Consider the following 144,179-nt stretch of genomic DNA (forward strand, 5'->3'; position numbering starts at 1 on the left):
ATGGGAAGAGCACAGCTCTCCCCTCTCACTGTGTACATCGGCAGCAGGGACAGGAGACAGACTCGGTGGCCGGGGGGAGGACGGAGTCCCGAAGACAGAGCCAGCAGAGAGAGGTATGTGGGGTGGGGGGTAGAGGGGAGGACGGACGGGAGCACATATTTTACAAGTGATTTCGGCGACCTTGCCGCAATCACTTGTTAACGAGCGAGTGGATTCCCCCATAACTTACCGCCCTTAACTGTATCTTCTGGGCGTCGGGGGACTCCATGCCACTGCCGCCCCTTGGAGCCCTGCCGCCCCAAGGCCTGGCCTCAGTGGCCTTGTGGGAAATCCGGGCCTGGCTATTGTGAACTTTGGGGGTCTTTAAGCTCCGCCAGACAAGTGCGTAAAACCGTGTCAGTAAAGCAAAGGGTCTTTATTGGTGACCAAACAAAACAAAATAAAGCTTTTCTTCAGCATCCAAAACGTCACAACAAAAGTCCTGCTTGTTTCCAGCATAAATGAAAAAAAGTCTTTCTTCAGAAAAACAACCAAAAGAAAGGCACATACGTTTTTAGTAAGAAGTTCTCCAGACCTTCCCTGCAGACACAGCTTCACTTCCAAACTACTCAAAAGTCCTCTCTGAGCAGCTAGCAGACTTCCATCTTGTCCTCACAGGTGCACTCTCCCAACTCACTCACTCCCTCCAGCATCACTTCCTGCTTTAATGGGTGGTTGTCTGAGAGATTTTAACCCCTTGTGCGCTGGCTTCCAGGGTTTAGGAGTGGAGGCTCCATCCCACCCAAATAACACTTTGGAGCCTCCAAAATTCCAGGCCCCAAACTACTTTATTAAGATAGAGAAGACTGCAAGCCAGTCCTCTCTGAATTAGCGCCTGCCTGGAACTTTTCACCCACTTTTGGGTGACCCCCTGAACCTTCTACCTCTATTTAAATGGACCATAGTCCAAACAGTGGTGCCGTATAGCACCCGTCCAGGACCCACCCCCGGTGTCCTGTACATATCCCCCCCCCCCTCTGTCTCAACGCGGAGGTGTTGGAGGCAACAGTAGACACCATACAATGGACTCGGGAGAGGGCATCGGCATTCTGATGTTGTCTCCCGGGTCTGTGCTCTACCATGAAATTGAACTCCTGCAGAGACAGAAACCACCTTGTTACCCTGGCATTGGTGTGTTTGTTCTGTCTCATCCACGTAAGAGGAGTGTGACGGTATCGGTATGATATCCCCGTAAACGTTCCCTTCTTCCCATAACGAAAATCACCCCAATATTCCACGAGGAGGGATATCCCTGGAATCGCCCAGAAAGCCACACATGAGACCAGCTTACTGCTTGAACAAGACACTTTATTGACACAAAAACTCAGCTTATATGTGGTTACAGCCTGTTAGGAACGCCCCCCTCACACAGTGGGGTTTCCCATACAGATTATAGGAGACAAGTCGGAGCCGACCATGCAGACACGTTTCTTTAGATAAAGACATCACTGGAGTTAAATACTAGTTGCAACAGCCTGACCACAATGAAGCAATCAGAATAATTAACATGAGCCACTTATCTAATCATTGTAAACAGTAAGGCCGGTCTCCTTCCCACACACAATAAATCAATTACCATTTGAACTAGGGAGCTGGCTGAGGAAGGGTCATTAACATGTCAATAGCTTGTAACACATGAATCCATTTACCTCTAACCCACAATTTAACCAAGCAGGGAGATTCACACTGACATATCCTTCACAATGGCCCCCCTTTTTCTCCCTGCTCCGGCAAACCCGGTTGGACCTTCCCTGGTCCAGTAGGGTTGACGGGTTCAGAGCTTTTAGTCCGAGGTTAACTCCGTTTGGCGTGACTGACCTCCATTGGTAACTGCTTCCGACTCAGGTATGCCACCGGGTCGTCAGATCACACGCCGGTCAGTCCCCAAGTCTTTGTGCGATCTGCAAAGTCACCAGAAGTCAGTGTGAAGACAGCGAATGGGTCTGTGCGCCGCCGTCTAGGTGTCCCGCTATGGGAGGGGGCAGGTTATGGCTCTGAAGTGACAATCACAGGAGATTCATAAAAAGAAAAAGTTATATTTGTTGGAATGCTGTAGCACTGGTGCTCAGAGTCCGGGGGGGGGGAAGGGGACTCAGAGCCCCATAAGGTCAGCCACCCCCTGCTCCCTCCGCAGCCGCCGGTTCTCCTCTTGGAGCTTCTCCAGCTCCATCTCCAGTTCATGGAGCCTGGGGGGGACAGCCTGCTGTGACCTCAGGTGGTTGTTCTCCTCCTCCATGCGGCTTATGCACTCCTCCAGCTCTATGTACTCACGGATCAGCTCCTGCTTGCTCATGTCCTGCAGGCTCTCCACGTGGTCCTTCATCATCAGGAACTGGGTGGTGGTGTGAGGGGCCACCGGTGGGCCCTTGGCGAACATCTCGGCCCGCATCTGGGACGCCCGCTGCGACTCCCTCTCCTCCAGTCGCTTCTTCTCCTCCCAGGTCCGCTGGTTATATGACTTCCAGGACCTCTTCTTCTTGGAGGGTAGCTGGCGGTGCCTCTTTCTGCCCAGCTCCCTCCAAGGCCCCTCCGGCTCATGGCTGTCGCCCATGACCAGCTGACAATGGTGTTCCCTGTTGTCCGTAATAACAGATTGTACCATGAGGGCTTCGTAAGGGGTGCCCAATGGTTCTTCCTGACCCAGCTCCTGGGGATCCCAAGCTGAGTCTACACAATGGGCTGCTGCTGGTGGGCGGTACCCAGGTTGAGACCAATTTGACCTGATGTTGTCATTCATGGGGCAATTCTGCTTGAAGTGACCCAACTGTTTGCACCGGAAGCAGCGTTGTTCGTTGTCCTCCTGGCGTGGGTAGCGAGGGCTATATGTCATCGGTCTGTTAGGCGGTTGGTATCTAGCGGCTGGTGGGTGTGAGGGCGCCGTTGGTTGTGGGGGTTGTACCCGTGGTGTGACCTGGTTTGTCTTGCGAGTATCCGCATATTCATCTGCCAACTTCGCGGCCTCTGGTAGAGTCATGGGCCTGCGATCTCTCACCCAATCCTTGACGTCCGTCTGGATGTGATTGTAAAATTGCTCCAGGAGCATTAGTTGCAAAATGTCCTCTGCGGTGGTGGCCTGGCTGCTGTTAACCCAGTTAGAGGCCGACAGGGACAGCTGGCATGCCCATTCTGCGTAAGGGTCTTTCGTGGTTTTGCGTGAGTCCCTGAACTTCTGTCGGTGGGACTCTGGGGTTACTGCATAACGAGCCAGGAGCACTTCTTTAACCCGGGCGTAGCTATGGATATCCTGATCTGGCACGGTCCGGAAAGCATCAGAAGCTTTGCCTGACAGTTTGCCTGACAATATTGCAACCCACTCTCTTCTAGCTATTCGGTGCAGGTTACATTGTCGCTCAAAGTCCGCCAGGTAGTTATCAATCTCACAGTCCTTTTCATCAAAAGCTTTAAAAGCGCTAAACGGAATCTTCCTTGCGTCTGCTGTGCTGTACTCACTGTTCGGAGAAGGTGCGGCTGCTTGTTGGACTGCTGCCAGTTTTAACTGTAGCTCTGCGTTTACTAACATGTCCATCACTTTCAGCACCACATCCGGCGTTGGGTTCGGGCCGAACCACGCTAGCTTCTCTCTCATTAGCTTGTTGGTTGGTGACTCCTCCTGAATCACTGGTGTCTCCATCTCTTGTACTGCTGGCGTTGCTGCAATCCCGTTCTCCTGGTCTAGCTCCATTAATTCTGCTATGATGACCCGCTTGGTTTTGTTGCTAGCAATCCTTCCACGAACTTCCAGTAGTTCTTTCAGTGTATTTCTTTTTAAGCAGGGTGTAGCAGCCTTCCATTCACTGTTCCCAGTGTCTGCTTGGAATCCGGGTGTAAAGGAGAGTAGAAGGGAAGATCCCGCTGCTGCCAACCAATTTGTGACGGTATCGGTATGATATCCCCGTCAACGTTCCCTTCTTCCCATAACGAAAATCACCCCAATATTCCACGAGGAGGGATATCCCTGGAATCGCCCAGAAAGCCACACATGAGACCAGCTTACTGCTTGAACAAGACACTTTATTGACACAAAAACTCAGCTTATATGTGGTTACAGCCTGTTAGGAACGCCCCCCTCACACAGTGGGGTTTCCCATACAGATTATAGGAGACAAGTCGGAGCCGACCATGCAGACACGTTTCTTTAGATAAAGACATCACTGGAGTTAAATACTAGTTGTAACAGCCTGACCACAATGAAGCAATCAGAATAATTAACATGAGCCACTTATCTAATCATTGTAAACAGTAAGGCCGGTCTCCTTCCCACACACAATAAATCAATTACCATTTGAACTAGGGAGCTGGCTGAGGAAGGGTCATTAACATGTCAATAGCTTGTAACACATGAATCCATTTACCTCTAACCCACAATTTAACCAAGCAGGGAGATTCACACTGACATATCCTTCACAAGGAGCATGGTCTGATATAAGGCGAAACTTCCTACCTAGGAGAAAATAACGTAGGGAGTCCAAAGCCCACTTGATGGCAAGACATTCGCGCTCCACCACCGCATAGTTTTTCTCAGCTGGCGTCAGTTTCCTACTAAGAAAAACTATTGGATGCTCCTCTCCGTTGATTTCTTGAGACAGAACTGCTCCTAGCCCTTCACTTGAGGCATCTGTCTGCACTATAAAATCCTTAGAAAAATCTGGCGCCACAAGCACCGGATCCTGGCAGAGTGCGGTCTTAAGCATTTGAAAAGATTTTTCAGCCTCGGCATTCCATTTAATCATGACCGACTTTCGGCCTTTGGTGAGGTCAGTTAGCGGTGCCGCAATGGTGGCGAAGTTGGGGACAAACCTCCTATAGTACCCAACTAGGCCTAAAAACGCTCTGACCTGTTTCTTTGTTAGGGGGTGGGGCCAGCCCTGTATGGCCTCTACCTTGCTCATTTGGGGCTTCACTAACCCTCTACCTACAATGTATCCTAGGTACTTGGCTTCCTCCACCCCAACCGCACACTTCTCCGGATTGATGGTGAACCCCGCTCTTCTCAAGGAGTCTACCACTGCCTGTACCCGGGGAAGATGGGAATCCCAGTCCGTGCTGAAAATGACTATGTCATCCAGGTAAACGGAGGCATACCGTAGGTGTGGACGTAAAGTTTTGTCCATGGCCCTTTGGAATGTGGCGGGGGTGGAGTGAAGACCAAACGGCATTCTTTTATACTGGAAGTGACCTTCCGGGGTAGAGAAAGCTGTTTTCTCTCTGGCCTCCTTGGTCAGGGGAATCTGCCAGTAACCTTTTGTGAGGTCCAGCGTGGTGATGTACCTGGCAGGACCCAATCTCTCAATCAGCTCATCTACCCGTGGCATGGGGTATGCATCGAACTTGGAGACCTCGTTGAGTTTTCTAAAATCGTTGCAGAAGCGGAGAGTACCATTGGGTTTGGGCACCAACACGATCGGACTGGACCACTCGCTCTGCGACTCTTCGATGACCCCAAGTTCGAGCATCCTTTTAACCTCTCCAGACACTGACACTCTATGAGCTTCTGGGATACGGTAGGGTTTAAGCCGGATTTTCACCTTGGGCTCAGTCACAATGTCATGCTCAATGACGTTGGTGAGCCCTGGCAACCCTGAAAACATGTCCCTATTCCTTTGCAGAAATTCTTTTACTTGCTGGGTTTGGGGCCTAGTTAGGGTAGCCGCAACCTGCACCAGGTCGATCCCTACATGGTCCCCTGACTGTACCGCCACCACCGCGGACACCGGTTCTCTGTCTCTCCAGAGCTTCAACAAATTTATGTGATATATCTGGTAGGGTTTTCTTTTTCCTGGTTGGTGTACCTTATAGTTTACCTCACCCACTTTCTCTACTACTTCAAATGGACCTTGCCACTTGGCCAAGAACTTGCTCTCCACTGTGGGTATTAGGACAGCTACCCTGTCTCCTACTTGTAACTGTCTCACTTTAGCCAACCGATTATATACCCTTCTTTGGGCATCCTGAGCCTTCTGCATGTGCTCTCTCACCATCGGCATCACTTTAGCCACCCTTTCTCGCATTTGAGAAATATGCTCTACCACGGTTTTGTGCGGGGAGGACTCACTTTCCCACGTTTCCTTTACCAGATCAAGCAACCCCCGGGGCCTTCGTCCGTACACTAGCTCAAATGGCGAGAAACCCGTGGATGCCTGTGGTACCTCCCGGATAGCGAACAACAGGGCAGGGAGTAACATGTCCCAATCTTTCCCGTCTTTCTGGACCACTCTTTTTAACATGGACTTTAGAGTTTTGTTAAACCTCTCAACTAGGCCATCGGTCTGCGGGTGATAGACGGACGTCCGCAACTGCTTAATCTGAAACAGCCTGCACAAGTCCGCCATCACCTTTGACATAAAAGGGGTGCCCTGATCCGTTAGTATTTCCTTGTGGAACCCAGTACGTGAGAACATTTGAAATAACTCCCGGGCAATGGCCTTAGAGGACGTTTTTCTCAATGGGACTGCTTCTGGGTATCTAGTGGCGTAGTCTAGGATGACCAATATGTATTGGTACCCCCTTGCCGACTTTACCAGGGGTCCCACAAGATCCATAGCGATCCGCTCAAATGGGACCTCAATAATTGGCAAGGGTACTAGGGGGTTTCTATAGCGGGGCACTGGGGCAGTTATCTGGCAAACAGGACAAGACTCACAATATCTTTTAACCTCAGCCTTCACCCCTGGCCAGTAAAACCGATCGGTTATCCTGGCCTCCGTTTTCTCCGCCCCCAGGTGTCCTCCCAGTGCGTCGTTGTGGGCTAGATCAAGGAGCATCCGCCTATACGGTTGAGGGACCAGCAACTGCTCTATGGGTTCCCCTCGGCTCTCAGCCACAGGATAGACTAGGTCCCCCTTCAATGCAAAATGAGGAAACCTCTGATCTGCACCTGGTATTTGTGAAACCCCATCAATGACAGAAACCTGCTCTCGAGCGTTCACTAAGGTAGGATCCTGTAACTGGGCGGTGCCAAACGCACCCCTGGGTACATCTAGGTCTGGATGCACTGGCCTTGGGGATGTTTCCCCCTCACCCTCCTCAATCGGGGAGAGCTCCTCGTCATCCTCCCCCAGCATGACTTGTAATGGGGAGACTCCCCCCCCCCTCAGAGTTCAACTCGGTTTTGAGACCTGACACAGGACCACTATTACTAGAACTAAGATTCTCTGCAACGTCATTATCACCAACAGGTATTTCCACATTAGAGGGGTGTGTTGTGGAGGTTTCAGGCCCGGATCCCCCGGACTCTGTCCCTTCCAAGCTCAGTGTCCCCAGTTCTCCTGGCAGACCCGTCTGTACCTGGTCCCATAGTTCCAAAAATAGTGGACAGTCCCGCCCCACTATGATGTCATGTATCAAGCTTTTTACCACCCCAACCTCCTGGGTAACCGAGGTATGGCCATAGGACACAGTTACCGGGACCAAGGGGTACTCCTTGGTGTCCCCATGGATACATACTACCCGTAGAGTCTTAGTTACTGGGCCTATCCTCCCAAGCACCCTGGCATGTACGAGTGTGACCATGCTGCCGGAGTCCAGTAGAGCCCTGGCAGGAAGGTGGTTCACCCACACTTCGCACTCAAACCGTCCTGCAGCCAGGTCAAGATGAGTGGTACACACACTTCGCACATAGAAGGAGCTTCTCCGACCAGTTCCGCACTCCATAGGCTCCTCCTGCAGTGGGCATTGTGCCCGGGTATGCCCCCAGGACCGACATCGCCAACATTGTATGTCTCCCATCTTTGGTACAGGAACCGACCTCCGTGGTTCTAGGGCAGATGGTGTAAACCTGCGGACGCCAACATCTGGCAAGGCTTCTCTCCTCAGGTTGGTGACTGGTCTGGGTGTCCTTGGCGTGGGTTCTCGACGCTTGGTAGGCCCAAGCAGGTCCTCCACCACGGTATACCGTTCAACCAGCTCGACCAGCTGGTCAGCATTAGTAGGGTTTCCATGGCTTACCCAGCGCTGTAGGTCATCTTGTAGGGACCGTAGGTACCGGTCCATCACCACTCGTTCCACCATTTGTGGACCTGACAACTTTTCTGGCTGCAGCCATTTTTTAACCAACTGAATTAGTTCATGCATTTGGGACCTGGGGGGTTGGTCAGGTTTGTACCGCCAGCGATGCACCCTTTGAGCCCAGACGGCTGTGGTCACTCCCAGGCGGGCCAGGATCTCGGTTTTTAGACGCTCATAGTCCCTGATGTGCTCAGCTGGGAGGTCAAAATAGGCTTTTTGCGGGTCACCAGTGAGGAAAGGGGAGATAATGCCAGCCCATTGGTCCCGGGGCCACCCCTCTCTCTCTGCTATCCTTTCAAAGGTGGTGAGAAAGGCTTCCACGTCATCGCTGGGCGTTAGTTTTTGCAAAAAATGGCTGGCCCTCACAGACACTGGGTTGCTAGTGGCAACGACCGCTTGCACTTGTCCCTGAGCCAGCTGCTGTACGGCCTCCTGCAAGGCAGCCACCTGTGCTTGAGTGGACTCCTGCTGGGCCGTAAACTGGGCGGATAGCAGCCGTGTATTTTCCTGCTGCGCAGCTATAGCCTGTGCCAGGGCCTGCTGCTGCTGAGCCATCGCTTCCTCATGGCGACGGTTTGACTCTGCTGACGCTTGCTGTTGGGCCACAGTGGCTTGCTGCTGGGTCACAGTGGCTTGTGCCAAAGCCTTAACGACCTCCTCCATGCCTTTGTCTGCTGTTTGTAACGCCTGGGCAGACTTCACCCAAGACATGCCATAAGTATACTGTCTCTTTAAATGTCAGTTTTAAACAGTTTTTGCGCCTGCAAATGCACTTTGCCCGCATTCGACACCAGTTGTGAACTTTGGGGGTCTTTAAGCTCCGCGAGACAAGTGCGTAAAACCGTGTCAGTAAAGCAAAGGGTCTTTATTGGTGACCAAACAAAACAAAATAAAGCTTTTCTTCAGCATCCAAAACGTCACAACAAAAGTCCTGCTTGTTTCCAGCATAAATGAAAAAAAGTCTTTCTTCAGAAAAACAACCAAAAGAAAGGCACATACGTTTTTAGTAAGAAGTTCTCCAGACCTTCCCTGCAGACACAGCTTCATACCAAACTACTCAAAAGTCCTCTCTGAGCAGCTAGCAGACTTCCATCTTGTCCTCACAGGTGCACTCTCCCAACTCACTCACTCCCTCCAGCATCACTTCCTGCTTTAATGGGTGGTTGTCTGAGAGATTTTAACCCCTTGTGCGCTGGCTTCCAGGGTTTAGGAGTGGACCCAAACTACTTTATTAAGATAGAGAAGACTGCAAGCCAGTCCTCCCTGAATTAGCGCCTGCCTGGAACTTTTCACCCACTTTTGGGTGACCCCCTGAACCTTCTACCTCTATTTAAATGGACCATAGTCCAAACAGTGGTGCCGTATAGCACCCGTCCAGGACCCACCCCCGGTGTCCTGTACACTATACATACGGTCGGTTTGGACAGATGAAACTGAACCTCGGTCCATTCTCATCGGTTTTGTCCAACCGTGTGTACGGGGCCTTAGAGGCCCTTCTTTCGCTGAGAACTAATGTAAAGGGGAGGGGCTTCTTCCTCTAAACACCAGTGTAAGGGGGTCCTTCTCCACTAAATGCCAATGTAAGCCAATGCCAAGGTCCTCTCCCGGTGAACATCAGTGTAAGGGGGCAATTCTCCAATGGATGCCAATGTGAAGGGGCACTTCTCCAATTGACATCAAGGTAAGGAGGCTCTTTCTGTTTTTTTGAAGCATCTTATTAGAGGCAGAGGCTCTAATAGGCTTCAAAAAAGAGTGGGCACCTGTTTCCCAATTGGCCAAAGCATTAGGCGATCCTATTGGATGCCTAGCGCTTAGGAGGAAAAGTTTAGTTTATTTTTGTACATGTGCAGAGGGATTAGAATCAGGGGTCAAGTCCTGGGGAAAAAAAGTGTGGGAACTCCCACCCAAGATCCACTCCCCCACCAAAAATAAAAATAAAAAATGATACGCTGATATGCATAATTACGAAAACCGCAAGTTCTTTCTAAATCCCACGATAACTCGCGGCTGACCTCCACAATGTCTCCTGGGAACAATGACAAAAGCTCCCAGGAGACATTGCGGCATCGAGAAAGTGACTGAATACCCGCACAATACCCGATGAATCCTTATACAGGAAGCGGCCAGTAACATAAAGGATTACTAAGGTTCGCCTGCCCCTGACAGTGACTCGAGCTGGGCATCTCCGCTTAGTGAAGGATCGGCTCGGGCAGCTTGACTGCTCTCGGCTGCTCTAGTCCTGCAAAGGGAACTGAGTTCCTGCTGTGAAAAAAGTGCAGGAACTCCGTTCCCACGCGTTCCCGCAGGACTTGAGCCCTGATTAGAATGCTTGTCCGTTTTTATTGTTGTCTGTACCCCTGTTAAGGAGATTCACCTTCTCTATTTGTCCTGCAGTGTTTACCATTAACTATAGTCAAAGACAATCCCAAGACAATTTTGGGTTGTACCCAGAAAAGTAATAGAGGGAAAATCTTTCAATGGGGACACTAGTTCTGGGGGTCCCCAAGGAATTCCATTCATTTGCAGGGATTTCCCCTTACTTCCTGTTTGGCTATGGAACAGGTAATAAAGGGATCTCTCTGCAATGGGACACAAATGGTGAAAAAAAAAGTCTGACAGGGATTATAACCCTCCCCTACGCTATCCTAAATGAAAATGCCTATAGTTTTACCTTAAAGTGGAGGTTCACCCAAAAACTAAATTTTTAACATTAGATTGTGGCTCATTTTGGGAAGCAGAATCGGGTGTTTTTTTTTAAATCGAAGCCGTACTTACCGTTTTAGAGAGAGATCTTCTCCGCCGCTTCCGGGTATGGGCTGCGGGACTGGGCATTCCTATTTGATTGACAGGCTTCCGACAGGTTTCCGACAGTTGCATACAGCGCGTCACGATTTTCCGAAAGTAGCCGAACGTCGGTGCGCAGGCGCCGTATAGAGCCGCACCGACGTTCGGCTTCTTTCGGCTACTCGTGACGCGATGTATGCGACCGTCGGAAGCCTGTCAATCAAATAGGAACGCCCAGTCCCGAAGACCATACCCAGAAGCGGCGGAGAAGATCGCTCTCTAAAACGGTAAGTACGGCTTCGATTTTAAAAAAACACCCGATTCTGCTTCCCAAAATGAGCCTCAATCTAATGTTAAAAACATTTTTTCGGGTGAACTCCCGCTTTAAGAAAGCATTGAAGCAGATCTACAACAACGTGCATGTATTAATTTGTAATCCAAGCTTTTCTAAGGCCAATCATTCCAGTCTTTGTTTTGATGGTGTTGTAGATGACAACTATGACTCTGGTGAGCAAGATCGCTGGCCAACACTGGACGAACTGTCGAAGTACAAGCGAAGGCTATCCACCAAAAGAGGAGGAATTTTGAATGGCCCTGCCGGTCTATATGATCTTCTGTCAACAAACCACCGACCAGCACCAGAGAGGAGAACCATCGACAGCTTTAAAGATGCCTATGTGGCTGATCTTCTGAAAAGGCATCGCCTGCCCCGGAGTCCAGAGGTGACCACAGTGGAGCCAAACATAGATCAACCAATCTCTGAGCGAGTCATTGTGAATGAAAGTAGTGATGACCTATCTGAGTAACCCTATTGTACTTAATCTTAGTATTAAATCTGAGAAGCCCCCATAGCTTTCATAGAAAACATTTAAAGAAAATCTGTACTGGGAAAAATACAAAAGCTTCCATTGCCTACCTCCTTCTGAAAATGTCAGTTGCCTGCTGAACATGTCCGTTGCCTGCTGAAAATGTCAGTTGCTAGATGTCTCTCACCTTAATACTTTCTAAGTCACGCAATCAGAATACACACGTGGTCAGTGAATTCAGAGTAAGGCCGCGTACACACGATCAGTCCATCCGATGAGAACAGTCTGAAGGACCGTTGTCATCGGTTAACCGATGAAGCTGACTGATGGTCTGATGTGCCTACACACCATCAGTTAAAAAACCGATCGTGTCAGAACGCGGTGACGTAAAACACAATGACGTGTTGAAAAAAACGAAGTTCAATGCTTCCAAGCATGCGTCGACTTGATTCTAAGCATGCGCTGGTTTTTAACCGATGGTTTTCCATACTAACGATCGGTTTTGACCTATCGGTTAGGCGTCCATCGGTTAAATTTTAAAACAAGTTCTAGATTTTTTGACCGAAGGTTAACTGACCGATGGGGCCCACACACGATCGGTTTGGACCGATGAAAGGGTCCTTCAGTCCGTATTTTTTTTTTTACGTAGAATAGACTTTAATCGGCACATTTGTAGATGTTATTCACCCTTCTAACAATAACAGAAGGAACTTGGTTTGGACTGACATAGGGTTCAGTGGCCCGTTGCTTTCCAAGCCCAGTGGTCAAACGGTTGGCTTTTCAGTACTGTCGGCATCACCTCCGAAGAAAGAACACTTGTCGCCTTGTGATCTTCTTCCCCAAGAATATGCAAAAACAGAACTTATATAGAATATTCTATATTCTTCAGTCCGTTTTCATCGGTTTTGACCGACCGTGTGTGCGCGGCCTAAGAACTCCTGATCCTCATACTTTTTTCTGGATCGGTGACTCAGGAAGCATTGTATATAGCTCATCATCAGCATAACTGCTAGACAACTGAGGCCCCGTACACAAGACCGGATCTGTCCGCTGATATTTGTCCGCGGACCAGTTTCAGCAGACAAGTTCGGTCGTGTGTACGGCCTATCGGACAGTTTTCCGGCGGAAATTTGTCCAGCCGACCGTTTTCCAGCAGACAAAAATTTCTTAGCATGCTAAGAAACCTGTCCGCTGGAAACCTGTCCGTCCGACATATCCGGTCGTCTGTACAGACTCACCGGACATGTCCGATCGACCGCCATCCCTCGCATGCGTCGAAGTGATTCGACGCATGCGTGGAAGTATTTACCTTCCAGGGCCGCGCACGTCGCCACATAATCGGCGCGGCGACGGCGCGACCACGTCCTGTCCGCGGGGATTTTGGTTTGATGGTGTGTACAACCATCAGACCAAAATCCGGCAGCGGACATGTCCGATGAAAACGGTCCGGCGGACCGTTTTCATCGGACAGTCCGTCCGTGTGTACGAGGCCTAACACTCTCATAAGGAGAATTTAGCAATGGCAGACTACATACTTCTCAGTAAAGGTTTCTTTAAAAAGTATGTTATTGATTCTAAGTGTAGTACCTGTTTTCTAGTGTGGTGCCTTTCAGCATTTCATTTCAACAATACAGAAATAACTATGAGAAGCAGATAAACACCCCCCTGCTGCGTATTACCTAGGGGGTTTATGCATGTGCTTTTGGTATTGGTAGTACTATTAAGTGAAGATCCCTAAGTATCTCAAATTAGATTTGTCATTCTGGGAAATTCTCTGATGCTGAACAAATACTTCAGTTCTTAGATTGGGGAACCCCCTCCTACCCCCACTAGAATGAAAACAAAATTCAAAGTAAAAAAATGGTTTAAGGCCCCGTACAGACGACCGAACATGTCTGCTGAAACTGGTCCGCGGACCAGTTTCAGCAGACATGTTCGGTCGTCTGTACAGCCGAGCGGACAGGATTCCAGCGTACATTTGCCCGCCGGGCCTTTTTCGAGCGGGCAAATATTTCTAAACATGTTTAGAAACATGCCCGCTGGAATCCTGTCCGTCGGACATGTTCGGTCGTCTGTACAGACCTACCGTACATGTCCGAGCGGCCGCCATCCCTCGCATGCGTCGAATGACTTTGACGCATGCGTGGAAGCATTGAACTGCCAGGGCCGTGCACGTCGCCGCGTCATCGTCGCGGCGACGGAGCGGCCTCGTCGCCGCGTATCGAGTACGCGCAGATTTCTGTATGATGGTGTGTACAGCCATCATACAGAAATCTCCGGGCAGACATGTACGCTGAAAACGGTCCGGCGGACCGTTTTCATCGTACATGTTTGCCCGTCTGTACGAGGCCTTAGACAAAGTAGTGCCCTTGGCAAGGTAGCTGTTTTGGACTGACTTATCCCTTTGACCGTCATCGATAAGAATTGCAATGGCAAAGAAATTCCATCCAATTAGCGTTTTCTGTACTGGCATGGTCCCAACAGACACCAACTGCCCACAAGTATTTCCTCTCTTGTGAAGTGAGAGGCAAGTACAGAGTTTTGACCAATGACAATATCCTTCTGGTTTATAGCTTCTAGTTGGGCCACCTGGACATCCATTGGGCCCTATACTTTTTCACTATTGCCCTATTGCCTAGGTTGGATCCAGATCTGCCAGATCCAGTTGCCAAAAGAAGCCGAACGGTGAGTCAGCACTATACGGGGCCTGCGCACCGACGTTCGGCTTCCTTCGGCAACTCGTGGCGCTCCTTATGCGACGGGGGGAGGTCATTTTTGTCATCACGTCAATCACCTGCTGGATAGGAACGCCCACTCCCGCGGGTGTCCCGACCCGGAAGCCAGGGAAGAAAATACCGTAGCTGTACGAGGTATGTACAGCAAAAAAAAAAAAAAAACGGCATACTGTGAATGTAGAGAGTGAGCTGGATGTAATCTTAGAAAATCGTTTTTAGGGTGAACCCCCACTTTAAGAACAAAAAGCCTAAACTAGGCTGTAAACTACAGCAGACTAAACAATATTATCTGGCATCAGAACTGGCCACAGATATGAGAAGTTTTCCTTTTTAGATGTTACACCGACAATGGGCAGCTAACTGGCATAGGGAACACCTACAGACAGATTACTGCCATCAACTAGCTCAGGTGACTATTTTGTATATATCAAAACCTAATTTTGTCTTATCATAAATTCAAACTTTTGGCTGATATTAAAGCGGTGGTTCACCCTAAATAACAAGTTTCTACCATTAAATCGAGCATACTAGCGTGAGCTACAGTATGCCTTTATTTATTTTTTTGGCGCCGTACTCACAGTTTAATCCCGTAGTGAAGTTTCAGACTCCCCGCGGGGAATGGGCGTTCCTATCCAGAGGGAAGATGATTGACGGCCGACTATGGCGCGTCACGCTTCCCGAAAATAGCCGGAGTAGGTCTCGGCTCTTCGCGGCGCTATACGGCGCCTGCGCACAGACTAGGAGCTGACTGTGCAGGCGCCGTGAAGAGCCAAGTCCTATTTCGGCTATTTTCGGGAAGCCTGACACGCCATAGTCGGCCGTCAATCATCTTCCCTCTGCATAGATAACCACCATTACTAGTAAAAAAATTAATTATATAAAACTATCCCCTATTTTGTAGGCGCTATAACCTTTGCGCAAACCAATCAATAAACGCTTATTGCATTTTTTTTTACAAAAAATATGTAGAAGAATACGTATCGGCCTAAACTGAGAAAAAAAAATGGGATATTCATTATAGCAAAAAGTAAAAAATATTGGGCCAGATTCAGAGACATTTACGTTACTCCTCGGCGGCGTAACGTATCCCATTTACGTTACACCAGGTTTACAGCGTAAGTGCCTGATTCACAAAGCTCTTACCTGTAAACTTGCGGCGGTGTAACGTAAATGCGCTCGGCGCAAGCCCGCCTAATTCAAATGGGGTGGGCACCATTTAAATTAGGCGCGTACCCGCGCCGAACGTTCTGCGCATGCTCCGTGTTAAAATTTCCCGACGTGCTTTGCCCAAAATTACGGTGCCCCGACGTTTTTTTTGAACGGCGATGTGCGTTACAGCGTTTCGTATTCCCAGACGTCTTACGCAAAAAAAAAAATTCGAAATTTGACGCGGGAACGACGGCCATACTTTAACATGGCTGTTCTAAAGATAAGCCATGTTAAAGCAGGTGTAACTTTGCGACGGGAAAAACCGACTAGCGACGACGTACGAGATTGCGACGAACGCGCGAATCTTTGTGGATCGCCGTAACTAGTTATTTGCATATTCTACGCCGACCGCTATGGAATCGCCACCGAGCGGCCGGCCTAGAATTGCATCCTAAGATCCGGTGGTGTAAGTCAATTACACCTGTCGGATCTTAGGCCTTGTACTCACGGCAGGACATGTCCGATGAAAACGGTCTGCAGACCGTTTCCATCGGACATGTCTGGCCGGGGACTGCCCGGGGACTTCTGTTCGATGGCTATACACACCATCGAACAGAAGCCCGCGCGTAAACATTACGCGGGGCGTGTCCGCGGTGTCGCCGCGTCGATGACGCGGTGTCGCCGCGACAATGACGCGGCGACGTGGGCGGGCCGCCTTAAATATGCTTCCACGCATGCGTCGAAGTCATTCGACGCATGCGAGGGATGCGGGCGGCAGGACATGTACGGTAGGTCTGTACAGACGACCGTACATGTCCGGGCGGACAGGTTTCCAGCGGACTGTTTTAAAACAAGTCCGGGAAACAGTTGTCCGCTGGAAACCTGTCCGATCCGTCCCAAAATGGTCCGCTCGGGCCAACACACGGCCAAACATGTCTGCTGAAACTGGTCTGCGGACCAGTTTCAGCAGACATGTTTGGTCGTGAGTACGGGGCCTTAGGGCTATCTATGCGTAACTGATTCTATGAATCAGCCGCATTGTTAGGACGGGCGGATCACAGAGATACGACGGCGTATCAGGAGATACGCCGTCGTATCTCTTCTGTGAATCTGGCCCATTGTTTTTTTTTTTTTTAATTGTCAGTCTTTTTTTGTTTAATAGCGCAAAAAATAAAAACCGCAGAGGTGATCAAATACCACCAAAAAAAGCTCTATTTGTGGGAAAAAAAGGACGTCAATTTTGTTTTGGAGCCACGTCGCACGACCGCGCAATTGTCATTCAAAGCGTGACAGTGCTGAAAGCTGAAAATTGGCCTGGGCAGGAAGGGGGTGAAAATGCCCGGTATTGAAGTGATTAAGCCAAGTATGGTCAGAATTCATCACAGCTGGGCGAATGTTAGTCACACATCCTACAATTTTTTTTCGAACTAGACCCCTTAGTGAACCGTTTGGAGATGTAATGAACTGCAAATATGTGCAATTTGTGTATATGAATATTTACTGGTCAATAAAGTATTATTTGTGCATGTACACGCATTCACTTTTTTTAACAATACATTAATCTCAGGTGAAAAAACGAAATCGTTTTCGGATATTCTCACTGACTACTGCGAGTCCCATGCTACACATCTACAGAATTACCGTATTTGCCGGCGTATAAGACGACTGGGCGTATAAGACGACCCCCTAATTTTCCAGCCAAAATGTTGGTTTTGGGATATACTCGCCGTATAAGACTACCCCCTTCCTACTAATCATGCCTCGCCTCACGGTGCCACCATTACATGCCAGACTGTGCCCCATTACATGCCAGACTGTGCCCCATTACATGCCAGACTGTGCCCTATTACATGCCAGACTGTGCCCCATTACATGTCAGACTGTGCCCTATTACATGTCAGACTGTGCCCCATTAAATGCCAGACTATGCCCCATTACATGCCAGACTGTGCCCCATTACATGTCAGACTGTGCCCCATTACATGTCAGACTGTGCCCCATTACATGTCAGACTGTGCCCCATTACATGCCAGACTGTGCCCCATTACATGTCAGACTGTGCCCCATTACATGTCAGACTGTGCCCCATTACATGCCAGACTGTGCCCCATTACATGCCAGACTATGCCCCATTACATGTCAGACTATGCCCCATTACATGTCAGATTGTGCCCCATTACATGCCAGACTGTGCCCCATTACATGTCAGACTGTGCCCCATTACATGCCAGACTGTGCCCCATTACATGCCAGACTGTTCCCTTACCTTATCCTAAGACATGCAGAATCGTGGCCGTTTATTTTTTCAAAAGCCGCGCCTCCTACGTCTTCTGTTCCGTGATAGGCGGAACACTCAGCTTCCCAGGAGGCACTGTGTTCAGTGTTCGCCTATCACGGAGGCCCTCTCGTCCGAGGTCGAGAGGGCCTCCGTGATAGGCGGACACTAAACACAGGACGAGAGGGCCTCCGTGATAGGCGGACACTAAACACAGGACGAGAGGGCCTCCGTGATAGGCGGACACTAAACACAGTGGGCCAGATTCAAGAAGCAAATGCGCCCGTGTAACCATAGGTTACACGGCGCAATTGCTTACTTGCTCCGGCGTAGCGAATGCTCCTGATTCAGGAACATCGCTACGCCGACTGCAGCCTAAAATCTGCGCGGCATAAGGCTCTTATGCCACGCAGATTTTAGGCTGTATTCTAGCGAAAACCGCTAGGGGGCGCTCCCATTGTGATCTGTGTATAGTATGCAAATTGCATACTAACACCGATTCACAAACTTGCGCGGGCCCTGCGTACGCAAATTACGTAATTTGTGTACGTCGGGTTTCGCGTAACGTTACACATCCTAATAGCAGGCGCAGCCAATGCTATAGGATGGCCACGTTCCCGCGTCGCGACGTTCAAATTTTATGTTGTTTGCGTAAGTGGATCGTGAATGGCGCTGGACGCCATTCACGTTCACTTTGAAGCAAATGACGTCCTTGCGACGTCATTTGCCGCAATGCACGTCGGGAAAGTTTCCCGACGGAGCATGCGCTCTACGCTCGGCGCGGGAGCGCGCCTAATTTAAGAAAATTTGCACGGGCGCAGGGCAAAAACGCTGCCATGTGCCTGCGTAAGAAAGGCGCAGATTCTTACTGAATCTGGGCCACTGTCTCCTGGGAAGCTGAGTGTTCCGCCTATCACGGAACAGAAGAAGTAGGAGGCGCGACTTTGAAAAATGTACGGCCGCGATTCTGCATGTCTTAGGATAAGGTAAGGATGTTAGGTTACCGGCGTATAAGACGACCCCCAACTTTTAAGAAGATTTTAAGGGGTTAAAAATTTGTCTTATACGCCGGAAAATACGGTATGATTTATCATCACACGATGTGCTAATTATTTTAGCTATCTTCCCTGGTTGAAGGAGTTGACTTTCTAATAGTATCAAATACAGTGTGTACAGTAGAGTATGTGTCATCAAAGACATTAATGGATTCTAGCCAAGGTCTTCGTTGGAAGCTCAAGCATGTTCAACAACTGCCGTGCCAACTATGCCAGTTACTCCCATATCACACATAGTGACAACTCTGGCACATGCTGAATGAAACATAATACTACGGGATGTAGAAACAGGCATCCCAATTGGCACGACTAAATGCCCGGAGCATGAATGGTTATGAGATCCACACAATCCTTTTTACAAGTGGCAACATGGCACCATGTCATCACATCTTCCTTCTAGTCCGAATAAAATATTTGATATATAGTAGTCAATGTTCTCGTGGTACAGTACATTCACCGCACTGACTTGGGCAGCCCTTCTCAAACGTTCCTACCACAGAGGAACCCCTGAAATAATATTTAGGTCTCACACAACCTCTACTAATAATTAGTACACAAATCTACACCTCAAAGTACATTAGTGCGATCAAATCATCATAAATATGGTAATAAACAAAAGAATAAATATTCGTGTTTATCGCAAGAAGTACATTTTTAGTGAGGTACATAAACTAAAATAAAAATGACCAGAAAATAAAATGATAGTGCTTCCTTTACATTGGTGGTAAGTAAAGAAATGTCCACTTACATTTATGGTCTTAGTCCACTTACATTCGTGGGCACGGTCAACTTTCATGGTCATGGTCCATTTACTTTCATGATCACAGTCTACTTTCATGGTCATGGTACATTTACTTTCATGATCACAGTCTACTTTCATGGTCATGGTCCACTTACATTCATGGTCACAGTCTACTTTCATGGTCATGGTCCACTTACATTCATGGTCACAGTCTACTTTCATGGTCATGGTCCACTTACATTCATGGTCACAGTCTACTTTCATGGTCATGGTCCACTTACATTCATGATCACAGTCTACTTTCATGGTCATGGTCCACTTACATTCATGGTCACAGTCTACTTTCATGGTCATGGTCCACTTACATTCACGATCGCAGTCTACTTTCATGGTCATGGTCCACTTACATTCATGATCACAGTCTACTTTCATGGTCGTGGTCCACTTACATTCATGGTCACAGTGAACTTTCATGGTCATGGTCCACTTACATTCACGATCGCAGTCTACTTTCATGGTCATGGTCCACCTACATTCATGATCACAGTCTACTTTCATGGTCATGGTCCACTTACATTCATGATCACAGTCTACTTTCATGGTCATGGTCCACTTACATTCATGGTCACAGTCTACTTTCATGGTCATGGTCCACTTACATTCATGGTCACAGTATACTTTCATGGTCATGGTCCACTTACATTCATGGTCACAGTCTACTTTCATGGTCATGGTCCACTTACATTCATGGTCACAGTCTACATTCATGATCATGGTCCACTTACATTCATGATCACAGTCTACTTTCATGGTCATGGTCCACTTACATTCATGATCGCAGTCTACTTTTATGGTCATGGTCCACTTACATTCATGCTCATAGTTCACTTTCATTTTCATGATCCACTGACATTCATTGTCATAGTCCACTTTCATGGTCATGGTCCACTTACATTCATGATTACAGTCTACTTTCCATTATCACAGTCTACTTTCATGATCACAGTCTACTTTCATGGTCATGGTCCACCTACATTCATGGTCATAGTCCACTTTCATGGTCATGGTCCACTTACATTCATGCTCGTAGTTCACTTTCATTGTCATGATCCACTGACATTCATTGTCATACTGCACTTTTATGGTCAAGGTCCACTTATATTCATGGTCATAGTCCACCTACATTCATGGTCATAGTCAACTTTTATGGTAATGGTCCACTTACATTCATGCTCATAGTGCACTTTCATTGTCATGGTCCAGTTACATTTATGGTGATAGTTTACATTAATGGTCACGGTGCACTTACATTCATTGACATGGATGTTACATTTTGAAAGAAATTGGATGCCAGCAGTAGGAAGGTGGCGGAGGCCATCATGGTACACCCCCACACTGCTCAGCACTAAAACTTTACACTTTCAAAGTTTAACATCCAAACAGCATCACAGATGTCATAGATCAGGGGTGTCAAACTGGCGGCCCTCCAGCTGTTCCGAAACTACAAGTCCCATCATGCCTCTGCCTGTGAGAGTCATGCTTGTAACTGTTAGCCTTGCAATGCCTCATGGGACTTGTAGTTTTGCAACAGCTGGAGGGCCGCCAGTTTGACACCCCTGTCATAGATGATACTATATTTATTTATATACGCTCACTTTATTGCTAAAATTACTGTGAAATTCCAGACATAGCTAGGCATAGTAAGATGTCCGCTGCCGCCTTCTTCTGAGTGCAGGCGTTCTGTCAGATCAGCAAATCCGATAGCGGTGGAACGCATGCGCAGTTGATGAAATGTCACTTCCGTTACCTGATCTGACGAGTCGCCGATTCTGACGGAACACTGGACCTTCACACTGGACCAGGGGGCCTCAGGTACATGGGGGCCCCACAATAATCTTGCATTACATTATACTTGCCAACTGTCCCGGATTTGCTGGGACAGTGATGCTTTTTACGAAACTGTCCCGATATGGTTGTGTCCCGAGGAAGTGTCCCAGAACCTATACTGTGCTCTCATGATCCCAGTGTTGTGCCCTCCTGACCCCCCCCTGTACTGTGCCCTTCTGCATTACCCCCTGTACTGTGCCCTTCTGCATTACCCCCTGTACTGTGCCCTTTGTGTTGACTAGTCTTTGATTTATGGAATGTTTTCCTTTTGTAAAATCGATTTTATTGAACGTACTAATGAATAATTCTATCAACTATTTATTTATTGAAGGTAAGTGTGTAGATTGGGGAAAGCTGATGGGGCCCCAGTGCATTACTTTGCCCAGGGGCCCATGATGCTATTAAGATGGCCCTGGGATTACCTGTAGGTAAAAGTGGTTGTAAAGGGTGTACAACCACTTTAACCACTTAAGCCCTGGACCATTATGCAGGTTAAGGACCTTGCCCCTTTTTGCGATTCGGCACTGCGTCGCTTTAACTGACAATTGCGCGGTCGTGCGACGTGGCTCCCAAACTGACGCCTTTTTTTTCCCCACAAATAGAGCTTTCTTTTGGTATTTGATCACCTCTGCGGTTTTTATTTTTTGCGCTATAAACAAAAATCGAGTGATCAATTTTGAAAAAAATGCAATATTTTTTACTTTTTGCTATAATAAATATCCCCAAAAAAGATACACATTGTTTCCTCAGTTTAGGCCGATACGTATTCTTCTACATATTTTTGGTAAAAAAAAAATCGCAAAAAGCGTTTATCGATTGGTTTGTGCAAAATGTATAGCGTTTACAAAATAGGGGATAGTTTTATGGCATTTTTATTAATTATTTTTTCTTTTTACTACTAATGGCGATGATCAGCAATTTTTATTTGTGACTGCGACATTATGGCGGACACATTGGACACTTTTGACACATTTTTGGGACTATTGTCATTTTCACAGCGAAAAGTGCTATAAAAATGCACTGATTACTGTGAAAATGACAATGGCAGTGAAGGGGTTAACCACTAGGGGCGCTAAGGTGTTAAGTGTGACCTAAGGGAGTGATTCTTACTGTAGGGGGGCGCGGCTGTAGGCATGATGTCACTGATCGTTGTTCCCTATATCAGGGAACAGACGATAAATGACACTGCCACACAAAGAACGAGGAAGGTCTGTTTACACTCACCTCTCCCCGTTCTTCAGCTCCTGTGACCGATCGCGGGACACTGGCGGCAATCGGGTCCCGCGGGCGCGGTCACGGAGCTTCGGACCGGGTTTCGCAAGCGCGCGACACCAACGGCTGGGCTCTTAAACGTATGTGCCTGTGCCCAGCCGTGCCATTCTGCCAACGTATATCGGCACATATAGGGGCACATCAAACCCTTTAAGCCCAGCCGTGGGGTCGGGGGCGCGTGCCTGCGGCGCGCTCCTGCAACCCGGTCCGAAGCTCCGTGACCGCGGGACCTGCGGACCCGATCGCCGCTGGAGTCCCGCGATCGGTCCCCGGAGCTGAAGAACGGGGAGAGCCGTGTGTAAACACAGCTTCCCCATTCTTCACTGTGGCGGTGTCATCGATCATATGATCCCTTTTATAGGGGGACACAGTCGATGACGTCACACCTACAGCCACACCCCCCTACAGTTGTAAACACACATGAGGTCACGCTTAACCCCTTCAGCGCCCCCTAGTGGTTAACTCCCAAACGGCAATTGTCATTTCCACAGTAAACAATGCATTTTAAATGCATTTTTTGCTGTGAAAATGACAATGGTCCCAAAAATGTGTCAAAATTGTCCGAAGTGTCCGCCATAATGTCGCAGTCACGAAACAAAACACTGATCACCGCCATTAGTAGTAAAAAAAAAAAAAAATTATAAAAATGCAATAAAACTATCCCCTATTTTGTAAACGCTATAAATTCTGCGCAAACCAATCGATAAACGCTTATTGCGATTTTTTTTTTATACCAAAAATAGGTAGAAGAATACGTATCGGCCTAAACTGGGGAAAAAGAACGTTTTTTTATATATTTTTGGGGGATATTTATTATAGCAAAAAGTAAAAAATATTGCATTTTTTTTCAAAATTGTCGCTCTATTTTTGTTTATAGCGCAAAAACTAAAAACCGCAGAGGCGATCAAATACCACCAAAAGAAAACTCTATTTGTGGGGGAAAAAAAGGACGCCAATTTTTGTTTGGGAGCCACGTCGCACGACCGCGCAATTGTCAGTTAAAGCGACGCAGTACCGAATCGCAAAACCTGGCCTGGGCATTTAGCTGCAAAATGGTCCGGGGCTTAAGTGGTTAACCATCGGTTAAAAAAAAGCCAACTTGTTTTAAATTTAACCGATGGATTCCTAACCGATAGAAAAAAAACGATCGTTAGTAGGCACGTCCATCGGTTAAAAATCCGTGCATGCTCAGAAGAAAGTTATGACACGGGAGCGCTCGTTCTGGTAAAACTACCGTTCGTAAAGGAGTAAGCACATTCATCGCACTGTAACAGACAGAAAAGCGCGAAACGTCTTTTACAAACACAAAATCAGTGCCGTCGTACGTGGTTTACGTGTCCGCGTTCTGACACGATCGTTTTTTTAACCGATGGTGTGTAGGCGCGACTGACCATCAGTCAGCTTCATCGGTTAACCGATGGAAAAATCCATCAGACCGTTCTCATCCGATGGACCGATCGTGTGTACCCGACCTTACTGTAGGGGAGGGGCGTGGCTGTAGGCGTGACGTCACTGATCAGGGAACAGACGATAAATGACACTGTCGCACAAAAGAACGGGGAAGGTTTGTTTACACACCCCTTTCCCCCCGTTCTTCAGCTCCTGTGACCGATCGCGGGACACTGGCGGCGATCGGGTCCCGCGGGCGCGGTCACGGAGCTTCGGACCGGGTTTCGCGAGCGCGCGACACCAACGGCTGGGCTCTTAAAGGTATGTGCCTGTGCCCAGCCGTGCCATTCTGCCGACGTATATCGGCGTGAAGGGGTCCTAAGTGGTTAAGTTCCGCTTTAACTTGCAGGAAGATTTCTTTTCTTTTCTTTTTGTGGTTTTCTTACGGCTTTAATGTTACATGCTGGTTTCAGTAGTTCTTCTGCTCCCACATTACTTTGATTCGATTTCTGGATAGTTTCCCAGGAGGGGAATCCCCTCTGCTCCAGACATTATGTGTACATGAATACAGCTGCAGGCTTGGTGATCAGGGAACAAAGGAGATCTGAGGAGATCTCTGGGGAGCTGACAGATCACACCAATCAGAGGACATATCTTGCATGCTGCTGTCCTGTCATGCCGGATGTCACTGTGTCATGCAATGCATGATGATGATGGGGCGGATGTCACTGTGTCATGCAATGCATGATGATGATGGGGTGGATGTCACTGTGTCATGCAATGCATGATGATGATGGGCTGGATGTCACTGTGTCATGCAATGCATGATAATGATGGGGTGGATGTCACTGTGTCATGCAATGCATGATGATGATGGGCTGGATGTCACTGTGTCATGCAATGCATGATAATGATGGGCTGGATGTCACGGTGTCATGCAATGCATGATGATGATGGGCTGGATGTCACTGTGTCATGCAATGCATGGTGATGATGGGGTGGATGTCACTGTGTCATGCAATGCATGATAATGATGGGGTGGATGTCACTGTGTCATGCAATGCATGATGATGATGGGGTGGATGTCACTGTGTCATGCAATGCATGGTGATGATGGGCTGGATGTCACGGTGTCATGCAATGCATGATAATGATGGGGTGGATGTCACTGTGTCATGCAATGCATGATGATGATGGGGTGGATGTCACTGTGTCATGCAATGCATGGTGATGATGGGCTGGATGTCACTGTGTCATGCAATGCATGATAATGATGGGCTGGATGTCACTGTGTCATGCAATGCATGGTGATGATGGGGTGGATGTCACTGTGTCATGCAATGCATGATAATGATGGGCTGGATGTCACTGTGTCATGCAATGCATGATGATGATGGGGCGGATGTCACGGTGTCATGCAATGCATGATGATGATGGGCTGGATGTCACTGTGTCATGCAATGCATGGTGATGATGGGGTGGATGTCACTGTGTCATACAATGCATGATGATGATGGGGTGGATGTCACTGTGTCATGCAATGCATGGTGATGATGGGGTGGATGTCACTGTGTCATGCAATGCATGATGATGATGGGCTGGATGTCACTGTGTCATGCAATGCATGGTGATGATGGGGTGGATGTCACTGTGTCATGCAATGCATGATGATGATGGGCTGGATGTCACTGTGTCATGCAATGCATGGTGATGATGGGGTGGATGTCACTGTGTCATGCAATGCATGGTGATGATGGGGTGGATGTCACTGTGTCATACAATGCATGATGATGATGGGGTGGATGTCACTGTGTCATGCAATGCATGGTGATGATGGGGTGGATGTCACTGTGTCATGCAATGCATGATGATGATGGGCTGGATGTCACTGTGTCATGCAATGCATGGTGATGATGGGGTGGATGTCACTGTGTCATGCAATGCATGGTGATGATGGGGTGACACCAGCCCAGTCCTCCCATCAATGAGGAGCCCTCTCCCCTCCCCCTCCTCCTCTCCTCTGATCTCATTTCCTCCAGTCAGAGAAGAGGGCGGCTCTATATAAGACCGGCCCAGTGGACTGATCCTCCTCAGGCAGTGTCCAGGTCAGGTTCAGCACACAGTCCGCCTTCCCATCACCTCCTCCAGCATGGACACCTACCAGAAACCCGAGGATGACGACTTACAGGCCCTGAAGGACGCGGCCAACCGGCTCAGGATCCACTCCATCCGGGCCACCTGCGCCTCCAACTCTGGGTAGGTTCTGATCATCAATGGGCCCCACGTGGTCCCCTCCATCCCCCCCAATACAGGCCGACCCACCACGTGCACGTTTAAATGCCCGGCCACGTGGGCTCAGCACCGCTACAGCCTATGGAGGCGCTTTAGTCACTTCCCCCCCCTTGGTTTATATTTACTGATCACCTTTTTATATCCATGCGTCAGGCAGACATGTAAAGGGTTAATGACCGCTCATTCATATCGTCTCCCTGACATGCGCAGGGTGATGGAGACCTGGAGGATCTCCTCTCCTATTCTACATCATTGGAGGAGATCACTATTTATTATCATTATACATTGGAGGATCTCCTCTCCTATTCTACATCATTGGAGGAGATCACTATTTATTATCATTATACATTTGGAGGATCTCCTCTCCTATTCTACATCATTGGAGGAGATCACTATTTATTATCATTATACATTTGAAGATCTCCTCTTCTATTCTATGTCATGAGAGTAGATCACTATTTATTATCATTATACATTGGAGGATCTCCTCTCCCATTCTTCCTCATTAGAGGAGATCACTATTATACATTGGAAGATCTCCTCTCCTATTCTACGTCCTTAGAGGAGATCACTATTTATCATTATACATTGGAAGCTTCTTCTCTGCAGCAGATCAGGAAATGAATAGGGGCCTGTATGTGATTGGAGGAGATCACTAATTATACTCTATGCATTGAAATTTGTATTTCTGCAGCAGATCCGAAAATTAAATTGGGGGGGGGGGGGGTTGCACATGATCAGCAGAGATCACTAACGCGTAGATCCAGGACCGATCCGCACTATAGGTTCACTATGCAAGCCGCTTAGGGCCCCGCAAAGCTAAGGAGGGCCCCCCAAATTACTAGAGGCCCCATCTGGTGAGAAGTCATTATCAGCCACTTCTCAATTTGCTGGCTGCATGGGAGAAGAGGGGGGGGGGTGCACATGATCAGCAGAGATCACTAATGTAGTAGATCCAGGACTGATCCGCACTATAGGCTCACTATGCAAGCCGCTTAGGGGCCCGCAAAGCTGTGGAGGGCCCCCCAAATTACTAGAGGGCCCCTGCCTGGTGAGAAGTCATTATCAGCCCCTCACCCCGCTTCTCAATTTTCTGGCTGCATGGGAGAAGAGGTAAGAAGTCGGCCCCACCCTGCTTCTCACTTTAATGTAAGATTTAATTTTCGGCATCTTGTTTTGAGTAGAGCCGAAACAGCTAATCGATTGACAACTAATTGATTATGAAAATGGTAATGGATTAATTTCATAATCGATTAATCGGCCAGTAACATAATGGGGGTTAAAAAAAACAAATTGGCACTTTTATAGTACAAAAAAGCAAATCGCTACTGTAAATATTACTTTCACGGTTTCATAAATGAACCCCTTACAGTAGCGATTATTTGCTCTTTTTGTACCAATTTTAGCTTTTTTAACCCCATTATGTTACTAAACATCTCAGGCCTGGGTCACACCTCTGTTTTTTTGATGCTTTTTGCAGAAACTCACTACAGTTCATTTACATGTTTTCCTATGGAACACGCTCACATTCATGGTTTTTTTTTTTTCGGCTTTTGCGTATTTGAAAAGGGCAAGGACTCTTTAACGTAAAACGGCGCTATTTTTTTTTTTTTTTTTTTTTTGGTTCCGTATACTTCAATGGAGAAGCTGCAGAAAAGCATGTAATGTGTTTTTGTGGCAATTTGTGTTTTTAATCTGCCCAACAACAAATTGGCCCAATAAAAAAAAAAAAAAATGCAAATCACCACAAAATTACTTTTTTTAAAAAAAATGTTTTTACGTTATCCGATTAATCGATTATGAAAATAATCGTTGGTTGCAGCCTTAGTTTTGAGGCAATTGTAGCTGTATTAGTGCACTTGTGACAAACTGAGTGTATGTATGTCCCAACAAATATGTATGTTGGTACAAATAAAATAACAGCCAGCAGTCCAATTGTTTCTGAAACCGATCAGAAATCAATAGCTGTTCTACATTGGGGTCTCCAGACTACAACCCCTGGGGGGGCCACATGTGGACACCAACTACAGTTTATCTGGCTCTTCACATTCTCTGCTCTGATATGGGGAGGGCCCCTGTTTGGAGGAGGGGGGGTCTCTAAAGAAAGGAGGGCTCTGGTGTGGTGCAGGGGGATGTCCTGCATGGTGCACCCTTGGTGTGGGGAGGGCCCCTGCTTTTGGAGGGGGGGGGCCCTTGGAAGGAGGGCTTTGGTGTGTGTGTGTGTGTGTGTGTGTGATGTCCTCAGTGCCCATCCTGACCTCCCTGGGGCCCTAAGCAAAATTACATGTCACATTAAAGTTGAGGGGGGGGGGGGTTTGCCGACAGTGACATGTCACATTAAAGTTGATAAGGGGGGGGGGGTGTTCCGCTGTTAATGATATCTTACATTAAAGTGGGGGGTGCTGCCTTCTTATTCTTGCCTCTTCTCCCATGCAGCCAGCGGGGTGGGGGCCAAAAATTACTTCACTCACCAGACTGGGCCTCTAGTAATTTGGGGGGGCCCTCCGCAGCTTTGTGGGGCCCTAAGCGGCTTGCATAATGAGCCTATAGGGTGGATCGGCCCTGGATGTCCTGCATCTTTGGTGCGCTTTTAGAAAATGCACCAAAAAAAGTGATCTGATGGTCTCTATGGGAAACGCATCCAAACTGCAGCAGTGCGACGCTGACCTTATTTAATTTTATACACTGAAGATTGTGTTGTATGGCAGATCAGAAAATAAATGGGGGGGCGGGCTGTACATGATTGGGGTAAATCATTATTTAATACTTTATCACAAATTGCATTTCTGCAGAAGATCACAAAGTAAATGGAGTTCTACATGGTGTGTGTGTGTGTGGCAGGGGTCTGTGTGTGTGTGGCAGGGGTCTGTGTGTGTGTGGCAGGGGTCTTCAAACTACGGCCCTCCAGCTGTTGTTGAACTATACGTCCCGTGAGGCATTGTAGAACTCTTGACATTCACAGACATGACTAGGCATGATGGGAATTGTAGTTCCTGAACAACTGGAGGGCCGTAGTTTGAAGACCCATGCTCTAAGGAGTGGCGTACGCATGTCTGCTGACAATTGCCGCCATCCAATCCTGTCTGCCAAAAACAGATGGCTGATGGTCCTGTTCTGTATCCATCTGGATTTGATGGAAATAAACAGGTCCACTTCCTTCTGATCGTCCCATAGAGAGGGGGGGGGGGGGCCCTGTTTCTGCATAGTGGAGCGGACACCTACCTTTCACCTGCCTGTTTAGCAGAGAGATCTCGCTTCTCTACACCCTGCTGAGAAAGTGCGTTCTGATTGACTGATGCTCATCTGTGAATGGGGGGGGGGGGGGTGTTTGTACTCTAGGAACAAAAATAGTTGGTCAGAGGTCTGGATTTCATAGCTTTTGGCATTGTGGATCACTTGCAGTCAGAATTTACTGTAGCGGCTGCTTGATTTATTTGTACAGTGGAACCTTGGATTACGAGCATAATCCGTTCCAGGACAATGCTTGTAATCCAAAGCACTCGCATATCAAAGCGAGTTTATCCATAGAAGTCAATGAAAACCAAGATAATTTGGTGGTGGAGACTCAAATACTCGGAGACCACTTGGAAAGACTTGAATGGAGTCTGAGTGTTACTGGCGCCCCCCCGCACCTCTTGCCAAATGTAGTACTGCACGTTTTGCGAACCAAGTCAGGATTTAAATAAAATGATGGCTCGTATTGCAAAACGCTTGTTAACCGCGTTTTTTTTTTTTAATTTATTTTTATTTATTTAATTTTTTTTTTTTTTTTTTTTTTAACCGCGTTACTTGCAAGCCAAGGTATTGTATATGATATAGAACAGGGATATGCAATTAGTGGACCTCCAGCTGTTGCAAAACTACAAGTCCCATCATGCCTCTGCCTCTGGGTGTCATGCTTGTGGCTGTCAGTCTTGCTATGCCTCATGGGACTTGTAGTTCTGCAACAGCTGGAGGTCCGCCAATTGCATATCCCTGATGTAGAACTTGGCTGCTAAATGCATAGCTGCAAGATATCCAATGTGTTACGCTGGGACAGCATGGGTCGCCTTGCATGCAGCAAAGTGGGGTGTGTTTTTTTTTTTCTCTTATAATGTTGCTCATATATACGTGTGTGGTGTTGGCTTGAGGTGGAGCCTTTGGTATCTCTTCTCTACCCCCTGCAAGTCCATCATCCTAATCTTTGTGTGATCCCAATTTACTAGGCTGCTGAAAGCTGCTTCCCGAGGTCACACGGATGTAGACAATTGCACAGGAGGACGCATTGCCCTTGGAAGAGCCTATTGTCTGCAGGGCCTTTGTGGCATGATATCGGGGTCTGTGACCTTAAAGTGCTAAACTAAATAGACAACTCTACAGATTAGACTTTGGACTCAGAATGTTTGAAGTTAAATTTTAACTGAGGTCAGCAAGATGGAGAAACGTGTTTAGGCCAGGGGTTGACAAATTTGCTCGGAATCTAGGAGCCAGGTAAAAAAGTTAGGAGCCAGAAAACGCGCCCCGTCCCGACGAGCTTGCGCGCAGAAGCGAACACATACGTGAGCAGCGCCCGCATATGTAAACAGTGTTCAAACCACACATGCGAGGTATCGCTGCGATTGGTAGAGCGAGAGCAATAATTCTAGCCCTAGACCTCCTCTGTAACTCAAAACATGCAACCTGTAGATTTTTTTAAACGTCGCCTATGAAGATTTTAAAGGGTAAACGTTTTTTGCCATTCCACGAGCGGACGCAATTTTGAAGCGTGGCATGTTGAGTATGAATTTACTCGGCGTAACATTATCTTTCATAATATAAAAAAAAAATGGGGATAACTTTACTGTTGTCTTATTTTTTTAATTAAAAAAAGTGTAATTTTTTTCACAAAAGTGCGCTTGTAAGACCACTGCGCAAATACGGCGCGACAGAAAGTATTGCAACGATCGCCATTTTATTCTCTAGGGTGTTGGGATAAAAAATATATATAATGTTTGGGGGTTCTAATTAGAGGGAAGAAGATGGCAGTGAAAATAGTGAAAAATAACATTAGAATTGCTGTTTAACTTGTAATGCTTAACTTGTAATACCAACGGCCACCACCAGATGGCCCCAGCTCACAAAAAAAAAAAAAAAATTTTTTTTTGCCCCCCTTCCAAGCCAAGTCGCCAGGACCCTATTTCTAGTCGCCATGGCGACCTGGCGCCTGGGATTTGTCGAGCCCTGGTTTAGGCCACATCCTAAAAAACTGGCGGTGACACCCAAGCAAGATCAAAGCAATATTTTCCTGTACAGGCTTTGTTGTGTTCTTGCCGTTTATTGGTTACTAGTGACCCTCCAGCTTTATAGTTTGGCTTGGGAGCCATGAAGGTTCCCATCAGGTAACTGGGCGCTTTCACACCTCCAGGCGTGTTGTGGTGATCGTGTTTACCTGCAATGTATTGTGATGGTTGGAAACACTCAAAGGCTGGGGTCCCAAATGCGACCAGTTTTAGTGCGGTTCTGTTCAATGGTTCAGGTGTGAAATTTTTTTGAACGGGACCCAGAATGGTTTAGGACCCTTTTTAAATCTGTTCTGTGGCCACCCTGCACATGTGTGAAAGCTGGTCCGATTGGCATGTGCTAATTGCATCCACTTTGCATATATGCAAACCAAGGTTAAAGACTTAAGTCATGTAACCAGGGCCGTTTGGGGGCCCCAAGCACCCCCCCCCTGCACGCGAAGCCTACATTGGCACTACACTTTTTTTTTTACACACCTATGTTCTTGCTAGTCCCCATGTTTTTCTATTCTCACCTTCCCTGTAGGCTGCCGCTGTAGCGTGGCCAAGCTCCTCTTCTCCTGTCAGTCCGGTGTTCTATCCTTATGAGTCCCCTATCAGATAGTGGCCGCGTACCGCGCGATACAGGAGATTCAGCTTCCTTGTTTTCCCGGCCAGACTGAAAGGAAGTGAGCACTTGGTGTGTACTTCCTGTCAGTCTGGCCGGGAACAAACTGAATCTCCTGTACCCAGCCGGTGACTTGTCGGCTTGGTTCCCCTATCGAGATGGTTCCTGTAAGGACTGTACAGGCGCAATCCTTGCCGACGGAAATCTCTGCTCCTCGGCCGGCATCCAGGCTCATTCCTTAACATCCCCGTGGATTAGAGGATGTTAAAAAAAGAGCCAGGAGGCAGCGCGAGCCGCCCGAGCAAAACGAGGCCGACTGGCCACTTCAAATTCCACGTCGCCCTGGAGGTTCGGTGAATTCTGTCGGCAAGGGTTGCGCCTGCGCAGTCCTTACAGGAACCATCTCGATAGCCGGAACCATATCGTCAGATCATCAGACTGCTGACAGGACTCCAGGAGGAAGGTGGAGGCGCTCGGCCACACTACAGCCTGGGCAGGGGAAGTTTGTGTGTGTGGGGGGGGGGGGGGGGGCACACAATTGTTTCGCCTGTCCTGTAGCGAATTAAATGGCAACAATGTAATTTGGGTAGTGTTGCATGACCATGCGAGTGCCCAGTAGGCAAGTGGTTAAGGAAACTGCAAAACAAATCCTGACAAGGGGGTCTAAACTTCAAGCAGTTTTAACTTAACCCCTGCAGTATAAACAGTCCCTGGATGGGAGTGATGTAATGGGAACTCTGTGCTAATGATTTGGCTCAGGGAATGTTTGTCATCTGGCATGCCTCCACTTCCAGCATATCAGTCTAGGCAGGTAGACTGGATGGTCTGTAGGGTTTTCCCTCTGCTGGCTGCAGAATAGGAAGTTGCTCACTTTACACTTGTGCACACAGATGCACCCCCCCCCCCCCCCATTTGAAGTGGTTGTATAGTCATTTGTTTAACTTTTATTTATACCTACAGGTAAGCCTATAATACAGCTTACCTGTAGGTATAAAGAATTTCTCCTAAACCTGTACGGTTTAGGAGATATTCCCCTCGCAATGCGCCGCTGATTGCAGGGGGATCCTCGGCTAAAGGGCCTCGACATCGCCGCTCCAGCGGCGAAACCCGGAAGACACGCCAGATGACATCTCGCTCAGGGTGGACCAGGTAAGTTCTCTACACCTCGTTTTAAGGTAAGTATTTCATAATGAGCTAATATGCATACTAGCTCATTATGGCTTTTGCCTTGGATGTAAAAAATAAATAAAAATGCGCGTATACAACCGCTTTAAGTCTATGGGGACAAAAATGCAAAATTCTGCTTCTGTACTACAAATTGTAATGCTGCATTATGGCCACTAGATGGTGCTTGTGAATACATCTATCATCCATCCCAAAATTTCAAGTCCTGAGCTACTCGCCACCAGTTACCCTGCCCAACCCCGCCCCTAAACACGTCCTTGTAAATTATCTCATGAAATTACACTGTAATTATTATTTTTTTTAAGCAGAATTAAGTTCCAAAAATATTAATAAAGCATATAATTTCCCATCAAATGCAGCCTCACTGTGCCCCATGAAAGGCAGCATTACAGTGCCCCATCATCACTCCAGACTCGCCATTGCCTGGGTGATGGATCACACACAGCGGGCATCTCCCTAGGGCTCATGCATAATTGTGAGCCACCTTTAGAGCGATCAGCAAGTATGTAGTCCAGGCTTGTGCTGCGTTGTTAATGGTCGGGTGTCATTTGGGTACAAGGCATCATGTGATCTGTAAATTGGCACTTGTATCTCCGTATTAAACACTTGATGTGCTTTTCTCCTTGTGACAGGCATCCCACATCCTGCTGCAGCGCTGCCGAAATCTTGTCTGTCCTCTTCTTCAACACCATGAGATACGATGCAGCTGACCCCGGCAACTTCAACAATGACCGCTTTGTTCTGTCCAAGGTGAGGAGGATTTGCCATATGGAAGTCGTGTTTCAGGTTCTGGATGTGATAAAGTCCTATTTAAAGGCACAGTCCACCTTTTTGCAATAAGGAAAAGTGCACCCACAAATGTGTGTCTTTTTTGCATTGAAGCCTGCAGAGTATTGTGAATGCAATGCACAGGCTCCCTGCCTGGTCCATACAGAGGTAGACCTTGTTTAACCACTTGTTTACTGGGCACATATACCCCCCAAAACTTCAGCGCTGTCACGCTTTGAATGACAATTGTGTGACGTGGCTCCCAAACAAAACTTTTCCCCCACAAAGCTTTCTTTTGGTGGTATTTGATCATCTCTGCCTTTTTTTTTATTTTTTTTTTTTTTTATAGCGCAAAAAAAAAATTGGGATATTTATTATAGCAAAAAGTTAATTGTGTTTTTGTTTTTTTGTTTTCAAAATTGTCGCTCTTTGTTTATAGTGCAAAAAAAGCATCAATTTTGAGAAAAAACACCAATTAACTTTTTGCTATAATAAATATCCCAATTAAAAAAAAAAAAAAAGTTTAGTGTGTGTTCTCCTTTAAGACAGGGAAAGGGACTAAGGACACAGATTCCCCAGTCCCTTTCCCAGCAGCCTCAGCTGAAATGAATGGAGAGAAGCTTCTCTCCATTCATAAACTGAAGCATCGTAAACACAGGTTACGATGCTCAGTTATATGAATGGACAGTCGGTTATCACTGACTCTGTTCATTTGTAAAAGGTAGGAGCCGGGAAATGCTTGTTATCAGTCCCGATACTAGTATCGGGACATCCCTAAAAATGGGGGGATAGAATTATTAAATTTTTTACTAGTAATGGCGGCGATATTACAGCAGACACTTTTGACACATTTTTTAGGACCATTCACTTTTTTATACAGCGAACAGAGCTATAAAAATGTACTGATAACTGTATAAATGTGACTGGCGAGGAAGGGGTTAAATGTGTTCCCTGCTAGGTGATTCTTACTGTGGGGGGAGGGGACTGACTGGGGGAGGTGACCGATGGTTGTCTTTATGTACAAGGGACACACCATCGGTCTCCTCTCCCTGACAGGACGTGGATCTCTGTGTTTACATACAAGATCCCTGTCTCTGTAACTGCTGATCGCAGGTACGTGGCGGCCACCAGGCACGCGCATCAGCATCTGAGTGACGCCGCCGGCGCGTGCCCCTTCTAGTGGCCAGGAGGAGCCGAGGATGTCAATAGACATCCTCCTGGCCCTGTAGCGACACCTTGTGGCCGTAATTTGTCAATGGTCTGGGTCTCTAGTGGTTAACCACTTACGGACCACCCGCCGTCATTGTATGTCTGTACCTTGAAGGGGGATATTATGGCAGCAGCTAGCTAACCTCGCCTCTGCATCCTCTTCAGTGGGCGGTCCGCTTTCAGATAAGAGTGGTCTCTGCGGTGAACTCCATGGGATCACTTCTCCCGGCAGCGGCCCCCCCCCCCCCCACCTGCCTCCATACCATCGCAGAAGCAACATCAAAATGTCACTTCCACCCATAGCTCTTAAAAGGACATTTTTATTTTTCAAAACGACACTTGTTTTTTATTGCATTTTTGTGTAAATATGATATGAGGTCTTTTTGACACCGGATCTCGTACTTGAAGTGGTTGTAAACCCGAGATAAAAAAAATCCTGCAAAACAAAGGCATAATGAGCTAGTATGCATGGCATACTTGCTCATTGTGTATTACTTTCCTCAGATCGAAGTCCCCGCAGCCGTCCACGTCCGTATCTTGGTGCTGCTGATACAAAAGTGTGTAACCACTGTCATTCCACAGAAACGTGCTTCTAGTGCAGGTCTTTTTTGTGTTCCTCATCTATGGTATATCCTACATAAAGGGTTCTTTAAACTCCAAAGGTGTGACCACAGGTCTGTCTTGGACAATGGGGAAGAGTTGTTGTCACCTGGACAGGAAGTGAGTGGAAACCATGTCACCAGAAGTAGATTGGGGCATTTTGTTCTGGCGGAGACTATGAAAGGTGACAAATCCCAACACACTCCTATTGCTGCCACCACAACTTTTTTTTATTTTTTAAGAATTTTTATTTGCGTTAACATTGAAACTGTTTTTTTAGTTAGTTTCTAGATTGTTTGGCTTTCCTTTTTATAAATGTGGAGTTCTTCTTCTTTCCAGGGTCATGCTGCTCCCATCCTATATGCTGCGTGGGTTGAAGCTGGTTATATTAAGGAATCCGACCTTCTGAACCTGAGGAAGATTGACTGCGACTTGGAGGGCCATCCCACACCGGTAATGCTATTGCTAAACCATATATATTCTGTGTTGTACTATACCAGATGCTGTTTGCATACAGGCAGGTCTGAATGGTAGCTAAAACCGAACCTATAATGTAAAGAAGCCTTGTGCGCCACCTGCTGGCTGAACATGATGCTACAGTATTCATGTTATAATGGCTGAGCACAAATTTGACATTTACACATGGTGTATCTCTAAGATTGTCTGGCTATCAATCATAGGAGCTTTCTTTTTATTGTACTGTATCAAGAATATTGTCATGTTTGAAATGGGGTGGGACAGAAAAGGGGACAAACTTACCTTTTGAGAGATTCTGAACACCAAGGCCCTGTTTACACCAATCTGAAATGATTTGAGGGGTTACAAATTTTGTCTGCAGTGGGATAGAAAAATTGGCAAACGTGTGTGTGTGTGTGTGTGTGTGTGTGTGTGTGTGTGTATGGCTTCTAATTTTCATCTTCAGTCACGTTTTAAAGATCTCGGTTGCCGCACACAGCTGCTTCAGGGTTAGTCATTTACCCTCCACGTACAACACAACTGTAGCAGCTGTGATGATGCTTGGGCCTCTTCCTCATTCACACTTGTGCAACTTGAAGCGATACCGGTGTATTGAAGCGATACCGGTGTATTGAAGCGATACCGGTGTATTGAAGCGATACCGGTGTATTGAAGCGATACCGGTGTATTGAAGCGATACCGGTGTATTGAGGCGATACCGGTGTATTGAGGTCTATCGACCAAGTTGCATTGTCACACAAAAATGGTGCAGGGATTATGAAGTTGCTGCAACCTTGAAGTAGCGCAGATATGAATGGTCTGCTTTGGCTATCATGGGGTGTTGCTTGTCATGCAACTTTGCAGTCGCACAAGTGTGAAAGGGGCCTTAGTGTTTGGTTTACCAATTATAAAAACTTGGAACTACGTTCTGTTGCCCCTCACAATTGACAAGTATCGTTGGATGTGATCTGTAGATCCAACTTGTGCCCTCCTATAGGAAATCCTCTTGATCACTAAATTAAAGTAGGAGAAACCTATGTAAGAATGTAAAATGTGACTTTATATGACTTCATATACTTCAACCATTATGTTTTGTTACAGAAACTGCCATTTGTTGATGTCGCTACTGGCTCTCTTGGGCAAGGCCTGGGCGCATCCTGTGGCATGGCTTACACCGGGAAATACTTTGATAAGGCTAGGTATGTATGGGGGGGGGGGGTTAAAGGGTTTTATAAAGCTTCAAATAAAAAATAAAAGTTATGCCTGCTCTGTGCAATGGTTTTGCAGAGCAGCCTGGATCCTCCACCACATCTGTCAGTGGCTTCCCTTCCGCATATGTTAAAGCGGTTGTAAACCGCATAAACTTTTTTTTTAAACCTGCAAGGCAAAAGGCATAATCGGCTAGTATGCACCGCATACTAGGAGATTATGAAATACTTACCTCGGACGAGGTGAACACCACTTACCTGGTCCACGCCGTGCAGGATGTCATCTTGCTCCGGCGTGTCTTCCGGGTATCGCCGCTCCAGCGATGTGATTGGCTGGAGCGGCGATGTCACTCCCGCGCAAGATTTAAAATTGGCAGGGTCCGGCGGATGCCGGTCCTTTCGCCGTGGATTCCCCCCTGCGCATGCGCCGCCCTCATTGTGAGGGGAATATCTCCTAAACCGTACAGGTTTAGGAGATATTCTTTATACCTACAGGTAAGCCTTGTTATAGGCTTACCTGTAGGAAAAAGTGGGTTTACAACCACTTTAAGTGCTGTATAAATTCTGAATAATATTGGGATGCAATGAACCTAGCCTAATTTCTTCTCCACTTCCCATTCCCAAACTCTACAGTGGATTTTGTTTGTCCAAAAAAAATTTGTGCTAGAGTATAAATAACTCTGCAGTTCACTGCTCACCATACTATGTGGCAGTGTGTGCACTAGAGATTTTTTTTTTGGGGTTACGATGCTGATATTTTGGCCACCTGCTGATATTTTGTGCATTTAAAAAATTATATTTTACACTGTCATTTACATTACTTTCGACAGCAATAACCATGATAAAAATGCAAGCATCCCTTGTGACAGTAATGGGTATTCTTTATGGAGGGATTGCGGTCTATAAGACCCCCAACCCCTTCATCTGCACTTTAATGTATTTAAAATGTTAAGATCAGCATTTTTGAATAGTTGGTAGAGCTGCACGATTCTGGTCAAAATGAGAATCGCGATTCTTTTGCTCAGACTGAGGGCCACGATTCTCAGACTGAGGGCCACAAATATGAATATATAAAAAAATAGACCGGTGATATGTCTATAATGTTAAAGACCATATAACTCTGAAAAAAGCAGAATCAAACTTTGATCCTGCTTTTTTCATAGAAGTTATATGGTCTTTAACATTATAGACATATCACTGGTCTCTTTATTTATACATCAGAAGCAGTACCGCCAGCAACCACAGGGTGGCGCATGGATACACACTACAGTTGTACAGATCTGCAAGAGAAGCCCAGGCATCCATCCAGCGGCGCAGGCTGCTGACATCGGTTTCCGATATCTGCGCCATTTGCGTTCCACGCTGGTTACGTGGAACCGGCTGTGAAAAAAAGAATCGCGGGTCATCCCACGGGGAGATCGCGGGCGGGGAGAATCGAGATCGCAATTCTCTCCGTGATTAATCGTGCAGCTCTAATTTTATTTTTAGTTAACTGGTGCCTTAAGATGCCAGTAGTCTAGGAAGTGATGTCATGACATTGCTTCCTGGTAACTAGATCCAAGACCTGGACAAAGCATCGGCTGGTTGCTCAGGCCTCCCGGTGTGACGGGCACAGCCCGGGCGAGTGGCAGAAGGTGAGGAGCGTCCCCTCCCACTGCTTGTAATAACAGCCGAGCGGCTGCTGAGCCACATTAAATGTTACAATAAAGCCGACCGTCCACTCTAAATGATCGGTACTAGGGTGATGCAAAACTCTTTTTGAAGTAATCGGTCTTTTTTTTTTTTTTTTTTTTTTTACCGCTATTTTTAAAAGGAATATCATCCACACCGATAATCGGTCAATCTCTCTAGATAACTTGGCAAGGATGTCCTGCCAGAAAATGTCCATGATCATCCATTTGTGTTTTTTGAACGGAGCAAAGAATAAACATGTTTGTATGTGGTCTCTTGCAGTTATCGTGTATTTTGTCTGCTGGGTGACGGCGAGTCCTCTGAAGGCGCTGTATGGGAAGCCATGGCCTTTGCATCTCTTTATCATCTAGACAACCTGGTGGCCATCTTTGATGTAAACCGCCTGGGACAGAGTGAAGCTGCCCCTCTCCAGCACCAGACTGACATCTACAGGAAGAGATGTGAAGCTTTTGGGTAAATGCACTTTTTGTATACTGTGATAAACCGTGACCTGGTAACTTTGTTTAAACCTACTTATCTTTTTTTAAAGTTTAACGGCAACCAGCGGTGGGGCATGGCTTGATCAATGGCCGAGTCTTTTCTGTTGGGATTAGACTCTCAAACAGTTTGAATCTCCATGCATTTTTTTTTAATTTTTTTTTTTGTAATGCATGATTGCAGTCAACAGACGGAGCACGCTGCCTCCCCTTGCTCCATCTGCTGAGTAATGAGCAGCATAAAACCTCTGCCAGTTATGTAAGGCTTGAAAGTAGCCTGGGTTGCTTAATCAGTGTATACTCTTGTCCAGCTGATTGTTTGCTTTTTATTGGCAGTGATTTAGGCTGCCTCTAAATCTGCTGATTTGCCTCCACCCGTCATGTCCTATGGGCTCCATGAGGCCCTGAATGGGGGCATGGTGGGTAGAGCAGAGGGAGATCAGTAAACATAATTTTTTTTGCTGATCTTTCCTTTGGTGAAATGAAGATTGCAGAAACAAGCATTTCATAACTTCAAGCTTAAGCTTTCGTTCCTTGGTGGCACCGGCTGGCGCAGAAATTTAGTCAGCCCTCTGTGATGTCAAAGTTTAAAGCGGAGTTCACTTAAAAATGGAACTTCCGCTTAACCCACTCCTTGCCCCCTTACATGCCACATTTGGCATGTCATTTTCTTTGGGGGGGCTTCAGGAGCAGTGGGACTTCATGTCCCACTTCCTCCTTCCGCCGAGGGGCTGGTAAGGCGAATAGCTTAATCGCCTTCTTGCAGCGCCTGTCCAATGGGGGGCGCCGCTCGCGCAGTGGGTGCCCGGCCGTGAAGCCAAAAGCTGTCCCTGCCGGGTGCCCACACTAGGAATTAAGACTCTGGCCGGCGAGGAGCGGAGCCCCGGTCGGCGCGTCGCTGGAACCGTGGAGCAGGTAAGTGTCTTTTTATTAAAAGCCAGCAGCTACACTTTTTGTAGCTGCTGACTTTTAATAAACTTACAGGCTGGAACACCCCTTTAACTTGACACAATTTTTATTTATTTTTTTGTGAAGAGATGCATGCATCAAAGCGGTTGTAAACCTATAAAAAATTAAACCTGCAAACATACTGGCTCATTATGTATTACTTGCCTTAGATCGAAGCCCCCGCTACCCATCCTGAACCCCCCCAGCCACAGGCATCTCTTCCAGGTATCACGGCTCGTCATTGTGATTGGCCGGAGACAAGGTGATGTCACTCCAGTTACGACAGCTATCGGCATGACGTGCCATTTCTTCAGTAGTGCGCATGCAGGCACTTCACCTAAACCATATAGGTTTAGGAGATATCGAGGTAAACTTTTACCTGTAGCAAAAAGGGGCTTACAACCACTTTAAAGATCAGTTATCTTATTTTTTGGTTTTATTTTTTTTGTTCCATGGTCTCTGCTTTTCAGATGGTTATTGGTGGCGGTTTAACTAATCTTGAGGCCTAAAAAATCACATTTTTAACAGCAATATCTCTGGCAGCAAAAGACCGCAAAAGGGGTTTAAATGCCACCACGATGCTCCTGGGATTATAGTGACAGTTTTAACAGCCTAATAGAAGTAAATTTCATATTTAACCACTTCCATGCCACAGGCCGTCATATGATCTGGGCTTTAAGTAAAGATATCTGAATGATGGGTGCATTTACAAGCATCATTCAGATATCTGTTTTTGTTTTTAGTCGGTGATTTTGAGCACAATAAGAACTATCATAGCTGCTGTTCAGTCGCTTGATCGTTCTTGGTGGTGACAGGAGGGGAAGCCTGTATGATCGGGCACCTGGAAGAGCCATGGAGCTTTCCAAGGGACAGATGATCTCTGGCAATCTTTGATCCTCAGAGGCCTGGGTGCAGCATTGTGTCCGGACCGCACAAGTAAGTCGCTCTCAGCTAAAGCATCAGATTTTTATTTTTCTAATGCTTTGCAGCCTGGAGGAGACCCCACATCTCTCCATAAAGAGGACCTGTCAAGCACCATTATCACGAGTATCGGTAAATAAATTTGATCACTGGTAGTGATAAAAAAAAGCAAGTCCCTGTGAGCTCTGACGCAGTTGCGAACGCATAGGCAAGTCATGCCCGCATATGTAAATGTGTCCAAACCACACATGTGAGGTATCGCCACGAATGTTGGAGCAAGAGAAATAATTTTGGCCCTAGACCTAAATGGGTAAATGGTCCCCTATGTATTTTTTTTTTTTCCCCTGTTAATACTGAAGTTTGGCACTTATTTAAAGCATGACATGTGAGGTATCTATTTACTCAGCATAACATCTGTCACATTATACAACAAACAAACTTCCGTATGAAATGCTTGTTTTCCCCAAAAATTGCATTTGAAAAGTTGCTGTGACATGTTGCAATGGCAGCATCTCGTACTACCTAAGGCAGGCATGTCTAAAGTCCAGCCCGCGGGCCAAATGCGGGTCCCCTGTTGATTTAATACAGCCCCCTGGGGATTTTTGATGTGTGTGTGTGTGTGTGTGTGTATGTATATATATATATATATATATATATATATATATATATATATATATATATATATATATATATATATATATATATATATATATATAATTTTTTTTTGTTTGTGGCCACAAGATATATATTTATCGGCGCTGCCTTGGAGGAGACAGGACGAGTGCTGTCAGATTACATGAAGAGAACCTCCTGTTTACTCAGAAGCGTCTGTATTGGAAGTCTTGTCTCCTGGGATGCCATTGGACGACTGTTCTGTCTATCATAGGAGGCGGGACTTTGTTTTTAAGAGGCCACAGAGTGAACAAGAGATTCTCCTGTTTGTACTCTGTCGGCACTTGTCCCGCCCCCTCCCTCTGCCCTCCGAGGCTGCAGACTGGCATTGATCAGGCTGCATTTATGGCAATGGTAAGCCTATGCGTGTTATACGCCGCTAAATACGGAATATCCAAATAACACACCCAAACTCAGCCTTGGTCCTGAGCAGCGCTCTGGGATTCATTGGGGCCACAAAAGAAATATATACAGTATATCCAAAGAACACGCCCAAGCTCATCTCTTCACCACAAAGGCAAGAGAATTCTTGTTGGGCCGTGTATTGGTGCTCGAACACAATTGGACCGAATTTTAATGGTTCCAAGAATGTCACGCAAAATAGTCGGCCCTCACGCATGTTCACTTCATCAAATCTGGCCCTCTTTGAAAAAAGTTTGGACACCCCTGACCTAAGGTGTCTGCTAAAAATATATATATTTGTTTTGGAGGGGGGGGGGGGCTGAGTAATTTTCTAGCCAAAAAATGATTTTCACCCCCCTGATTGTGCTACATGGTGGCAGTATTTGTCCACTGTCTTTCGTTCATTGTTTCTTTTTTTTTTTTTTTCTTTTTTCCCTCCCTTGTGGATACACCCTTTCAAAGAATGGAAAATCCCAAGCCACCTCAGTTTAAAATGTAAATCTGAGACATATACAATGTACACAACCACCTTGATGACATTAACTTCATATCAGAGGTTCCCATTACATCATAGTCCCCTTCTCCATCGGAGGCTTCTCACCCAGGGCTTACTGGGTCTTGTGCATGCCGCACCCCGGTAACACTGACTTATTTTTTTTATTCACAGATGGAACACCTACGTCGTAGACGGCCATAATGTGGAAGAATTGTGCTTTGCTCTCTGGCAGGCAGCCAATGTGAAGGACAAGCCCACCGCTATCATTGCTAAAACATACAAAGGAAAAGGCATTTCAGGTGAGGTCTCGCAGTGTGGTCATACATTTGACAGTTGTAAAAAAAAAAAAAAATGTACACTTTGTTTTACTTTTTGTTCCTTTTCAGGTGTTGAAAATGAAGATAACTGGCATGGAAAGCCTATGCCTAAAGACAAGGTGGAGTCTATCATTAAGGAGATCCAGAATCGGACCCAGAACAACAAGAAACTGACTCCCCTAGCTCCCATCAAAGATGCTCCCGAGGTCAGCATTGCCAACATTACAATGCCCACTCCTCCAAGTTACAAAGTTGGCGACAAGGTGAGTTTCATCTATTGCGTATCAGGAAAGTCCTATTTCCTATCTGATGACCAATGTACCGTTAGTCACATGACTTGCAGTAAAATGCTACCTGCAAGAAGAGAAATGGAGATGCTAGATTTGGAGCTTGGTTTCTCAAAGGCCCCCCAATAAGTTGAATGTAGGGCAGACCCATAGAAGTGGGGCTCACCTTACTTGAGGGTTTAGGTGAATGGAAGTTGGCATGCCAAATCTTCACTCGGAAGCCCATAATCTCAAGAGTCCTTGTATCTGTTCTTGCTAGTAAAGTCACAACCGGTAGAACATGTGGTCAACGTGTTTCAGGGGCCAATGCATCCCTTCATCAGGGATCAAACTTGCTTGTTAGAAGCTACTAGAATCCACTTGCTTGCCTGTGTCTTCTAAAGAATCTTGTCTGGACGCTAACACTAAAGCTATCAAGTAGAACATATATGGACGTTCAATTGAAAGGAATTTATAATTTAATGCTCTATCTGAAAGTCCAGATATCCTTTCATTCTTGATAACATATCTAGCCCAACACATTTGAGACCAGAGCACAAGCTTGTTAAAAATCCTATAAGAACTGTCCTGTAACCTTCGACACTACTTTTTTTAGTAGACAGTGGCGCTGTGCTTTTAACCACTTAACCCCCGGACCTTATTGCTGGTCAAAGACCAGAGCACTTTTTGCGATTTGGCACTGCGTCACTTTAACTGACAATTGCGTGGTAATGCGACGTCGCACCCAAACAAAAGGCTTTTTTTCCCCACAAATAGCTTTCTTTTGGTGGTATTTGAGCACCTCTGCGGTTTATAGTTTTTGCGCTATAAACAAAAATGGAGACCATTTTGAAAAATATATTTTTCCTATAATATCCCCCAAAAACATAATTTTTTTTTTCCTCTGTTTAGGCCGATACGTATTCTACATATTTTTTTTTTTGTAAAAAAAAAAAATCGAAATAAGCGTTTTATTGATTGGTTTGCAAAAAAGTTATAGCGTTTACAAAATTGGTATTTTTAGGGCTTTTTTTTGTTTTTTTTACTAGTAATGGCGGCGATCAGCTTTTTTTTTTTTTTTGGGTACTGCGGCATATAAAAAAGCATTGGATTACTATAAAAATGCCACTGGCAGTGAAGGGGTTAACACTAGGGGGCAGGGAAGGGGTTAAGTATGTTCCCTGGGTGTGTTCTAACTGTAAAGGGGGGGATAACGCTAGAGGGCGATCAAGGAGTTAATTATGTTCTCTCATTGTGTTCTAACTGAGGGGGGGGGGGTGGCCTCACTAGGGGAAATGACTGATCGCTGTTCATACATTGTATGAACAGAAGATCAGCATTTCTCTCCCTGACAGGACCGGGAGCTGTGTGTTTACACACACAGCTTCCAATCCTCGCTCTGTAATGAGCGATCGCGTGTGCCCGGCAGGGATTGCGCCCGGGAGTCGGGGGCGAACGGGGGGCACGCACGTGCCCCTAGTGGCCTGCGTAAGAACCAACGTATAGCTACGGGCTCTCGCGCAGGGGAGCCGACCTGCCGCCGTAAAATTACGGCGGCTGGTTGGCAAGTAGTTAATAACGAGCTTGTTTCCTACTGGTTGTAACTTTACTATCAATGATATGTGGAGCTTTGACTAATTGTGCTTGATTCTGTTCACCTGCAAAACTGATACTTGTGGCTAGACCCTATTGTACTGCATATGACTTGACTGTCTGGTTGCCGGGTGAATGATCTGTATATCATTTTGGTAATTTATGTATGATGGCATAATCTGTGTACACAGTGCAGCAACCATTGGGTAAACTTTAGAGCAGGGATATGCAATTGGCGGACCTCCAGCTGTTGCAGAACTACTAGTCCCATGAGGCATAGCAAGACAGCCACAAGCATGACACCAAGAGGCAGAGGCATGATGGGACTTGTAGTTTTGCAACAGCTGGAGGTCCGCTAATTGCATATCCCTGCTTTAGACAAATGGGTATCTGGGCTCTTCTGTACATTCTGAGGGCTTACTGATGCCTCGAGCCCAACAATGTGACAGACCCCCATATACATATTTATAAGATGATCCCTCTTCCCTTGCTCAGAGTGCTGAGGCATGGCCAAAAGTTGTTTCTCCATGCATGCTAATAATTTTTCTAATGTGTTTATTGCTTTGAGTTCAGTTGCGAGGCATTCCTCTATGGTAGCGAATGTTTTATGAGAAGTCCATCCCTAGTTACCATTTCTCAGTATTGACTTGAAGTGTGTCCTGCATGTTGAAATCCACTCTTGAATAACTACTTTCCATCATTTTTTAGATTGCGACACGTAGAGCTTATGGTCTGGCTCTCGCTAAACTTGGACATGCCAACAGCCGTGTCGTCGCTCTTGATGGGGACACCAAAAACTCCACCTTCTCCGATCTCTTCAAGAACGAGCATCCTGACCGTTTTATAGAGTGCTTCATTGCTGAACAGAATATGGTAAGAGCTTCATTATTTGGCTGTACAGTAAAACTTTGGGTTCAGAGCTTTTTGCTTCTAATCCTCTTGGCGAGGCTTCCATTTGTAAATGGTCATTTTATGGTTGCACAACCAAATCGCACTGCTAGAAACTGAGACTGGTGAGTAAATGGTTGTGGAACAAATCGTTTGAGTTTCCATTATTTCTTATGGGCAAATTTGATATAAAAGTGCTTTGGATTACAAGCATGTTTCTGGAACCAATTCTGCTCACAATCCAAGGTTTTACTACATCGTTTTCCATTGCAGCTGGACCTGGGTATCCTGTGGCTACAAAATAAAGTGCCTGGATAAAACTGCAGAGGTGACATGCCTCGCCATGGGACGGAAGTCCCAATAACAAAAGTGGGGGGGGGGTGTAGCGAGTTTTTTGAAAAAGTGTTATATTTTTGCATGGAACTCGATTGTAATATAAATGCCCCCTAGTGGTGAAAAATAAGTAGGCTTTATGGTCATGTCATGAAAGGTCAACTACCGTATTTGAATCAGGGTATTGTGCGCTCCGACGTATAGCGCGCACCTCTAAAGTGGACCCGCATTCCTGTAAAAAAACACTTTTAGTACTTAGCTTTGGTGTCTTGCGCGGCGGCCTCGTCGGGTTCGTCTGCGGTTTCGGTGGTGTCCTTGTCGGGTCCGGCGTCCTTCTGCGGTGTACTCCCCGCTTTATTTCCCGCTCCGAGTTTGAACCACTGCGCCGGCATATACCGAGCGCAGTATAGTCGGGCAAGCTCGGCTCCTCTCGCGGTCATGTCCTGGACGTGACCGCGAGAGGAGCCGAGCCTGCTCGACTATACCCGAGTGTACTGCGCTCGGTATATGCCGGCGCAGTGGTTCAAACTCGGCGCGTATATCGCGCGCACCCACGATTTTGCCCTGAATTTCAGGGCAAAAAAGTGCGCGGTATACGCTGATAAATACGGTACTTACTATGTTTTTAGAATTTACCTATATCAAATGTTTTGGATAGTCGGGAAGGGTTGGCACCTTTATGGGGGGGGGGAGTTTATCTCTCAAAATCCACGCACATCAACTGTTCATGTTGAAACACCGTTTGTGGATAGATATTGGTTATGATCACACAGTTGCAAAATGCTGGATGATGTAAAAGCTTGCACATGCCTAATCAAGTATTGTCTATATGTGATTGGTATATAGAGATTGGTGGGGGGTTAACGGACTACCATTTAGGATTTTTATTTTTGTTTCCAAACTTGGTGATTTGGTTTGATCTATCCTCCCTCCTGCACCTAAGCAGGGCTTGGCACTGGGCTGGGAATATTGATAACCAGAGTTTCCAGCTTCTCCTTCTACTGATCCTTACATGGACATCTATTTTCAAGTAAACATGACCTTGGAGGCTAGACAAATATAAATCCAGATGTTGACAATTTTAATGAGTCCTGGATTTGTGAAAGGTTTTTCTCTGTTACAGGTTAGCGTGGCAATGGGCTGTGCCACCCGCAATCGCACTGTTGCTTTTGCCAGCACATTTGCTGCCTTCCTCTCCAGAGCGTATGACCACATTCGTATGGGGGCCATTTCTCAGTCGAATGTCAACCTGTGTGGCTCACACTGTGGAGTTTCTATTGGTGAGTTCTAAAATCTGTGTGGGTGTTATGCCTTGTAGCTTGACCTGACTTCATTATAAAGCATGTAAATAAAGCATGGCTGCGTTTAAGCATTTTTTTCCTGAAAGTGGTTTGGGCACCTGTAAAGACTTATCACTTCCATGCTGTACGTTTGAGTCATTCCCAACCCTGCCACGTTCCCTTGGATTATCTTTCTCCAGGAAGCCCTAGCTGTCCAGAAAGTGCTTTTAAGGGAGGGGAGGGGGGGGGGGGCGGAGAAGAGAAATTGCTGAAGAAGCAATATTTGTTTACCGATCTCCCCTGCAGAGCTCTAAAACCTAGAGCATTGTTACCTCCAGCCCCTGTACTCTATTTTGGGGCTTGTCATCCCCCTTTTGATGGCAATAAAAGTAAATTGGCCTGTTGCCACTTGCGTAACACATATCCAGCAGCAAAAACTTGAGCCGGGTGTGAGCTCAGCGGGGAGATTACTGCGCTAACATCGGATAGTTGGTACAGCGAGCTCCTTGGGTTTTTCCTGTTAACTAAACTTTTGATGTGTAATTGTGACGCTTGAAATGATTACAAATGTTTTTGTACAAAATCAGGTGAGGACGGTCCTTCTCAGATGGCTTTGGAGGATATTGCCATGTTCCGTGCCATCCCATCCTGTACAGTCTTCTATCCCAGTGATGGCGTTTCCACAGAATATGCAGTCACTCTGGCTGCCAACACTCCAGTAAGTGTCATATTCGGTATTATGCATGGCTGTCATTAAGGTGGTTGTAAAGTCTCCAATAAACTGTCGCCCACCCCCCCCCCCCCAAGCAGAGGGACTCGTGATTCTGCCTGTGCTGCCAACTATATGGTCTCTGATCTGTGGGCCATGGATCATTGTACATGCTTGCTGGATAAATCCATTCATTGTGTAACGGCTTTGGGCATATTCTGATCAGACCCTTTTTATATTTTTAGGGTATATGTTTTATTAGAACCAGTAGACCAGATACTGCGATCATCTACTCTCCCGAGGAAAAGTTTGAAATTGGACAGGCAAAGGTAATAAGATGTTGGCTTTGCTTATATTTTTAACTTGAGTGTTTAAAAAAAAAAAATGCAGAATAAACACAGTGCTATTGTATCTCTCCAAGGTTGTACGTCAGAGCGATTCAGACAGGGTGACGGTGATCGGGGCGGGTGTCACCTTGCATGAGGCGCTGGCGGCCGCAGATGAGCTCGCCAAACAAGGTGAGTCTGTCTTTTATGTGCAACGTTTTTAATTTGTAACCTTTGCTTACCACTGTCAGTAATTCTAGGCATGGTGAGATGAGCATTAGCTGAGCAAGGCCTAGATCTGCACTAGACCTCAACTGTATGTGTAGATGCCAGCGATCTTGTATACAATCTTGTATACAAATGCCAACTTGGAAGTGGGCATGTTTGTCTGCCCTGACCCTTATTGACTGAAACGGCCATAGTGGTAGTAAAGCTGCTAGAACTGATTACATCAACTTCCAGACCTTTAATAGTGGTTGCCTGCTAAATGCTGTGATCTAACACTGCTCAATTGTGAAAATTACTACTTGGGTCCCTTGAGCTGGATTCACAGTTGATATGCATTATATTTTTTCAATTTACTTGGTACCAAGTGTAGGTTGGTGCACGAAAGATTGGAAGGGGGGGGCGTGTTTTCTTTATCGGGACTATTATTCTAGTCTACATTGATTTAGTCCTCTGATCTTTGGTATGGCTAGTAGATGTCCTTGCCCATTATTGAATGCAGAAGTTAATTTTCATCTAGATTTGCTTGGTAGATTAGTCAAAGGTGGCTTTTTTTTTTCTGCTCCAGCCCACTTTCACCCTACTGTGACTAAAGTCGCGTGATTTCAGGGAATGCCTGTGTAATGAGTTGAGGTCCATGGAACTTAAGTTTTAAAGTCGGGCCAAAGTAGTGCAGGAACTACTTTTGAAGTCTCTCAGATATGAATGCTGCTCATTGGAAATCATGGGGTGCAATTTCGGACTGTAAAGTCATAGTGTGAAAGGACTTGTCTTATAACTAGATTCAGGTAGGGCGGCGCATCTTTAAGGCGGCGTAAGTCAGAGAGGCAAGTGCTGTATTCACAAAGCACTTGCCTCCTAAGTTAGGCCGGCGTAGCGTAAATGGGGCCGGCGTAAGCGTGCCTAATTTAAATGAGGATGGGGTGTTTTATGGAAATGATTGGTGACCCGACGTGATTGACGTTTTTTGTGCATTGCTCCAAAGTACGCCGCAAGGACATATTGGTTTCGACTTGCGCAAATTAAGTAAAAATTTCAAATTTCGATGCGGGAACGACAGCCATACTTAACATTGACTAGGCCAGCTATTTGTTAGACTAACTAACTTTACACTGGAAAAAGCCGCACGTAAAATGCGCCGGGCGCACGTACGTTTCTGAATCGGCGCATCTAGTCATTTGCATATTCTACGCCGAACTCAACGGAAGCGCCACCTAGCGGCCAGCGTAAATATTGCACCCTAAGATACGACGGCATAGGAGACTTGCGCCGCTCGTATCTTAGCCTAATTTAGGCGTATCTGGTTTCCAGAATACACTTAAATTTAGGACGTTGTAGATTCAGTTACGTCGGCGTATCTACTGATACGCTGGCGTAAAGCTATCTGTATCCAGCTATTTGAGTATTCAGGCATTTGGGCTCCCTGTATCCTGGTAGATTGGTGTTTGTGGTGTGTGGGTTTTTTTTTATTTTATTTTTTTTTAAATCCTCCTGTTACATGATTTCATCTTTCTAAGACCAATATTGCTCACAAGCTGAATATTTTTTTTTTTTTATTCTCTGATAAATGCTAATTTTATTCTCGGCTGGAAGTAGGTTCATATATTGATGTATATCCTTTTTAAAGTGGAATAAAGACCATTGATTTAAGGTTTCCCAAAATGATTATATTCAAGGCATGCCACACTAAAATGGTCAGTTGCTTGTGCTCCCAACTGTCTAGCCCTGGTTGCTGTAGTAATTGATCATATGTGCAGCACCATGGAAAGTGCAGATGGCTGAAAGGCATTGGGGGGGCAGCATGTTGGTTCCACTTTAAGTATTGGCTCCTGTGTAAATTGATCCTAATATATGTATGAATGTGAGTTGGGGACCTTGTATTGTAAGCTCCTTAAGGGTAGGGATTGATAAAAATGTGTGTGTGTGTGGAGCTGCACGATTAATCGCGGGGAGAATCGAGATGACAGGCGATTCTTAGGTGTGTCACCGCCGGTTCCACGTAACCAGCGTGGAACGCAAATGGCGGATAAAGGAACTGACGTCAGCAACCGGAACTGACGTCGGTTATCAGATGCAGCCTTGACGTGGGCGGTACCACCACGCTTCTCGGCCGGCGGTTGATTTTGATTTGCTTTTGTTGGCTCGGCTTTAAGCTGCAAATGAAATGGCTGAGACCCCATCTTCTACAGGTCAGCTCTCTCTAGTCCAGACCTCTTCTCTGCTGTATGTCCTACCACACAGAGAGCTGTGTCCTGTGTCTGCCTGGGAGTGTTTATCTTTGGAGCTTTAGGGCTCTTTCACACATCCTGTCAGTTTCTTTTTCCGCTCCGTCGGCTCAGCGGGGATCCGCCCTATGGGGAACCGGATGCAGACGGACCGTGTGTCCGTCTGCATCAGTTCCGTTCGGACGGAAGAAAAATAGGGTTTTCTTCTGTCCGAAAACCGGATCCCGACGGACGCTAGCGGATGCTCCATCCCCTAACGGATGCGTTCCCATAGGGATTCATTACAAGTTCGTAACTTGTAATGAACGGACAGACGGAATGGACATGTGAAAGGGGCCTTAGAGATGTGCGCAGTGATTAGACACTATCTCCATAGATGGAGGTTCATCATGGGGTGAGATCTTATGTGTAATGGCCTGAACAAAATGTATATGTGTAAGGATGGAATGCCGGAAATCTATATATCTGTTAAGCAAGACTGTTACAGTATAAACGGATCAACTGCTATAAGGCTTACTTTAGTTTAAGAGCCTTTGGTAATAATAATCATAATAAGGGACAGTGGTTGCTCACAGGCTCACATGCCCCCCTTTCATAGCCTGTCTGACTCTCAGGCTATTAAAGGGGGGCACGTGAGGAGTGGACTTAAAATACCAGCAACCACTGTCCGTGTCCCCCTTATAATATATGATGAATATTACCACAGTCTGAGTCGGCTACCCATATTATCAATACAACCAGTCAGCTACCCCAGACCTTGCAGATGACATTGCAGTCAGGCTATTAAAGGGGGGCATGTGATGTGAGCCTGTGAGGAGTGTGGACTTAAAATACCGGCAACCACTGTCCTTTATATTATAATGAATATTACCACAGTCAAAAATGAGAATCGTGATCTTCATTTTAAGCAAAAGAATCGTGATTCTCATTTTTGGCCAGAATTGTGCAGCCCTAATAAAAATATATATATATATATATATATATATATATATATATATATATATATATATATATATATATATATATATATATATATATATATATTCTCCATCTCTCTCATAAATTGAGGGCTGTATATATAAGTACCTGTAGTAAAATCTGTTTATGTAGTGTGTGTGATGCTTTGCCAGAAGCCTCTAATGGTCTCATCTGTTTTATAGGCATCAATATCCGAGTGATTGATCCATTCACCATTAAACCTCTGGATGCTGCTACCATTATATCCAGTGGCAGAGCTACAGGTGGTCATATCATTACTGTAGAGGATCATTACAAAGAAGGTGAGATCTCAGTGCAGCTGGATTTATGTGCCAGTTATGTTTGGGTTCAGTAGATGGAATATGGGACATCTGGGTATTTTTTATTTTTCCTTAATTGCCAAGAAAGAGCCCCGAAGGTCAAGCCAAAACCTTTTGGTACAAGTGGTTAGTAAACCACCAAATCGCACATACTGCGGCAGTGCAGCCTGGCTGCGTGAAACGGCGTACCTGTACGTCTCTTCATGCATGTGACTCTATCTGCTGGCCACCTGCGATCGCGGTACTGAGGCAGATCCCCCCCCCCCCATTCTGACAGGTGACAACACGGCAATCTGCTGTTCCTAGTGATCAGGAACAGCGCTCAGTGTTGTCCCAGTGAGCCCATTTGACACACACAGGGAACAGTTAAGACAATCCAGATTTCTTGCCAGTGTAATTTATAATTTTTTTTTGGGGGGGGGGTACTGATCACTGCATTGGTGTGACTTCGGGTCCGATTTGTCTGCCGCAATGTCACAGGCCCACTAAGAATCGCAGATTGCCGCCATTACCAGTAAAAACGAGTCCCTGAATCTATCCACTATTTTGTAGATGCTATAACTTTTGCGCAAACCAACCCCCCCCCCCCCCCCCCCCCCCCCCCCCCTCAGTAGCCTAATGCCCGGTACACACGATCCGATTATCGGACGAATAATCGTCCGTTTTTTTTTTTTTTGTATGCTAATCTCACGTCGAATCTGAGTTTACTAAAGTCACGAATTCTCGTACGGCCGAATAAAAAATGGGAAGTGATGTCATGTGTTGTAATGCATTTTTGTATTGCATTTTCGAACGGCGGCTGTACTGATTATACGAAAATCGGACGATCTGTGCATGTCCGATAAATAAAATCGAATGAACTGTCCCGATCGGTTCTCGGAAGCGCTGTACTAATGATCCAATTATCGTACGATCGTTTCGAAAGCGACATTTTCTGTACGATTTTTGGATCGTGTGTACGGGGCATAAGTAATGCAGTGTCTGGTACCTGCAGGAGTGGAGCTGGGGAGAAGTGTTGATGGGACTACGGGTGCTCTTATTGCCCTGCTCATAGTCCATTAGAAATTACAAGGCCATCTGCTGTAGTGGTGCACATGACTTCAGTCCTAGATCTTGGGGGGGGGGGGGGGGGGGGAGGGGGTTGTGACAGAAGGAACCCCCCATACGTTGTCCCATGAGGTGGGGGGAGCATTTGCATGTTGCACCCTAAATACAGGTGTCACATGGTGCAAAAAGTGAACTTGGCCTTCAGAGCAATTAATCTGAAATGGTTTAGGAAGCTCCTTGAAGTTGCCCCTTTGTTTTATTGACAATGTCTGCCTGTTTATGGATATCCTCGCTGCAAGACCTGCCTGCACTAAACAGATTATGTTGTAAATGCAGTTTATTTTAATTTGAAACCGTTTTTATTTTATGGAGTTAATTTTTTTTTTTTTTTTTCAGGGGGCATTGGGGATGCAGTGGCCTCAGCCTTGGCCGGAGAGCCCGGATTCATCGTTCAGAGTCTGGCAGTCAAAGGAGTTCCTCGTAGTGGAAAGCCTACAGAGTTGTTAGAATTGTTCGGCATCAGTTCCAAGTGCATTGTTGAAGCGGTGAAGACGACCTTTGCAAATTAATGAGGCTGATGGTGTTACAGAATGTTGCAAGTAAAGTAGAGCAGCTGATTAGTTGTTTAAGGGAACCTGTACAAAGACCATCGTTACTGACCTTTAGAAAATGCTAACTGTCTGGCTGTTGTGCTAGGCCAAGTGGCTACTGACAGTAAAATGCAAATGAGGAAAGGCAGAATGATGTCAAAGCTTTTGACAGACTAGTCACTGACTCTACAAGTACTGAAGGAGAGGCATAATGGACAGCTACCATTTTTGGAAGGGCAGGTTGGCAGCAGCAGCCTTCCTACTATTACAAGTTACCATTAGCATAGTTTGCCGTATGTTCACTAGACTCAACATTACCATTACTGTTCTACCTCAGTGTAACCATAACCGTGTACTGACCTCCTCTACTGTTCATTCCATGATTTGTCTTCCTGTTTTCACCTCCAAGCACTTAATAAAGACTCATCTGTTGTGTTTAAACTGCAGAAAAATGGTCTGCGTCTGGAATTTTATAAAGAAAAGCCTGCTGTGTCCTGTATGGAATATGGGAAATGGGTAGAGCGTTTGTGGATATTTTTAGAGGTTGTAGAAGTGTCAAAACACTTATATTTTTGGGGCTTGTGTGTGTGTGTGTGTGTGTGTGTGTGTGTGTGTGTGTGTGTGTATATATGTATATGTATGTGTATATATATATATATATATATGTGTATATATATGTGTGTATATATATATGTATATATATATATATATATATATATATATATATATATATATATATATATATATATACATATATATATACACACATATATATATATATATATAAAATCTAAAAGGAGTAATGTCCTACAGACAAAAGACAGTGGGGGTTGGCTTTTTTAACTAAAGGCAAGTACGCACTTGTTACAGAGCTTATTAAATGAGGTAAAGATTCACTTTGCATGTCGAGTATTCTTTGCAAAGAAAATAAACAGCATTTTTCTTGCACACGATTTGCTTTAAAAAAAAAAAAAAAGCAGCAGAGCTTCCCCCTTAGATCTAGAGCATCTACAATTTCAATTGCACTGTGAGGAGGTTGATTTACTAAAACTGGAGCGTGCAAAATCTGGTGAGGCTGTGTATAGTCGGCTAACTTTCACTTGAATTGAGATTTGACCAAAAAAAAACTGGAAGCTGATTGGTTTTTATGCAGAGCTGCTGTGATTTGTGCGCTCTTTAGTTTTAGTAAATCCACCCCCAGTATATATTTTGCCTTTAGTAAATCAACCTCCCTTGTATGTTATGGGAACTTGAATGAATATTGTGCACTAATGGTAGAGCAATTGAGTGTTTTTTTTTTTTTTGTTTTTTTTTACGGTTCCATTTTAAAGAACTAAAGGTGGGTGTGACCGCCCAACCTTATGAAGAGCGAAGGCCACAATATGCGGAGCGGGTGGATGACAGGGCCATATGCAAAGACGCAGTCCACTCTACCCTATGGGCCCTCTGATCCACCCAGATGGAAGTGGATGGATCCCTGTGTGTGGGTGGGTGAATAACTTGTATAGCGCAACGCATGTGAACTGAATCGCGTCTGAGTCAGCTTGGCTGGTGCGGTCATGTTTACCCTGTAGGATCATGACACGCTAGGGACACAGTCATACACACATATATACTGGGCCAATTTGGATGAGATCCAATTTACCTACCAAGCATGTCTTTGGAGTGTGGGAGGAAACCGGAGTACCCGGAGGAAACCCACGCAGACACAGGGAGAACATGCAAACTCCAGGCAGATGGTGTCGTGGTTGGGATTCGAACCAGCGAACCTTTTGCTGCTAGGCGAAAGTGCTACTCGCTGCACCACTGTGCTGCCCCCTGGGTGGGGTGGTTTATGATGTTTTATTACACTGATGCCTGTGGCTTTTCTGCAGGTTGGCTACACTTTGCCATAGACTTCTATTATATCCTGCAGGGGTAGTGAACTTTGCAAGTGCACCAAACCTGCCGATTAATAACAAGTCCATGGCTCAGTGCAGGTAATCTGCTGGTGCACTACACCGGTGGATCAGTTTTAAGCAGTTAGTAACCACTGCAGGAACAGATATGTGCGTGCATATATATATACTTATATACTTTGTTTTATAATACAAAAAAAACACTCTTTAATAACGGTCTTCTATGCCTGGTACAGCAAGCGCTGGTAATAACTGAAGAGTGCATTTGGTATGACTCTGCTTGTGACAGGAGCGGCACTATACAGAAAGCATTGGCTTTCATTCACACCTCTGATGCTCTGGGATGTTGGGTCCGCCAGAGCAGGAGGTCGTGGACCACATGTAGCCATTGGTTGGGCACCCCTGGTGTAAGTCATGCTACAGGAGTATAAAAAATAATAGACTGACATCCAACGGTTTGTACATTCTCTTTATTAAACTCAAATAATTGCAACAGAAAAAGCAGTTTGGCCTGGGTCATTTTACACTCAATACAATGAAGGTGGGACACATGAGATGCAATATACAGACTATAAATGCTTATGGTTTATTGGTGATGTAGTATGCACTTCTAAATAAAAACTTTGTGGATGGACTGTTTTGAGTAGGACAAGGCTTATGCCGTTAATGATCAAACAAGCATCATTTTCCTCCAAAAACATATACTAATTCACATAGCTCAGCACAAACCTTATCTCCGTGCAGGTTAGGATGAAGGACAAAAGCTGGGACAGCCGCACTCCAAAAAACTCCTCCTTTAATTAAAAAATCACAAAATACATGCCACAGCAAAAAACAGCACAACAAGAAAAGCTGACGTTTCGCACTATGCCTTAGCTAGTGATAATAGCTATGAAGAAGCACTAAGGCATAGTGCGAAACGTCAGCTTTTCTTGTTGTGCTGTTTTTTGCTGTGGCATGTATGTTGTGATTTTTTAATTAAAGGAGGAGTTTTTTGGAGTGCGGCTGTCCCACCTTTTTTCCTTCATCCTAACCTGCATTTTGATTGCACTGCCTGCACCCTTGGCTCGGACCACAGGAATCAGATTACCTGGTTCTCTTTGAGCGGTTACCCACTCTCTCATTACAAACCTTGTCGCCGTGCTCCTAAGCTGCAAATTGATGGTGTCCTTTGAAAAGAATATTGACCCCTTCGTTGGTGTCACTGGAAGAAATGGTGCCCCATTGTTGGTGTCGGTGGGAGGAATGATGTCACGCGCTGGCCTCAGTGGCAGGAATAATGCCTCAAGGGCTAGATAAATTCAAGCAAAGGTGTGAAGTTTGGAGACAACTTGGCTAGGGGATTTTTTATATATATATATATATATATATATATATATATATATATATATATAATTTGAGAAGGATATACAAAAAACGGGTGGGGGAGGCTTGGGGAAGGAAGCATTTCTCTTGTTGGTGGAGGTCACATCACTTTTGTTTGAAGAGTTTTTGCTGTATCACTGTGTCATCTTCAGTTATTTTTATATGGACTTTCATTGCGCTACACTTACATATTTTTTTTCATTTGATCAATGAGGGGGCCCTCAGCCGTTTTCCAGTTTAGCACTATTGTTTTCCTTGCGTAGAAAAGCAATAAACCTAGCTGTTCTTTTTACTGTTGAAACAATGTCTTTTCCTATCAATCCTAATAGGCATATAGTCGCCTTCTGATCTACTGATACTGTTGTTGCAATTACTCTCAGTACCTCCTTCCAAAATATTGCTATCTTTGGACAAGTCCAAAATATATGTATAAAATTCGGGAGTGCCTTCACATCTCCAACAATCCTCGGGGCTCGACCATGGAACGGGCCTTTGGTGATGTTGAAGGCTTTTTTTCCCTCTGTTAAAATTAACTCCTTGCCGACTCCATACTTCGGCAGAATGGCACGGTTGGGCAGATCGATGTTTATTAACATGGCCTTTAACGCGCGGGGTTACGCACGCCCGCCGCAAGCCCCGAGGAGTCTGACAGCAGGTCCCGCGGACTCTGTCCACCGCAAGTCCCACGATTGTCTCATGGAGAGGAAGAATGGGGAAATGCTAATGTAAACAAGCATTTCCCCGTTCTGTCTAGTGACAGGACAGTGATCACAGCTCCCTGTAGCCCATCCCCCCTACAGTAAGAACACATCCCTAGGACACACTTAACCCCTTCAGTGCTGCCTCCTGTTTAACCTCTCTACTGCAAGTCACATTTACACAGTGATCAGTGCATTGTTATAGCACTGATCACTGTGTGGTCCAAAAATAGCACCAAAAGTGTCTGATATGTCTGCCATAATGTCGCAGTCACGATAAAAATCGCTGATCGCCGGCATTACTAGTGAAAAATTATTAATAAAAATGCCATAAAACTATCCCCTATTTTGTAGATGCTATAACTTTTGCCCAAACCAATCAAGAATATGTAGAAGAATACGTATCAGCCTAAACAGGAAAAAAAATTATTATATATATATATTTTTGGGGGATATTTATTACAGCAAAAAGTAAAAAATATATTATTTTTTTCAAAATTGTCGCTCTATTTTTGTTTATCGCAAAAAATAAAAACCGCAGAGGTGATCAAATACCACCAAAAGAAAGCTCTATTTATGAGGAAAAAAAGGATGTTAATTTTGTTTGGGAGCCACGTCGCACGACCGTGCAATTCTCAGTTAAAGCGACGCAGTGCCAAATCGCAAAAAATGCTCTGGTCTTTGGCCAGCCGAATGGTCCGGGGCTAAAGTGGTTAAAAAAGATGTTGCTCTGTGCAACAATATTGCACAAAATCCCTCTCCTGGAGTGCCCCGTTAGCACTATCCTCTCCTCCCTCTTCTGGGTGCCTCCTTAGCCAGTCATGTGCTTCTGAGCTGGACTGTGTACATCCATCGCACTCATATAGCCAGATTCAAGTAGACCCGCCTAACGTTAGGCAGGCGTAGCGTATCTCATATACGCTACGCCGCCGTAAGTTAGAGAGGCAAGTGCTGTATTCACAAAGCACTTGCGTCCTAAGTTACGGCGGCGTATCGTAAATGTGCCGGCGTAAGCGCGCCTAATTCAAATTGTGAAGAGGTGGGCGTGTTTTATGCAAATAAAGCATGACCCCACGTAAATGACGTTTTTAACGAACAGCGAATGCGCCGTCCGTGGACGTATCCCAGTACGCATGCTCCAAATTACGCCGCAAAGACTCATTGGTTTCGACGTGAACGTAAATTACGCCCAGCTCTATTCACGGACGACTTACGCAAACGATGTAAAAATTTGACGCGGGACCGACGTCCATACTTAACATTGGCTGCGCCATCTTTTTGGTGGAATATCTTTACGCCTTACGTAAACGGCGTATCTTTACTGCGACGGGCAAGCATACGTTTTCGAGAATAGGGGTATCTCGCTGATTTACGCATTCTAGGCGTAAATCAGCGTACACGCCCCTAGCAGCCGGCGTAAATAGACAGCTACATTTAAGTATATCTCAATTTGAGAAATATACGACGGCGCAGATTCGGAGTTACGACGGCGTATCTACTGATACGCCGGCGTAACTCTACCTGAATCTGGCTAATAGTGTCTCCAACCTTTTTTTTTTTTTCTTAGGAACTTTAAAACCCAACTCTGGGTGAAATATTTTTAAATGTCCCCAGGAAGGGGGCAAGAAAAAAAAAGCAATCCAGTGATAATACTCACCTCTTCACTATGGCTGCCCCCCCTGCAGTACCTATTGTCTTCCACTAGATGTCTTCAATTGTCATTCATGAATAAAACAAAGTTGTTCCTAATACTTACCGAAATGTTCCTTTCTTGACGTCAACTCATGGCACCATACTATCACATGTACAGTATGCTGCCATGTTTGGGCCCAGAAAAGATATTGTGAGTGGGGGACATTATGCACCACTTTGAGGGGGGAGGGGAGCCCCACCATGAAGCCATCGACTGGCAATGTAATGATGCAGAGAATGGCGCTGACGTCATCACCGAGGATCACCCTCTGCTAAGACGATCCAAAGAAGTCCAGGATCCAGTGCTTCATGCGAAAAGACTGAAAGCATCTGCAAGAAATAAAATAAAAATAATAAGCCAACAAATTCAGAGGGAAACGGGATGGGAGAGTTGAGATTTGGAGATGGAAGCCTTTCTTTACAGGCAAAAAGAGGGAAAAAAAATGACTCCCTTTAGAACATGGGCCCTGTACTGCAAATATCTCTTCTATTGATCTCGGCCTTCTCCATATCTACTAATTATTTTGATTTAGCTGCTGTGATCTGACTTCCTGTTAGAGGGTGGATATGTTCATTCTCCATGGTCTTAGGCTGCATTCACACCTAGGCGTAGGCAAAAGCGGCGTTTTTTTTCCGGAGTTTTGTCGCGCGTATTCATGCTAATATGCGCGTTTGCATACAGCGTTGTCCGACGTTTTTGTACTTTGACGTTTTTTTTTTTTAGCCAATAGGAAAAACTATCATCTTTTCATCACTTGTTGCTATGTTGGTAGATTTTTTTAATCTTCTGCATGGGCGACAAGTTCTATTGACGAAACGCCCGTAGCAAACGCCCGTTGTCGCGCAAGTCGCTTGAATTGAGCGTTTCCATTACTTTCTATGGGAAATGGAAACGCTCAAATACGCGCATATCGCGCGATATGCACGACAAAAAAGGGTCCGGAACTTTTATTGACTACATGCGTTGCGCGTCAGGCGCATCGGCGTTCAGATGTGAACCATGCCCATAGCCTTACAAGTATCTTGGTCTCTCTGGCGTTTGTGCGCGTCGCGCTACAGGCTACAAAACGCCAAGGTGTGAATGGGCTCTTACTGTATGCAGGAACATGTGCATATGACTGCAACATGTGCACTGCTCGTTCTGAATGGAAGTGAGGGGAAAGGAGAGGTTCGGGAGCTCACACTAATAAACATTTTCATGAAAAAGTAATTACAAGGCCATTAAGTAGTGGATTTGTATGAAGGGGTCAAGTCCTGTGAAAAAAAGCGTAGGAACTCCACCAAGATTCCCCTCACTGTGCCCATCATCACTGCATACTCACTGTGCCCAAGTATGACAAGTTAGGTATCTATTTACTCTGCGTAACATCATCTTTCACATTATACAAACTTGACGCGATTGTAGCCTTATTAGTGCAATTGTGACAGAGAAAATTGTGTACAGGGGGTCCCCGACTTACGAACACCCGAGTTACGAACTTCTCCTAATTACGAACCGGGCACTGCAGGGACCCTCTGCCATTTTGTGTGGACCGACTGCTGTTCTGCACATGCGCGGCCAGACGGAGCCTCGGGAAATGACGGAAATGTCCGTAATTGGCCACGCATGCGCAGAACGGCATTCGTCGGAACATCGGATATGTCCATAGATGCCGGTCTGCGCAAGCGCGGCCGACTTACGAACATTTCCGAGCTACAAACAGGAGGAAAGTCCCTAACGGGTTCGTAACCCCCTGTACTGTCCGTGATACTTTTTTTATTTGCACTAACATACAATTTTTCAGGACAAGCTTTTGGGGTATATGTCCCCTTCTTCAAGGTCCAAGCAGTATTGCTTGGACCTTGAAGAAGGGGACAACCCCCGAAAGCTTGTCCTGAAAAATTGTATGTTAGTGCAAATAAAAAAAGTATCACAGACAGTACTCAATTTTCACATTATACAAACAAGTTGGGCTAACGTTACTGTTTTGTTATTTTTTTAATTGCATGAAACTGTTTTTTTTTTTTAAACAGCGTTTGAAAAATGATTGCGCAAATACCGTGTGAGATAAAAAGTTGCAATGACCGACACTTTATTCCCTAGGGTGTCTGCTAAAAAAGGAAGTGGTTAATCGGCCACAGAACCTGTGTAATTAACCATACAAACTACAAACTAAAAATTTCTGAAAAAAAACCCCATCAAAACCCGCACTGTGCCCATTAAACGCTGCCACTGAGCTATTAAACGCTCCTACTGTGCCCGCCGTTCTATGTCGGCAAGTTGGCTCGGCTGGGCGAGAGCACGTAGTATAACGTCCTCTCTCCCAGCCGCCACTAGGGGCGCGCTCGCCCCCGACTCCCGTGCGTGTGCCTGGCGGGCGCGATTGCCGCCGGGCACACGCGATCGCTCGTTACAGAGCGGGGACCGGGAGCTGTGTGTGTAAACACACAGCTCCCGGTCCTGTCAGCAGGGGAAATGCTGATCTTCTGTTCATACAATGTATGAACCGAGGATCAGTGTTTCCCCTAGTGAGGCCACACCCCCCCCCCCCCCCAGTAAGAACACACCCAGGCATACTTTTTTTTTTTAACAGAAATGTTTTTATTGATACAAAAGGAAGCATTTGAGACAGGACCATGCAGAGTTTTAGATTAACAGCTTAACAGAACTGTGGTACAGCGAAATACAGTATTTCAGGAAGTACAATACATTATGATTACTAACTTAGGTACAGAGTATGACACTGGAATGAGACCCAGCCGGGTCTAGGTCGGGAGGTCGGATAAAATGAAGATTGCTCATGTGTAGTGCAGGGAATAATCATTTTCCCCCCGGAGCGGGGGGGGGGGCGAGGCGCAAGTCCCTATAGTGGTACAGAGGAGAGAGTTTGTGGTAGTCTTTCATTGTGGATCAATGGCATTTAGCGATTCGTGACCTCGGGGTCCCCGTCCAAGGGCAGGGCACTCTCAGCATGTAGGGGGTGGCGCGTGGGGTTGGACACGGCAATAAGGGCAGGCATTCGGTCATGTAGGGCGTCACAGGTCTAAGGGTGTCGTCAGCCACACTACCGCACAGAGGTGGACCCAGCCGCCACCCACGAACCCCAGACCTTGTCAAATTTCTGGGGGCACTTCCGCCCCATGTATGTCAGCTTGAAGAGAGGTAACACGGAGTCTACCAGGGCAAGCCACTGAGCCACCGTTGGGGGGGCCGTTAGTCTCCACTGGCGCAAAAGTGCCTTCCTGGCGTAGAAACTAAGGTAGAACAGTTGTAGACCAGCGTGTGTAGACTGTGTGACCCCTTCCGTGATACCCAGGAGAAGAACCTTAGGGTCCAGTGGCACTCGGAGGCCAGTGGCGGCAGCAATTTTGCCCGCCACCTCCTCCCAGTAACCCCGGATCACCGGGCAATCCCACACCACATGATAAAACGTTCCCGTCTCTCCCTGGCATTTCGGACACTGGTCCGATTGGGTGCGGTATATCCGGGCAAGCCGCTGGGGGGTGTAGTAGGCCCTGTGTAAAAATTTCAGCTGGATGAATCTGTCCCTAGCAGATATGACTGTTGGAATATAATGTGTCAGCGCAGTCTCCCAGTCATCATCCGAGAGACCCGGGATGTCTACTCTCCACACTCTGAGAAGGGGGGACTCCCCTCCTGAGTCTTCACACGTGAGTCGGAGGTAGGTGGATGAGACTATCCTGTCAATCCCCCGGGAGATAAGGAACCTCTCTATCCTATGTGGTTCTACCAAAGTTGTCCTGGAGAACTGTGCCTGGGCCGCGTGTCTCAGTTGCAGATATCTGAACAACATCCGTGACGGAAGTCCGAATGCCGCTCGTAGCTCCGGAAATGAGAGCAGCGTTCCAGCAGGCATGATATGCTGAATTTTAATTATTCCATATCCTGCCCAGACGCTGGGGTCCGGGATAGATCTGAAATGTGAGAGCCTCGGGTTGCCCCAAAGGGGAGCATGGGGCGAGATGGAGCCAGGGGCCGCCATAGCGGCCGCAACTTCATCCCACACCTGGACTGTGGTGCGCATTGGGAGGGTAACCTGTGGAGAGGCCCTGGGCCCCCTGTAGACCAGATTCGTGAGGGCGGCGTATGAGCCCAAGGCAGCAGCTTCGAGATTCACAGCGGGATTGGACCTAGTCTGTTTGAACCACCAGCGCACGGTGACCAGCACCGCCGCCCAGTAATATTTTTTAAAAGAGGGCAAGGCCAATCCCCCTGAGGACAGGGGGAGCTGGAGCTTACGCAAGGCTATTCTAGGGACCTTCCCCCCCCAGACAAATGAGGAGACCACGCTGTCCAATTTACGAAAGAAGGAGGCAGGGATAGGGACCGGGGTATGTCGGAAGATGTAAAGTAACTTGGGGAGAAATACCATCTTGAGTAGGTTCACCCTTCCCACTGGGGTCAGAGGAAGAGTCCTCCAGGCCTGGCATTTCACAATTAGGGCCTGTAGAACCGGGTATAGATTGTCAGTGAGGTAGTGGTCCAAGGAATTACTGATCTCCACGCCAAGGTAGCGGAACTTAGACACCCTACTCAACGGCGTCAAGTCCGCCGTGGGGGGGTTGAGGGAAGACAAGCGAAATAGACTAGATTTCCCCCAATTAATTCGGATCCCGGAGAACCCACCGAACCTGTCAATAATTTCAAGGGCTGCCGCAAGGGATCGGGAATCGTCACCAAGATATAGAAGGGTGTCATCAGCATAGAGCGACACCCTTTCAATCAACGGGCCTACCTCCAGACCCCTCACCTCGTGCGTCGAACGGAGCATAATAGCCATAGGTTCGATAGCCAGGGCGAAGAGCCCTGGAGATAGTGGGCACCCCTGCCGCGTCCCTCTACACAAACTGAATGGGGGGGATATATTACTACCAGTGCGAACCCTGGCCGTAGGCGATCCATACAGCAACTTGATCCAGCCTATGAACCTAGAGCCGAAGCCGAATTTGGACAACACTTTCCACAGGAAGGCCCACTCTACCGAGTCGAAAGCCTTCTCTGCGTCCAGTGAGGCCACCGCCCCCTCAGTGTTCTGTTCACTAAAGAGTGCTATATTAGTGTGGAGCCTGCGAATATTTATATCCGTGCCCTTCCCTGGCATAAATCCCGTCTGGTCACCATGTACCAGCGAGAGGATCACTGTGTTCAACCGACCGGCCAGGATCTTAGTCAGAATTTTGGCGTCTACATTGAGTAGTGATATTGGCCGGTAGGATGAGCACAGCTCCGGGTCTTTCCCAGGCTTAGGTATTACCACGATCACTGCATCCATCATGGAAGGCGGGAGGGTTTGGCTCTCCAACGCTGCACAGAGTGTAGAGTGAAAATAGGGGCCCACCACCTCAAGATTAGATTTGTAAAATTCCACGGGGAGACCGTCAGGGCCTGGGGTCTTACCTGCCTGCATAGATTTAATTGCATTTTGGACCTCCTTCAGCGTGACAGGGGCCTCGAGGGTTCGGCTGGCAGCGGAGGTTAAGGAGGGGAAGTCTAGGGTGTGCAGGAAAGCGTCAAGGTCTTCCATGGTATAGGAAGCTCTGGACGTGTAAAGGTCTTGGTAGTAGCGCTCGAATCTAGCGTTAATTAATAGAGGGTCCGAGATCAAGGTATGATCCTCGTTCCTAATATTTGCTATACAGGAGTTCCCCGATCGCTCAGTCGCCAGCCAGGCCAGCATCCTACCCGCCCGCTCCCCCTGTTCAAATATTCGCTGAGTTTGAGCCAGAAGGAAACGGCGGCAGGAGGCAGCTCGGATGAGTGCCAACTCCCTATAGGCAGTGAGCATGTCGGCGTGGGATCCCGGGTCAGGTGTCTCTGCATATCTATTTTCTAATCTCATGGCCTGTCTCTCTGCCTCAGCTAGCTCCAACCTGGACTCTTTTCTCACTTTGGAAATGTTAAACTGGTATCTTCCCCTGGTATAGGCCTTGAAAGCGTCCCAAACCACCCCAGGGGGCGCCGTGCGGTCATTGTGCGTCCAGTAGTCTCCAAGCTCTGAAGGCATTAGGGGCTCCAGTCTCTCGTCAGTAATCCAGTATCTAGAGAGCCTCCACAGACCCTGCGCCGCGGCAGTGTCCGTGGAGAGCTCCAAGAGGACCGGGGCATGGTCCGAAATCCCCCGCGACAGGTGGGATATCGCCTGCACCCTGGACAGGAGGGCACCCAGGCATACTTAACCCCTTCCCCGCCCCCTAGTGTTAACCCCTTGACTGTCAGTGGCATTTTTATAGTAATCCAATGCATTTTTATAGCACTGATCGCTATAAAAATGCCAATGGTCCCAAAAATGTGTCAGAAGTGTCCGCCATAATGTCGCAATACCGAAAAAAAAATCGCTGATCGCCGCCATTACTAGTAAAAAAAATATAATAAAAATGACATAAAAATACCCCCTATTTTGTAAACGCTATAACTTTTGCGCAAACCAATCAATAAACGCTTATTGCGATTTTTTTTTACGAAAAATATGTAGAAGAATACGTATTGGCCTAAACTGAGGGAAAAAAATGTTTTTTTATATATTTTTGGGGGATATTTATTATAGCAAAATGTAAAAAATATTATTTTTTTTCAAAATTGTCTCTCTATTTTTGTTTATAGCGCAAAAACTAAAAACCGCAGAGGTGATCAAATACCACCAAAAGAAAACTCTATTTGTGGGAAAAAAAGGACGCCAATTTTGTTTGGGAGCCACGTCGCACGACCGCGCAATTGTCTGTTAAAGCGACGCAGTGCCGAATCGCAAAAAGTACTCTGGTCTTTGGGCAGCAATATGGTCCGGGGGTTAAGTGGTTAATATGTGTTTGGGTTTAAAGGGATGAGGTGGCAACCCTAGTGACCACACTGGAAGATGGCCACATCAGCTCTGACCGTTGCTCTCACAGCGGGTGGTCTTGTTGGTGGTGTTAGTGCCACGCTATGTTGGGGGGGGGGTTAGGGACAGTTGTGCTAGTGCCGCTCCACCCGCGCCCCGGAATGTTGTTTACCACCCCCCCCCCAAAAAAAAACAGCCGCCACTGCGCAAACTGTTGGCGATATATAAATCCTGTATAATATTAATAATAATAATTTACACAAACCCCCAGGGTTCCTCCAGAAGTTGCTATGGGTTCCTTGAGCTGTGACTGAATGTCCTCCCATTGGATGGTGCCTGTATAGTTCCAGGGGCCAACACTGCTTGAGCAAAGCCAACAGCAAGACAGCAGTGACCTTCCCCTTTTTCTTTTTAGCTTTCCGTAATGGGGGGCCTTCTTCCCACTCAAGGGCTGTGTTTGCATTGACTTCCGATGAATTGGTTTTAGTAAGGCTTTGCCAATACCTGAAAATAATTTTAGGGGTTCTCCTGGGGTATAAAGGTTGAGAAACGCTGGATTAGAGGCAAAACCCAGCCTTATATAATCAGGAAAGTTTTATGGGTGTGTAAAAGTGCAGGGAAGGAGTTAACATTTACTGAGACTCTGAAGGTCGAGTAAGTAAGTTGAGACTTGGAGTCCAAAATTAGACCTCCTTTAAGGAGAACATTCACCTGTGTAATGCCAATTCTGGCAGCGTAATATATGTTTGCTATACAAGGCTGAAACAACAGGAGGTTGTACCAAAATGGATGTATATATGAGTAGGTACTAGAATAGAATTCAGAGTAAAAACACCAAAGCACTAAATTATAAAATTAACGTTAAAACCAGCATTTCTCTGGGATCCTAAAGCCCCGTACACACAATACGAAAATTGGAAGTAACATTTCATCCAAGGAACAATCTGCTGATTCTCGGATCGTTAGTATGGGGGCTTTCAACAGCCAATTTCGATTTTTCGTTCCGACAAAAGCTGGATGTGCAGAGTATAACATTTTTTGTCGTACGTAGACTCTAGATCAGATTTTCCTATAATTAGTACGGTTTTCGTATGAAAACATTATTAAGAGCAAGACTATGCATGCTCAGAAATGAAAGAATAAATATAAAACAATTCAACACATGACGTCACTTCTGAAGTTGAATTCGGTTGTACGTGAATTTTCGTATGGCGAGTAACCTCTTCACAGAGGCGGCTGGTCCTTAAAATTTTGGGGGGGCGCATACAAACTAAAAAAAAAAAAAAACCCCATCAAAACGCCGCCACTGTGCCTATTAAACGCTGCCACTGACTGAGCCATTAAACGCTCCTACTGTGCCCATCAAACGCTCCTACTGTGCCCATCAAACGCTCCCACTGTGCCATATCAAATGCTTCCACTGTGCCATATCAAATGCTGCCACTGTGCCCCATCAAATGCTGCCACTGTGCCCCATCAAATGCTGCCACTGAGCCATTAAACGCTCCTACTGTGCCCATCAAACGCTCCCACTGTGCCATATCAAATGCTCCCACTTTGCCCCATCAAATGCTGCCACTGTGCCCCATCAAATGCTGCCACTGTGCCCCATCAAATGCTGCCACTGTGCCCCATCAAATGCTGCCATTGTGCCCTCAAATTCTCCCACTGTGCCCCATCAAATGCTGCCACTGTGCTATATCAAATGAGGCCAGCGTGCCCCCACCCGCTGTCTGACCAGCACTTACACTGTCTCGTTGGGGCAGCGGGTGACGGCGGCTGGCAGCGAGCAGTGTCCTCCATGCTCCTCGATGTCTTCTCCCGTCTTCTCTTCCTGTCCTCTGCTATGATTGGATTCCTGATAGGTGTCTAATCGCAGCGCCTGTCATTTCAGCCAATCAGGTGACGGTTAACAGACCCGAGCACCTGATTGGCGGAGAGTCAGTTCAGTGTTAGGAAAGTGAATAATCATTCGCTGGGTGAACTGCAAGCGCCAAGCTTGGCGCTCACTGTTTAACTTTTTTGACGCCTATGTCCTCCGGTGCAAGGGGGACTTTGAGGGAGACTTTAATGGGGACTCTGATGTAAGAGGAAACTTGGATTTAAGGGAGACTCTGATGGGCATTCCGATGTAAGGGGGGAGTCTGATGTAAGAGGGAGCTGAGATATTAGGGAGACTTTGATGGAGACTCCGATGCAAGGGGGCACTCTAATATAAGAGGGAACTCAGATGAAGTCCCCATTCACATTGGGCTGATTTGACATGCGATTTAACATGTGTATCAAAGTGATAAAGTATATCAATGTTAATTAGATTCCTTCGTCCTATCAACGTAGTGTAGAGAAAAGGGGAGGCTACAATGGACTTTAATGGCATTGTATGTGCAACTGATAGACAGTCAGGATTGTAATATAAAAGAATATTTATTACAAAGTAGAAAAAGTTCATAACATTTACAATTAAATATTGATTGTGACAACCATGAATCAACTTATCATTGACATTCTGTTACCATTGATACATGATCCAATCACCAATAATTGTGCAGCGTATACAGGCTCTACATGTTTTGCAGTTTACTTGGTAATATCCGCTTCCTCAGGAGCCAAAACATAGACACTGATGGGGACTCCAATGTAATAGGGGACACTGATGGGGACTCCAATGTAATAGGGGACACTGATGGGGACTCCAATGTAATAGGGGACATTGATGGGGACTCCAATGTAATAGGGGACATTGATGGGGACTCCAATGTAATAGGGGACATTGATGGGGACTCCAATGTAATAGAGGACACTGATGGGGACTCCAATGTAATAGGGGACACTGATGGGGACTCCAATGTAATAGGGGACACTGATGAGGACTCCAATGTAATAGGGGACACTGATGAGGACTCCAATGTAATAGGGGACACTGATGGGGACTCCAATGTAATAGGGGACACTGATGGGGATTTCAATGTAATAGGGGACACTGATGGGGACTCCAATACTATAGGGGACAATGATCGGGACTCCAAAACTATAGGGGACACTGATGGGGACTCCAATGTAATAGGGAACACTGATGGGGACTCCAATGTAATCTAGGACATTGATAGGGACTCCAATGTAATAGGGGACACTGATGGGGACTCCAATGTAATAGGGGACACTGATGGGGATTCCAATGTAATAGGGGACACTGATGGGGACTCCAATACTATAGGGGACAATGATCGGGACTCCAAAACTATAGGGGACACTGATGGGGACTCAAATGTAATAGGGGACATTGATAGGGACACCAATGTAATCTAGGACATTGATAGGGACTCCAATGTAATAGGGGACACTGATGGGGACTCCAATGCTATAGGGGGACACTAATGGGGACTCCAATGCTATAGGGGACACTGATTTATTATTTATTAGGGGGCTCAACTTTATTTGGAATTTCTTTGCTTAGTTTTATTGAAGGTTTTTTTTCTGATTACACATGCTGAATAAAAACAAAGAAAACAACTAAAATGTATTCATTTTTTTTTAATTTGATTTGTTCATTTATAAAACTGATTTTATAGTTTCACATGTAAATAAACATTCCTTCTGTTAAAAAAAAAAAAAACTGATTTTATTATTCGGCTGAAAAATATTTGTAAAATATACAATGTATCTCCCATAATGGAAAGCTTGGAGACCCCCTATTGTGATATATAGACCTGTCATAAAGGTGTGATCTGTGGGGAATGTATTTATACTTGTACTGAATTGCTCCAGAATAATAGGATAACACATATAGACGTATTAGTCTGGAAGGTTGTGTTGTGTTGTTTTGTGTTGTTTTGTGTTGTTTGCGTTGTGTTGTTTTGTTATGGATTCATTAAATTTAGATGTTTGGGTAGTAAATGTTTATACAATTGCAAGAAGCAATTTAACATATTCTTTTTTTTTTTTAATACTTTGCGTTTAAAGTTTTTAGAAATAAGGGGCTAGATTCAGATAGGTTAGCGGATCTTTAGATCCGCGTAACCTATCTGATTTACTATCCGCCGCCGCAAGTTTTTGAGGCGAGTGCTTAATTCAAAAAGCACTTGCCTCTAAAGTTGTGGCGGCGTATCGTAAATCCCCCGGCGGTATTCAAATTCCGCGGCTAGGGGGCTTGTAGAATTTAAATCAGGCGCGTCCCCGCGCCGAACGAACTGCGCATGCGCCGTCCCCTAAATTTCCCAGCGTGCATTGCTCCAAGTGACGTCGCTAGGACGTCATTGGTTTCGACGTGAACGTAAATTACGTCCATCCGTATTCGCGACCGACTTACGCAAACGACGTAAAAAATTCAAAATTCGACCCGGGAACGACGGCCATACTTAACATAGGATACGCCGCATATAGCAGGGGTAACTATACGCCGGAAAAAGCCGAACGCAAACGACGTAAAAAAAAAGCGCCGGGCGGTCGTTCGTTTCTGAATCGGCGTAACTCCTCATTTGCATATTCGTCGCGTATACAAACAGAAGCGCCACCTAGCGGCCAGCGTGAGATTGCAGCCTAAGATCCGACGGTGTAAGTCACTTACACCTGGCGGATCTTGGGGGGATCTATGCGTAACTGATTCTATGAATCAGTCGCATAGATCCGACCGACGGGACTCAGAGATACGACGGCGTATCAGGAGATACGCCGTCGTATCTCTATCTGAATCTGGCCCAAGGTTTCTAGACCTTGCTCATTCTATCCAATAAATAATTAATTAAAACAAATTAAAAAAAGCATAATATGTTTGTTTTATCTGGTCATTTTGTTGCATGCTGTCAATCCACTCGCATTAAAACACGCCTTCACACAATGTTAGCAATCTGTGCTATGATTTCCCCTTTCTTAGGCTGATTGGTTCTGAACTTTACAAGGCATTCCGGCCAAATGAAGCCGACATCTGTGAATGCCATAATCTTCCCTGCCTGGAGAGACAAGTACAGCTGAACAAACTCAGCTGGGTGACTGCACACTTCCCATTGGACCACGGCCACTCGCCCTATTTAGCTCTCTTGAGGGCGGCAGCAAATTTAGAAACTGGAGCCCCATAATTCTCTTTTGTATTAGAATAGAAAATCCTGGCTGATTATACAGACTGATCCTGTAATGCTGGCGCTATGAGGGACAGGAATGAGCCCCAGGCCCATTCACTGGTTGGATGCTGTTCATATCTACAAATCACAAAATCCTGCTCTGCCCCCCCCCCCCCCCAAAGCACCTTGTGGGGCAAGGGTCTCTTCTCCAAAACCCTGGCCGGTGATTGTTGGGGTATACGGGCAGGGGGCTTATCGGAATCTGGAAACCCCCCTTAATAAGAGGGCCCCCAGATCCCAGCCTCCCCACTATGTGGGTGAGTATGGGGTACTTCACCCAAAAAGTGCCAATAAAAACACAGAGCTGGGTAGAATATTGACCAGCTGAACAGTGGCTTCATCTGATTGGATTGGGTATTCTTACAACTGCAGGTTCCAACAGGCAGCAGTGGAAGCGGCATGAACGAGAGAAAAATGTACAGTGTATGGCCAGCTTTATCCTGTAGAAATAACAAGTGTGAGGAAATCTCTCCAAAGTGAGGGGAAATCCCCTCTAAGACGGTTGTCATCGGAGCAAATGTCACCATTTAGGCCGGGTTCACACTGTCCCCGCATGCGGCTCACAGCAGGGGTCCGGTGCATGCTGGTTCACCGGTTCAGGTCCGATTTCAGCCCGAATTTTTGGCTGAAACAGAACCTGAAACGCACTAAAAAAGCACGCGTTTTTCTGGCACAGCACACCGGACTCGCTGCATAGATATTCGAACCGGCTCCAAAGAGAGCCAGTCACATTCTCCTGCTATGCGAATTGAATGCCGAGAAACGCATTCAATTTGCATAGGTGTGAACCCGGCCTTAAAGCTTTCCAATCTTTTCCTGCACTGCTGACAACATAAAATGTTGGACTTTCCTACATTTTCAGTTAATTTGACAATGATCTCCAAGAAACTGGGAGGGTGAATTTCCCTAGCTGAGACACTGACAGGGATTCTAACCCCTTCTCTTTGCTCTCTAAACATGAAAGAAAAACATTGTGGCTAGAGAAGCAGTACATACTAAAGATCTTCCCTTCCCCCCATTACTCACACCAACAGGCGTACTAGAATCTTAAGGGGAAGTATGTGTACGTTAATAGCTACCACCACCTGTCCCTCTCTCATTAAGGAGTGCAATGCTGGCTTAATATTTAACCCATTGGGTCGCCTTTTTCCAAGAAGAGCTTCCCCAAAGATATCTATCAATGGTGCAGGAACTTTACAGGTAGTCTGATTATCCTCAAATCAAAGTGTGTATAGAAAATATGAACCAGCCCATAGACATGAAGGGCAGTCCGATCTTTTCACTTGTAGTCAGGTCTTTGCACCTGTAGTGAGATCTTTCCAACTGTAGGCATGAGCCTTCCACCTGTAGGTAGATCTTTCAACCTGTAGCCAGATCTTTCCACCTACAGATGGTACAGGAACTCTACAGGTAGCTTGATCGTACTTGATCAAAGTATGTATAAAATGTATGAACCAGGCCATAGACATTAGGGGCAGTCAGATCTTTCCACCTGTGGTAAGATCTTTCCATTTGTAGTTAGATCTTCCCACCTGTAAGCATGATCTTTCCACCTGTAGACAGATCCTTCCACCTACAGGTGTGATCTTTCCACCTGTAGTCAGATCTTTCCACCTGCAGGTAGATCTTTCCACCTGTAGTAAGATCTTTCCAGTTGTAGTTAGATCTTCCCACCTGTAGGCATGATCTTTCCACCTGTAGACAGATCCTTCCACCTATAGGTGTGATCTTTCCACCTGTAGACAGATCCTTCCACCTATAGGTGTGATCTTTCCACCTGTAGTCAGATCTTTCCACCTGCAGGTCGATCTTTCCACCTGCAGGTTGATCTTTCCACCTGTAGTAAGATCTTTCCACTTGTAGTTAGATCTTTCCACCTGCAGGTAGATCTTTTCACCTGTAGTCAGATCTTTCCATCTGTAGTCAGATCTTTCCACCTGTAGTAAGATCTTTCCACTTGTAGTTAGATCTTTCCACCTGTAGTCAGATCTTTCAACCTGTAGCCAGATCTTTCCACCTACAGATGGTGCAGGAACTCTACAAGTAGCTAGATCGTACTTGATCAAAGTGTGTATAAAATGTATGAACCAGGCCATAGACATGAAGGGCAGTCAGATCTTTCGACCTGTAGTAAGATCTTTCCACTTGTAGTTAGATCTTCCCACCTGTAGTCAGATCTTTCCACCTGTAGGTAGATCTGTAACTGGACAACCCCCCCTCCAGCACTAGTTTCAGGGAAAACATATATCAGGTGAAAATATACTAAACATGGGTGAAGTTCACTAGTTCACCCAAGATGGGCCAGCCAAGCATATAGGGGACAATCTACAGGTGTCTACACTGGTTAAGCTATAATCAACTGAGCCAGGCTAGGAACATTTTAGGTTTATGCATCCCCTTATGACACCTACCTACATCAATGAGCCAGTTGGCATATTGTGCAAGAAACAGCAGTAGCATGTTTTGCTTTTTTCTCTAGAGAGAGGGAAAGACAGCACCCTGTTGACAACTCCAATGCCAACTATCTCAGGGAAAACCCAATAGCGACCAGCATGGAGATATCTATTCTTGCCAATTAACTCCCCGCCCAAGAAGGCATGGCCAAGTGGTGACAGACATAAAAACATTACCTGATCTGACCATAAATGGCCAGAATCGAATGCTTGTACTGTAGGTATCGATAGATGACTTTTAACCGATCTATGTTTGACAAAAACTGGTTTACAGAGTAGGAATAACAGTCCAGAATTCTGGTTTCTTCACCATTATAAAAAGTTTTGTCAACTATTTTGAGCGAATATTTATCATTAGTGAGCATCAAACCTATAGCTGTCACCCAGCCCCGCCTCTTGATACATAACTCACTTGTGCTTACCATGTGGTCTTTCCCATCTTGGGAGACATGTCACTTGATGGATCGTCACTTGTACCGGCTAGCATATCCCTTTACTCTGAGCTTCTTCTGTGACATGCCGATAATGAGTAAAACAGCGACGCTTCTCCCTTAACCCTTGATGGCCTCGCAGCAGAAAAATACGAGCTTTGAATGCTGTAAACTTCTCGAGGTCCTGGTTTTGTAAAAAAAAAAACACAAAAATAATAATAATAATTAAATTAATTCCAGAAATGCTCCAACAGGAGATCTGTCACTGAAATGTTTAAGGGACATTTGATAACTTCAGATTATGAGGTTCTAATCCATAAATAAACTGTAAGTAGGTGTCAGCTGTTCACACAACCATTTAATTACCTGAGAAGGGGGCTATCATCTCAGAAACCACATCCGTGTTAAGTATTACGGTGGCAGTCTGATAGGACTTTTTATAAATCCAAAGTATTTTGCTGTACAGATTAATGATATAGATAGGGGATAAAAAAAAAAAAGGTAATACAAATAGAAATTTAAAGCTGTTGTTTCAGGATACGTGTTGCGTTTTAAACATTAATAATGTGTAATGGAATTGGAGGTTTCGAAAAATAAATTTTGGGACACTGTGCCTCCTCAATACATACTGGGGTTGATTTACTAAAGGCAAATAGATGGTGCACTTTGTAAGTGCATTTGCTCCACAGCTTAGTAAATGATGTGAAGTTCTGTTGACTTCCATCATCCACTCATGTGTAAGCAAAAATGCATTTTTTTTTGTTTTGTTTCTTGCGTGTGATTGGGTATTCTTTGCAAATTGAAGCTTTGGGGTAGATTCACGTACCTTTTACGGCGGCGTATCTCCAGATACGCCGCCGTAATTTGAAATCCGCGTCTGCGTATCGTTACGCCGATTCTCAAAGGCAATACAAAAATAAAAACAAAAAAAAGAAAATAGACTGCTGCACACCCTTAAGAGTTAACTACAAGAATTTATTAGAATAAATATCAAAAATATCAAAAGAAGAAGACATATATATCCGGTATAAAAACTCAGGTCCCCTGTTATATGGTGGACCTACCCAGGAGTAGTCCCCCTGGATACCCACTCGAAGAACGGCATATACCAATAACTAATGCTCGATCATCCCAAGGGAGATCAGAGTCTACAAACAGCGCCCCCACCCTCCACACAACACACAGAAACCCCCCCCAACAAAAAAAGCACACAGGAGCCCCAACTATTGGCAATAATTTCTGATGGTTCTCACAAATAGCAGTGGTTCCCTGATTCTCAAAGGCAGATACGCTTAAAAAATAGGCTTCCTCCACCGACGTAACTTGATTGCGGCGGCGTAGAATTGTGTGCAATATAACGTTGGCCGCTAGGGGCGCTTCCGTTGTTGTCTGCGTAGAATATGCTAATTACCTAGATACGCCGATTAACAAACGTACGTACGCCCGGCGCAATTTTTTTACGTCGTTTACGTTAGGCTTTTTCGGCGTAAGGTTGTTCCTGCTATTAGGAGGCGCAGCCAATGTTAAGTATGGACGTCGTTCCCGCTTCGAAATTTGAATTTTTTTTTACGTCATTTGCGTAAGTCGTTCGCGAATAGGGCTGGACGTAATTTACGTTCACGTCGAAACCAATACGTCGTTGCGCCGTACTTGGGAGCAATGCACACTGGGATATGTAAACGGACGGCTCATGCGCCGTCCGTACAAAACGTCAATCACGTCAGGTCATCATATATTTGCATAAAACACGCCCCCCCTTCCACATTTGAATTACGCGGGCTTACGCCGACCCCATTTACGCTACACCGCCGCAACTTACGGAGCAAGTGCTTTGTGAATACAGCACTTGCTCCTGTAAGTTACGGCGGCGTAGCGTAAATACGATACGCTGCGCCGCCGTATCATTGTGCGCCCCTACCTGAATCTACCCCCATATCTCTAAGCTCTGGAGCTTGCATAGTCTCCTGTTACATGGAGCCCTTGCATAGTGCACCGTCAATTTGCCTTTAGTAAATCAACCCCAATGTTTCATATATAAGGTATTCTAACCACTCCTACCTTCATTAACCCTACACTCATACCTATGCAATTGCGCATTTTGTGGTGCATTTTGCGTTTTTAAACTCACTTTTTTGCATGTAGTTTTCATGCATTTTTTTTCTAAAATAATGTATATAGCTGTTTGTTAAGGAGCGGGGTCAGGAAGCCGACTGTTGCGTCCTTAACAACTGATGAGTCATCAGCTATCAGCAGTGGTTACCCGCTGACAGCTGAATGTAAAAAAAAAAAGCTGGCAATAAAAAAAACAGGGAAAAAACAGCATACCAGGCCCTTCAGGTCTGGTATAGATTTTGAGAGAAACCCCATGCCAAAATGTAAAAAAAAGAAAGAAAAGGCGTGGAGGGTCCCCCCCCCAAATCCATGCCAAATTCTTATCGGAGCATGCAGCCCGGCACGTCAGGAAAGGGAGGGGATGAGCAAGAAGATCCCCCTCTTGAACTATACCAGGCAGGCCACATGCCGTCAACATGGGGGGGTGCTTTGGGACAGGGAACAAGGGCCTCTTCCCTACAACCATGGCAAGAGGTTGTTGGGGGCTGCTGACAGGGGGCTTATCAGAATTTGGAAGAAGAGGGCCCCCAGATCCCGCCCCCTCCATGTGAGTATGGTACTCCAACCCATTCACCAAAAAAGTGAATAAAGACACTACAAGAGTTTTTGATAATTCCTTTATTAAAAAATAAAAAAACAATGTCCCCCGATGTAGATCCATTGTCAATCACCAGACTGCCGGACCTAACAGTTTTTAAACAGTTAAAGGGCGGGGCCACCTGTCAACGTCACCTGGGGGCACTGCCCCCCAGTGACATCAGCGGCCGAGCATGCACCGGTCAATGACATCAGAGGGGGCATGCACCGGTCGATGACGTCCCAGTGGGTCGTGCCACCAGGTGACATCGCCGATTGTCCCTGCCCCTTTCCTATTTTTATTTTCTGTTTTTCACGTTTTTTCCCCCAATTTTTCATTGCCAGCAATACTTGTTTTTTTTACATTCAGCTGATGGCTCATCGGTTGTTAAAAAAGAACTGCAGTTTGCTCACATAATTTCCTCCACTTCCTGTTCCTGGTGCAGGCTTGTGGCCGGGGAGGGCTGGAGCTGGCATCTGGAAGCCGGACCAAACATGGAGGCTGAGGCTGGGCAGGAGCCAGGGCCAGATTGGCCTGCCGGGATACTGGGAAATTTCCTGTGGGCCGGCTGCTTGGCTGCCCCTGGGGCAGCTGCGAGGGCAGCACCGCCTGAAAAAAATATTGCTGCGGGGCCGGCCCGACATGCAACTGCGCAGGTGCTAGCACTGTTCGAAAGCTAGCCGTGCATGGGAAAGCTCATACACGCTTGGCAATTTTCGGGAAGGCCGTCGCATGTGCAGTGACATGATGGCGCTGATCGGCGCCATTTTTAAATGTAAAGCAGTGGCGTTCAGTGAGGACTCGCCTGGTGGCATGCACCTCTTCTTACGGACGGATAAGGCAGGATCCGTCCTCTCCTGTACCATCCGCAGCCTTTGACCTCTCCTGTACCATACGCAGTCTCTGACCTCTCCTGTACCCTCATGTTGTTGGGCTGGTATAATGATGCTATGGGGCTGGTATGAAATAATTTCCAGGGCTGGTTTTTATTCCCAATTCGGCCCTGGCAGGAGCTGCGGGTCGGCTCGCTGGTGCCAGTCCTGGTGGAGCAGATGTTGAATGACACGCTGGTGGTGACCCTGAGCTGCGGGGAGAAGTTGTACAGCGGGATCCTCCTGGACTGCCAGAAGAAGTGAATAAACTCCCTCCCCGCCCGTACACTGTAATCTCATTTCCGCATTCCCTGTCCATCTCCAGCGCAGATGGGGGGTTAGCGTTAGTTTGCTACCCCCCCCAAACTATTGAGCACCAGTGTTCTGGCGAGAAATGCCCCCTGTGGAATAATGCCCGTCCGGTAGTGCGCATCCGCAGCGCTTGCCAAGTATGGAGCCGCCAAAAGCCTCCGAACATCGGAATTTACGATCAGCTGTAGACAGCGCCTACGCACAATAGCCGACATTGTGCCACACACTCCCGATGCTTGTGCAAGTATTCATAATGGGCGTGTGTGAGGGGCGGATGCCTACAGAAAGGAGCGTATTTTGTAATGATGGGCAGTCCTGTTAAGATGGGGGCGGAATGTATGACTAAACTCAAACACATCTCATAAACAAATATATCTCTGCTATTCTTCCTACACGTGTTTGTGGGGCGTGGTTAGCCAAATGAAGGTCAGGTTTTTCAATGTTGATGGGCGGCTTTGCAGGGTCTATTTAGCTAGATAACACAAGCAATAGCACTGCTTGTCATTACAAAATACGCTCCCTTCTATAGGTATCTGCCAATCACACGCGGCCATCATGAAGAAATCCGCCCCTTGCAGACTTGCACAAGCATTGGGAGCGTGTGGCACAATGTCGGCTATTGTGCGCAGGCGCCGTCTACAGCTGATCGTAAATTCCGATGATCGTCAGCTTTTGGCTGCTCCGTACTGCGCATGCGCAGTTCCGGGGTGGGCATTTCTCGACAGAACACCGGCTGCCACTGCTTGGCTGTCCGAGACTCCCCCTCCTCATTGGCTGAGACAGCAGTAGGGCACTTTTGGCTCCTGTTGCTGTCAATTTAAGTCAGTGAGCCAAAGAGGAGAGAGAGGCACAGCCGAGCCACAGCTGAATGAACACACAGAGCAGCAGCTCAGCTCGGGTGCCCCCACAGCAAGCTGCTTGCTGTGGGGGCACTGGGCAGGAGGGAGGGGCCAGGAGCTCCGACGAGAGAACCAAGAAGTGGAGGATCGGGGCTGCTCTGTGCAAAACCATTTCACAGAACAGGCAAGTATAATATGTTTGTTATTTTAATGAAAAAAATCAAGACTTTAATATCACTTAAGTCTTTGAACTTGGTGAATATTTCGCAAGTGGAATGAAAAGTAATTTATTAAAAAATATAAAACAAAACCATGACTCTTGTTTATGATACGCAATGCTTCAGCAAACTAATTGTCACCCAGTTTTTAATTTTGCATTGGTACACATCCTCCCAGGGTAGTCTACACACCTACCCGACATACCATTTGTTTAACAATACTTTAACAATACAGGCATACCCCACTTTAAGTACACTGGCCCGGATTCAGAGAGCAGTTACGACGGCGTATCTCCGGATACGCCGTCGTAACTCTGAGTTGCGGGGTCGTATCTATGCGACTGATTCATAGAATCAGTTACGCATAGATTTCTCTAAGATCCGACCGGCGTAAGTGTCTTACACCGTCGTATCTTAGGCTGCATATTTACGATGGCCGCTAGGTGGCGCTTCCGTAGATTTACGCAAGAAATATGCTAATTAGGTAGATACGCCGATTCAGAAATGTACGTCCGTCCGGTGCATTTTTTTACGTTGTTTACGTTCGGCTTTTTCCGGCGTAAAGTTACCCCTGCTATATGAGGGGTATCCTATGTTAAGTATGGACGTCGTTCCCGTGTCGAATTTTGAAAATTTTACGTCGTTTGCGTAAGTCGTTCGCGAATAGGGCTGTACGTAAGTTACGTTCACGTCTAAAGCAATGACGATTTGCGGCGTAATTTCGAGCATGCGCATGCGCCGCTCGTAAAAAACGTCAAATACGCAGGGTCACATGTAATTTAAATAAAACATGCCCACATCATCCACATTTGAATTAGGCTGGCTTACGCCGGACCACATACGTTACGTCGCTGTAACTTAGGGAGCAAGTTCTTTCTGAATACGGAACTTGCGCCCTAATTTACGGCGGCGTAACGTATCTGAGATAGGTTACGCCCCGCCGATAGATACAGAAAATGTATCTGAATCCGGGCCACTCACTTTACATACACTCGCGAGTAAGGACATACCCACGAGTGTATGTAAAGTGCCTTACAAGTACTGTACAGACATTTTGCAGCCGCAGTAGAAGGAGCTGAAGCTCCGAGAGCATAGCCTGCCTTGTTCCAGTGTGCCCCTGACACCCCCACTACAGCCCCTGAGACCCCCACTACAGTCCCTGACACCCCCACTACAGTCTCTGACCCCCCACTTCACCCTAGAAGTGAAAAAAGGTATTGTTTCACTTTAAGTACATTTTCGTTTTACATACATGCTCTGGTCCCATTGTGTACTTAAAAGTGGGGTATGCCTGTACTTTGCCCTTTATCAATTAAAATGTTCATAAATGATTTTAAAGGTTCAGCTCGTAGTGTTTTCAATGGGGTTTGGATTAATGTTTGAATTTGTTTGATGAGCCTCCCACAAACTGAACCCGGGTACACTCTACTTCTTCTTAAGCTAGGTTTACTTAGGCTAGGACTTCTGCTCCCAATATTTAGATCACTTTTTAAAGGTGCATGACAGACAGTGTGATATGTCGCCGTCTAACCACCTGATTTAACCCTTTAAATGCTGCCCTATCGTGTGCATTGCATGCGATTTGGGGACATTTACAGGACAGCCCTAACTACCATGAGTATGTTTTTGCTCAACCACCTGTTTTTACTGACCCCATGCCTCCGCCCCCCCCCCCCCCCTCCGTGTGAACAAAGCCTAAACATAAGTTTCAAAGAATAACATCCACAGCAAATAAGCATTGTATAGCTATACAGCATTGTACATAAAAAAAAAATATTCCATTACACAAATGTTTAGATTATTCATCAATTCAATGGGCCAGATCCACAGAGCAAGTACGCCGGCGTATCTACTGATACGCCGGCGTACTTTCAAATTTCCCGCGTCGTATCTTTAGTTTGAATCCTCAAACCAAGATACGACGGCATTTGGGTAAGATCCGACAGGTGTTACGTCTTCGTACGCCTTCAGGTCTTAGATGCAATACTTCGGCGCCCGCTGGGTGGAGTTTGTGTCGTTTTCCGCGTCGGGTATGCAAATTTGCGATTTACGACGATCCACGAACGTACGCGCGGCCGTCGCATTTTCTAACGTCGTCTGTAGTCGGCTTTTTCCGGCGTATAGTTAAAGCTGGTATTTTGCGGCGTATAGATAGACTTGCCATGTTAAGTATGGCCGTCGTTCCCGCGTCAAAATTTGAATTAATTTTTTTGCGTAAGTTGTCCGTGAATAGGGATGGACGTAATTCACATCTAAGTTAAAAAAATTACGTCCTAGCAACGTCATTTAGCGCAATGCACGGCGGGAATGGCGCATGCGCAGTTCATTAGGCGTGGGGGCGCGCTTAATTTAAATGAATCATGCCCCCTAATCGCCGATTTGAATTTCGCCGCCAGAAATACACTACGCCGCCGTAACTTACGGAGCAAAATCGTTGAGGATTCGAAATTCCGCCAGGTAAGGTACGGCGGCGTAGCGTATCTCTGATACGCAGCGCAAGTGCAATTGTATGTGGATCTGGCCCAATGTTCTGTACAGTATCAATGTGTCATCAATAAAGGTATACAAAGAGAAGGCATGATTTTTTTAAATAAAGAAAAAAAGAGAAAAAAAAACAACATACACAAACGATGTAAAAACATAAAAAAATCAAAACCCCTGGGTAATTATTACCACACCAATGCATTCTACACCATACATCTACATGAATGCTTATCCTCATGTGCAATAATACAGCATTAGGGGAGTTATGGATCAGACTGCTATATCACCAGAAACAGAGGTAAGCCAGCTGGCCCAGATCTTTGCAAATTTTCTGGGGCAACCTCCAGAAGAGTACGTCAGCTTATCTAGCGGTAATGAGCCATTTATTAAGTCAACCCAGAAATGAAGACTAGAAGTGGAAGGTTCCTTCCACTTAAGGGCCAATGCTTTTTTCTAGAAAAACGACAACTATAAGAGGGTCAACTGCGAATTGCTCAAATATTCTTTGTCAAAATCCCCCAGAAGACATCTCTCAGGGGAGCAAATATTTGTCCTCAAAAAATCTAAGAATGGCCGACCAAAAATTCCTGACACAGGGACAAGCCCAGACCATAGGAAAGGAGTTTCCTGGGCAGTGGCAGCCATATGGGGAGCAGGGGCGCCGCTCCCTAATCCATGCGCCCGGCCCCTAATCTACATGCAGGGCACCGGACGCATGGATTCCAACAAGTTTTTTTTTTTAGGCACATGATTAGAGCCTGAGGCTTTAATTGGCTTTAAAAAAGGAGTGGTCTCAGGGCTCAGAGCACTGCGCCCTGAACTTACCCAGTTGTGTGACATTAGTAAATTAATATTCGCTATTGTCATCCTGATTCTCCTCCTGGCCAATCAGAAAGCAGGTCCTGACTCCTGAGACCCAATTGGCCAGGGAGTCTTAGAACTCTCAGGACACACTTCCTGTTCAGCCGGGAAGAGAAGCAATGGCCCGGCTCTTCCTACCCTCTGCCTCCTAAATTAAGGTCAGTCCCCTGCCGAGGGGGGGGGCAGTGGATTGCTGCTGCATTCTTGTACAGCTAATGCCAGAGTGGGTGCCGCCCGCCATCCATCTCCCCTGGGGTGGAAGGGGGGGTTCAGTACTTGCAAAGATCGCCGCCTCCCTGTCCGTCTCCCCCTGGGGGGGGGGGTTAGGTGGTGTTAGTTCCCCCCCCCCCGAAATATTTAGCACCGGCCGCCTCCGCTCCTGGGGCAGTTTGACAACGGGAACAATCAGGTCATATCTACTTTTGAGTAGTATTATAGCCAAAAAAAATGTTTTTCATTTTGGATAGAGCAAGGGAGGATTACAACCCCTGTGTCCCATTGGGCATATTTTGCTTCACTTCCTGTCCCATAGCTAAACAGGAAATGTCAGGAAATCCCCCCTCCTCCTTCCAAGGTCAAAAGAACTAGGGCCAGATCCACAAAGAACTTACGGCGGCGTATCTATTGATACGCTGCGTAAGTTATACGATGCGCCGTCGTATCTTTGTTTTGTATCCACAAAACAAGATACGCCTGAATGTGGGCTAGATCCGACTGACGTACGTCTTAGTACGCCGTCGGATCTTACGTGCATATTTACGCTGGCCGCTAGGTGGCGCTTCCGTTGATTTCCGCGTAGAGTATGCAAATTAGCTAGATACGCCGATTCTCAAACGTACGTTCGCCCGGCGCATTTTTTTACGTCGTTTACGTAAGGCTTTTTTCAGTGTTACGTTACCCCTGCCTCTATGAGGTGTACGCAATGTTAGGTATGGACGTCGGGACAGTGTCAAATTTTTCGTGGTCTACGTCGTTTGCGTAAAACGTTTGCGAATAGGGCTTTGCGTAAATTACGTTCACGTCGAAAGCATTGACTATTTGCGACGTGATTTCGAGCATGTGCACTGGGATACCCCCACGGACGGCGCATGCGCCGTTAAAAAAAAACTTCATTTACGTGGAGTCAAGATGAATTAACATAAAACACGCCCACATCTTAGTCATTTGAATTTCGCGCCCTTACGTCGACACATTAACACTACGCCGCCGTAACTTACGGCGCAAATTCTTTCTGGATAAGGAACCTCCGCTCTAAGTTACGGCGGCGTAGTGTATCTGAGATACGCTACGCCTGCCTAAAGATAGGCAGTTCTTTGTGGATCTGGCCCCTAGTGTCCCCATTTTGAAGATTTCCCCTCTATTACTTTTCTGGGGACAACCCAAGAGCTTTCACTTTCGATGATAATGGTAAACAGGACAAATAGACAGCTAAAAAAACAAAAAAAAAATGACAGGTGTTCTAATCCCTCTTCTCTATATCCAAAACTAAAAACAAAAGCTTTGACTTTAGTTATACTTTAACCTTCAAGATATGTAACATGAATTAATAAATATATAACAATTGTGCCGAAAAGCAGCCGTTTTTAATCTTTAATTTCTGTAATTTTTGGATTTCTTTCTTTCTTTTATAAGATCTATTCATGTATATAGATATTTATGTTCACATGTGTAAGTAGATTTAAATAAACCATTTAATTAATGATTAAATCTCTCTTGAAATCAATTAAATATCTGTATACTAGTAAATATTCCTGTTCAAGGGTAAAAGGATGGTCACATTCTTCTCAAGGTCTATAGTGGAGGGGTTTAATGTAAAGGAGAATCCAGTTACACATTTAAGACAAGGACAGTTGCACAGGACCCCAGGCCCCCTGCTCAAATATGCCGGTTATTTTTACCCAGGATGAAGACACAATTTGGGCTTGTTACTCAGTTAAGGAAATACGAAGAGCCTTCCTTATCTGGAGAAAGCTGAGTAGGCAAGGAGCAACGGTATATAAGCCTGCCTGGGGGCCTCAGTTAGTTACATCTGCTGGTGGTGAGTATTGGACCTCCTTGACCAGAGCTAGCGATGGGGAACTTCTTCCACAGACTGACTTTCCTTTTTTTAGACCAATTTGCCTAAATATGGGGAGTTTTTCCCAACAAATCCTTCAGATTTAATGCTTTGCAAGCAATAACATTTACTTTTTTAATATACTGTAGACTTTACTTACAGAATAACTACTTATTTTTAAATTACATTCATTTTTTACATTTAACTGACTTAATTTACCACATTAATGTACAGTAAAAATATTTTTTATATATTAATATGATAGAATAACTATCTTGACTACTACTACTTGACTTTTTTAGACCAATTTGCCTAAATACGCAAAGTTTTTCCCAATCAATATTTTTTTATATAAAGCTTGACTAGCTAAAACATTTATTTATTTATTATATACTTTACTCACAGAACAACTACATCTTTTTTCATTTAATTTAATTCTTTTAAATTAAATTGATCTCAAACTACTTAATTTAAATCCTTCTGATTTAAAGCTTAGCAAGCAAAAACATTGACTTATTTAATATACTGTAGACTTTACTTACAGAATAACTACTTATTTTTAAATTACATTCATTTTTTTTACATTTAACTGACTTAATTTACCACATTAATGTACAGTAAAAATATTTTTTATATATTAATATGATAGAATAACTATCTTGACTACTACTACTTGACTTTTTTAGACCAATTTGCCTAAATACGCAAAGTTTTTCCCAATCAATATTTTTTTATATAAAGCTTGACTAGCTAAAACATTTATTTATTTATTATATACTTTACTCACAGAACAACTACATCTTTTTTCATTTAATTGAATTCTTTTAAATTAAATTGATCTCAAACTACTTAATTTACCGCATTAGTTAATGTATAGTAAAAAAATATATATTTTTTATATATTAAAACAACATTTTAAGTGCTGTTCTAGAATTTAGAAAATTAAAATGGAAGAGATTTGTACTTTTGGACCGATTACTGTTGACAAAATAGTTTTATAGTAATTTGTTTTTTAAATGACCCGAGAGGTATTCAGTCTTTTCTGTTACTTCGTTTTCAGGGGCCTGATCATCATATTTTCCCGCCATTGTCTGAGATAAAACGTAAGTATTCATAGATTTAGGAATGACATCAGAGAGGAAAGGAATTTCTTATTCAAAAACAGTTTTCCTTTGCTTGGAACTTCAAATGTAGTCTGTTAGATTATATAGGAAGAATTCATTACAGAATATATATTCAGACAGGAAATTTAACTATGCAGTGCAGGAAGTATTCCGTAGTATTGGCTATTTCCAGGTAAAGCCACTTTTTAATTTTGGGTGGAGTACAACTTTTATCGGTGTCCCTTTGGGATCCATGACATATCAGGGAGTGAATAGAGATCATTCCATAGTGGGGGGAACTTGCATGTTAACCTGGCCATACATGGACTGAACTTCAGCTGATTTCTGTTGAATCAGTCCAAATTCATTCCGTGGGTGGTCCTCTCAGCAAAAGAGACATTTTCAATAGACATTTGCTGGAGGAACAAGGCAGAAAATTGCAGTCGGAACAGTGACTGCAGCCAATCAGATGCAGCCATTGTTTGGGTATTCAGGCATCCATTGGTGCTGGCTGTCAAAAAAACAATAGCAGGCACTGCAGATCTGTCCACCAGTGCTGTTTAGCATGGATGGGGGAATCAAGCAATTTCTCTTATTCAGCCGATTGGGTTGAAAGAGAAATTTTTAATGCATAAAGCCATCTTTAAGCTGTCAACAAAACAAGTGTTTCTATTGGAAGATTCCCTCTCTACATCAGACCTATTGACATTTAACATTGTCATATTTTGCCTCACTTTTAGGGCCAGTGACAATATCCATACACTGTTTGAATTTCAGCTGGTTTCTGCTGATCCGGCTGAAATTTGCTCAGTGGGTGGCCCTGTCATCTCTGGCCCGACATCCCTCGGCTAAAAAACGAAGGTGCCAGGCAAAAAGCTGTTGGCTGAACAGTGGCTGCATCCAGTAAGATTCAGCCGCTGTTTGCGTTTTTTGGCAGCCAGTGGGGCTGGCTCTCATAATGCAGTAGCCACAGTGGGAGATTTGTTCATCAATGCTGTTAGCATGGATAGAATCAGTTTTTTTTTCTGTTTAGCCTGCAGACTGAACAAAAAAAGATCTGTATGTGTTTGGCCAACTGTACTCTTCCTAACAAAAGGAGAGATGCCAATTAAAACCTTGCAGGGGTTCTAACCACTGCCAATTCTATTGAAAATGTTTTGGCTTTAAAAGAGGTTTGTTGGACAGTTGGTTGTATACTGCTTTGGAGGGATTTGGGTAGTCTGGTATGTGCAGGATGGAGCAAAATCTATTTAATGAAGTAAATAATTTGTAAAGAATAATTGAATGAAAGCAAAGAACTGAAAACTAGGAACCATTGGGAAGGTGCTTAAAATCCATTCATTTCTTTTTTAGTTTAAAATACCTACTACAGTATTTCCTAATGATCCTTAAGATGTTCATAGAAAATAAGGGGCAGTTGGACATGTAGGCACCTGATAATCTGGCCTTCGGGGGTGTCAGTGAGCACCTCTTCTGTTCCTTTCAATAATAAAAAAGGAAACCCTTGGCAGAGCCTAGAGGCCCTGTTTATGTAACAGCCAAACAATGCTGGTGCTAGAGATACTTTTTTATTGGTTGAACTGGATGGACTGAATGTGTCTTTTTTCAACCTGACTAACTATGTAACTTGGATGATGCAACCCATTGTTGGCTTACCATAAGACAACAGTAGCAACTGGACATGGGTACTCTTACCTGTCTGAACACAATAGTAGCAGCTTCCCATACTTAAATTAATCATACTACACAGTTTAGAACATAAAGAAAATATTGATAAATTATAGACTGAAGGAGCATGAATTGGTGCTTTGATGTCTAACCTGTGCTCGGGTACTAGGTAAGGCTTCATTTATGTGAAGTGTTTTAAGGTGTGCTTGGAATGCATTTCTAGTTCCCTTAAATTGTGGGTGTATGAGAGTGTGTACTCTGTCTGTACATACTTCCATGTGTGCCTCACATTGGCCCAAATCCTACATGCTGTATTTGGACAATGACAGTCCGCTTGTTTGAAATTACGTATGTGTGATATATGTTTTGGTCATTTAAAACATACTGTTACTTCAAATCTTACGCCCATAGAAAACCAACACCATGGGTGATGGTGAGATGTCGGTGTTTGGTGCGGCTGCACCCTACCTCCGTAAAGGTGAGAAGGAAAGACTGGAGGCCCAGAACAAACCTTTTGATGCCAAGAACACCTGCTACGTAGATGATGCAAAGGAACTCTACGTAAAAGGTTTAGTCACCGCTCGTGAAGATGGAAAGCTCACAGTCAAGACGGACGATGGGAGGGTAATGATCATAGCTTATTTATATTATATTAGACACAGACTGGAAGGGTAATAACATACGCACTAAATCATGTTTATTGAAATTCCAGACTTTAACAGTCAAAGAAAGCCAAGTTTACCCCCAGAATCCTCCTAAGTACGATAAAATTGAAGACATGGCGATGATGACTCACTTGAATGAAGCCTCTGTGCTGTATAACCTCAAAGAACGTTACGCAGCTTGGATGATCTACGTAAGTTTTACTAAATAACTGTATAACAGATATGCTCAGGTACAATAGAAGAATGATTTGTTTATATTTAAAACAATGCAAATTCATGATTAGTCCCCATAAAGAAACCATAAACACTCAATGCTTACTTGAGAATTGAATTTTCCAATAAAAAGCGACTGGACCTAAATTTCTACCTACACTTACTTAAAAGTTCTCACAGTGGAGAAAACCTCAAAACTTGCAGACGCCAAGCGATTTTAAAGCAAAATACATCTTTTGTTTGGCAGCTCTAGCAGTCTATTTTTCAATTTGAACTTACTGAGAAGCTAAGAAGTCCAGAAATGAATGTAGGAAAGCTACCTAAACCTATAGCACACTGTTGCTTCTGTGAGAACTTTGTTCACTTATACTTCATAATACATTACAGACATACTCTGGGCTTTTCTGCGTCACTGTCAACCCCTACAAGTGGCTGCCAGTGTACAACCCTGAGGTTGTTGAGGGCTACAGAGGCAAGAAGCGTATGGAAGCCCCACCACACATCTTCTCCATCTCTGATAACGCTTATCAGTTTATGCTTACAGGTATGGGTCTTTGAAATTTTTCTTTGATACTTTCAGGAGTCACATATGTGGTTTTATTCTGTTGAAATAAACATTTGCATTTGACAGATCGTGAAAATCAGTCTGTCTTGATTACGGGAGAATCTGGTGCTGGAAAGACTGTCAACACCAAGCGTGTCATCCAGTACTTTGCAACAATTGCAGCTATTGGTGACTCTAAGAAGAAGGAGTCCAGCGCCATAAAGGTGTGTACTCAACTTTTAATAAAAAATCTTGGAAAAGGAGTTGGTTAGCTAAGCAAATGCACTCAATGCCAGGCAGCAGTATAAAGATGAGATGAAAACACATGATATATATAGCATTATCCCACGTAAATCACTAAGGTCACATCTTGAGTATGGAATACAGTTTGGGTAATGTACTGTTATAAGGCCATTAAAAATTTAGAGAGAGTACAAGTGCAGTCTAAACTAGTAAAATGATAAAAAGCATGGTAGGTCTCTCTTATATGAAAGGTTTAACAAAAAAAAACCTGAACTAAACTCATTTGGAAAAAGACAAGTTAGAGTTAATTAATTATGAATATACATATATCCAAAGTCAATGTAATTATTTTTTTTTTAATTATTATTTTCTACAAAGTATGTGAAAAGGAAAAGGGGATAAAAGCTGCATATCAGCAAAAGAATATTTTACTATTAGTTTAGGAAGGGTTTTTTAAGATCAACGTGGTTAGATAGTTGAATGATCCTTAGTAATAACATGCTACATCCTCTTGTTGGAAAACAAACTAAAGTCATAGTATACATATTAAAAACTCTAGGTGCTTCCTTTGCAATCTTAGGGAGTATATCACATAGTAAATATGTGTTAACAAAGTTATGTAATTTCGGAGATGTGTTGCGTGTCAACGCATAGAGATTTGTGAAAGCCAAGAACGACAACAAATATAATTATGCTCTGATTACAGTCCTTTCCTTCACAGTTAATGTATTCTTTGCAGTGTTCAAGAAATATACAGGCTCAAACTGTATTGGTATCTGTCCGGAGAACTGCTAATGTAATTGGGATGTTATTTACTACATAAAAAGCTGCTCGCCCAAGCCGGCTTAAAGGGCCGTGTACTTGTTTAATCAATGCACCAAAGTAGAATATGTAGTAGCCACTGGTAGGACTTGCATTTTTCAGATCCCTTTTTGCTTGTTTTTATCACTTTACCTTGTTTTACTTGTCTGCTGAATCTTTGTACCTCTTTATCTTTAGGGTAATCTGGAAGATCAAATCATCCAGGCTAACCCACTGCTGGAAGCCTTTGGTAATGCCAAGACTGTGAGAAATGACAACTCCTCTCGTTTTGTAAGTATATATGAGATCTATATGTTCATTAATTACTTATCTTTAGGAACTCATATTACATGAACTCCTTTCTAATCTTCTCATGTCATTTTTAGGGTAAATTCATCAGAATCCACTTTGGTACCACTGGAAAACTGTCTTCAGCTGATATTGAAACATGTAAGAACATTACCCTCCAATTTCTTCTCATTTTGTAGTCTCTCACATAAATTCATACAATTATTACAATGCAATTTTATAGATCTGCTGGAGAAGTCCAGAGTAACATTCCAGCTGTCAGCTGAAAGAAGCTACCACATCTTCTACCAGATCATGACAAACCATAGACCAGAGGTTGTAGGTAAGGTCATATTTCCTTTCAGATAATAGGCAGAGAAATGAGACCTGCAAACCATAAGCATGTGTTATCGAATGTAGAACTTAGCATTTTTTTTATTGTCGTTTGTGTTCAGAGATGCTTCTTGTGACCACCAACCCATACGACTATCCCTTAATCAGCATGGGTGAAATCGTTGTGAAGAGTATTGATGATACAGAGGAGTTCATCGCCACAGATGTAAGTTGTTGAAGTCTTTGAACAAGAAAACTTTTTTAATTTTTCCACAGATTGTATAATTTCCACATATGTACAGAATGTGTTACTAAGCACTAAATAACCAGAGATATTTTTCCAACAGACTGCCATTGACATCCTGGGATTCACCCCAGAAGAAAAGAATGGCATCTACAAGTTGACTGGTGCAGTCATGCATCACGGCAACTTGAAGTTCAAGCAGAAACAGAGGGAGGAGCAGGCCGAGCCAGACGGCACTGAAGGTTTGTTCTTAGTTTTATTTTGTGATTTGTTTTCCATCTATGCCATTTTAGGATTTATTTCATACTATATGTCTTATCTCCAGTTGCTGACAAGATTGCTTATCTGATGGGTTTCAACTCTGCTGATATGCTGAAGGCTTTGTGCTACCCCAGAGTAAAGGTCGGCAATGAGTTTGTCACCAAGGGACAAACTGTAAATCAGGTATGATAAAATCAAGTACTAAAATAACCACATACTCAAAGATAACTATGCTTTCTAAAAAAACATTAACACATGATTTTTGCTCTACTCTTTAGGTCTACAACTCTGTTGGTGCCCTCGGCAAATCCGTTTTTGAGAAACTCTTTTTGTGGATGGTCACTCGTATCAACCAGCAGCTTGACACCAAGCAGCCAAGACAGTTCTATATTGGTGTGCTGGATATTGCTGGATTTGAAATCTTTGATGTAAGTTCTTGAACAGTTTTGGGTTTGTAGGTCTTTCAAAGCAAAGGACCTGTTCTCATTTCTTTATTTTACATACAGTTCAACAGCTTGGAACAGCTCTGTATCAACTTCACAAATGAGAAGTTGCAGCAGTTCTTCAACCACCACATGTTCGTCCTGGAACAAGAGGAATACAAGAAGGAAGGTATTGACTGGGAGTTCATTGACTTTGGTATGGACTTGGCTGCCTGCATTGAGCTTATTGAGAAGGTAATTTCACATATGGAAATGATATTATGAAACCAAAAATTTAGAATTATGTGTAGTTATAGACTTCAAGTAACACTTATCATTTATTATCAGCCTATGGGCATCTTCTCCATCCTTGAAGAGGAGTGCATGTTCCCCAAGGCCACTGACACATCCTTCAAGAACAAGCTGTATGAGCAGCATCTTGGCAAGTGCAAAAACTTTGAAAAGCCCAAACCTGGCAAAGGAAAGGCTGAGGCTCACTTCTCTCTTGTGCACTATGCTGGTACTGTGGATTACAACATCTCTGGCTGGCTTGACAAGAATAAGGATCCATTGAATGAATCTGTTATCCAGCTGTACCAGAAATCTTCAATGAAACTGCTGGCCTTCCTGTACTCCAGCTACAATGCGGTTGATGGTGAGTAACTTCCCTGTTCCTTTCTTATTTTAAGCTTTTTTGTACTTTTACATTTATATTAAGATCTATGATGACTCTTCCATTGTGTTTTATTAACAGATGCTGGCAGTGGTAGCAAAGGTGGTGGAAAGAAGAAGAAGGGTTCCTCCTTCCAGACTGTGTCTTGTCTGTTCAGGGTTAGTATGACTTTTCTATCTGCATAAAGACTTACATAATATAAAGTAAAGGTTTTAGCAGCTTGCCATATATGGCTAGTCAGATAGTTTTCTAACATGAAGCAAATCTTAATTTATATTGTGTGTGTTATAGGAAAACTTGAACAAGCTAATGACCAACTTGAGAAGCACTCACCCTCACTTTGTGCGTTGTCTGATCCCCAATGAGACCAAAACTCCAGGTACAATTATATAATTCTTTTCATTCTGCAAACACCAAGCATTAAGAAGGCACTATACAGTAGTTGTTTTTGTAACTTCTGAAATGTAAGACTTCTAATGTTATTGATTCCCAGGTACTATGGAAAACCAACTGATCATTCACCAGCTGAGATGTAATGGTGTACTGGAGGGTATCAGAATCTGCAGAAAGGGATTCCCCAGCAGAATAATCTATGCTGACTTTAAGCAACGGTAAATTCAAAAACATGTTGCATTATGACAGCATTATAGTTATGGTTTGAGTAAACTATTTATTCAAATGCTTGCAAACCACTCATAATATGCTTATACATTCTTCTTGCTAACATTTTTTATTTTTTTCACTAAAGTTACAAGGTGCTGAACGCCAGTGCAATCCCAGATGGTCAGTTTATTGACAGCAAGAAAGCAGCAGAAAAACTCTTGGGTTCTATTGATGTCGACCATACTCAGTACAAATTTGGCCACACCAAGGTATGAAAGCAGCAACTCCCAGAGAACAGTAAATCTAAAGCCTCGTACACACGAGCAGTCCATCCGATGAAAACGGACCGATGGACCGTTTTCATCGGTTAACCGATGAAGCTGACTGATGGTCCGTCATGCCTACACACCATCGGTTAAAAAACCGATCGTGTCAGAACGCGGTGAAGTAAAACACAATGTCGTGCTGAAAAAAACGAAGTTCAATGCTTCCAAGCATGCGTCGACTTGATTCTGAGCATGCATGGATTTTTAACCGATGGTCGTGCCTACTAACGATCGGTTTTGTCCTATCGGTTAGAAATCCATCGGTTAAATTTAAAGCAAGTTGGCTTTTTTTTAACTGATGGTTAAATAACCTATGGGGCCCACACACGATCGCTTTTGACCGATGAAAACGGTCCATCAGACCGTTGTCCTCTGGTTAACCTATCGTGTGTATGAGGCCTAAGAGTTTCTAATATTTAAATTAAAAATTTTAATTTTTAAATATATTTTTTTGAAGGTATTCTTCAAAGCTGGTCTCCTGGGTACACTGGAAGAGATGCGAGATGACAAGTTGGCACAACTTATCACTCGTACTCAGGCTCTTTGCAGAGGTTTCTTGATGAGAGTTGAGTTCAAGAAGATGATGGAAAGAAGGTAAAAATTATTTTCTACTCACAAAAGTATACTAATAATAATAGCTATATTTTTGAAAATGGACATATTTACCTGATATGTGACATTTCTTAAACAGGGAAGCCATCTTTGTCATCCAGTACAATATCAGATCATTCATGAATGTCAAACACTGGCCATGGATGAAATTGTACTTCAAGATTAAGCCTCTCCTGAAGAGTGCAGAAACTGAGAAAGAGATGGCAAATATAAAAGAGGTGTTTGAAAAGACCAAGGAAGCTCTGGCAAAGTCAGAGGCCAAGAAGAAAGAACTAGAGCAGAAAATGATTTCCCTGGTGCAGGAGAAGAATGACCTATTGCTCCAAGTCCAGTCGGTAGGTTGAATTAAACTGTGATATATATATAAAAAAAAATAAGTAAATCTAATGTTATAAAAAAAGTTACCCATTATCCAAAAATGTTAAAGCTTGTTAACATTCAATGATTTTCACCAGGAATCTGAGACTTTGGCCGATTCTGAGGAAAGATGTGAAGGCCTCATCAAGAACAAGATTCAACTGGAATCAAAGCTCAAGGAACTCAACGAGAGACTTGAAGATGAAGAAGAAAGCAATGCTGAGCTGACAGCCAAGAAAAGGAAATTGGAAGATGAATGCTCAGAGCTGAAAAAAGACATTGATGATTTGGAGCTTACCCTGGCTAAAGTAGAGAAGGAAAAGCATGCCACAGAAAACAAGGTAAATCCAGTTGGAGGTGAAATGTCCAAATTGTAATTCACCACAAAAACCTGCAGACTGATATTTTGTACTTTTTTTTAAGGTGAAAAACCTAACTGAAGAATTGGCATCACTCGATGAAAATGTCTCCAAACTCACCAAAGAGAAAAAAGCTCTTCAGGAGGCTCATCAGCAAACCCTTGATGATCTGCAGGCTGAGGAAGACAAAGTTAGCGCTTTAACCAAGGCCAAGACAAAGCTGGAACAGCAAGTTGATGATGTAAGATTCATACAAATACTATTATTCTTCCTACACATTTTAAACATTTCTATATAGCTTAAATAAAAAAATTCTTATTAACATAGCTCGAGGGCTCCCTGGAACAAGAAAAGAAGCTTCGTCTTGACTTGGAAAGAACAAAGAGAAAGCTGGAAGGTGACCTGAAACTAACCCAGGAAATAGTACTAGACCTTGAAAATGACAAGCAGCAAGCTGATGAAAAATTGAAAAAGTATGTATTTTTTTATTTAAAAAAAAAAAATTGAGTATGCTAGTATAGTATCATATAACGTTTATTATTTGTTATACAATCATAGGAAAGAATTTGAAGTCAGCCAGCTGCAAGGAAAGATCGATGATGAACAGTCCTTGGGATCTCAGCTGCAGAAGAAGATCAAAGAACTTCAGGTAAAGTGTTGCTTTTGACATTTTGTTATATCAATGAAGTAAAAAAAAAAAAAATGAACATTTTTATTGTTATAGGGATTATCATTCTGTTAATAAGGTTTTCAGAAAGATTGAACTAGATTAATTGGGTCACCCATAGTCTGTATTTAAAACACATTATCTAGTAAATCAAAATAATTTGCTTGGATTTTTAGGCTCGTATTGAAGAACTTGAGGAGGAAATTGAAGCTGAGAGGGCAGCTCGGGCCAGGACTGAGAAACAGAGAGCTGATATCTCTAGAGAACTTGAAGAAATCAGTGAAAGACTTGAAGAAGCTGGCGGTGCAACATCTGTCCAGATTGAGATGAACAAGAAGCGTGAAGCTGAATTCCAGAAACTAAGACGTGACTTGGAAGAAGCTACTCTTCAGCATGAAGCCGTTGCTTCTGCTCTGCGCAAGAAGCATGCTGACAGTGTTGCTGAGCTTGGGGAACAGATTGACAACCTGCAGCGTGTTAAACAAAAGCTGGAGAAAGAGAAGAGTGAACTGAAGATGGAGGTTGATGACCTCTCCAGCAACCTGGAAAACATCTCTAAATCCAAGGTAAGCTAATCTCTAAGATACATTAGCTATGCTATTTTTCTTAAGAATTCAATTAAACATTACTAACTATTCTCACAGGCCAACCTTGAGAAAGTCAACCGTGTTCTTGAGGACCAACTCAGTGAAATTAAGACTAGGGATGATGAACACCTGCGTCAACTTAATGATTTCACTACCCAGAAAGGTCGTTTGCAGACAGAAAACGGTAAGCAATATATGCTAATTCCAACAAGTGACCCGAATCCATAGTAGCAAAAAAGTAAATAAACATGACATAGGTACATTTTTAAATGAACAGCTTACCAGTAAAATACATTTTCAAATGATTTAACACTCTGTATCTGATTATATGCTATATCAATATAAAATACAAAACAGTTCAACCAGTCCTATTAAGCACAAATTGTGTCTAACCCCAAGCCCTTTTTTTTTTCAAAGTTCTATGTAGTTTTTAAAATATCTCTTATTCTGCATTAAAGTCGTATAATTGAAAAGTCATGCAACATCACATTATGTGTACTTTTAGGTGAGCTGTCTCGTCAGCTTGAGGAGAAAGAATCTCTGATCTCTCAGCTCTCAAGAGGAAAGCTGGGCTTCACACAGCAAGTTGAGGAACTCAAGAGACAACTTGAAGAAGAATCAAAGGTGCATTAATGTTGCCTTTATAACTTCAGTAGTGTAAAATAAAATATAGTGTGTTCACAATTTCAACAAACACCTAATTGTATATTCCAGGCCAAGAATGCCCTTGCTCATGCCCTGCAATCTTCCCGTCATGATAATGACTTGCTCCGTGAGCAATATGAGGAGGAACAAGAAGCCAAAGCTGAATTCCAGCGTTCTCTGTCCAAAGCTAATGGTGAAGTTGCCCAGTGGAGGACCAAATATGAAACTGATGCCATTCAGCGCACAGAGGAGCTGGAAGATGCCAAGTATGTTGAAATCCAATCAGTATGTAAATCCTGAAAAAATTATAGCAAAATAGTCCTCTGTTTCATACCTTTCCTTGCATTACAGGAAGAAGCTGGCTCAGCGTTTGCAGGATGCTGAAGAACAAGTGGAGGCTGTGAACTCCAAGTGTGGCTCATTGGAAAAGACCAAGCAGAGGTTGCAATCTGAGGTGGAGGACCTCATGGTTGACGTTGAGAGAGCAAATAGTGCAGCAGCTTCTCTTGACAAGAAGCAGAGGAACTTTGATAAGGTAAAAGTGTAAGCACATTATTGTGATAATATAGCTTGCTATTGAGCTATCCAGAATCTTTAAACCTTATGATTTAACAGGTCCTGGTAGAGTGGAAGCAGAAGTATGAGGAGGGTCAGGCTGAACTAGAAGCTACACAGAAGGAGGCTCGTACCCTGAGCACTGAAATCTTCAAGTTGAAGAACTCATATGAAGAGGCTCTGGATCAAGTTGAAACCCTAAAACGCGAAAACAAAAACTTGCAACGTAGGTTATTTATTAAATTCAAGGTTTCTGACTGTGTATTTTTTTAATGAAAGATCACAAATAACTAATTTATGGATTAATATGCTTTTCAGTGCCCGGCTATGACTTTAACAGATATTTGCCATGTTTGGCATAAATTTAGAACTGAAAGCATAAAACATAAACCAGTTCTGAGATCAGCTTTGCATACGTTCTTTGGTTTTACCTTTTTCAGAGGAGATCTCAGATCTGACTGAACAGATTGGTGAGAGTGGAAAGTCCATCAATGAACTGGAGAAGGCCAGGAAGCAGGTTGAACAGGAAAAGAGTGACCTTCAGGCTGCTCTGGAGGAAGCTGAGGTATAACTAAAGCATCTAATGTACAAATACAGTAAATGATGGTTCGGCCCTAATCTGGAATGAGTATTCTGTGTACAGTGAGTAGCCCAAAATATTAAATATGCTCCTTTATTAAAGGGATCATTGGAACATGAAGAAGCCAAGATCCTCCGTGTCCAGCTTGAGCTGAACCAGATCAAATCTGAGGTGGACAGGAAGATTGCAGAGAAGGATGAGGAAAATGAACAGCTGAAGAGAAACAGCCAGAGAGCCATTGACACCATGCAGAGCACACTGGACTCTGAAATCAGAAGCAGAAATGATGCTCTGAGACTGAAGAAGAAGATGGAAGGAGATTTGAATGAACTTGAGATCCAACTTAGCCATGCCAACCGCCAGGCTTCAGAGGCACAGAAACAGCTCAGAAATGTGCAAGGACAACTGAAGGTATTTTTACCACTGAAACAACATCAGTGTACTGGAGCTCTGGTTTTGAATTAGATACAAATATATGCCTTTTGTCATCTAGGAAACCCAGCTTCATTTGGATGATTCCTTGAGGGGACAGGAGGACCTGAAGGAACAGGTTGCTGTAACTGAACGCAGAAACAATCTGCAACAAGCTGAGATTGAAGAGTTAAGAGCTGCTCTGGAACAGACAGAGAGATCTCGCAAGTTAGCAGAACAGGAACTTCTGGATGCCAGTGAACGTCTGCAGCTCTTGCACTCACAGGTAGGATCTGTTCCTGACCATCACTGGACATTGACTTAATTATATCTAAAACGTTATTTATACTGAATATTTTTTGTGCCCCAGAACACCAGCCTCATTAACAACAAGAAGAAACAGGAAGGTGACATTTCCCAACTTCAGAATGAAGTAGAGGAAGCTGTCCAGGAAGCCAGAAATGCTGAAGAGAAAGCCAAGAAGGCCATCACTGATGTATGTAACCTGTCCTGCAAACTAAAAGCTCATATTTGAAATCGACAAACATACCAACTTACTAAATCTCTGATTTATTCAAGGCTGCACTGATGGCAGAAGAGCTGAAAAAGGAGCAGGACACCAGTTCCCACTTAGAGAGGATGAAGAAGAACCTTGAACAGACTGTGAAGGACCTGCAGCACCGCCTGGATGAAGCTGAACAGCTGGCACTGAAGGGTGGCAAGAAGCAACTCCAGAAACTGGAGTCCAGAGTAAGTACATTATGGTGGTTTTGGAAAATGTTCTATAACTTTTTAAAGTTATAGCAAAAAATTACTAATAACTGAAATGTTCCTCACAGGTACGAGAACTGGAGAATGAGTTGGAAAATGAACAGAAACGTGGTGTTGAGGCAATCAAAGGTGTTCGCAAATATGAAAGGAGAGTGAAGGAACTGTCCTACCAGGTAAACAGGGTTTAAAGAAAGTTAGCGTTTCATTTACATTAATTTAACCCAGGAGCATAACATTTGCAGTAATTTCCTTATTATTATAGAACATTTGATTAGTATACTATTGGCCCTTCTAAAATGTAATAAATACATGTAAGTTACAGCTGTTTTTATTAAACAAAATATATAGTTGATATTAAAAGAATAACATTAATTTTCTTATACAGGCTGAGGAAGACAGGAAGAACTCCCTGAGACTCCAGGACCTGGTTGACAAACTGCAGCTGAAGGTCAAGGCCTACAAGAGACAGGCTGAGGAATCTGTAAGTCATTGGTTTAGCAACTATTTCTGCCTTAATTTGGTTATTAGGTTCTTGACTGGCTTTCTAATTAGAAATAAGATTTGGCTAATGATGCCTTTTAATTTTTGTTCAGGAGGAACAAGCCACTGCTCACCTGGGCCGCTTCAGGAAGGTCCAACATGAGCTTGAAGAAGCTGAAGAGAGAGCCGACATTGCTGAGTCCCAAGTGAACAAACTCAGGGCTAAGAGCCGCGATGTTGGTGGAAAGGTAAGAATTTCAACATGTTTCTTTTCATATTCGTCTATTCATGCTTCTACCCTCTAGTCTATCTATCTATCTATCTACCAATTAGTCTATCTATCTACCAATCAGTCGATCTATCTACCTATCTATCTACCAATCAGTCTACCTATCTATCAATCAATCAGTCTATCTATCTACCAATCAGTCGATCTATCTATCTATCTATCTATCTATCTATCTATCTATCTATCTATCTATCTATCTATAAATAATCATCACAAGAAGTCATCTCAATTAATCATGAATCATCATAATTTTAAAAGTTACTATTAATTAAACAACATAATACATTTTCCTCATATTAAGCCTCTGGTAGAAAGTAATAATATACGCATTTATGTTTTTTTTTCTACAGAAAGAAAGCGAAGAGTGAAGAGCGTGAATGACAGCAGACTGAGGAACTCTCACAATGGGACTTTCTTAATCTGAGACCTACCCCCTCCCCTTATTTCTAATGAATAAATTTCGTATTTGATGCTTCTAAAATGTTGTTGTGTTGTCTGTATTGTAAACAATAATTCACAAAAAATGAATCTACCTACATTGTATAATGTCTGGAGTCATCTGGTATGCATCAGTCACCAAGTTCCTAAACACTATTGTACCTACAGCAGACTCATATGTCAAAATCATATCAAAATATCACAAGCAAAACACTTTAGAACCAATGCCTTCAGTCTAAACCACATTAATGATCTTACAATATAATAATTAGCAATTTGCCTTATTAAATCAATCATCTATCAGTTGTTCCAGTTCTCCAAATGACAAACCAATTCAACAAATAAATGATATATGGTAATATACATAGGTCTCCTTGTATGCATTAAGCCGCTGGTCAAATATAAATATTGGATACTGTTGCAAAGACATTAATACCAACATCTACAGATTAAACCACTAAAAGTGTATTCATTTCCTACACTTGGCAAGCTGAAAAAAGCCCATATGCACCAACACTTATTGGAAGGCAGTGGAGGACACCAACAGCTTTATACATTCAGACAGTCGCCATAGGAAACAGTATTTTTTATAATGTACTGAAAAGCCAATATATTAGATCAAAGATGTCAAACTCAATTTCACTGTGGGCCGCATTAGCATTATGATTGCCCTCAAAAGGGCCGGTTGTATCTGTAATATTAGATGTCCAGCGCATCCTCTCCCCTTACATTGGATGTCAAGAGCCACCCCACCATCAGAAGTTGAGTCCCCCACTCTCCCTTACATCACAGTGCACCCCCTTACCTTATGCTGCTGCTGGGAAAAAGCTGGATGCATTGCTTGAAAGCAGAAATTAAGGGTCTGGAGGAGGGCCAGAGGAGGGCTGGAGCTCCCCTGCAGCTGCAGGAGAGGTGCGGGGGCCCCATGAAATGGCCTGGAGGGCCAGGTTTGGCCCGCGGGCCTTGTGTTTGACACCTGTGTATTAGATGGTGAGAAAGTGCACTTTAAAGACTTAAATAGTAAAACTGAGGTCCTTTTTATTTTTAAAAATTATTTTCATTGAAGTTTTAAACATGGTAAAAAAAATGACACTTGTAAAGTGATAACACAAAAAAAAAAAAAAAAAAGTAAGAAAAAACATAAAAGAGTCGTACAACAGCACAAGTGGCCAGCATGGCCCTGACTAACAGTAGATGACTATCTCAAGAAAAAAGCCAACTACATTTCCACATAAAGAATTATTTTCTTTTCATAATAGTATTATATGCAACTAACTTTTTCCAGATACAGTGGAACCTTGGTTTACGAGTAACGCGGTTAACAAGCAACCCTTTTTTTTTTTAAATCCTGACTTGGTTTGCGAGTGTTGTCTCGCAAAACGAGCAGAGTTCAAGCTAATGGGGTTGTAGTACCGCATTCACCCAGGGGTGCAGGGGGCGCCGGTGACACTCGGAACGGTTTAGAAATTCTTGGAATCGCTCGAAATACTGGGAAACACTCGGAAAGACTAAATTCCCGAGTGTTTCCGAACCTTTCCAAGGGTTTCTGAGATCAGCCGAACTGTCCCTGAGTATTTCCGAGGCTCCCCGGCGCCCCCCCACCTCTGGCCACATGCGGTATTGTATGCCATAGAAGTCAATGTGGAACAAATTATCTTTGTTTCCATTAACTTCTATGGGGAAACTCGCTTTGATATGCGAGTGGTTTGGATCACAAGCATTCTCCTGGACCGTTTTCATCGGACATGTCTCCTCGTGTGTACGGGGCCTAAGACTTGAGAGGCTGTGAGGTGGGCAGCGTCGGGCAGAGAGTCGCTGATTGTTGCCATTACTAGGAAAGAAAAAATATGTCCCCGGATTTCATTTTAAAAATCTGGTCACCTTACTCTAGTGATAACTAAAGATCTATATAGAGGAATCAGAACCTCCTTCCCTCTGCAGATGACCTCTCTAGTGATATAAAGATCTATATAGAGGAATCAGAACCTCATTCATTCTGCTGGTGATCCCTCTAGTGATATAAAGATCTATATAGAGGAATCAGAACCTCGTTCACTCTGCTGGTGATCCCTGTAGTGATAATTAAAGATCTATATAGAGGAATCAGAACCTCCTTCCCTCTGTAGATGACCCCTCTAGTGATATAAAGATCTATATAGAGGAATCAGAACCTCCTTCCTCCTGCTGAGAATCCCTCTAGTGATATAAAGATCTATATATGTAGCATTTAGACCTTCCTTCCCTCAGCTGGTGATCCCTCTCTAGAGATATAAAGATCGATATAGAGCAATCAGAACCTCCTTCCCTCTGCTGGTGACCCCTCTAGAGATATAAAGAACTATATAGAGCAATCAGAACCCCCTTCTTCCTGCTGGGAATCCCTCTAGTGATAAACAGATCTAAACAGAGGTATTAGGACCTCCTTCCTCCTGTTGGTGACCTTTCTAGTGATAACTAATAATCTTTTTCCCTCTGTAGTTTCTGACAACACAGCACCACCAATATTGTGCTCCTTCAAGAGAATTTTTTTCTAGGTGCATTATATTACTTTAGTCCCACGATCCGGTCACAGAGCTGCAGAACGGGGATTGGCTAGTGTAAACATGCATCTCCCCGTTCTGCCTAGTGACACTGTCACAGATCGTATGTTCCCTCTCATCGGGAGCAGCGATCAGTGACGTGTCACTCGTAGCCACACCCTATAACAGTTAGAATCACTCCCCAGGTCACACTTAACCCTTTCAGCACCACCTAGTGGTTAACCCCTTCACTGCCAGTGTAATGTTCACAGTAATCAGTGCATATTTATACCACTGATTGCTGTAAAAATGACAATGGTCCCAAAAATGTGTCAAAAGTGTCTGATGTGTCCGCCATAAAGTCGCAGTCACGATAAAAATCGCTGATTGCCGCCATAACTAGTAAAAACAAAATAATAATAATAAAAATGCCATAAAACTATCCCCTATTTTGTAGACGCTATAACTTTTGCGCAAACCAATCAATATACGCTTATTGCGATTATTTCTACAAAAAATATATAGAAGAATACGTATCAGCCTAAACTGTGGAAAAATGTTGCATTTTTTCAAAATTGTCGCTCCATTTTTGTTAATAGCGCAAAAATTTAAAAAACCGCAGAGGTGATCAAATACCACCAAAAGAAAGCTCTATTTGTGGGGAAAAAATAGGGTTTCCATTAGTCATGTGCACTGCCAACAAGTACGTTCGTTTTCGTTTTATTCGTTTTTTTTTTTTTTTCATCTTCGGATCGCAATTTGTAAATTCATAAATTGATAAATTTGAAAATTCGTAAATTTGAGAATTCGAAAATCTGAAAGTAATAAAGAAAATCCCAAAATTTTAAAGAATAACTAACTAACTAACTAACTAATAATAACTTACTATTAAATTATAGGTATTGGAATTTCCTTTCAAATTTGGCTGTTAGTGAACATGCCGCATCTAAACAAATTGAACGGAACAAATTAATAATGAATAATAATAATAATAAAAAAAATATTATTTATTATTGTTATTTATTATTATTATTATTATTATTATTATTATTAATTTGTTATGTTCACTAACAGACAATTTTGAAAGGAAATTCCAATACCTTGATAGTTTGCAATAGTTACGTTATTATTAGTTAGCTATTATTTCAGATTTTAGAATTTTCGGGTTTTCAGATTTTTTAATTTCTAATTTACGAATTTACTAATTTACGAATTTTCAAATATTCAAATTGGAATGGCCCGGTCATTAAGGGGGTAAAACCTTCTGGGGCTGAAGTAGTTAATAGTGCATTTAGACACACACAACATTTTTTTGCATTCTTCCAGCTCTGTCTTTTCCAAACACAACCACTAGAGTTCGCTATGCTCCAGTGTGGTCACAGTTGTGGTATGAATGACAGCTGAGGGCCTCAGTTCATTCATAGCTAGTAAGATGTGTTGTGTTAATATTTCAGTTAAAACCAGAACTAAGCCCATCAATTTAAAGTGGTATTAAAGTCTAATTGTTTTCTAACTTAGATAAAAAGAACAAAACTCACACGTATTTAATATATATTTTTTAATTAAAAAACAAATTCAGATAAGGAAATAATAATAATAAAAAAATAAATAAAAATCAAATACACATATGAGTTCTCTTAGTTTTATCCGATAAGATAAAAAATAAGAATTTAATATCACTTTAAACCTCAAGAAGACAAGTCAGCAATAAAAAATAGTTTGCTTTATTCTAGGACATTCATCCATACTTGGAAAAAAACACCTCTATCTCATTCATACATGCCCATAATATGCTGCCTCTGTGCTCATCAATTGCAGCCACTGTACCCATCAATTGCTGCCACTGTGCCCGTCAACTGCAGCCACTATGCCCATCAAATGCAGCCACTGTGCCCATCAAATACAGCCACTGTTCCCATCAAATACAGCCACTGTGCCCATCAAATGCAGCCACTGTTCCCATCAAATACAGCCACTGTTCCCATCAAATACAGCCACTGTGCCCATCAAATGCAGCCACTGTGCTCATCAAATGTCGAAATTGTGCCTGTCAATTGTAGCCACTATGCCCTCCAAATGCCGCCACTGTGCCCATCAAATGCAGCCACAGTGCCCATCAAATGCCTCCGGCACTTACCCCATCATGGTGGGGGATCAGGCAGCGGGTGATGGTGGTGAGCTGTGGAATGGTGGGATGAACAGCGGGTCAGGCGGCGGCTCCTGTGTCCTCCATTTGTCTCTTCTTCTTTTCCGCTAGGCGTTCAATCAGAGCGCCTGTGCTTACAGCCAATCAGGTGATAGGGAATTAAACCCACGCCTCCTGATTTGTTGAGAGGCGGTCCAGTGTTATATACATTCACTTTTTTAACACACCTGGGTGGGCCTACGAACGCAATGCTCTGCACTCTGAGTCTACCTTTTTACCTTTCTACCTTGCTCTAATCAGGTGCTTTAAAAAAACACCCCCGCCGATGTAATTCAGGCACCCGGCATCCGAAAAGGGGTTGGACGCTTGAATAGGGGGTGGCTACAGTGGCCATGGATAGATTCATGCTATGCATGAATCTATCCATTCTACACAGAGGGGGTGGCGTGACAGAGGGGGGGGGGTGTGTGACAGAGGGGGTGGCGCCCGGGTGCCCCTAATGATTTTTACCATATTTAAAAAACAGCTTTCAAAGAACCCACTAGAAGTCTTATTAAATCTCAAACCAAAGAAACTTTACAAATGGAACGGAACAAATTAATAATGAATAATAATAATAATAATAAAAAAAATATTATTTATTATTGTTATTTATTATTATTATTATTATTATTATTAGTTTGTTATGTTCACTACAAGCCAATTTTGAAAGGAAATTCCAATACCTATAATTTTATAGTTTGCAATAGTTACGTTATTATTAGTTAGTTATTATTTCAGATTTTAGAATTTTCGGGTTTTCCGATTTTTTTATTTCTAATTTACGAATTTTCAAATATTCGAATTGGAATGGCCTGGTCATTAAGGGGGTAAAACCTTCCGGGGGCTGAAGTAGTTAATAGTGCATTTAGACACACACAACATTTTTTTGCATTCTTCCAGCTCTGTCTTTTCCAAACACAACCACTAGAGTTTGCTATGCTCCAGTGTGGTCACAGTTGTGGTATGAATGACAGCTGAGGGCCTCATTTCATTCATAGCTAGTAAGATGTGTTGTGTTAATATTTCAGTTAAAACCAGAACTAAGCCCATCAATTTAAAGTGGTATTAAAGTCTAATTGTTTTCTAACTTAGATAAAAAGAACAAAACTCACACGTATTTAATATATATTTTTTAATTAAAAAACAAATTCAGATAAGGAAATAATAATAATAATAATAAAAAAATAAATAAAAATCAAATACACATATGAGTTCTCTTAGTTGTATCCGATAAGATAAAAAATAAGACTTTAATATCACTTTAAACCTCAAGAAGACAAGTCAGCAATAAAAAATAGTTTGCTTTATTCTAGGACATTCATCCATACTTGGAAAAAAAAACACCTCTATCTCATTCATACATGTCATTCATACATGCTCATAAATTGCTGCCTCTGTGCTCATCAATTGCAGCCAATGTGCCCATGAAATGCAGCCACTGTGCCCATCAAATGCTGCCACTGTGCCCGTCAACTGCAGCCACTGTGCCCATCAAATGCAGCCACTGTGCCCATCAAATGCACCCACTGTGCCCATCAAATAAAGCCACAGTGCCCATTAAATGCAGCCACTGTGCTCATCGAATGCCGCCATTGTGCCTGTCAATTGTAGCCACTATGCCCTCCAAATGCCGCCACTGTGCCTATCAAATACAGCCACTGTGCCCATCAAATGCAGCCACTGTGCTCATCAAATGCCGCCATTGTGCCTGTCAATTGTGGCCACTATGCCCTCCAAATGCCGCCACTGTGCCCATCAAATGCAGCCACAGTGCCCATCAAATTCCTTCGGCACTTACCCCATCATGGTGGGGGATCAGGCAGCGGGTGATGGTGGTGAGCTGTGGAATGGTGGGATGAGCAGCGGGTCAGGCGGCGGCTCCTGTGTCCTCCATTTGTCTCTTCTTCCTTTCCGCTAGGCGTTCAATTAGAGCGCCTGTGCTTTCAGCCAATCATGTGATAGGGAATTAGACCCACGTCTCCCGATTGGTTGAGAGGCAGTCCAGTGTTATATACATTCACTTTTTTCAACACACCTGGGTGGGCCCACGAACGCAATGCTCTGCACTCTGAGTCTACCTTTTTACCTTTCTACCTTGCTCTAATTAGGTGCTTTAAAAAAACACCCCCGCCGATGTAATTCAGGCACCCGGCATCCGAAAACGGGTTGGACGCTTGAATAGGGGGTGGCTACAGTGGCCATGGATAGATTCATGCTATGCATGAATCTATCCATTCTACACAGAGGGGGTGGCATGACAGAGGGGGGGGGTGTGACAGAGGGGGTGGCGTGACAGAGGGGGTGGCGCCCGGGTACCCCTAAAGATTTTTACCATATTTAAAAAAACAGCTTTCAAAGAACCCACTAGAAGCCTTATTAAATCTCAAACCAAAGAAACTTTACAAATGGAACGGAACAAATGAATAATGAATAATAATAATAATAAAAAAAAAATATTTATTATTGTTATTTATTATTATTTATTATTATTATTATTATTATTATTATTATTATTATTAATTTGTTATGTTCACTAACAGCCAATTTTGAAAGGAAATTCCAATACCTATAATTTAATAGTTTGCAATAGTTACGTTGGGCCATATTCTCATAGAAGTTACGATGGAGTATCTCAGGATACTCCATCGTATCTCCCTTTTTTGGCCGTGTATCTATGCGACTGATTCTTAGAATCATTTTCACATAGATACACTTAAGATCCGCCATCTGTAAGTCACTTACACTGGCGGATCTTAAATGTAATGACGCCGGCGGCCGCTAGATGGCATTTACGTGAAGGACTCATTTGCGTATGCAAATGATCCTTCTACGCCGATTCCCGAACGAGTTCACGACGCGTAACCGTCGTTTGTCGTCTGCTATATGAGGAGTAAATTTCCGCAAGTCCCACGTAGGCCATGTTACGGATGGCGTCGGGTCCGCGTCGTGTTTTTTCGTCGGGTACGTTGTTTCCGTAAGTCGTTCTTGAATACGACCTTACGTCAATGACGCACACGTCGGCGTCATTGATGTTTTCCGCCGAGAACTGGAGCATGCGCACTGGGCTTTTTGAAGCCCGGCGCATGCGCAGTTCATTAGAATCGGGGGCGCGCTTAATTTGAATACAAGCCGCCCCCTTGGAGATCCGCCGGGGCATTTACACTCCGCCGTCCCAACTTACGGAGCAAGTGTTTGGGGAATACAACACTTGCTCCTGTAAGTTGGGACAGCGGAGTGTAAGTGTCTTAAGCGCAGCCCACGGATTTTTACAGAGAATATGGGCCGTTATTATTAGTTAGTTATTATTTCAGATTTTAGAATTTTCGGGTTTTCAGATTTTTTTATTTCTAATTTACGAATTTTCAAATATTCAAATTGGAATGGCCTGGTCATTAAGGGGGTAAAACCTTCTGGGGCTGAAGTAGTTAATAGTGCATTTAGACACACACAACATTTTTTTGCATTCTTCCAGCTCTGTCTTTTCCAAACACAACCACTAGAGTTCGCTATGCTCCAGTGTGGTCACAGTTGTGGTATGAATGACAGCTGAGGGCCTCATTTCATTCATAGCTAGTAAGATGTGTTGTGTTAATATATTTCAGTTAAAACCAGAACTAAGCCCATCAATTTAAAGTGGTATTAAAGTCTAATTGTTTTCTAACTTAGATAAAAAGAACAAAACTCACACGTAGTAGTAGAAGTCCCCTCATCACATCAGAAGTCCCCCATCATGTCAGATGTCCCCCATCACATCAGAAGCCCCCTTCACATCAGAAGTCCCTCATCACATCAGAAGTCCCTCATCACATCAGAAGTCCCTCATTACATCAGAAGTCCCTCATCACATCAGAAGTCCCCCATCATGTCAGATGTCCCCCATCACATCAGAAGCCCCCCTTCACATCAGAAGCCCCCTTTCACATCAGAAGTCCCTCATCACATCAGAAGTCCCTCATCACATCAGAAGTCCCTCATTACATCAGAAGTCCCTCATCACATCAGAAGTCCCCCATCATGTCAGATGTCCCCCATCACATCAGAAGCCCCCCTTCACATCAGAAGTCCCCTCATCACATCAGAAGTCCCTCATCACATCAGAAGTCCCTCATCACATCAGAAGTCCCCCATCATGTCAGATGTCTCCCATCACATCAGAAGTCCCCCCACCATATCAGAGTCTCTTCTTCGTGGTAGAGCCCAAATTCACATTCCAAGTACCCCTCCAGAGGCTATCCCTCTGGAACGTTTGTGACAAAATAGCCAAGTGGCTCCAAGTAGAGGCACCATAAAGCACAGGGGATTAGACAGTATGCCAAACTGAATTCAGTTTAAACACAAGTAAACACAACGCGTGCTGGTCACAGATTTTCAAAAGGTAAATCAAATTATCAACCTCTGGTTTGGCAGCACTCCACAAACTGGGGAAACCCCTTAAAAATGAAAGGGAAATCCCAGCGACTCTACTCATAAACATTCAAATGAGAATGCTAAACATATATCCAAGAGTTTAGAGTTTTTAATGATAAGGTTTTTATACAGAAAAAAGCCTCCGTGCTTCAGGGCCAGAAACCCCCCTTCAGCAGGGCTCAGGAAATTTGACTGTGCTTGAATGATCTCAGATAAGCAGCTATCATATAGATCTACTTGCAACAGTGTCAAAGGTCAGGTTAAGCCAGTGTTAACAAGCTGCACTTGTTCCATCATTAAAAACTCTCATGCCGCGTACACATGATCATTTTTCGGCATGAAAAAAACGTTGTTTTTCAAAAACGTCATTTAAAATGATCGTGTGTGGGCTACACATCATTTTTCAGGTTCTGAAAAACGACAATTTTTTTTTTAGAACATGCTGCATTTTTTAACGTTGTTTTAAACAATGTCGTTTTTCGGGTTGTAAAAAATGATCGTGTGTGGGCTAAAACAACGTAAAAAAACCTGCGCATGCTCAGAAGCAAGTTATGAGACGGGAGCGCTGGTTCTGGTAAAACTACCGTTCATAATGGAGTAAGCAAATGGAACTTCCCCTTTATAGTGCCGTCGTACGTGTAGTACGTCACCGCGCTTTGCTAGATCATTGCTAGATCATTTTTTAAAAACGATAGTGTGTAGGCAACGTCGTTTTAATGATGAAGTTGGGAAAACAACGCTCAAAAATTTTGACAAGAAAACCGTGGATTTTTTCTGACGGAATGTTGGTTCAAACTTGTGTTGCATACACACGGTCACATCAATCTTGTCGGAAATTCCGACCAGCAAGAACGCGGTGACGTACAAGACGTTCGACGAGCCGAGATCAATGAAGTTCAATAGGCAGTTCGGCTCTTCTGCTTGGTTCTGGGAATACGTGTTTTTTTTTGTGCGTTGGATTTGAGCGGATTTTCCGATAGGAATTTTTTCCGTCGGAAAAATAGAGAACCAGCTCTCAATCTTTTGTTGGTGGAAATTCCGACAGCAAAAGTCCGCCGGAGCATACACACGGTCGGAATTTCTGACCAAAAGCTCACATCGGATTTTTCTTGTCGGAATTTACGATCGTGTGTACGCGGCATTAGACGTTTGTTTGGCGCCGTTATCAGACTGTGCCATGAATGTAGTTGGCAGTATTGCGGAGAGAGTTTGGGGTAGAGAACGGAGTGATTGGGTCCGCATATGACCAGACTGTTGAAGGCATAATGGGCCAGATTCATGTACCTGGGCGCATCTTTGTGCGGGCGTAGCGTATCCTATTTACGCTACGCCGCCGCAACTTAGACAGGCAAGTGCAGTATTCACGAAGCACTTGCTCCGTAAGTTGCGGCGGCGTAGCGTAAATAGGCCGGCGTAAGCCCGCCCAATTCAAAGTAGGCTGGTAGGGGGCGTGTTGTATGGAAATGAATCGTGACCCCGCGCAAATGACGCGCCTTACGAACGGCGCATGCTCAGTATCACGTTGAATTTTCTCCCTAAGTTACGCCGGCTCAATGCTTAGTCGACGTGAACGTAACCTACGCCCATCCCTATTCACGTACGACTTACGCAAAAGACATAAAATACGACGCTGTTCCGATGTTTCCGACGTCCATACCTTAACATGATTTACACCTGCTTTATGAGGGGTAAAGTTACGCCGGTTGTACACCTTACGTAAACAGCGTATATTAATATATAAGTACGTTTGTGAATCGGCGTATCTAGCTCATTTGCATATTTATAATGGGAAAGCCATGTTTTTGGACGTATCTCGCTTTGTGAATCGGCGTAAAGATGCGACGGCGCACATTTGAAATTACGCCGGTGTATCTGGAGATACGCCGGCGTACATCGTTTATGAAACTGGCCCAATGTGTGTGTGCTAAGGACCTGCCTGATTTGTATTAGGAATCCCAGAAGAGGTAAGATCGGAGAGGTGGTGCATGCACTTTCCTGATGAAGTCAGTCATATTGACAGAATCCTCAGCAATGTAACAGTAATAGCAGACATTACAATATCTAAACCATGCAGGGTTATTGATTGAGACGTACCTGTGCTGTGAGAGTCTGCTCGGGACTCATCACTTCGATGCAGGCTCTGCTTCATGCACCAGGCAGTCACAGGAAACACGGTGTAGCTTTACATGGTGGGAAAGTTCTCCGGGAGGTTCCAACATCCTTTAAATAGTAAAAAGGAATTAGGAGTTATTCTGGAAGAAAGTTCCTTTGCCCCACCTCCTATGCAATTAAGTCACACCTCTTGTGCAAGAGTATTGCCAACCTTGTATGTTGTTATGTAAGTAAAAAAAGGGGGGAAGGACATTGGGACGTTAAAAGAGGCAACAAATGGGTAAATTCATATGCCTCCATCCTTATTAATATGGAAAAAAAGGGAGCGGGGGGGTTATTTGGAACTTTAAATGAAGCAGACTCCTAAATATTAGGGGGCAGATCCACAAAAGGATTACGCCTGCGTATCTACTGATACGCTGGCGTAATTTTAAATTTCCCGCGTCGTATCTTTGTTTTGTATCCACAAAACAAGATACAACAGCATCTGGGATCGATCCGACAGGCGTACATATCTTAGTACGCCGTCGTATCTAAGCTGCAATTTTTCGGCGGCCGCTAGGTGGCGTTCCCGTCGAAATCCGCGTTGAGTATGCAAATTAGCTAGTTACGGCGATCCACGAACGTACGTCGGCCCGGCGCATTTTTTTACGTCGTTTTTGTTCGGCTTTTTCCGGCGTATAGTTAAAGGTGCTATATGGTGGCGTACTCAATGTTAAGTATGGCCGTCGTTCCCGCGTACAATTTTGCTTTTTGTACATCGTTTGCATAAGTCGTTCGCGAATAGGAATTTACGTAGAATGACGTCACTGTCGTAAGCATTGGCTTGTTCCGGTTAAATTTCAAGCATGTGCACTGGGATACCGCCAGGGACGGCGCATGCGCAGTTAAAAAAAAACATTGTTTACATCGGGTCACAACGTATTTACATAAAACACGCCCCTATTACATCCATTTGAATTCCGCGCTCTTACGCCGCAAGAGATACACTATGCCGCCGTAACTTACGGCGCAAATTCGTTGAGGATTCGAAACAAAAAAAAGTAAGTTACAGCGGCGTAGTGTATCTTAGATACGCTACGCCCGGCGCAGTAAGGCGCCGTTGTACGTGGATCTACCCCTAGGTATGCAAAGATATGTTTAATAATTCCTGCATAATCTTAATTACATGGTAAAAATAGAATAAATAACAATACATAAGACCTTGTGGATTTAATAAAACTTTAAATAAAAAAAAAATGGATAAAAGGTTTAGGGCTGGGAAACACTGAAGTGAATTTTATATACAACTATATAGATCAGACCAAAATGAGGGACAAATGAGGGGGAAAGAGGGACAGAGGGACATTTCTCCAAATCAGGGACAGTCCCATATAATTAGGGACAGTTGGGATCTATGCCCAGAAGCGATTCAGTTCGCATGCGCCGCGCTTTATAAGTTTTTTTCATTCATTCATTCATTCATGCAGGAACTACTTTTCTAAATCAGTGCAGCACCAATTTGAATAGTTCCATTACTGACAATAGGGTGCCACTTGTCATGCGATTTGACCTGCCAAATCGCATGTCAAGTCGCATCGGTGTAAACAGGGGGGCTCAAGCTTATGCAGCTGTGATTACGTTTGGGCCTGGATAGTAGAGTATTGCAGGTCTATGTAATTAGATGGCTTTAATTGACCCTGCCTGGTTGTCTTGCAATGAAATAAAAGGATCAAAAAGGCACATTATTGTATGGAACAACTACGAATGAAGCAAAACATGCATATGTAATGAGCAAATATAGTTGCTACCACATCCTTTTCTCTTTCCTTCAATATACATGTAATATATGTACAATTACAAGCTTTACATAGACAGGTTGACTTAAAATTCGGACCCACAGCAAGTAAACAGATAGGGAGCTCTGACATTTCCTTGTCCGCATCCTTCCTTAGGGACTGCTAAGGCATTGGAACCAATACACACAAACAGTCAGGTGTGCTGAGCACATTGGCTAGACTGGCAATAAAGTCATAGGTAGACATTAGGGTGTGCACCCCAAAGTGCAAACATATTTGCATGCGTGTGCATGTGTATAGTCAGCAGAGAAATGGACGGTGTCAGTAGGACAGAGATTGGTGTCAGTAGGGCAATGGACGGTGTCAGTAGGACAGAGCTTGGTGTCAGTAGGGCAATGGACGGTGTCAGTAGGACAGAGCTTGGTGTCAGTAGGGCAATGGACGGTGTCAGTAGGACAGAGCTTGGTGTCAGTAGGGCAATGGACGGTGTCAGTAGGACAGAGCTTGGTGTCAGTAGGGCAATGGACGGTGTCAGTAGGACAGAGCTTGGTGTCAGTAGGGCAATGGACGGTGTCAGTAGGACAGAGCTTGGTGTCAGTAGGGCAATGGACGGTGTCAGTAGGACAGAGCTTGGTGTCAGTAGGGCAATGGACGGTGTCAGTAGGACAGAGCTTGGTGTCAGTAGGGCAATGGACGGTGTCAGTAGGACAGAGCTTGGTGTCAGTAGGGCAATGGACGGTGTCAGTAGGACAGAGCTTGGTGTCAGTAGGGCAATGGACGGTGTCAGTAGGACAGAGATTGGTGTCAGTAGGGCAATGGACGGTGTCAGTAGGACAGAGCTTGGTGTCAGTAGGGCAATGGACGGTGTCAGTAGGACAGAGCTTGGTGTCAGTAGGGCAATGGACGGTGTCAGTAGGACAGAGCTTGGTGTCAGTAGGGCAATGGACGGTGTCAGTAGGACAGAGCTTGGTGTCAGTAGGGCAATGGACGGTGTCAGTAGGACAGAGCTTGGTGTCAGTAGGGCAATGGACGGTGTCAGTAGGACAGAGCTTGGTGTCAGTAGGGCAATGGACGGTGTCAGTAGGACAGAGCTTGGTGTCAGTAGGGCAATGGACGGTGTCAGTAGGACAGAGCTTGGTGTCAGTAGGGCAATGGACGGTGTCAGTAGGACAGAGCTTGGTGTCAGTAGGGCAATGGACGGTGTCAGTAGGACAGAGATTGGTGTCAGTAGGGCAATGGACGGTGTCAGTAGGACAGAGCTTGGTGTCAGTAGGGCAATGGACGGTGTCAGTAGGGCAGTGGATGGTGTCAGTAGTTTTTATTTTTATTATTATTTTACAATTTTCTTAGGAGCCCCGTTAGCGGGCTTTGGTTGAAATAACAGGGATCTAAACAGGGGGAATCTGCGCCACACAGGGCGATTAGGGTGTGCCCAGGCACACCTAGCACACCCTGTGCGCACACGCCTATGAATAAAGGGGATTAGAAAAAGGAAAAGCCCTGCATAAAGGCAAACAACAGCCTCTGAGTTCACTTTTTATTTTGATTATCGCTTCTAATTTTAGCACTGAATCTGATGCCCCGTACACACGACCGGTTTTCCCGTCGTAAAAACTGCGACTAGAGCTTTTCGTCGGGAAACCTGACCGTGTGTATGCTCCATCGGATTTTTTCCCACAGGAAAACTGCTGGGGAAAAAAAGAGAGCAGGATCTTTTTTTTCCCAATCAGGAAAGAAAAAGAGCGGGAAAACAGTTCGTCTGTATGCTTTTCCGACGGGAAAAAAACGTGCATGCTCAGAAACAATTCGATGCATGCTCAGAAGCATTGAACTCAATTTTCTTGGCTCGTCGTAGTTTTTTACGTCACTGCGTTCTTGGAAGTCAAAAGTTCACCGGACTTTTGTGTGACCGTGTGTATGCAAGGCAGGCTTGAGAAGAATCCCGCCGGGAAAAACATTATTCGTTTTTCCCAACGGGAAAACCGCTCGTGTGTACAGGGCATAAGAGTCAGCATAACAGCCAGAATTTTCAGAGTAAGGTCTGCAGTGGCTTATGTCAGGAAGGTTCCCTTTAAAAAGATTAGAATGCCCCTGAAGAATTCACACCTATGTATTTTTCTTGCCCTTGAAATTATTATTATATTTATTATTATTATTATTATACAGGATTTATATAGTGCCATCAGTTTGCGCAGCCCTTTACAAAATGAGGGCAGGTATTAAAGTTACAATACAGTTTATTTGTTTGCTTGTTAAGAAAATAAATAAAAAGATTTATATATATAAAAAAAAGTTACAATACAGTTAGTTTGTTTGCTTGTTAAGGAAATAAATAAAAAGATTTATATATATATATAAAAAAAAAGTTACAATACAGTTTGTTTGTTAAGGAAATAAATAGAAATATTTATATATATATATATATATATTCTATTTATTTCCTTAACAAACAAACTGTATTGTAACTTTATATATATATATATATATATATATAATATAATATATATATATATATATATATATATATATATATATATATATATATATATATATATAAAAATAAAGAAAAAAGTTACAATACAGTTTTGTGTATGTGTGTATATATATATATATATATATATATATATATATATATATAAAAAGAAAAAAGTTACAATACAATTTTTTTGTTTGCTTGTTAAGGATATAAATAAAAAGATTTATATATAAAAAAAAAAAAAAAAGTTACAATACAGTTTGGTACAGGATGAATCATAGAGCCCTGCTCGTTAGAGCTTAAAATAAATGGAACTGTATCAAATCACATGTCAACGCATACGATGTCCTGCATTTTCAATTTACATTGTATTTAATTTTGAACATGTATCACAACGCACATTGACACGGATCATATCGTGTTTACATGCGTCGTGGCACCTCGACGTGCATTGACACCTGTCTTAACGCATGTGTCTGAGATGCATTTACATTGATTTCAATGGAAATGCTTCAAACAAAAAAGCAAAAGGTATTTTTCTGCATTTTCATTGATTTCAATAGAAAACACATCAAGGGGGAAAAAAAGCAAACGGTGCGAGCTCATGATTATTATTATATTATTATTATTATTATTGTTATTATTATTATTATTATTATTATTAATTCAGTGTGCGTTCCCATGCACTTGCTAGTGTGAAAAATGATTAGTCATGAACACAAGCACATTCATTTATATGTTGATTGTCAACATGTATCATAATGCACATTGATACAGATCATGATGCATTTATTATGCGTTGATCATGATGCCAACATTGACGTGTGTTGACACTTGTCTTAATGGATGCACCTGAGATGCGTTTTGATACGTTTACATTGATTTCAATGGAAAACGCATCAAGCAAAAAAAGCGAAAAAGGTGTGAGCTCATGATTAGAGGTGTTCCCATATACTTGTTCATGTGAAAAAATGATTAGTACAAAAAAATACATACAACGAATTGTAAAGTGCTGAGCAAACTGTTGGCGCTATATAAATCCTGTATAATAATTGTAATAATAATATTTATAATAATAATGTGTAACAGCACTAAACTAATTTAAATCAGATAAGGAAATATCCAAAACTGTAATGTAGCAACACAATTTTTTTTCAATGCATGAACGTGTTTTGATTTTATATATCTATATATCTATGTATATATATATATATATATATATATATATATATATATATATATATATAGATATATATATAGATATAGATATAGATATCGATATATATCTATATATATATATCTATCTATCTATATATATATATATATATATATATATGGAGTGTTCAAAACAACATAATATTTTCTTTGCTCATATAATGTATATTTTATTATTATTAGACAGAATTAAATATATATATATATATATACATATATATATATATATATATATATACATATATATATATATATATATATACATATATATATATATATATATATACATATATATATATATATATATATATATATATATATATATATATATATATATATATATATATATATATATACATATATATATATATATATATATATTCAAAACAAGGTGCATACATAAAAAACTGTGGGCCAGATTCACATAGAAATGTGTTACGCTGCGGCGGCGTAACGTATCCCATTTACGTTACACCGCCGCAAGTTTACAGCGTAAGTGCTTGATTCACAAAGCACTTGCCTGTAAACTTGCGGCGGCGTAGCGTAAATCCGCCCGGCGCAAGCCCGCCTAATTCAAATGGGGCGGGGACCATTTAAATTAGGCGCGTTCCCGCGCCGAACGTACTGCAATTGCTCCGTCCCTAAAATTACCCGACGTGCATTGCGCTAAATGACGTCGCAAGGACGTCATTGGTTTCGACGTTAACGTAAATGCCGTCCAGCGCCATTCACGGACGACTTACGCAAACGACGTGAAATTTCAAATTTCGACGCGGGAACGATGGCCATACTTAACATTGGCTAGACCACCTAGAGGGCAGCCTTAGTTTTACGTGGCGTATCTCGACGGAAACAACGTAAAGTTAGAGCGACGGGTAAAGCGTACGTTCGTGAATCGCCGTAACTAGTCATTTGCATATTCTACGCCGACCGCAATGGAATCGCCACCTAGCGGCCGGCCTAGAATTGCATCCTAAAATCCGACGGTGTAAGTCAATTACACCTGTCGGATCTTAGGGCTATCTATGCGTAACTGATTCTATGAATCAGCCGCATAGATACGACAATCGTATCTCAGAGATACAACGGCGTATCAGGAGATACGCCGTCGTATCTCTTTTGTGAATCTGGCCCAGTGTTGCTACATTACAGTTTTGAACACTTCCTTATTTAATCTAGATTATTGCTGTTGCATATTATTATTTTTATTATACAGGATTTATATAGTGCCAACAGTTTGCTCGGCGCTTTACAATATGAAGACAGAAATTACAGTTACAATACAATTTGTTAGAAGAGGAATCAGAGGGCCCTGCTTGTTAGAGCTTATATAATTTAATTTCCATTTGGCATTTCAAACAAAATATTTAATAGTTTTATGTAAAAAAAATACAATTAAAAAAGTAACTATAAAAAGCCCAATGGTGTCTACCCCTAATAAATGTCCTTTATATAAGGCTGCATTCACACCTCCGCGACAAGCAACGCCGCGTACGCGGCGTATTTTGCCGCGAAAAGTGTATCTTTTTTTTTTTTTCTTCAAATCCTTCCCATTGCTGTCAATGGGCGAACGCCAATGTCGCCTGAAAAAAAGGGTCCGGGACTTTTTTTCAGGCGACAGGCGTACGGCCTCTATGAGATGTGAACCATCTCCATAGACAGCAATGGGAATTCTCCCCTCTAGCGGCACAAGCGTCCGGCGTCGGGCGTTTTGTCGCCTAGATGTGAATGGGCTCTTAGACAAATGTACAATTAATAATAAGAATTTAATATAATAAAATAATTTATAATAGTATAAAGCCAGTTTGTTAAACTGTGTACGTTTTTGTAGATAGCTCCCATTTTGTTCTTTAAGCAAACTGTTGGCGCTATATAAATCCTGTATAATAATAAAAAGGGTGATTATTATTATACAGGATTTATATAGCGCCAACAGTTATCTTAGCGCTTTACAATATGAAGGCAGGCTTTACAGTTACAATACAATTTGGTAGAAGAGGAATCCTGCTCGTTAGAGCTTTTATATATATATATATATATATATATATATATATATATTTTATATTTCAATTTGGTATTTTAAACAAAATATTTATTAGGTTTATGTAAAAAACAAACATCAACAAAAAAAAAAAACACTGAAAGTAACCAACTATAAAAAGTCCAGTGGTGTCTACCCCTAATAAATGTCCTTTATATAAAACAAATGTATAATTAATAATAATTATTTAATATAATAAAATAATTTATAATAGTATAAACCCAATTTGTTAAACTGTGTACGTTTTTGTAGTGCCTTTTTTTTTATAGCAAACTGTTGGCATTATATAAATCCTGTGTAATAATAATAATAATAATAATAATAATAAAAAATCTATATATCCTAAAACTTACATGTCCCACATATAATTTGTATTATGTAAAAGTAAAGTGTAGTAAAGCCTTTGGTTTACTTACAATGGCAATGCTCTATGTTCCTCCAGGATGAGCCTTCTCTGCTTCTTCTTCCATAGACTGCCGTGGTCAAGAAACTAAAGTTCACAGTCAAAACTCCCTCAATCCTTCTCTGACATTGGATAGTTCTTGGTTTTTTTTTTGCATCCTTCACCCCCGATGGGACCTTTGGTCACACATTCCATATTAGGAACGGCCACAGCTCCTAATCGTTTCAGCAGCAAAACACCATAAATCAATCTCATTTCAGAAAAGTTGGCATGTTCTCCAGTAATCATATATGCTAAGTATTTCATGATCCTGCGAGTACAGTGCTATCTTTGTGGATACATCCACATATAGCCCATGGCACCCCAGGGTCAACAAATGTGCCTTACCATCTGCAAAATCTCTCCGAAAAAATGTGCACAGTCCACTTTCACTTAGTTGCTGGCATCAGCACCCTGCCTTGTTACTTGTAATAGATGAGTGACAGAAAAAAAAAAAAAAAGAAAAAAAAAAAACCCATGTAGAATCAAAAACTACATACTGTATATATTGCGGTCTTTCACCAGCATTAAAATGTATCTAAACCCCAAAACATACATTTTAATACATTGAATAACTTTAATACAACAGCTTTCCCTGTTACTTGTAATGAATAAGTGACAGATAAAAAAAAGAAAAAAAAAAAACATAATGTAGAATCAAAAACTACATACTGTACCAGAATTAAGATATATCTAAACCCCAAAAAAATAAACATTTTAATACATTGAATAATTTTAATACAGCAGCTTTCCCTGTTACATGTAATGGAGGAGTGACATTAAAAAAGAAAACGTTAAAAAAAACAAAACAAAAAAAAAACATAATGGAAAATCAAACACGACATACTGTAAACACCGTATATACTCGAGTAATAGCCAAGTTTTCAGCACATTTTTTGGTGCTGAAAATGCCCCCCTCGGCTTATACTCGAGTCACCTTTTTGCGCCTGATCTCCTGGACTTTGGGTACCTGGTACTGGCAAACTTGGCACACATATAGCCCCACTCTTCCTCTATAAGTGTGCACATTTTGTTGTCTGGGGGACCTATGGCCGGGGGGCACCGATTTTTCAAATTCGGGCACCCCTTTTATAGACTCCCATATTAAACTGTAATTTTTCTGGTAAGTTCTCCTTTACAAGTGTGCACAGTTTGCCGGGGAGCACTGATTTTTCAAAGCAGGGCACCCCTTCTATATACTCCTATGTTAAATGTAAGTCTAGTCATGGGCACAGTGAGGCATGGGCACAGTGAGGCATGGGCACAGTGAGGCATGGACACAGTGAGGCATGGGCACAGTGAGGCATGGACACAGTGAGGCACAGTGAGGCATGGGCACATTGAGGCATGGGCACAGTGAGGTATGGGCACAGTGAGGCATGGGCACAGTGAGGCATGGGCACAGTGAGGTATGGGCACAGTGAGGCATGCACATGGACACAGTGAGGCAAGGTGAGGCACAGTGAGGCATGCAGATGGACACCCTAGGCTTATACTTGAGTCAATAAGTTTTCCCACTTTTTTTGTGGTAAAATTAGGTGCCTTGGCTTATACTCGAGTATATACGGTAATTGCGGTCTTTCACCAGCATTAAAATATATCTAAACCCCAAAACAAACATTTTAATACACTGAAGCATTTTAATACAGCAGCTTTCCCTGTCACTTGTAATAAACAAGTGACAGAAAAAAAAAAACGTAAAAAAAAAAAATGTAGAATCAAAAACTACATACTGTATATAATACAGTCTTTCACCAGCATTAAAATATATCAAACCCCCCCCAAAAAAAACATTTTAATACAGCAGCTTTCCCTGTTACTTGTAATGAACGAGTAAAAAAAAAAAAAAAAAACGTTAAAAACAAAAAAAAATGTAGAATCAAAAACTAAATTCTGTATATAATACAGTCTTTCACCAGCATTAAAATATATCTAAATCCCCCAAAAAATAACATTTTAATACAGCAGCTTTCCCTGTTACTTGTAATGAACGAGTGACATAAAAAATAAATAAAAAATTGCAGTCTTTCACCACCATTAAAATATATCTAAACCCAAAAACAAACATTTTAAAACATTGAAGCATTTTAATACAGCAGCTTTCTCTGTTACTTGTAATAGACGAGTGACAGAAAAACAAAAAAACATAATATAGAATCAAAAACGACATACTGTATATAATTGCGGTCTTTCACTAGCACTAAAATGTATCTAAACCCAAAAACAAAAATGTTAGTACATTGAAGAATGCCACATCTTAGATATGGTGGTGTTAATATTCCTTTTTTAGGTGTTTTTTCCTTTATTTTCACCTAGTGATTCAGCCAGTAAGGGTCCTTTCACACGTGCAGACCGTTCGTCCGTTTTTTCATACGTCCGTTTACGGACTGCAATGCTTTCCAATGGGATAGCGTACGTTAGCGCATGAGCATCCACTAACGTCCGTTAACATCCGTCTCCGTTAAGCTCCGTTTTTTTTAACGGAAGAAAACCCTATTTTTCTTCCGTCAAAAAAACGGAGCGGACGAAAAACGGATGTTTAACATCCGTTTTTCATCAAAATATGTAATAAAAATAAAGTTCTAACAAAAAAAAAAACGGATGAAAAAACGGATGAAAAACGGATGAAAAACTGATCAGCTGATGATAAAAAACTGATCTAAGAAACAGTCTGCACGTGTGAAAGGACCCTTAGTCTGTTATTTCTTAACTTCCGTTAGGGCTGGTTCACACAAGATGTACTCCAGCGCATTTTAAGGGCTTGTTCACAGCAGCCCCTGCTTTGCAGCACATTGTGATCCGGAAGAGAAGGGCGCAGTGATAATGGGCTGAGCTTTGCCCGATGTGTGTTTCTTTTTTTTTCTTAACAAACTTTATTGAGATGTCACACAGACACCTCATAAAGTGGCGTGACAGCTGAATGTATAAAAAAAGGATTGCCGGCAAATAAAAAATATCAGGAAAAAAACATTGTGGGGTTCCCCCAAAATCCATACCAGACCCTTATCCGAGCATGCAGCCCAGCAGGTCAGAAAAAGGGGGTAAATGAGCGAGCGCCCCCAAAGGTGCTTATTATTGGAATCTGGAAGCTTCTTTTAACAAGGGGTGTCCCAGATCCTTCCCCCCTTAAAAAAGAAAAAGAAAAAAGTCCACCGGACCCGAAAATCGGAAAAAAAAGCTCCGCTCACCACAAACACTCCCGCGGTCTGCCTGCTCCGTTGTGTGACATTTCTTAAATAGCTATGGGTTTGGGCTTTTTCTTCATTTTTCGGGTCCGGTGGTGGCATGATCGATGGTGTATCTACATGGGGGGGGGGGGCATTTTTTTGTTTTTATTTTTTATTAAAGGAATTGTCAAAAAAAATTGTACTGTCTTTATTTACTTTTACAGTTTTTATTTGGTGAAGTGGTAGGGGTATTACGTACCCCATACCCATTCACATAGGGGGGAGAGGGGGGCTTCCAGACTCTGAGAAGCCCTCTGACCGCAGACCCCCACAACCACAGCCCAGGGTTGTGGGGACAAGGCCCATCAACATGAGGACAAGGTGTTTTGGGGTACCCCCTGCCCCAAAGCACCCCCCATGTGGAGGGCATGTGGCCTAGTATGGTTTGTGGGGGTCGCTTTCTGGTACTATAAGGGTCTGGTATGGATTATAGGGGGACCCCACGCTATTTTTTAAAAATTTTAGTGTGGGGTTTCCCTCCAAATCCATACCAGGGACCCTACGCCTTTTTTCATGTATGTTTTAGCTGCCATTTTTTTTTTTTACATTCAGCTGTTATGCATTAAAAAACATATGCAAAATACAACACTTTAGAGCAGTGGTCTTCAAACTGTGGCCAGATGCGGCCCTGTGCCCGCCTTTATGCAGGCCTTGTATTGGTAGGCTTGCAGTTGTGCCATACTCTAATGGCGCGTACACACGATCGGAATTTCCGAAAAACAAAACCATGGATTTTTTTCCAACGGAAAGTTGGCTCAAACTTGTCTTGCATACACACGGTCACACAAATGTTGTCTGAAATTCCAAACGTCAAGAACGTGGTGACGTACAACACTACAACAACCCGAGAAAATGAAGTTCAATGATTCCGAGCATGAGTAGGACTTTTGTGCGTCGGAATTGCATACGGAAGAACCTTTGTTGTCGGAAAAATTGAGAACCAGCTCTCAAACATATCTGACCAAAAGCTCACATCAAACATTTGTTGTCGGAAATTCTGATCATGTGTACGCGGCATTACAGTTTTCAGATGATGGATTGAACAGAGCTCCGTGAGATGTTCAGAACTTGGGATCTTTTTTTTATAACCTAACCCTGCTTTAAACTTCTCCACAACTTTATCCCTGACCTGTCTGGTGTGTTCCTTGGCCTTCATGATGCTGTTTGTTCACTAAGGTTCTCTAACAAATCTCTGAGGGATTCACAGAACAGCTGTATTTATACCTAGATTTAATTACACACAGGTGGACTCTATTTACTAATTAGGTGACTTTTGAAGGCAATTATTGCCACTAGATTTTAGTTAGGGGTATCAGAGTGAGGCTGGGTTCGCACTATTACTACACGACAGTGATACGACTTTCATCGTACTTTGCTCTGCGACATCAGTCCTACATTGATCCTACATTGGTCCAACATCCATCTGACTTGAATGAACAGGATACTACTTTGATCCGACTTTGTGATAGTATGACTTGTTCTTTGACCAATCAAAACAATCCCAGTGTGAGATAAATTCCTTTTACTGCTGCCGTAATCACCATGTCGGATGTCACAAGTCGGATGGTAAGGACAAGGATCCTACTTTGATCCGACTTCAATGATATTCAATGGGCTGAAGTAGGATCAAAGTCGGACCAAAGTAGTACAGGGAGCATTTTCAAAGTCAGGCCGACTTGTCGGACCAGTTAAGACGGTTCTCATAGGGAACCACTGATTTTCACACGTCATGCGACATGAGCTCCACATTTCGGAGCGTTTGTCGCACCAGTGTGAACCCGGCCTAAAGGGGGACGGAATATAAATGCACACCACACTTTTCAGATATTTATTTGTATAAAATATTGAAAACCATTTATCATTATTCATTTCCTAATAAAATACGTTGACGTTGTTGGTTGTAACATGACAAAATGTGGAAAATTTAAAGGGGTATGAATACTTTTTCAAGGCTCTGTATTCCTCCCACTGACACCAACGACTGGGTGCTATTTCTCCCAATGGCCACAGTCTGACCCTCCTAATGTCTAAACGACAGTTAACTGGCCCTTTGATTAAAAAGTTTGGAGACTCCTTCCTTAGACTTTCCTGTCCACGGCATACAGGAAGAATTACTCTACCAACATTATATGGGCTGCAGTAGCAGCTGGTGGTATATTTTTTTTGGGGGGGGGGGCAGCAAACAATGCACTCACAACCAAATACCCCCCTAGTCGGTCAGGTCACCCACAACCCCCCCAGTAGGGTGACCACATTTCCAAACTGCCATTCAGGGACACACCCCCTCTCTCACCTTCCCTCCCAAAAAATTAGGGGGGGGGGTAATGTAGTCTCGGGGGTTGATGGGGAATTTGGCAGTGGGTTTGGGTTATTTGTCAGGTGTGGGCACTCTCGGGTCGGCTCGGCTCTATTCGGCGCCGGTGCGCAGGCGCCGAATAGAGCCGAGCCGACCCGAGCTTCCTTCGGGAAGTCGTGACGCGCTGTGTGCGCCGTCGTTTAGCATGTCAATCAATTGGCATGTCAATAGGAACGCCCACTCCCGTGGGATTCCCTACCCGGAAGCCGTGGTGAATTCCACGGCTAAACGATATCTACGGAAAAAAAAAAGGTCAGTGTCATTTTATAGGCAGAACTGGGCTGGATGTAGTGTTAGAAATTTTTTATAGGGTGAACCTCCACTTTAATAGATGGAAAAATGACTGAAGGTCCGCTTTAAAGTAGAGGTTTACCCAAAAACTCAATTTTTAACATTAGATTGAGGCTCATTTTGGGCAGCAGAATCGGGTGTTTTTTTTTAAAACGAAGCAGTACTTACCGTTTTAGAGAGCGATGTTCTCCGCCGCTTCCGGGTATGGGCTGCGGGACTGGGCGTTCCTATTTGATTGACAGGCTTCCGACGGTCGCATACAGCACGTCACGATTTTCCGAAAGTAGCCGAACGCCGGTGCGCAGGCGCCGTATAGAGCCCCACGACGTTCGGCTTCTTTCGGCTACTCGTGACGCGCTGTATGCGACCGTCGGAAGCCTGTCAATCAAATAGGAACGCCCAGTCCCGAAGACCATACACGGAAGCGGCGGAGAAGATCTCTCTCTAAAACGGTAAGTACTGCTTCGTTTTAAAAAAAAACACCGGATTCTGCTGCCCAAAATGAGCCTCAATCTAATGTTAAAAATTTTTTTTCGGGTGAACTATTGTTAGTTGATCTATCGAAATGTAGCCATTTTATTTTTATTTTCAAGCTGAGCAGGAGAGCTTACACTTCGTTCTCTAAAATTGACGGGAATAACCAGAAGCAGGAGCATCTCCAGAAAAATGACACGGACAAAGTCATTATCAGTCTAGATAAAACAAAACATGCTTGATCGCCCCTCGGAGACAACCCATACGCAGCAATGTTAATTGGGGGAGGCGAGGATTCCCTGGAAACGGGATCAAACATTTACACCCTGACACTCCTAATATGAAATCCACCACTGCATCAAATTATCACGGCAATAGAAGAAAGCTTCTTGTATGACCGTATCACTATCACACTTGTATCCCGAGCCAGAAGATGCCATCTAGTCATTATTTACAGCTGTCAGTCCCCGGGACATTTGATTGCGTGAATACCTTACCGATTAAATGGCAACGCCTGTCAAAAAAAGATACGTCTATTTAACTTCCTGCCTTTTAACACTTTGTTTTCTGTCAGACCAGTCATTGCTTATTAATATTCGTGTTAGATTGTAAGCTTCATGAGCAGGGCCCTCCTATTCCTCCTGTATTGAACCGTATTGTAATTGTACTGTCCCCCTCTACGTTGTAAAGCGCTGCGCTGTTGGCGCCATATAAATCCTGTATTATACACAATAAACACATTGGGGTTGATTTACCAATAGACTGTGTAGTTGCTCCAGAGCTTTGTAAATGAGGTTAAAGCGGTTAAAGGTTTTGTTTTATTAAAAGTCAGCAGCTACAAAAAGTGTAGCTGCTGACTTTTAATAAACAGACATTTACCTGCTCCACGGCCCAGCGACGCAGCCGCCCGGAGCGTCGCTCCTCTCCCCCCCCCCTCTTTGCCGGCGCCTCCATTCACTCTGTGGGCACCCGGCCATGACAGCTTTCGGCTTCATGGCCGGGCAGGCACTGCGCATGCGCTAGCGGCGCTGCGCACCCTGGGCCAGATTCTCAAAAGAGATACGCCGGCGTATCGCCTGATACGCCGGCGTATCTCTGAGTCCGCCCGTCGTATCTATGCGCCTGATTCATAGAATCAGTTACGCATAGATAACCATTAGATCCGACAGGCGTAAGGCTATTACGCTGTCGGATCTTAAATGCATTTTTTTTTTCGCCGCTAGGTGTCGCCGACGTCATTTTCCCCACCGAGTATGCAAATTAGCAAAATACGCAAATTCCCGAACGTACGCCCGACCAACGCAGTGAAGTTACGACGTTTACGTAAGATTTGCGACGCGTAAAGTTGCCCCTGGGTATATGAGGCGCAGTCAATGTTAAGTATGGCCGTCGTTCCCGCGTCGAAATTTGAAAGTTGTCTGTGAATGGCGCTGGACGCCATTTACGTTAACGTCGAAACCAATGACGTCCTTGCGACGTCATTTAGCGCAATGCACGTCGGGAAATTTTAGGTACGGCGCATGCGCAATACGTTTGGCGCGGGAACGCGCCTAATTTAAATGATCCATGCCCCCTAGCCGGATCATTTGAATTAGGCGGGCTTGCGCCGGAGGATTTACGTTATGCCGCCGCAACTTTACAGGCAAGTGCTTTGTAAATCAAGCACTTGCCCGTAAAACTTGCGGCGGCGTAACGTAAATGAGATACGTTACGCCGCCGCAAAGATGCGGCGATCTACCTGAATCTGGCCCCCTGAGTGGACAAGCGATCTCCTGGGACCTGTCACGTGTCCCAGGAGATCGCCTAGAGATCGCATAGCCAAAAAGCTGACCACGCTAGGAAGGATGGGGGATCGCCAGGCTCCCTCCACAATGTCTCCTGCGAACAATGACAAAAGCTCCCAGGAGAAATTGCGGCATCGAGGAAGTGACGGAATATCCGCACACTACCCGATGAATCCATATACAGGAAGCGGCCAGTAACATAAAGGATTACTAAGGTTGGCCTGCCCCTGACAGTGACTCGAGCTGGGCATCGCCGCTTAGTGAAGGATTGGCACGGGCAGCTCGGCTGCTCTCAGCTGCTGTAGTCCTGCAAAGGAAACTGCGTTCCTGCTGTGAAAAAAGTGCAGGAACTCCGTTCCCACGCGTTCCCGCAGGACTTGAGCCCTGGGCTAACAGCATACTTGCCCACCAATCAGCCAACTAATGGATAGGAGGAGAGTATGGTGTCCAATCCCCCTGCCTCTGTCTAATTTACTTTTGCTATTCTATAAACAACATGGTACACTAAGCGGGACTATGAGAGTGCCAAAAACCACTTGTCAACTTTATCTCTCTCATAGTGTTTAACTGCTATGCTAGTGCAAGCCAAGGTCTGGCACCACTACAGAGAAATCCATAGCTGTCAGTATCGCTGTTTAAGAGATTATCGTGTCAGATCCTAAATGCTGTCTTTCTCTCTATCAGCCTAGGTTCACACTGCTGCGAATTCAAAATCGCGGTAAAATGCGCGATTTTACCGCAATTTAATGTAAATCGCGGCCCGAAATCGCAAAAAGTAGTACAGGAACTACTTTTTGAAATCGCAGATGCGGCGTCGCACTGATTAGGACAGTGCCATTGCCGACAATTGCCGGCAAATGCCGCCGATTTGAGATGCGATTTGACATGTCAAATCGCATCTCAAATCGTTCCAAAGAAAATGTATTTTATCTTCCTGTTCTTCTCTAACAATTGTCACCTGGACAGGCAGTAAAGAGATATTTCCCCCATGTGGAAACAGCCAGCAAAAGGTCCTGCAAGAGTTCTAGACCTTCATCACTCTACTAGAACTAATGGGCCTAATCCTCAAAAACCTGGCGCAACGTAACTTTTTCCATTTAAGTTACACCGCCGCAAAATCTCTAACTAAGTGCCCGATCCACAAAGCACTTACCTAGAAATTTTGAGCGGTGTAACTTAAATCCGGCCGGCGCAAGGCGTTCCTCTTCTCCAGGGGGCGATTACCATTTAAATGAGGCGCGCTCCCGCGCCGGCCTTACTGCGCATGCTCGTGACGTCATTTTTCCGACGTGCATAGCGCGAAATTACGTTACGTCGGGCTTTGTGGATTGCGACGGGACAATAAAGTTGCGTCGGGTAAAAAAAAAGATGCGGCGCCAAATTTTTTTTTTTAAATTTTAAAAAAATCGTGTCGCGAGCAAGAAAGGTCTGTTTTTACAAGGTGTAAACAGTTTACACCTTGTAAAAGCAGCCCTAATTTTGCGTAACAGCAGTTACTCCGTCGTATCTCTTTTGAGGATTTGGCCCAATGTTCTTATTGTTGCCTCTGGCCCTATTGGAGATGGCTTCCCTTCTCTCCAAATAAAAAAAGGTTCCAACCCTTCCACACAAGTTTGGGTAGCGTTGGGCTTTAAAATAACTGTCTTGTCATGTCATTGTTGAGACACCTTTAATAGAGTTGACCTAAATGCCCTTTAACCTTTGGATGAGAGATGCTGGATCTAAAACACTGTAGGGCAGATCCTCAAAGAAATTACGCCGGCGTATCTCTTGATACGCCGCGTAATTTCAAATTTCCCGCGTCGTATCTATGTTTTGGTATCCACAAAACAAGATACGACGGCATCTGGATCTTAGATGCAATTTTCCGGCGGCCGCTAGGTGGCGTTTCAGTCGTATTCCGCGTCGAGTATGCAAATTAGCTATTTCCGACGATCCACGAACGTACGAGCGTCTGTCGCATTTTTTTTACGTCGTTTCCGTTCGGCTTTTTCCGGCGTATAGTTAAAGCTGTTAAGTATGGCCGTCGTTCCCACATCTAATTTTGAAAATTTTACGCTGTTTGCGTAAGTCGTAAGTCGTACGTGAATGGGGATTGACGCCATTTACGTTCACGTCGAAAAAAATGACGTCCTTGTGACGTCATTTGGAGCAATGCACCCTGGGAGTTTTTACGGACGGCGCATGCGCAGTTTGTTCCGCGCGGGGACGCGCTTCATTTAAATGAAACACGCCCCCTACTCGCCGAATTTGAATTCCGCGCCCTTACGCCGCGAGAGATACGCTACGCCGCCGTAAGTAATGGCGCGGATTCGTTGAGGAATATGTGGATCTGCCCCTGTGTTGGGCTCCTTTTTAATAAAGTAAATCTATGGGGGGGGGGGGGGGGGGTATAATATTCATGGTGAGGCAGCTCCATATTCATGACAGGAGGTGCTTTGAAATCAAATCCACATGGAAGAACGAATGGAGCTCCACACCCTATGGGTCCAAAATCATAATATTAATTTCCTCCTGTAATTTTACGCTTTTCGGGGAGCCTTCACAAGCCCTCTTCATCATGGCTAAAAATACAATAAATATTGAAATCAGTATAAAAATCATGCAGTGTACCTTAACCACATCAACCCCGGACCATTTTGCTGGTCAATCACCTGGCCACTTTTTGCGATTCAGCACTGCGTCGCTTTAACTGACAATTGCACGGTCGTGCGACATGCCTCCCAAACAAAATTGGCGTCCTTTTTTTCCCACAAATAGAGCTTTCTTTTGGTGGCATTTGATCACCTCTGCGATTTTTTTTTTGCGCTATAAACAAAAATAGAGTGACAATTTAAAAAAATATATATATTTTTTACATTTTGCTATAATAAATATCCCCCGAAAATATATAAAAAAAACAATTTTTTTCCTCAGTTTAGGCCGATACGTATTTTTCTACATTTTTTTTGTTAAAAAAGATCGCAATAAGCGTTTAATTGATTTGCGCAAAAGTTATAGGGCCAGATTCACAAAAGAGAATCTGCATCTCCCATTCATATCTCACCCCTCTTCAGCTCTGACCTCCTCATGCCACTCCCCCTCCACAGCCTCTACCCCCCCCTCCCCTGCCTTAAAAGCTCCTCGATCTTTCACATATCTTCACCTAGCACTGATCGCTATAAAAATGCCAATGGGCCCAAAAATGTGTCAAAAGTGTCCGATGTGTCGCAGTCGCAGTACCGATAAAAATCGCAGATCGCCGCCATTACTTGTAAAAAAAAAATATTAATAGAAATGCCATAAAACAGGAGATACGCCGTCGTATCTCTGAGATACGATTGTCGTATCTATGCGTCTGATTATTGAGAATCAGTTACGCATAGATAGCCCTAAGATCCGACAGGTGTAATTGACTTACACCGTCGGATCTTAGGGTGCAATTCTAGGCCGGCCGCTAGGTGGCGATTCCATTGCGGTCGGCGTAGAATATGCAAATGACTAGTTACGCCGATTCACGAACATTCGCCTTGCCCGTCGCTCTAAATTTACGTTGTTTCCGTAGAGATACGCGGCGTAAAACTAGGTGGCCTAGCCAATGTTAAGTATGGCCGTCATTTCCGCGTCGAAATTTTAAATTTCACGTCGTTTGCGTAAGTCATCTGTGAATGGCGCTGGACGCCATTTACGTTAACGTCGAAACCAATGATGTCCTTGCGACGTCATTTAGCGCAATGCAAGTCAAGAAATGTTAGGGACGGAGCATGTGCAGTACGTTCGGCGCGGGAACGCGCCTAATTTAAATGGTGCCCGCCCCATTTGAATTAGGCGGGCTTGCGCCGAGCGGATATACGCTACGCCGCCGCAAGTTTACAGGTAAGTGCTTTGTGAATCAGGCACTTACGCTGTAAACCTGCGGCGGTGTAACGTAAATGGGATACGTTACGCCGCCGCAGCGTAACAGATTTCTATGTGAATCTGCCCCATAGAGTCTACAAAATAGGGGATAGTTTTATGGCATTTCTATTAATATTTTTTTTTTACAAGTAATGGCGGCGATCTGCGATTTTTATCGGTACTGCGACTGCGACACATCGGACACTTTTGACACATTTTTGGGCCCATTGGCATTTTTATAGCGATCAGTGCTAGGTGAAGATATGTGAAAGATCGAGGAGCTTTTAAGGCAGGGGAGGGGGGGGTAGAGGCTGTGGAGGGGGAGTGGCATGAGGAGGTCAGAGCTGAAGAGGGGTGAGATATGAATGGGAGATGCAGAGGTAAGAAGCTGTGGAAGAAGGCTAAACTCTGCACTCTGTACGTAGTTCACTCCTAAATTTCTCTATGCAACCCCCCAAACTCTGCACGCCATACGTAATTCACTCCTGTTATTTAATGCCCCTTTAAGACCCTCCCAGTGAAATTTGACCACACCCACTATTTGATGCGGTCTGGAGGGGTGTGTGTGTGGGGGGTTTAGGGTGTTGTGGTTGAGTTCCTATACCCATTTTCTCAGAAAAAAAGCCCTGGGCGCTCCCATCGGTCTGTGTGTGAATGCCTATTGCAGCAGGTCACATTGCTGGACAACTCAGTCGAAACAGGCAGGTTTCTCCCAACCCATTATGCTAATGGAGATATTTGGTCATGTATGGGCAGCCTTCTGGGAAGTCTATTGTCACTGAGCAGCATCTACTAAGCAGAAGATGTCCATGCAATGAAATAATATGGCTTCTGCTAAGTACAAATATATTTACACTATATAAACATATACCAGTTTCCTAAAACATTACTCAACAAAACGATTAATTCCAAACATTTCTCAATAATTCTGTGGCACTGTGATAATGCCACGTGCTACTCAAAGTATTCTCTCTGAACAGATGTTGGCGGGTGGACCATCCAATCCATACTGGTCCATCCTAGTGGACTAAAACGATGGACCAGTTCATGCTACTGGTCCAGTGTGCAGAATAGGCTTCTTCTGGGACTTCTGTTTTCGATCGTTTGCTTTATGGGCAAAGGCTAGACATTTAACAAGCAGAAGGTTTTGTGATACTTGTTCTAAAACCTATACAGTTGGCAGTCTGTGGGCAGGTAGCCAGCACATTTAAGTGTGCGCAGCCAAGACAAGTCTTATGACCCTGAAGGGTGAACATAACAGCTCTTGGATCGTAATCCAAACAATTTCACACTTCTGATCCACTCGTCAACAATCCTTCTACTGAGACACAGGAAATGTAGGGATTTCTCAGTCTTCTCCAAGGCTTCAGTCTTTATTGTGGAAAGGCTAAAAATACAAAGCTGACAGAACTGGCCTGACCAACTGCCATTTTAGGGTGCATTCACACCACGATTTTGTCATCCGTTTTTTACTCACGATTTTAGCTTTAAAATCGTACAAATCTGTATGGCAAAACGGATCCATTCACTGCCATTCATTAATTTAGGTCCCCAAGTGCATCCGATTTGATCCGCATACGATTTAATACGATTTAAAATCGTATCAAAAAACGTGTCTGCCCACGATTTTTGGTCCTGATTTGAAATCGTATTACAATCGTGTCCGTTTTTTTTTTATATTGTGGTCAATGTAAATCGTACTGAATCGGATGACTGTGCGATAAATGTACCCGATTTTTTATTACTAGGGTTGAGGGAACCCGAACGGAGGTCCCCGCAAATTCAATAACCAGACCCTTTAGGTCTGGTATGGATATTCAGGGGAACCCCGCCGTCAATTTAAAACAAAAATGACGTGCGGTTCCCGGTAAATATCCATAACCAGACCCTTCAGGTCTGGTATGGATATTCAGGGGAACCCCGCCGTCAATTTAAAACAAAAATGACGTGCGGTTCCCGGTAAATATCCATAACCAGACCCTTCAGGTCTGGTATGGATATTCAGGGGAACCCCGCCGTCAATTTAAAACAAAAATGACGTGCGGTTCCCGGTAAATATCCATAACCAGACCCATTATCCGAGCACGTTGACCTGGCCGGCCGCAGAAAAGAGGGGGGGACAGAGTGCGGCCCCCCCTCTCTCCTGAACCGCACCAGGCCACATGCCCTCAACATGGGGAGGATGTCCCCATGTTGATGGGGACAAGGGTCTCATCCCCACAACCCTTGCCCGGTGGTTGTGGAGGTATGCGGGCGGGAGGTTTATCAGAATCTGGAAGACCCCTTTAACAAAGGGGACCCCCAGATCCTGACCCCCCCCCTGTGTGAAATGGTAATGGGGTACACTGTACCTCTACCATTTCACGAAGGAAGTAAAAAGTATTGTAAAAAAACACACTGACACAAAAGAATAAAGTCCTTTATTAAAAAAAAATAAAAAAAAAATCCAGCGCTGAAAAATCCACTCGTTCCCGGCTTCCAGCGTTGTCCTGATCCTGCGACGGGTGCGGGTGATCTCCCGCGATGAGAAGATCCAGCGACGGGTGATCTCCGCTCCGGCGATGTGAAGATCTATTCATCCGGCGCAGCAGCATCCCGGACCTCCTCTCACCGCTGGGCACAGCCCAGCGAATGAGCGGCTGAAGCGGTGACATTTCTTATATAGAGGAGGCAGAGCCACCCGTCACGTGACCCTGCCCCCTCTGACGTACCCTCTGCTACGTCACTGGGGAAGACCATGAAGAGGAAAGACCTTTCCTCTTCATGGTCTTCCCCAGTGACGTAGCAGAGGTACGTCAGAGGGGGCAGGGTCACGTGACGGGTGGCTCTGCCTCCTCTATATAAGAAATGTCACCGCTTCAGCCGCTCATTCGCTGGGCTGTGCCCAGCGGTGAGAGGAGGTCCGGGATGCTGCTGCGCCGGATGAATAGATCTTCACATCGCCGGAGCGGAGATCACCCGACGCTGGATCTTCTCATCGCGGGAGATCACCCGCACCCGTCGCAGGATCAGGACAACGCTGGAAGCCGGGAACGAGTGGATTTTTCAGCGCTGGAGTTTTTTTTTTTATTTTTTTAATAAAGGACTTTATTCTTTTGTGTCAGTGTGTTTTTTTACAATACTTTTTACTTCCTTCGTGAAATGGTAGAGGTACAGTGTACCCCATTACCATTTCACACAGGGGGGGGGGTCAGGATCTGGGGGTCCCCTTTGTTAAAGGAGTCTTCCAGATTCTGATAAACCTCCCGCCCGCATACCTCCACAACCACCGGGCAAGGGTTGTGGGGATGAGACCCTTGTCCCCATCAACATGGGGACATCCTCCCCATGTTGAGGGCATGTGGCCTGGTGCGGTTCAGGAGAGAGGGGGGGCCGCACTCTGTCCCCCCCTCTTTTCTGCGGCCGGCCAGGTCAACGTGCTCGGATAATGGGTCTGGTTATGGATATTTACCGGGAACCGCACGTCATTTTTGTTTTAAATTGACGGCGGGGTTCCCCTGAATATCCATACCAGACCTGAAGGGTCTGGTTATGGATATTTACCGGGAACCGCACGTCATTTTTGTTTTAAATTGCCGGCGGGGTTCCCCTGAATATCCATAACTTCAAAAATCTTCTTTTTCCCAGACATTATTTAAAATCAGGATCCGATTTTTTAGTGACAATTTTGACATACGATTACATACGATTTTGTCACATACGATTCCATCCGATTTAACGGTTCGTTTATCGGATGGTAAAATCGTGGTGTGAACCTAGCCTAACATGTACAATATGCTTTCTCAAGGTGTATGCCCATTAGCTGAGTCTGTTTTGTCAGATTTATATCTGTAACTTTTCTACAAAAAGAGGAATGACAAATATCAGCACTGTGAGTCTCCCATATTTCAAGGACCACAATAGTTTACTAGAGAGAACCTGTAAACAGATTTTTTTTTTTTTTTTTTTTTACTTTCAGAGTTTATTTATTTTACAGTACAGCTAATATTAGGTTTAATAGGATTAATATGAAAAATCTTGTATGAAGCGTTCACAGGTATGGTTGATCACTTGACAATTCCCATTTGGGAGGGCAGATTCCAGGCGCCACTGGCTTTTTTGTAGCTTTTGAAACCGCTGAATCTGAGCTGACTAAGGTTTCTCCAGCAGCTAGAACCTTTTGGGAAGACATAATAATTGAAGGAGGCATAGCTTCTCTGCGTCCATCACGTGAACAATAATAGTTGTTGGCAAATTTATGACTTGGACCCACGGGTAGAGCTGGAGGTGGCGGAGTCCTGCTAGCAATTTCTGTATACCGCAGCTGTAGTTTTTCTTGAAGATTATGCCCAGACGCCCAGTTCCGCAGCCTCTGGATGAATTTTGTAGCAGAAGCCATCTCTCTCTCTTGTCAAGGACACCCAGGGCGGAGCATTCAATCACCCTGACTACAAGAGGCCGAACTCGAACCTGTAAACAGATTTATGTATGCTTCTATTTAGTTCTGGTAAGGTCTGCCATTGCCAGATCCTGGAAGGCTTTATTCATATCTTTTGAACTGGTTAAGGCCAAACTCGAATAATGTTTTTCTATTGGCTGTAACAAACGATAGGACGGAGGCCTTCAGGAATGTCTGGGATCCCTGGAAACAAAGGGCCAGATCCACGTAGACCAGGCGCAACTTAACTTTCCCGATTTAAGTTACACCACCGCAATTTTTCCAAGTTAGTGCCCGATCCACAAAGCACTTACCTGGAAATTTGCAGCGGTGTAACTTAAATCCGTCCGGCGCAAGGCGGGCCCAATCGAATGGGGCGAGTCCCATTTAAATTATGGTTCAATACGTTTTTATTATGAAAAAAATGTTTTAGACAAACATATCAACATCAACCGTGTCATGAACCCAACAAAGGGTGACCCGGTCGATAAAAATTAGAGCAGAAAAGTGTTACAAATAAAATAAAAAACTTTTAGGTTACCATGTCAAATGCTTTGAGAAGAATACAAATAGGTGTTGAGTGGGCATATTGCTCGTGTAACCATGTATAAACAATGTAGCCCAACATCGGATAGAAACCCTCTATGTCTCGGCTGCCCCTCTAGGAGCTAAGGCGGCAGCATCGGTGATGTTTATATAATCTGGGCTAGGGTACGGAGAACCACCAACCAGCTTAGAGAATGCACTATAGTCTGTGAGCTCGGTAGAGACACCAAACCCACAGAAGACAAATGTCGGATCTTAGGGCTAGCTATGCGTAACTGATTCTATGAATCAGTCGCATAGTTAGAAACAGAGATACGACGGCGTATCAGTAGATACGCCGTCGTATCTCGTTTGTGGATCTGGCCCAAAATCTTTTAGATACTGTGAAAGACGAATAGGTGAAATTCCCTTTTACTGGCCCCTCTGTTCCCTCCACCCCCCACACCTGATCTACTCCTGAGCTTTGTTCCCTCACTACCCTCAGTTCTGCTTCTGTTATTTTTTTTTGTTTATTTTTTGGAGCAATCTAGTTGTAGACAGTTGGGTAATATGCTTGCCTTAGAAAGGGCCAGGGGAAATGGTTAAGTTATGTGTGCTCCCAGGCTTTTTGGTCCCAGTCAGCCCAGCTGTGATATAAAAAGGGGGAAGGCTTATGGTTCCAGGGCTCCTACGCCTTGCAGTCTACTGAAGACACCAAGGGTTCTGGAGGATCTCCAAACCATGGAGAATACCAGCATGCACTACCACTGCATGGAGGTATGCCAGAGGAGCCACACAACTGTAGTTAGGGTTAGAAAAGATACATTTACCGTTCCAAGCCTGGTCTGAAGTTATTAAAAGGAGTGCATGTAGGTTCTGGCGTATTTAAAGTACTAAGGTCTGTAATGCACAGAGGGGTATGAAGCTTAGCTACTACAAAAGGATTAACTTGGCAAGACATGGAAGAGAAATGCCATTGCTTAGAGTAACCAATCACAAGTTCAAGACACAAAGCAGCCAGTCATTAGGCGTGGTACCTGTAAAGGTGACAGGTCCTCCTGTAGCAAGGGGGTTGCTGTCTGGCTCCCTTCCTAGTTATCAGCTTTAAATAGCAACTGGTACGGAACCTGCGCTACGAAGATCCATGGCCTGGTCACATAGGTACAGGAAGTGAAGGAGTTAATCATGAGCATTCATGAGGTCAACGCTAGGTGTCTGGCTGGACCCCATTCTGTTATTCGGAGTGAGATATCAGAGGTACACTGGACTTGTGGAGAGGGTGCAGGCTCAGCGTGTCCCTCCTAATGCAATATACATCTGTTGCAGTGTGTAGTGACACGGAACAGTACTTTTCAGATGAACTCTGTATTTTACTGTACACAGTGTGAAAGCTCATCTTGAAGTCAGGGAACTATCTTAATGTTAGCTTCTTTCCATGACCGCAGTCCCTGTCTGGTCCCGGGCACTGATGAACATGCTCTGAGCAAAAGGCAAAGGTGAGTAGGCCCCATCCACATAGTGTTTTCCTACACTCTTGTGCAACATATTTGGGAGTAGCTCCTGGTTCTTCTGCCCTTCCTAATGGGGGGGAGGGGGGGGTAGTGTCATGTCCCACCCAAGGAACCCATTATCTTTTAACCTTATATACGTGCAAATTACAACTGTGGAGATGCACACCACTCAATAGCCAGCCAGGATGTCACAATTTTATGACCCTAATTGAGCTACATTACTTTTTTAGTTAGTCATTTCACATTTTTTTTCTCCTTAAGTTATTAATATTTGTCTCTGGAAAATCTCAATAAAAATTATTGAACAAAAGCAACAACGGCGAAGAAGCCGAACGGCGAGTCGGCGCTATACGCCGTCTGCGCACCGACGTTTGGCTTCTTTCGGCAACTCGTGACGCTCCTTATGTGACGGGGGGAGGTCGTTTTTATCATCACGTCAATCACCTGCTGGATAGGAACGCCCACTCCCGCGGGAGTCCCGACCCGGAAGCCGGGGAAGAAAATAGCTGTACGAGGTATGTACAGCAAAAAAAAACAAAAAAAAACAAACGGCATACTGTGAATGTAGAGAGTGAGCTGGATGTAATGTTAGAAAATCGTTTTTAGGGTGAACCCCCGCTTTAAGCGTATTCTCAAACTGAGATACGCCTAAATATTGCTAAGATACGACCGGCGTATGTCTCCTACGCCGTCGTATCTTAACTGCATATTTACGCTGGCCGCTAGGGGCGTGTACGTTGATTTACGCCTAGAATATGTAAATCAGCTAGATACGCCTATTCACGAACGTACGCCCGGCCGTCGCAGTAAAGATACACCGTCTACGTAAGCCATTTTCAGGCGTAAAGATAAACCACCAAAAAGATGGCGCAGCCAATGTAAAGTATGGACGTCGGAACCGCGTCAAATTTTTCACGTTTTACGTCGTTTGCGTAAGTCGTCCGTGAATGGGGCTGGGCATAAGTTACATTCACGTCGAAACCAATGAGTCTCTGTGGCGTATGTGGAGTCTCTTTGGAGCATGCGCACTGGGATACGTCCACGGACGGCGCATGCGCCGTTCGTTAGAAACGTCAAATATGTGGGGTCAATAGTATTTTGCATAGAACACGCCCCCAACCAGCCTATTTTGAATTAGGCCCAGTTACACTACGCCGCCATAAGTTAGAGCGCAACTTCTTTGTGAATACAGGACCTGCTGCTCTAACTTACGGCGGCGTAGTGTATCTGAGATACGCTACGCCCGCCGAAATCTATGTGAATCTAGCCCTAAATGTATTTAATTTTCAGCTCATTACATATATAAAAATGAGAATGATGATGACCTATCACCCCACCTCCATTTCTTTTATACTGGTGCCCAACACTCGCCCAGCAGTGAGTCACAAATACAGGCTATTTTCTTTATATTGGTTGGGTGAGTGCATTTGACAGCACAAATTTGCAATGGTGGTAACAGACTTTACTTGCTACAATCAGAATTTTCAGCAGGCCTGAATAATCCTTCAGAAATTGGGAACCCCCTGTAGCACAGGAGCCAAACAGGCAACATGCATTAGGGTTCCCCAGTACAGGATGGTGACTATGTTACATTGCTGATCTTGAGTTGTACAACATGATTTGCTGTTGTAAACATGTCAACAGAGAGAGTATTTTTACATAACTGCAGGCTCATCAAGTGCAAAAAGTCAAGACAAGCGATTCCTTTACAAATGACGGATAGTCAGCTGCAGTCAGCAGTGTTAATTTCATGTATGAAGACTAATTCTTTGAGAAATTGGAGGACAAGGTCAAACATTTGCTGTGGGAGCTCACCCCGGCTATTTGTAGAGGTGCTACTAGTTCTACCATCTGCCCATCTACCCAATGCTACCAACTATTCCTAATAATGGAAAAGCCATAGAAATACGTTGAGACTCCTCAACAAAAAAAAAAAATTGCCTTAATGGTTGCAACAAATTTTGCAAAAGTCTTTTAGCAAACAAAAAAAAGTATTATCTCCTGGTAAAAAAAATAAAAAGTTTTCTGAAATAAACAATTCCTGTCCTATGGAGATAAAAAAATATATTGAAAACGACCAAATGTGAGCTAACTAGTTAAAATTCAAATAAACTATATATAAAAATACTGGCCCGGATTCAAAGAGCAATTGCGCCTGCGTAACCATAGTTACGCAGCACAATTGCTTACTTGCGCCGGCGTAACGAATGCTCCTGATTCAGGAACCTCGTTACGCCGACTGCAGCCTAAGATATGCGTGGCATAAGGCTCTTATGCCCGCATATCTTAGGCTGCATTCTTGCGATGGCCGCTAGGTGGCGTTCCCGTTGTGCTCAGCGTATAGTATGCAAATTGCATACTAACGCCGATTCACAACGTTACGCGAGCCCTGCGTACGCAGTTTACGTCGTTTGCGTACGGCGGTTTTCGCGTAAGGCTGCCCCTGCTATTAGCAGGGGCAGCCAATGTTACATATACCCGTCGTTCCCGCGTCGCGAAATAAAAAATTTACGTAGTTTGCGTAAGTGAATCGTGAATGGCACTGGACGCCATTCACGTTCACTTTGAAGCAAATGACGTCCTTGCAACGTCATTTGCCGCAATGCACGTCTGGAAAGTTTCCCGACGGAGCATGCGCACTATGCTCGGCGCGGGAACGCGCCTAATTTAAATGATTCCCGCCCCCTACGGGATCATTTAAATTGCGCGCGCTTACGCCGGGCATTTTGCCGGAGCGCCCACGCAATTTACGGAGCTACTGCTCCGTGAATCGCGGGTAGCGCAGAAAATTTGCAGGGGCGCAGGGCAAAAACGTTGCCCTGCGCCTCCGTAAAAAAAGCGCAAATGAACCTGAATCTAGCCCACTATTCTCAAATAAATTTGTTCATAGAGTCATTATTTGCCTAATAAAAATATTTGTTTGCTTTATATTTGTTACCGTTATTAAAAATTGGACATAAATAAGGTTCATGATTTCCCATTTGTCTCTTCTTCCGTTGTACAGTATTTGGTAACACCTGTCCACGTCATTCTATTTTAATATTTTTTTTTGCAGAAATCTGCACATGGCAATACATTTCTAAAAAAAAAAAAAAAAAAAGATATTTCCACTTTTTTAAATAGTATTTTAGCAAATTCCCAAAAAACAATGCTTTGGCAAGTTTCCGTAATAAAGAAATTATTGTAAGGATTGCCATAGCACTTATGGTTAGACTGAATAGTTCAATTGATACAGCAAATTGCAAATAGTGTTGATGTGCTGTAGATATTGGGACATGCAATTAGGTATCTCTAATGTACACAGCGACAAGAAGATCTGTCTGAAGAAAGAGATCATGACTTGGTAAATTCATTGCAAAATGTTTGTACTCAATTATTTGGGTGTTTCGGGTCCAAAATGGGGAGGATGCCTCCTTTTGGTTTTGGCATAAAACATCTGAAACTTTTCTGCTATTGCTCATTGCTATAACACCCTGGGTCAACAGAGGTGCAAGCGTAGCATGGAGGTCTGCTAGTCTGTTTGGAGACATGGGCAGGTTGGACAAGATTACGCGGGGCAGATGGGAAGTGCAAAGCATGTTATCAATGGACCCACTCATCGGAGATGCTTTCTGCCCAGCTGTCAGACATTAAAACACATAGTAAAGGGAAAAAATATGTGCAAAGAAAGACACAATGCGGCGCTTTCTAAGCGTAGCAGGTATGTTTAATTTAGACAAATGTTAAAAGCATGTGAAGAACCTACTCACATTACAGACGTAGGTACAGGCATAATAGAATTGTCACCCGCGGGGTTCCCGGGGACAGCACGATGTCCTAAAGCAGGCGGCGTGGGGCTGTCCTTCCCTTGTGCAGCGGCGGCGGCAGGTACCAAGGCGCACACGGAACTCACAGGCAGTGGACAGGTTTCCACTGTGGGCTGCAGTCAGCGTCACTTCCGGGCGCGGGAGGTGCGCGCGGTCGAGACTTTCGAGTCTCTTCCTCAGGCTGTGGAAAAAATATGTGCGCTACCCAAAAACAAAAATAAGTGTAACAAAGAATGAACCCTGAACGGGAGTGAAGCAGCTACACAGGAATGTGACAAAACTCAGACAATGTGGATGATAATGTAGCGCTACGTGTGAGCCAAAAAGCAATGGCTGTATACACCTAATGGGGTGTGACCATATATTGTGACACAATGGATGTAATGGCAAAAATTGCACCACAACAAAATGTGAAATTAAAATCAATAAAGTGAACAATATAAACAACAATGTAATGCAGTGTCCATAAACAATAAAACAGTGAAGATGTCATGAGATGGTGAGGAACTTCCCAACAGAAATCTTCAAATATGAGGTGGAATACATATGCGCTTACCGCAACTGTTGGACCCAAATGTCGTACGACAGTGGATCGATCGAGCTTGGAATGTCCCACAGAGATGTCACCGGAAGTCCAGAAGGAAATGAAGTCTACCTCCTAGGTAGTAAGATGTCGCCAACCCAGGAAAGGGCAGGAAGACCAGATGTTCATCGGCCACTGACTACTCCAATACTGAAGATCCTAGTAAACTTTGGGTGTGGCAATCATAAAAGATCCTCCAAGCATCCAAACACGATCTGTTTCAGGTAAGTGAGAACCCTGGCATGGGTACTGGAAACCAACTGGAGAAGGCTCAAAAAAACCTTATCTTCCACAAATTCACGTAAAGAGAAGAAAAAAATGGGGCTCCAATGGTGTAGGTCATAAAGAGGTTTTAATGAAAAAAACAATATACATAATAAAATATAAAAAAAGGTGATCACAATTCATAAGTATTAAAAGCAATATGCTCCCCATATTGCTTTTAATACTTATGAATTGTGATCACCTTTTTTCTGGACTTCCTATTAGGTGTATACAGCCATTGCTTTTTGGCTCACACGTAGCGCTACATTACCATCCACATTAAAACACATAGGCCTTGTTAACATGGGCAAGCATTTACGTCACAGTAGGTACAGCCATGTCTGTTTATTTTACTGCTGAATGGAACAGCTCGGACTAGCATGTTTCCATTGCTTTGTGGCACTGTGGCTTTAACACATCATATCGAGATCAGCAGGCATTATGGCTGCCAAACGCACCCAATAAAATAAATTGGACAATGTCATAACAGCGTGCCAAATGCGACTTTTCAGGTACTTCGATGTACAATACTTCTTGGGATTAAAAAACAGGCATTTAGGCAGCTATAGTATCATCTCCTGAGTGCCTATAGAACAGCTCTAAATCGCAGTCTGAAAAATGATCCAACGCAGACTGCTTTTCAGAGCCTGTTACCTGTGTGAAAGATGCTATACTGTACTTAAGAATAAACTACACATACAATACAAGAGTAACTATGAAGTATACAAAGTGTCCATGTGGGGGGTGTTTAATTTAGAATCCCAGCAACATAAGACACTGTGGTGGTGATATACGGTATATACTTCTTTATCTGTAATTTATCCGTATGGATCTATCTATCTATCTATCTATCTATCTATCTATCTATCTATCTATCTATCTATCTATCTATCTATCTATCTGTCTATCTATCTATCTGTCTATCTATTAATGGAAGTATTAACAGCCCTTGCCTAATAGATAATGACTTCACACACTATGGATGGTGTAATACAGTATATTGACCCGTGAAAATCACTTTTCAAAGAATGTCCAATCAGGCAGAAGAAAAATTTTACAGAACCAGGATTTTTGCTTGGACGTGATTGGATGGTTGAAGTCAGCATAACTTTACTAATATAACAATCTAATTGCTGAACTAGTTAAATTAGCTGGTGATTTTTACATTATGGATGTACCTCTTTGCTGGGAGGAGGATTAGGGCTGAGATTGAAAGTGGAATTCGGCCACCATTTCAGCCCCTTTGTTTACAAGCCAGAGAGCTTAGAATATGACATTTGGCAAGGAGTAGAAATGGGAGCAGACATGTTGGCAGGCTTATGGTTTTGTTGTTCATCATGTTTGATAAGAAATCTGCTTCTCTGGACGACATGATTGACAATGTACTTACTGTATATCGTGGGACATTTTTAGGATTTAATAAAAGTGTGTTTATTCACTGTTTACTTTTTATGTGCAATACAAGAAGTATTACATTTATGTAGGGGAGTGGATATCTGGGATTCTTTATTTTAAAGGGGGCTTCTAG

At 44.0% G+C, this 144,179-nt stretch overlaps 3 protein-coding genes and 1 long non-coding RNA gene across 4 annotated transcripts; 2 read left to right on the top strand and 2 right to left on the bottom strand.

Annotated features, from left to right (window-relative positions):
- Positions 1-26,206: 26,206 nt before the first annotated feature.
- Positions 26,207-54,870, top strand: LOC120913195 (transketolase-like protein 2). The gene is made up of 14 exons (XM_040322978.1): positions 26,207-26,393; positions 34,112-34,229; positions 36,396-36,509; positions 37,614-37,711; positions 39,674-39,865; positions 43,499-43,626; positions 43,714-43,907; positions 46,212-46,376; positions 47,848-48,004; positions 48,592-48,722; positions 48,959-49,042; positions 49,135-49,231; positions 52,650-52,769; positions 54,231-54,870. Exons 1-14 carry the CDS (start codon positions 26,287-26,289, stop codon positions 54,401-54,403), a joined length of 1,878 nt encoding a protein of 625 aa, XP_040178912.1. The 5' UTR covers positions 26,207-26,286; the 3' UTR covers positions 54,404-54,870.
- Positions 54,871-59,877: 5,007 nt separating this feature from the next.
- On the bottom strand, positions 59,878-119,668 carry LOC120913200. Its single transcript, XR_005743482.1, has 4 exons — positions 119,512-119,668; positions 111,568-111,693; positions 74,882-75,074; positions 59,878-60,407 (listed from the first exon to the last, which is right to left on the bottom strand). It is a non-coding gene; the product is annotated as an uncharacterized LOC120913200 (long non-coding RNA).
- Positions 86,220-100,402, top strand: LOC120913196 (myosin-4-like). Its single transcript, XM_040322979.1, has 39 exons — positions 86,220-86,324; positions 88,404-88,616; positions 88,705-88,848; positions 89,258-89,414; positions 89,502-89,638; positions 90,657-90,749; positions 90,845-90,908; positions 90,991-91,089; positions 91,202-91,305; positions 91,427-91,565; positions 91,649-91,767; positions 91,863-92,012; positions 92,091-92,261; positions 92,355-92,661; positions 92,761-92,837; positions 92,971-93,058; positions 93,173-93,290; positions 93,428-93,551; positions 94,066-94,202; positions 94,300-94,555; positions 94,676-94,918; positions 95,001-95,177; positions 95,264-95,409; positions 95,495-95,585; positions 95,780-96,169; positions 96,248-96,374; positions 96,696-96,814; positions 96,905-97,101; positions 97,187-97,370; positions 97,451-97,616; positions 97,831-97,955; positions 98,073-98,381; positions 98,464-98,667; positions 98,752-98,877; positions 98,961-99,131; positions 99,221-99,325; positions 99,538-99,633; positions 99,746-99,880; positions 100,272-100,402. The coding sequence occupies exons 2-39, from the start codon at positions 88,416-88,418 to the stop codon at positions 100,287-100,289; spliced, it is 5,814 nt and encodes a 1,937-aa protein (XP_040178913.1). The 5' UTR covers positions 86,220-86,324; positions 88,404-88,415; the 3' UTR covers positions 100,290-100,402.
- Positions 119,669-135,535: 15,867 nt separating the features above from the next.
- On the bottom strand, positions 135,536-135,967 carry LOC120913199 (NADH dehydrogenase [ubiquinone] 1 alpha subcomplex subunit 7-like). Its single transcript, XM_040322983.1, has one exon. The coding sequence runs from the start codon at positions 135,921-135,923 to the stop codon at positions 135,576-135,578; it is 348 nt and encodes a 115-aa protein (XP_040178917.1). The 5' UTR covers positions 135,924-135,967; the 3' UTR covers positions 135,536-135,575.
- Positions 135,968-144,179: the final 8,212 nt, after the last annotated feature.

Source organism: Rana temporaria, chromosome 9, assembly GCF_905171775.1.
Source record: "Rana temporaria chromosome 9, aRanTem1.1, whole genome shotgun sequence".
NCBI classification, from domain to species: Eukaryota; Metazoa; Chordata; class Amphibia; order Anura; family Ranidae; genus Rana; species Rana temporaria.

Coding starts and splice junctions, on each gene's coding strand:
- LOC120913195 (XM_040322978.1), top strand. CDS start 26,287: ATGGACACCTACCAGAAACCCGAGGATGACGACTTACAGGCCCTGAAG. Junction 48,723..48,958: donor CTCTGGCTGCCAACACTCCA/GTAAGTGTCATA, acceptor TTATATTTTTAG/GGTATATGTTTTATTAGAAC. Junction 49,043..49,134: donor TTGAAATTGGACAGGCAAAG/GTAATAAGATGT, acceptor TATCTCTCCAAG/GTTGTACGTCAGAGCGATTC.
- LOC120913196 (XM_040322979.1), top strand. CDS start 88,416: ATGGGTGATGGTGAGATGTCGGTGTTTGGTGCGGCTGCACCCTACCTC. Junction 92,262..92,354: donor GCATTGAGCTTATTGAGAAG/GTAATTTCACAT, acceptor ATTTATTATCAG/CCTATGGGCATCTTCTCCAT. Junction 93,059..93,172: donor CAATGAGACCAAAACTCCAG/GTACAATTATAT, acceptor ATTGATTCCCAG/GTACTATGGAAAACCAACTG.
- LOC120913199 (XM_040322983.1), bottom strand. CDS start 135,923: ATGGCTTCTGCTACAAAATTCATCCAGAGGCTGCGGAACTGGGCGTCT.